This window comes from Opisthocomus hoazin, chromosome 12 (assembly GCF_030867145.1).
Source record: "Opisthocomus hoazin isolate bOpiHoa1 chromosome 12, bOpiHoa1.hap1, whole genome shotgun sequence".
NCBI classification, from domain to species: Eukaryota; Metazoa; Chordata; class Aves; order Opisthocomiformes; family Opisthocomidae; genus Opisthocomus; species Opisthocomus hoazin.
In genome coordinates, this window is record NC_134425.1 from 1,309,479 (window position 1) to 1,442,354 (window position 132,876).

The 132,876-nt window shown below is 49.3% G+C and overlaps 3 protein-coding genes and 1 non-coding gene across 6 annotated transcripts; 1 reads left to right on the plus strand and 3 right to left on the minus strand.

The window, feature by feature from the left end:
* Positions 1 to 4,249: 4,249 nt before the first annotated feature.
* On the minus strand, positions 4,250 to 33,152 carry FBXO31 (F-box protein 31). 3 transcript variants are annotated; one of them, XM_075434062.1, is made up of 10 exons: positions 32,768 to 33,152; positions 25,410 to 25,481; positions 22,611 to 22,697; positions 18,063 to 18,139; positions 16,550 to 16,717; positions 15,753 to 15,827; positions 13,929 to 14,038; positions 13,061 to 13,214; positions 12,059 to 12,417; positions 4,250 to 10,847 (listed from the first exon to the last, which is right to left on the minus strand). In XM_075434062.1, exons 1-10 carry the CDS (start codon positions 33,150 to 33,152, stop codon positions 10,625 to 10,627), a joined length of 1,710 nt encoding a protein of 569 aa, XP_075290177.1. In that variant the 3' UTR covers positions 4,250 to 10,624. The 3 variants fall into 3 exon arrangements, with proteins under 3 accessions (XP_075290177.1, XP_075290179.1, XP_075290178.1); XM_075434064.1 differs by lacking the exon at positions 32,768 to 33,152 and adding an exon at positions 26,641 to 26,960; XM_075434063.1 differs by lacking the exon at positions 22,611 to 22,697.
* Positions 33,153 to 33,573: 421 nt separating this feature from the next.
* On the minus strand, positions 33,574 to 33,646 carry TRNAM-CAU (transfer RNA methionine (anticodon CAU)). The gene has a single exon. It is a non-coding gene; the product is annotated as a tRNA-Met (tRNA).
* Positions 33,647 to 41,870: 8,224 nt separating this feature from the next.
* On the plus strand, positions 41,871 to 51,726 carry MAP1LC3B (microtubule associated protein 1 light chain 3 beta). The gene is made up of 4 exons (XM_075433678.1): positions 41,871 to 42,013; positions 44,429 to 44,484; positions 47,680 to 47,786; positions 49,774 to 51,726. The coding sequence occupies exons 1-4, from the start codon at positions 41,974 to 41,976 to the stop codon at positions 49,946 to 49,948; spliced, it is 378 nt and encodes a 125-aa protein (XP_075289793.1). The 5' UTR covers positions 41,871 to 41,973; the 3' UTR covers positions 49,949 to 51,726.
* A 4,933-nt stretch (positions 51,727 to 56,659) lies between these two features.
* ZCCHC14 (zinc finger CCHC-type containing 14) lies at positions 56,660 to 109,221 on the minus strand. The gene is made up of 13 exons (XM_075433688.1): positions 108,570 to 109,221; positions 95,009 to 95,132; positions 71,178 to 71,251; positions 68,330 to 68,401; positions 68,016 to 68,125; positions 66,113 to 66,207; positions 65,965 to 66,019; positions 64,239 to 64,512; positions 62,778 to 62,869; positions 61,274 to 61,401; positions 60,727 to 60,867; positions 59,175 to 60,647; positions 56,660 to 57,476 (listed from the first exon to the last, which is right to left on the minus strand). Exons 1-13 carry the CDS (start codon positions 109,131 to 109,133, stop codon positions 57,421 to 57,423), a joined length of 3,258 nt encoding a protein of 1,085 aa, XP_075289803.1. The 5' UTR covers positions 109,134 to 109,221; the 3' UTR covers positions 56,660 to 57,420.
* Positions 109,222 to 132,876: the final 23,655 nt, after the last annotated feature.

Here is a 132,876-nt window from a genome sequence, read left to right on the forward strand (position 1 = left end):
GCCCCCGACGCTGCCATCCGCCCCGGGGGGCTCGGGGATGCCCCCGGCCGGGGTAGCTGGGCTGGGGGTGACCCCCCCCGCTCCGCCCCGTGGGCAGCGCTCCCCGGGGAGCAGCACTGACCCCCCCACCCCACCCCGGAGCAAAGCACTCGGGAGGAGGGTTACCATCACGGCCGCGGCTCGCATCGCTCCCCAGGGAAGGCCAAACCGGTTAAATCCCTCTTCCGAGGTCGCGTTCCCCGTTCCCGGGTCAGCACGTCCCAGCCCCGCTCCACGGAGCTTTGTACCGGCGCCGGGTGAGAAACAGGCTGTGCCCGGGAGGCCCCGCTGCGCAATTAGAGAAAACAAAGACGGAGAGGGGAATTGTCCGCACGGCGCGGCCAGGGCCGGGGTGCAGCCTCTGCCGCCCGGCTCCCAGCTGGCCGCTGGCTCCAAGCCGGATTTTGTTCCCCATCGTGGCCGTAGCTGCTTGTTTTGGAGAGGCGAGGGCTGGTGATTGCCTCCAGCTGCCCTCGTGTCAGGCTCCGCGTGGGAGCGGGCCAATTTGGCACCTTCTCGCTAACGAACCGGCACGAGCCAAGATGTGGTCGTGGATGAAACAAACGTGTTATCGGCACGGGAGCCTTCGGGAAGAGTCCCAGCGAGGGCAGGTTTCTCCTTTGCAGCAAGGAAGATGCTCAGAAAGGAGCACAAATAACATCCCAGATCTCTCCCTCCCAGTGGCAGAAAATTCAATTTCCACGTTATTTATCCGAGCAACTCACAGAACTCCCAAATGGAGCGGATCTGCCGCAGCCGCCCAGCGCATCGCTTGCCAGCCCTCCCCTCCTCGTTTGTTTTTAATTAGCGGCAACATGCAGGGGGCTGAGCCAGGCAGCACCGGCGCTGCTGACACACGGGCAGCTAACGGAGCTCGCCGCCTCCAGCCCGGGTGAGGGGACATCGGGCAGCTGGGTGCACACCACCGCCGAGCACGCCGCGAGCACGGGTGGGGTAAACGACCTGGATGAAGAGTTAGAATGTACCCTCAGCAAGTTTGCTGATGACACCAAACTGGGAGGTGTGGTAGACACACCAGAAGGCTGTGCTGCCATTCAGCGTGACCTGGATAGGCTGGAAAGCTGGGCAGAGAGGAACCTGATGAGGTTCAACAAGGGCAGGGGCAGGGTCCTGCACCTGGGGAGGAACAACCTCATGCACCAGTACAGGCTTGGGGTGGACCTGCTGGAGAGCAGCTCTGCGGAGAGGGACCTGGGTGTGCTGGTGGACGACAGGTTAACCATGAGCCAGCAGTGTGCCCTGGCTGCCAAGAAAGCCAATGGGATCCTGGGGTGCATCAAGAAGAGTGTGGCCAGCAGGACGAGGGAGGTTCTCCTTCCCCTCTGCTCTGCCCTGGTGAGGCCTCATCTGGAGTACTGTGTCCAGTTCTGGGCTCCCCAGTTCAAGAGGGATGAAGAGCTACTGGAGAGAGTCCAGCGGAGGGCTACGAGGATGAGGAGGGGACTGGAGCATCTCCCCTATGAGGAGAGGTTGAGGGAACTGGGCTTGTTCAGCCTGGAGAAGAGAAGGCTGCGAGGGGACCTTATAAATGCCTACAAATATCTGAAGGGTGGGTGTCAGGAGGATGGGGCCAAGCTCTTTTCAGTGGTGCCCAGTGACAGGACAAGGGGCAACAGGCACAAACTGGAGCAGAGGAAGTTCCAGCTGAACCCGAGGAAGAACTTCTTCCCTCTGAGGGTGCCGGAGCCCTGGCCCAGGCTGCCCAGGGAGGTTGTGGAGTCTCCTTCTCTGGAGATATTCAAGACCCGCCTGGACGTGGTCCTGTGCAGCCTGCTCTGGGTGACCCTGCTTCAGCAGGGGGGCTGGACTAGATGACCCACAGAGGTCCCTTCCAACCCCTACTATTCTGTGATTCTGTGAAAGGCAGCGGAGCAGGGGGCCAGGTCGCTGCCAGGAGGACGCTCGCTCTGTGTCTCGGGTATTGAGGTAACGAGGACTGAGGGGCAGGGGGTCAAACCTCACTCAGCGGTGACGGGGCGAGCTGCGAGACCGGCCCCAGCCCGGGGCTAATTTGGGTTCCCAGAGGCGAGGTGAGAAAAAGCCGCAGGGAGAAGCCAACACCGGGAAAAGCACTGTGCAGAGAGGCGAGACACGAGGGCTGGAGCGAGCTGACAGCGACATTTAAAGCCGTTGCGTCCTCCCTGGCTCAGGGGAAGCGCAAAACGTTGGCAGTGGCTGAGGTGGGTTGGGTTGTCCCCTGGGCACTGGGGCAACAGCCTGTGCCATCTCCCAGCCCGACCTCGGAGCAGCCCGCGGGCTCCGAGGGAGCCCCAGCAGGGACAAGCGTTGTCCCCCAGCCTGGCCCGGGGAGATGGCGGGGCCACCAGCAGCCTGGACCGACGGACAGCGAGACAGCGGACCCGGTGCCGGAGCAGGGAAGGAAGCGCGGCAGGTCGGCCAACGAGCTGCTGGCTGAATCGTTGGGAGGGGGCTGCGGGCTGGTGGGCACCCATCGCCCCCCACGCCCTCGGCATCAGTGTTCTCTGTCACCTCGCGCTGCGTCCCCGGGGAGCGCAGCCCATCCCGCTCGTTTTCCGTGGGAGAAATCACCCTCCCGGGGCCAGGCATCCTGCAGGCGTGGGTGCTGGCAAACCCACGGGCTGGGGTCCCCCCCAGCCCCCCACGCACCGTGGCACCGTCAGCAGGCCGGTGCGGACACGGGGGGCAGCGGGAGAGCACCCCGTGGGAGCCTGTCTCCCGTGGGGTGCTCAGTGCCGCGGGGTGCCCAGGTCCCGCGGGGTGCCCCGGTCCCGCGGGTGTCCCTGCGTGTCCGTTCCCGCCCCCCCCCGCGGACGCGCGGCCCCACGCGTGCCCGTGCCCAGTCTCTTGGCGCCCCCTGGCGGACGCGCCGCGCCACAGCACCTCCCTACTGCGGCGGGGCCGGGTCCGCGCCTCGCAAGCCACAGGGTGACCACCCCGAGGACCTGTCCTTAATTAGCCGCGTAGGGCCCGGCCGCTAATTAAGCTCCTGTTCGTCCTCCTCGCAGCCGGGGGGGGGGAAGGGGTGCATAGAGGAAGGGCAGACCCCGGTCTGGCCAGCCGAGCTCCCCCCCCCTGTTCGGGGGGGTCTCCAAAGGGCTGGAAACTGGGGCCCTCCCCCTCCCCGGGTCAGCACGGGGACTCCCAGCGTCGGGGAGCAACTGTGGGGATCTGTCTCCCTCCGTCCCATCACACACCCCGGGGGGGGGCAGAGGACGCTCCCCGCTCACCGGAGAGCGAGAGCTCGGCCTGAAACAGGCGGCCGAGCACACGCAGAGAGCAGTGAGAACTTCCAACCCTCCCAAGCAGCACCGAGAGCAGGACTGAGACACACGGCTCAAGGTCAGGGTCACAAAAATGACCCGAGGGCTGGAACCCCTCTGCTGGGAGAGCTGGGGCTGCTCAGCCTGGGGAGGAGAAGGCTGCAGGGAGACCTGAGAGCAGCTGCCAGGGCCTGGAGGGGCTGCCAGAGAGCTGGAGACGGGCTGGGACAAGGGCATGGAGTGACAGGACAAGGGGTGATGGCTTTAAACTAAAAGAGGGGAGATTTAGACTGGATATAAGAAGAAATTTTTTACCATGAGGGTGGCGAGGCACTGGCACAGGTTTCCCAGCGAGGTGGGCAATGCCCCATCCCTGGAAGCATTCCAGGCCAGGTTGGACGGGGCTCTGAGCGACCCAATCCAGGTGCAGATGTCCCTGCTCGCTGCAGGGGGTTGGGCTGGATGGCCTCTGCAGGTCCCTTCCAACCCAAAGCACTCTCTGATTCTCAGGGTGCTGGTGCTCCAGCTGAGCTGACCCCGCGCCTTGCCAGGCCGGCCGGCACAAGGCCGCAGAGCTGCCCAGCAGCACGCGTCTGCCGACAGCCGAAAAGAAAACAAGCGTTCGGCAGGAAGGCAGAAGCATTGCACTGAGAGGGAACAGCAAAACCTGAGGTTGCTTTCGGGTCCCATCCTCAGCCCAGGGTAAGGTCTCCAGCTGCTGCCAAGGGAACTCATTTTCAGGCACGTACTTGCAGCGTCGAGGAGCGAGACCCACCTTCCTTCCCGGCGGGCACCAACAGGCCTCCGGCTCCGCGTTAAGGCACCAAAGCCTTGCTGGTTTCAGAAACAAGCCCAGTGGGAAGAAGCACCACCACAAAGGGCACCGCTGGTGGAACTCGCCCGCAGCTTTCCTTTGGAACACACAAAAAACAAGCAGCAAGCAGAAGTAAGTTCACAAAACTTTCCTTTTTATTATTTGAAACTGGAAAAGGCTCCTTGGGTAACAATGATCAGGTGTAAAAGTAACACACACGTTTTGCTCAGCGTTCTGATACCTGGGCTGAAGTAGGCCAAGCGTTGCAAAGTCCCGTCCGGCTTTAAGGCGGCCCGTTCCTCTCAAAGCCCCAGATCCCTCGGACCGGGGAGCAGCCTGGGCAGCCGAGCTGTTTAAACGACAGTTATCATGTTCCACACGGGTATTTGTGGCATGAAACTGAGGTGTTTGATGTCAAACAGTGTTTTAGAAAGAAAAGCTCACCTCTTCCCTCTGCACGAAGGAGGGATCTGGTGTTTCATCTTCATTTTTACTAAGTACTTTACAAAGAATTATTTACGCTCGAAGCCTACAGGAGACGCCCAGATTAATCACATTAAAGTGGTGAGTGCAAAATACACACGGAAACAGGGTACACCTGCTTAGGGGAAGTAGGGGTATCAATGAAAAAAAAAAGTGCAGATCGCTTTAATTAAGCTAATGAACACAGTCGATCTGAGTGCCCTTTTCCTCAAAAATTAAAAAAGACTGCAATCCAAACAAAACCCAGAATCGTACATTTTAGTTTAGCACACACACGAAAGAGAAGCCCGCGGCACTCACAGCTTGGTAACCGCTCCTCCGCTCCACTGCCTGACCGCGCATCCCGAGCACCTCGCTGTCCAACTGGGGAGCGGCGCGGTCGGCCTGGGCCGCCGCACGAAGCCCGGCACGCGATCCTTCGGCAGCCGAACGCACCAAGATTATCGGCCGCGTGAGCAACCAGCTACAAGACAGAGTTAATACATTATCGTTTCCTAAACTAGCAAGTTGAGATTATACAACTCGTTTCCACACAACACCCAACGCTCCCATGAAATTCCACTAGTTTTAAATTAATAAAAAGCAATAAAAAGCCATTCTTGTTTAAAAGTAAACATCGAGCCGGCTGCACTGTGTTGTTTCCTGGTAGCTGACGCCTCCACGCTCGCTCACACACGAATTCACGTTCTCCCCAGGACAAGTTTCCAGCCGTCCAGCCCCCGCCATCCCATTCCAGAGCAGCAGCCCCGCACTGTGCACTCCAGAGGGAAGCCGACAGCCAAAGTTACAAGTAATTCCCTCCTTCCTCCTCCTCTTCAACAACAAAAGCAGCCCCACAAGTCCGCGTGGCCTGCAGGGAGCCTCCTCCAACCACAACGCCCGATCACAGCACATTCAGAGCCAGGAAATCAGGCCCAGCACAAACAAACAGGCTGGATGCGGATCTCTGACGCCTCTGTTGTCCAGCTGGCCAAGCCCATCTGTTCTGACAACACAGAGAGCGGTCGAGGAACACAACGCAGCCCGAGTTCCAGCTGAACCCGAGGAAGAACTTCTTCCCTCTGAGGGTGACGGAGCCCTGGCCCAGGCTGCCCAGGGAGGCTGTGGAGTCTCCTTCTCTGGAGATATTCCAGCCCTGCCTGCACGCGGTGCTGTGCAGCCTGCTCTGGGTGACCCTGCTTGGGCAGGGGGTTGGGCTGGGGGACCCACAGAGGGCCCTGCCAACCCCCCCCATGCTGGGATTCTGTGAGAGGCTGAGGGAGCTGGGCTTGTTCAGCCTGGAGAAGAGAAGGCCGAGAGGGGACCTTAGAAATGCCTCTAAATATCTGCAGGGTGGGGGTCAGGAGGATGGGGCCAGACTCTTTCCAGTGGTGCCCAGCGACAGGACAAGGGGCAACGGGCACAAACTGGAGCAGAGGAAGCTCCAGCTGAACCCGAGGAAGAACTTCTTCCCTCTGAGGGTGACGGAGCCCTGGCCCAGGCTGCCCAGGGAGGCTGTGGAGTCTCCTTCTCTGGAGATATTCAAGACCCACCCGGACAAGGTGCTGTGCCCCCTGCTCTGGGTGACCCTGCTTGGGCAGGGGGTTGGGCTGGGGGACCCACAGAGGTCCCTGCCCACCCCACCATGCTGGGATTCTGTAAGCCAGGCACTTGCTTACTGCTCCTGAGCTAGAACCAAGCCCTAGGTCTTGCTGGGACTGCTGGGGCAACGCTGCTCTGCAACCTCATTGCAACCACTTTGTTTTTTCCAAAAGGCTCTGCCAAGAGAGTATTCCTCCCCCCGACAAGTTGTTTTCCATCTTCCCCAGCACTTTCCACCCATCTGGGATCAAGAAATAAAGCCAAGTGTCCCCAAGATTTTTTACACAGCGAACAGGACAAGGACACGTCAGCACCAGAAATTTATCACCATCTGCAAGGCCCTGCAACACGTTCTCCCTGTCAACAGCTCCCAGAAACATGCCAAAAAGCTGGAAAACGAGGGTTTGGGAAAGCAGCAGGGTACACACCGAGACACACCGCCCAGGGGGGGGGTGCAGTCCACACCAAACACGAGACGGTAAAATCCTGTGCGGTCAGCACCGCTCCCCACGGGTACCACGAGGGACGATGGGACCGGCCACGAGCGATGCTCGGATCCAAGCTGCTGCCACCACCCATGGCTGCTCCCCACCTCCTCACTCCCCTCTCCCAGAGCCTTCGGAGCCGCAAGCTGTAAGCCCTCAGCGCGGCACCCTGCTTTTCTCCGCAAGCACTGACGCAGCCGCGCGCAAAGGAAGAGCAAAGGCCCAGCAGCACCCACAGCATTCCTGCCAGCCTCTCCGAAGTCGCCGTCTTGACAGCTTTCCTCGCCCGAAGCCAAATCCGAGGGAATTTTCTTCTGAAATGCCACAACAGCCTGCCAGGCTTTGAGGAGCAGAAGGTGAGAAGACGAGACAGAGGAATCTTAATACAAAATTTCCTGTTTTCATTGCCTTTGCTCTAGACAGAATAAAGCCACGGTGTATCAGCAGTTTTGCCTTTCATCGGGACTAGCACATGCTGACATTTTGAGGCCAATCTGGTACGTTATAAACACTACTACGGGGCAAAGCTGAGCTGTGAGAAGTTCCTGCAGGGCATCAAGCCTCTGCAAAGCCCTTCTCTCCAGCCAGCCGAGCAGGTCTCGCCTTCGGAAGGGAGACCCTTAACGCTGCCACTGAAGAGGTTCGGAAGCGACAAGCTACAAGCAGAACCATCGTAGCGTGGAGAACCGCAGATGCACAACCCGTGCCAACAGCCACCCAACAGCTCCTCGCCCCAGCGGCACAGCAGACCGGCACTCAGCACCGAGCAGAACACTCCCACACCATCTGCTATCCGTGGGTCTGCACTCCCAGCAGACTCCTGCTACCAAGGGGAATTTAAGCTGCAGGTAAGTACTAAAAGCATTCTGTAGCACAGCAGTGGAGCACACCTACACCGCCTGCACGCACTCGGCCAACCCAGCACAGCAGGTTACAGGGAGGAGACGAGCTACAGAGTCAGTGTCTGTCCTGATGAGACAGCGACTCCAGCGACACTTTATGGGGCCAAACTCTTTTCAGTGGTGCCCAGCGACAGGACAAGGGGCAACGGGCACAAACTGAAGCAGAGGAAGCTCCAGCTGAACCCGAGGAAGAACTTCTTCCCTCTGAGGGTGACGGAGCCCTGGCCCAGGCTGCCCAGGGAGGCTGTGGAGTCTCCTTCTCTGGAGATATTCCAGCCCTGCCTGCACGCGGTGCTGTGCAGCCTGCTCTGGGTGACCCTGCTTGGGCAGGGGGTTGGGCTGGGGGACCCACAGAGGTCCCTTCCAACCCCGAACATTCTGTGATTCTGTGACTCGGGTCTCAGGCCAAGAGCTTGTAGTGCATTCAATACAGTCTGCATTTTCAACCTCACTTTAAAAACAAAAGGCAATAACTATTAAGTCAGTTATGTAAAACTTCGGGGGGTTTATTTTTTCAGGTGAGTGGGGACATTGGAAGGAAGGAGGAATCCACAATCACAGCTACGGATCCATCTGCAGCCGAAGCAGAGCTGGTTTCAGGGACAAGCGATTGAAACAGCTGCCCAGGGGCACCTCTCCCACCCCTTTGGGCTGTCGGGGGGAACACAAAGCAGCCAACGTACTGGCTGCACCAGCCTAACGGCAAGCTCCAAGATAAAACTGGCCACCCAGATGCCTAACAGACTCCCAGCGTCTTTAGGTAACCCAGAAATCTGCATCATCAAGCTGGAAACCTGCGTCTGCAAGATTAAGCACCTGCTCTTCTGCACAGAGCTCGGCAGCCGCAGCAAGAGGCCGAGATGCCCGATTTTGGCTTCAGCTCACCTCTCCGCCCACACACCCAGGCTCGGAGATCTGCCACCCTCCCTCTCTGCTAGCCCTGCCTGCTGGGGCGAGATCCAAGTCAGCTCTTCCCTCTGCTGATCCGACAGGAACACCTCTAACAGGCTGTTCAGAAACAACCTACTTTCTATAGCTTATTCACTGGAACGGTGACAGCACTTCAGATCCTCACCTCTAACACACAGGCAGGGTTTCCACTGCCGACAAAGCAATAGGAAACAAAGAAAAAAGTGCCCCAAACCACCTTCAAATTCTCAGAGGTTTGCAGAACTACGTCCAAAGAGACTGGAATTAATCCTGTGAGCGACGTGACCTTCTGCTCAAAGTCTCTGCTGGAGACTCGCTTCTCACGCAGCTTGAGAGAGCGCTCAGGAGCCAGAAATGGCAGAACACCCTCGTGAGAGCGAGAATAAAAGCTGCTCGCAGTCAGCGAAACGAGGCAGTGACTGAAAGTTCACCACAGAAGGGGCCCGAATCCTCCCGGCACAACGCATCTACAGACACATTTACAACCCAAAACCTGCAGAAAATGTAAAGGCAGACTTTTGTTAGACACTGATCCGGCTGGTAGTGGGAACAGAAGAAACCTGGAGTTTATCATCACAGCCAGAGAGCAACTGCAACAAAGGACGTGTTCCGCCTGTCACCAAGAGCGTCCGTGCAAATGGCTCTTTTCTCTCCACACAAGGATCCCCATCACCTCTCCCTGCACAGGATTAGTAACACGTGCTGATGCAAATGCTGAGATGGTTTCCAGCACAACTCAGACTCTGCAGATTAATGCTGGCCAGGATTTTCCTGCATAGCAGAGTCTATGGGGAATCTGCTCCCTCGCCTGCAGCCCACACTTCCCAGCACAGCTCAGATCTGCCAGAACGCGCAGGTATCGCGGAAAGAAATGAAGCCCAGGAGCTTTCTGTGGAAGCAGCAATCATCTGGGACGAAACAAGTGTGACTAGAAAGGGAACAGAAGTGTCCTGTGAGCCGAGCAGCAGCACCCACCTGTCAGCACCACCCGAATAAGCCGCAGCAGTATTAGGAGAATCCCTCGCCACTCCCTGGGACTGCACAGGGCAGCCTGATACAAGGAGACACGTAACTGGGGTCACGCCAGTACCAGAGACACGTGGCACCTTCTGCTACCCATCACAGACAGGAGTCAGCAGGCTGCATTTGGGCTTATTTCACAGTCTGTTTTCTTTGTTCTCCTTCCTTTACGTTTTCAGGCCCAGTTTAAAAGATCTGAGGTGAACCCTCCAGGCACAGAACCAGTTCTGAATGCACCAGCTTCTGCAGTTTACACTCCTTTCCAGTTCCGTACCCAGCTCCTGTAAGAAAGAAGAATCATCTCCGCTATGCTCAGGGAGACAGCCAGACCTGGAGCCCCAGGGACAGCAAATCCACCAAGCTCTGGAAGCCAGGGCAACACTACACACACTGTCATTTACAGCGGGGAAGCCTCCCCTTGCTGCCAAGTTGAGGGAATTTCTCAAAAGCAAACCACCCACTCCAATCACTAAGCCAAGGATGCAGGTATTACACCAGCCTCTCTTGATGCTGCACCCACCCACAGATTTCTGGAGAGGAGGACATGCTTTGTCACTGCTGACACAATTTATCACGAAGCAGCCAGCCAGCCTGCAGCGGGGGACCGCACAGGTTTTCAGGAGGGTAGAGCAAGTCCTCCAGGAGGACAGATCGACTTAGAGCACAGCAAAAGCTCAAAATGAGTCCCTTCCAGGAAGAAGGGCTCCTTCTGCGGGAGAGTGCTAATGGCCAGAGCAGAGGGCTTGTGTCCATCCAGTCAATTAGACGTTCTTCTGATCCAGCTCTGACCTTGAGTTATTTTTGTTCCAATACATTCTTTCGGCAAGAAGAAAGCTCTGAGTCCTCCTCTGCAGGATCCCTTCAGCTACACAAAGCTATGCTACAGACTGGATAACGACGACTGCTAAGGAGCACTGTGGGGTGGCAGGGAGGAAAGGGCAGTCATGGATGCTTCAACCGGGATGTGTACATTTGGGGTAAAAAGGCTGTATTAAAAGTGCATGCTTTTATTCAGAGGTACTGAGAGCAAGGAATCCCCACCCCAGCCCTGGCTGGGGAGTGCAGCAGACTTTGCAGCCCCTAGCCCTGTCCGTCACAAACCACCCGTCAAGTAGCCAGCGACTGAATGTTCTTCAGCATTTCATCGAAAGCCTCACGGGAAGGCGCTTCGGCGTTCTGGAAGGAGACCTTGATCCGGCTGTAGAGACTGAAGGACTTCAGCTCCAGCCAGATGAATCCAAAGCGATCGTCATCAAAGAGCACAAAAACACCCGGTGTTCGCTCGGGGCTGGTGAAGCCGTGGCCAGCAATAAGCCCCGTCCCATAAAAACTGCAGGGAGAGAAGAACAGCGAAAAAGAACAGCAAAAATTACCCAAGATTTAAAACCAAACCAATCAACCAAAACAAAACAACCGAACAAAAAACAAGCACAAAACTATGCTCAAGCCATTGTCAAACGCACTGCCAGGTGCTCCAGAACAGGGAGTCTGACATTCAGCCCGTTCTTACCACACAGCACAACACACTGCTGGCACCATTTTAAGAAAAGAAACTCTCCACTGCTATTTGGAGGTTGCTGCTTTTGGCTATTCTAATTAGCACCTCCACAGCAAGGCTGAATTTTTCTGCAGTTCAGCCCCGTAATCCATCTGAGATTTACTTCTGCAACTCCAGGATCAAGCCAGGCCCAGACAATCCTCACAGAAAAGGAAAGGCATGTTGAGAGGGTGACCAGAGAGGCAAACCTTGTGACAAAACTCAGGGGGAGGGAGAGAAAGAAAAATCTAAAAAAAGAAAAATCAAACTGGAGCTGGGGGGGGAGTAAAGGTCAGCCTAACCTCCAAGCAAGCAGCAGGTGGAGCAGGGTTTTATTCAAACACAACTCAGTTGTGACAGCAGGGGCCTTCTGGGATTAACCAGCTATTGGTAGGTTTTTCCATCAGCACAGATGTTTGGCTGAAGGTCACCTGCCTAAGCCTCAGCTTTTGGGCTCTTTTTCCACACTTCATTTAGTATGCTGCTTCACTGATTCCAGGCCCCATTCAGTAAGGCGCTCTGCATACTTGCACCTACTGCTTAGGGTGCCCAGCACCTTCCAGAGCCGGCCCCAAGGCACCAGAGGCCAGGGAGCGGTGGGAGCGAGCACCGTGTTCCCATAGCCAAGGAACGCTCAGGACACACACAGAAACGGGAAGCAGCTCGAACAGATCTCCAAATATACGAGCTGGGCAGCTCTGGGAAACAAAACACATGCAAAAAAAAAAAGGGGGGGGGTGGAATACAGGAGAGGCGCTAGGCTTTAGGAGTAGCAGGATAAAATCTAGCAAGGAAGCGGGATGGCAGATGACAGTGCAGTAAAAACAGAGGGAGCACACAGGAGCACGGGAGTTAGGGCGGAAGCGGCCGAAAACCCGAGCACAAGGGGCTGGGAGATCGGCACGCAGGTAAAGGGCAAGCAGATACAGAACACGCCTCAAAGACTCCCCCGCTTCCAGAAGTAACTGGCACAACTAGGCTACAAAACATCTAGTCCCCGTTACCAAATCCGGCAGGTCCGGGGATAGTCCTCATTCCTCGATATGACTCCCATGGGCAGCACAAAGGGCTGGGAAGCTGGTGCCTGGTCCTGAGTCGTCCCCTCGGCCCCAGCTGCAGTCTCTTCCCCATCAGCACTTTCCCCTCCCAGGGCCTTCGCAGCAGGCTGGCAGGCAGCCTGCTGGGAGCAGGGCTCTTCCTCCTGCTGGTGCTCCTGCTCCTCCCGACGCACCGTCTCCTGCATCTCCAGGACGATGCGAGAGAGCTCACTGAAATCACGAAGGTTCTTTATGTCAGGTAGCTGCAGAGGATGCGCCAGGTCGATCTCCACAGTCTGCTGCCCAGCTGGGATGTTGGGATCTCCCTAGAGACAGGAAGCAAAAGGCATGGCTGCAGAGGCAGGGGGCTACAGAGTTCAGACCTGCATCCTCCCCACGTCCATCATCTGACTACTTCTACACAGTTCACCCTATTCTACAATCACCAAGTTGGCAACAAAAAAAACACCCCACCCTCAGACCTTGTTCATTGTTCCCTGTGCTGTTGAATCACCTCTGCTTCCAACCTCCCAGAAACAGAATTCGAAATCAAAAGCTACAAGCCAGGCAAGGGTGAAAGAAAGTCAAAGCTGCAACTGGCTTTTGTCAGAACCCCTCCCTGCAGAGCGGAAGGAGCTCGCTAGCCTGGCTTCAGTGAAGAGCTGCCAACATTTGGTACCTGCTCCTCAGATACATGCGAGTGACGCCCAGCAGCTACCAGCTGCTCACAGAAAGCAGCTGGAAGGGAGAGAAAAGGAAGGGGGAGCCAGGTGGCATCATGAGAAACTGTGCAGAGCAGGTTCCAGCTACTCTGCACGTGTTAAGATTCACTCGGTGCCACCAATGCCGATGAGAAACAGGGCTTGGGGTGGCAACAGCAGACCGCCTCCCAGATAGAGATCTCTCCTATGAATCCATAGCATCGAGAATGCTTTAACAAGCATCTGAGGGAAAGGAAAATGCACTCACAGTGATTTTAGTCCCCTTCGCTTTCTTTCCATGAAAGCTCAGCATGACAATCTCCAGCCCATGGCTCCCATACGTTCCCTTGAAGAGACCTGGCTTCATAAGGTCGTCAGGGCTGCCAGGAGGGAGGTAGATGCGTCGGTACGTCAAGCAGTTGCTGTGCAAAAAACAAAAGGTTAGAAAGGTTAAGAGAGAAGCCCTTGACACAAAGAACGTGTTGGCAGTCTGCTCCTCCAGGCAGCTCCAGGATGTCATCGAGAGGCAGGATCTGTGTTTTCAGCAATACCAACAAGCTTAACATTTCACTTCAGAGCTATGCAAGCACCCCCTGTCCCCACTTCCCTCCACCAGTCCTTGTCAGCACACCAGGAGGCTCCCGGTGTGCAGCAAGGGCTCAGTCAACCCCCCTGCTCCCTGGGATTTCTGGAGAACCCGAATGAAGCGTATTTAAACATCTGCTACAGCGAGGTGGCTGCTGTTAGAAGATTGGAGTGATGGTTAAAAGACCCCAAATTCTCAGGAACCGATTTCTGCCTAGCATACTACAAAGCATACTGCTCACTAATATGGATAATAAGCGGGTATTTGCTCCGTCTTAAAATTAAACACAGTTAAATGACTCAAAACCATCTTACTGTGCATAGTTATTGTAAAGAACTTGGAACTTTTAAATTCCTGCTGTCATTATATCTCATCTCTGTACAACCAGAAAGCACTGTGCTTCACCTTCTCTTTGCACAGAGCCTGCACAGACAGCACATTCCTCTGGCTGTTAAAGCCCACTGCAAGCACCCCATCTTTGGAACAAACGGCCCGACGTGCTCTTGAAGCTGCAGCAGCCTCAACACCCAGAAAGAGCTGGTGCCCTTACTCATATTGGCTGGTGTAGATGAACTTCATCAAGATGAGCTCTTGCATGTGTTCATGGAAGATGTCCTCCAGAGTTCGACCCCACTCTTCCCTGAGCCACGTGCGGAATTCCTGCAGCAAAAGGAGAAGAGAAAAGGGGGAAGATACAGGCATCTCATTTGTGACAGTGACGTGCCCCAACATGACTTCGCCTCGTCAGCACGATTCGCTGGCAGAGCCACAGAGAGCATCATGGCTGGATCTGGGAACAAGCACGTGTTGCTACAGACCTGGCTTGGAAATACACTTACCAAGTCATGATAATGGTAACTGCCCTATACTTGTAGGGCTGCACAAAATAAACATGCTTCCCTTCGAATAAATCGCATGTCCAGCCACCGTGCCTCCTCAGAACACAAGCACAAGCATCGCCTGTTACTGCAAAGCAGCTGATGTACTGCCACTTTATGTCCTGGCTTCCCTAGCAGCAACTCCTTTGTGTGCCCATAAGCTGACCCCGTGCCCTGCCCTGGCATGTTCAACATAAAGGGGAAGCTTTGGAACGGCACTGCAGATTTCGGAGGTTAAATCCTGCTCATTTAATACCGACGCATCTAAATCCGAATGGTGCTTTGAAAACATCTCCCGAAGCACCTCTGCACCAGCTCTGACAAGTTAATACCCTGCCACGAGTTAGCCTGATAACAGCTTACACTAAGATTGCAGCCTACCAAGTGATATTCCAAACCTGCTTTATCTTCTAAAGCCAGATCCTCCAATTACCATAACGCCACGCACACTTAACGCAGTGCTTTGAAAGCATTACAGCACTTCTCATCTGCTAGAGAACCAGCAAACATTCAGCTAAACCTTTCACCCAGCTGCTTCCCTTTAGCAGACCGACTTTTTCAAGTGTTTGTCAGAAGCCACTGAAGTATCAGATCTGTCACATTTAACTAGCTGGCAGCAAACCCCACTACCTGGAACAGGTATTAGCTGAAGGTTTTCATCCTGACATTTATGCCTGCACCTTAAAACACGGAGTTTGAGCTGGGAATCTGCCTTGCCAGGCACAGCTGACAGAGACATGGGATAAACCACCAGATGAAGCTTTTAATCCCTCAACCAATACGACAAGCAGTAGAAAGGTGCCCCACTGACAAGCAGGTATTCGAATGCAGCCGGTACTCAGCATTGGGCCTGTGTCTGGAATGCCTTAATTATACAGACAGCAATACCACAGAGATCGTGTCTCATGATTGCTGCATGGAGTCCAATGCATGCTGCTGTCTTTCTTTGGACAGGCCTGCTATCAACCAGCAACGGTGTCACAGCACAGGAAGAGAAAGGGTGCCGTGGTCCAGAGAGCACCGTGCTGCACAGAACTGCCTAAACCAGCTCTCTGCTCAGCGGGATGGACAGAACAGCCTGCTCCACCACCCTGCTGCACACTGAGGCAAGGCACAGGGTCTCCACCCAGACATTCTGCAGGTGTAACACTGAACCGATCCCATACGCCAGAGCCTTAAACCACACCTTGGCAAGTACAGAAGAGGTTCCCCAAGATCCTGCCATTATTCACATGTGGCCACTTTAAGTTTGTATTCAAGTCACAGATTAATTCTACTCACTTAAAAAAAAAAAAAAAAAAAAAGATTGTAGTAAATCAGCCAGAAGCTACCAGCCTGGGTTTTCATGGACGTTCAGAAATACAGAAATGAGAAGGCAGAAGACCACCTCCCAGATCCCAACATTAGCCAAGGGCTAGGTAAGACAGCAACGCTTTATCTTCAGAAAGGGGACACACAAGCAGCCTTCATGCAGACTCTTGGCAAAGCACTCTCACCTCTTGCCTTCCACCTGACATCCGATGGTGATCCGTCTGGTTGCATTTCGTGGAGAACTCATCCTTCTTCACAATCTGCAGTTACCATGGAGGAGAATTTAACAGGTTACAGATTGGATTTGAGATGCCTAGGCTGATGTAACTATGACTGCTCAGAGTAAATGCTTTACACAAGTGTCACTGAATTTGCTACAACAGAGAAATCACTACGTGACACGGAGTGCAGCAGCTACAGAATAGAGGAATAAAAGCTATAAACCCACACTGCATTCTAATGAAAGATACTCATTTTAAGTTGCTTCTCTGTTTGAGCTTCCTTCTTCAAAGAAAAGCCAACAACCTCTCAGGAAGCTTTTCAAAGCATCCAATGCACTGAACGGACGCTACATCACCTTCTCAAGGTCTCATCTTAGAGAGAGCTGCAAAACAGAACAGGTCTGTGTGTCTGCTTGGGCACATTCACCAGCTGCACAAGGCCATTTTGTGTATCATTTCCCCCAGCCCGTACACACACCGGTGCTCTCACCCCCCCAACTTGTTCTAGCCCAGCAGAAGACAGTGCAACAGCCTTGCTGTACCACTGCCAGTGAACAAATTCAGAGTGGGGAACAGCCCACACAACTTGTCAGACACATAATGAGCCTAAAGCTGGCATCCACCCATACAACAAGGTGGTGAAAGCCACGTTCCTTAAATAAAATTCTCATACAGCTTTTTGATGAATCCATTTCCAGAGCCAATGTGCACGCACGCACACACCCCCTAGGACAGCTGGTGAAAGTGCTCGAGGGGCTCACCTGGATATGGCCGTTGTGAGGTCCCTTATGACCATACATACACTCCACCGTTGCACACTTCCTCTCCATGAGATGAATCCTGAAGAGAGGTTTGAATCTCATGGGATCATCAACATGAGGGTCATGAGGCGGCAAGTACATCCACCCGATGATGAACAAACCGTCTACCTGCAGAGGTACGGGAGACACAGCGTACAGGATCAGCCTCGCGCGCTTTCCGTCGAGTTTGCAGCAAACAACTCCTGGAACAGGGCAGGAGCTGCAGAACAGCTGGCTGCATTTCCAAGCTGCTTTCCAGCAATTAAACCAGACCATATGCACTCACGGCACACCCCGGGTGAAGAGGGAGAGGGTTTCTTTACAAGGCTTTCTGCGCCGCTGGAAAATGCTCAGGCCTTTATTAGTGCAAACGGCTTTGTGACGGACGCTTGGTGCGCAGGATCCAGAGGGAGAGATGGCACTGAAGAGGCCACACAGCTACTCAAACTCTAATTGGTTTGAGAGCTCACGCTGGCAGATACTCCAACAGATGAATTCTGCTTCTCATGATTGTCCATGCCTTTTGGACATGGAATTATTTGGCTCTATTACAGACAGCACAGGAAGCAACAATCTCCTCTGCTGAGATGCACAAGTGCCAGGTCTCTTCCTTCCCACCTAACAGAATCCTTCCCCTCAAGCCCTGCAATTCCAGAGAAAGGGTATTTTCTAAACAGAGAGATCTGAGACAAAGGCAGAGCAGTGCCACAGAGGCACACTTGTCTTTACAAGGTCACAACATTGTGTAAGTATCGGTGCACTTGGATACACCCTTATACCAGTTCATGGAACAGAATCTTGCAAAACCCAAAGGCCTCACAATTTGTTCCGCTTCAACCTGTCAGCTACTGAACCTTGGTGCAACATGGGCTTCGGGCCAAACTTCTGGCCCAGCTCTCACCAACACAGAGTCAAGTGTTGTTCATTAACTGCTCACCCCAGTGGTGCAAGAGCTGCCTGACTGCGTGGGTCTCGCACCAGGCACGCACCGGTATCCCTACATCTGATGCATTAGTCTTACACACAGCTAGTGCAAAGTACTGCAAGCTACAGGCAGGAGAGGTGCATGAACTCCAGTGCAACACCCTTTGCAAGACGTTCAGCTGCAGGCCAAGGTAATGCAGTAAGCGATGGGCCCGTGCTGAAACCTCTGCGGTACCCAATGCACAAGGAATGGACTCCTGTGCCAGCCACTGGAATATCAGCATTAAACTAAATCAAACCTTTCCCTGAAACACTGCTCGTGTTTTCTGTGTGCTGTTTGGAGCACAGCTGAAAAACAAAAGGACTGTCAGGAGAAAGGCAGCGATGATGAAAAGATCAAAGAAGCAACCTCTGGGTCCCAATCACTTGCTTGAGGGCTGACTGTTCAGATTCCTCAATAGCCCGGAGATGGCACGCAGGTCTACACAGCAGCATGCACGAGAGCCATCAGTCCTCGACGCCACGGCCCCACGCTGAGGCACTCACTCACCACCACGTTCAGCAGTCCCCCATAGGGCCCGATGTCTGGCTGCCACAATCCCAGGATGTGTCGGTATCGGTGCAGCACTAGGGAACAGTGAGACACTGACGTGAGCACACCAAGCCAGGGAATTGGGATTTGGGGAAAAGAAAGAAAAAGGAAGTCTGCTACCAGACTGCACACAACACTGACCAATACCACCCACAGCCGCCTTCACTAAGGAAAAGCAAGCTGGTTAGACCCAACCACAGCCAGGCAGTTCTGGACTGGGGCCTCCCACACACTCACACAGATTTGTTTTGCTCTCTGAAGCCCTGCTCCTGGCTCAGTTCAGGGGCAGGAGTTAGTTTCCAGGACTTTGCACATCCAGACACCTCACCAGGAATTCCCAGAAAACTTTTGCAACATGGTCTCGTTAATGCAAATCGTATGATTTACCCAGAGCTAAAACCAAATAAAAACACCTGCCATCTCCAGTTACCAAAAATGTACTTGACAGCTCAGACTGCAAAGCAACAGAAAACAAGGAAGGGCAGAAAGGCAGTACGGAACAGGGAAATTGAGTATTTTGAAAGAATTTCCCTGCCTTGCAGGGAAAAACTTGTCTCCAGAGTTAAGCGTCCTTAAAAACAGCCGCCAAGAGAGCACGGGCAAAGCGCACAGACCATGCCAGCCCAGGAGATCTGGTAGTGTCACCAGGTCAGTAACGGCCTTAAAAACTTGTAAGTACGCAGCTACGCTTCAGCAGTGCCCAGAAGCTGCTTCAAAGTCCCCCTCAAAGCCTGCTGCAGCAGGTGAGACTTCTCCATTTCTCATCTCAGAGCTAGGTGCGCTCTCAATCCCATCAAAGCAGGAATGTTTTCAGCAAGCAGGAGAAAACACCTATTACAGCATGATCTTAATAAACCTCCTCTCGAGGAAAGCTTAGAGGTGCTACTTGCCTCCCGTCCTTACACAGTCAGCCATTAATTTGTCCATGTAACTTCCTGACATGACCAGTAACCTTCACGTGAAGGCATTACACACAGTCTGGCATTCTGGGCAGGAACAACAGGATGGAGATTATTTCCATGAGATGGCAAGCAGATACTACACTTGCCTTACAGTGATGTTCACGGCCGACTCAGAAGGCCACAGTAACTCTCTAACCCACAGCACTGGCCCGAATAATTGTTTTTGCTCTGCATCAGTTTACAGGAAGAACTGTGTCCCAGGGCAGCTGTTATAACAGCTTTGTTTCATTAACTACTGAAGATAGCAAGAACTAGAGGAGTGATTCTATTATACCAAAGCAGAGAACTTCCACAGAGGTTTAGGACAGCAGGGAGGGTTGTCCAGAGCTGCTGCCAACTGGCCTGGAGAAGCCTTCTTCCTATGCAGTAAACCATCTAAGGCTGACGGCCTGGTTTCACCCAGTGCACCGAGCGCAGCACAAACAGCACTAGGGCAAGCAAGCAAACCACAATCCCAGTCCTCTTGTCTCCGTGCAGTAATTACATATTAATAAATGATATGTGCATAAGCCGCTCCACCCACCACAATCTGTGTAGCCTTCTACCCCGTCTGGCATGGAGCTGATAAAACCCAGCACTTTTTTTTTAATTACTTTTTGGGACAGAAAACTTGCTGCTAAGCTACCTGTGAGCGATGAGGATGTCCCTCCTCCCCCAGCTCCTGTCGGAAGGACTTTCAGAGCTGTAGCTACAATCAACAGACTTTGCACCAAGTGCCTGCTTGTCAAGTCAGGCCCTTCCACCCAAAGACACATGCCCATCGAGGGCAGTCTGTACGCTCTGAGCAAACAGCCGGCTCCAGCTGCAGTGCAGCTCGCCAGGAGCCACGGCAGCTCAGGAAACATGGCTGAGTCCCAGACAGAGCCTGCTTCACCACCTGCCCTGACCACCCCGAAACCTGGGGCTGCAAAGGAGGGAAGAGGCCAAAACACCCCACTCACCTCCGGCAGAATCCCACCCCCTGGCTAGCAGCTTCTGCACCTAGCTTACACCACTACTGTGGGCAGCTCCTCTCCTTCAGTTTGTTAAAACCTCAGCTGTCTGGCACCACCAAAGCCTCCAGATGAGCTGATGGGAAAGAGGCTGCAATGTAAGCAGTCTTCCCCCCAGCCTCACCCTCCCTATACACCAAGGCCCGCGGCAGGGACACCTTCAGACAGCCTAAGTTGTCTCCCTCCCTTGCTCAGCGTGCTGCGGACTCCTCCTCCTCCTGTTCCTTCAGGAAAAGAAGTTACTGGGGAAAATGCTGCTACTTGGTCAAAGGCCCAAACGAGTCTCAAAGCAAAAGCACAGCTCCGTCTTCAAGCCTGGGGTGTCTCCGGGCTCCAGCGAGCCAGCAGCTACACTCACTGCAGGGAAAACCTGATGAGCTCCAGCTCTGGCTCTCCCTGGTGGGAGACAGGATGGATCTGACAGTTGTCTCCCTCTCTGCTCCTCGACAGAAAGCAGCACTTGGGTCTTTCTCCAAGGTTTTCCTCTGCTATGCACGCTGCCTATTTTAATCCATTCTGGAGAAATGCCTATCCGGATTTCTGAGCCCACCTACCGCCACATGGAGCAAGAATGCAACCCCTGGATGCTCCAGCACGACCCCCACCCAGCCTGGGTATTACCCACCTTGCCACAAGCAGCCCTGCACACTCTTCAGATGGAAAGGCAGCTTGAATCCATCTGGGACGTGCTAGGAAAAGCAGTGAATGCCCAAGCTCCCACCAACAGAAGGCTGCCTGGGAAAGGTCTAATGCCTGCGCTCTTCGTCAGAGTTAGACACAGGTCAAGCAAGTGACACTGAGCAAATGCACAGCGGTTCAAGCAAGCATTGCAAGCACTGCAGTGCTGGCACACCCCAGGTATGAACAGACAAGTCACAACCACAGAATGGGTTATTAAAACAGGCAGAGAGTAGATGTTTTCAGATGTTGCTGTTCTAACTAAATCTTACTTCGTTACCTGTGTCCAGCTTGGGCAGCACAGGCAGAGAAATGCAAACACCCGACATGGGAGTTTTCAGTGAAATCTGCATCCTTAAAGCAGAGGTAGCTCACTTCAAGTGGAAAAGACCTGAACCACTGCAACTCTCTCAGATTCTCAGGATGCAGCAAGATGCCTGGAAGCAAAAGGAGTTGGAGCACTGCAAGCACTGCAAGCTGCTGATAACTGACCTGCCAGTGGAAAGAGCTAAGCGTCAGCCAGGCTGGCTTAAAACCCTGGGGAAAGTGATCTGAGCTGACCCGGCTCACACTGCACAAATAAGAACTAAGGAGCACTCACATGGCAAATACTGGCAACACGGCCTTAATACACAGGAGGGGAAAAAGGGGGAAACGGGCAATTGCACCTTAAACCACACCGGCTGCTCTGCAAGAAATACAACATGTCCCTAGAGAAAAGGGGCACAAGACATCAGAAGTTTGGGACTGCAGCTAAAGAATTAACAACTGAGGGAACAGCACAAAATGCCATTTGAGAGCCACCACGAATGGCATGTTTGGAGCAAACTACAAAGGAATCCCTCATCGTGCGGGGCAGCAGCAGGGCCTCTGCCTCCCACCCAGCTCCAGAACAAGGCTGGTGCTGACAGTCAGGGCGGCCAAGCTGAAAACTTTCAAGCGATTCCTGCTGTGGCACTGCTGCTGCTCGTCTGTCGTGACCACATTGAAGATGCCATCTTCTCTGCGTGGCCCATGCTCGCCTGCTTTCTTTAGAGCAGGTAAGTCCGCAGCATCCACTGCACTCGCTAGCGTGTGCAAAAAACTACATTCCCAAGCACCAGTGAGTTAGGAATTTGAGTCTGCAAAACTCTGCAGACCCAAAAGAGCATTAGAGACAGCTCAACCCCCACCAAATACCAAGCAGTACCGGCATCCTTCATTGCTGTAAACTGCTCAGCGCTTCCCTCCAACTCCTGCTGAACAGTGAGCACTAAACTCCAGTGTTTTACATTCTTCCCTCAACACAGCGTTAGGAGGGAAAGAACAGTTTACCCAGAGCAGCTTCTCGACTAAAGCAGGCAAATCACAGTCTCTGAAACACCAGCAGAATGCTTCCCAGAGACAGAGATGGTGGTTAAAAGCATTCACTGTGCAGGGAGGCAATTAGTAGGGGAACCCTTGGCATTTTTCACTGGGAAAGGCTGTGGATCTGAATGCAGCTCATCGGGATCAAGACGAAACTTTCTTTCAGTCCAGGGCTTATTTAAACTTGTTTTTGGGAGCCCTGACCAAAAAAGCAATCCATCAAGAGCAGAGTGAGTGCTCCCCTACTGTGAACAGAGACCCTCCTTTTTACACCCAGTCAGGACAATTTTCTAACTCAAAGCTCTTCAAAAGGAGACCAATGTCACTCCCTGCCTGCCCTACTCACACTGCCACTCTGAAGGGTCAGAATACTCCACTGCTGTGCAACAGAAAGAACTGACTAACCGGCACCCTCCGTACTGTCCCAAGGTCCACCCCAAAATAATCTGCTTAAAGCAACGTCACACTCCATGCAGCGTCTCGTGGGTGCTTAGTGCAGGAAGCATCAACCAGCAGGAGGTACGTACGGCAGGTGTAAACATCTCTGTACTCCATGTGCTCGTAGTCGGGAAGGATTTTCATAAAACGCCCCGACTTCACTCGTGGGTTTATACCTGAACAGACACAGCAGGGTCAGTACCAGCAAACTCTGCTCCACTGTAACCAGCACGTAACAGCACGACGAATCCGCACCAGCCACGCAGGGAAGTTTAACTCTCTTTCGCCTTGACTTCCAGTTGAGGTGCACCATTTGGTTCCGTCAGCCCCAGCCTCAGGTTTTCTCGGTCAGCAGGACTGCTCACACAGAACGTGGCATGTTCAAGGCTCCCACAGACAGTATTTACCAACGGCATCCAGTGAACACAAAGAGGAATCAGGGTCCCCCTCACACTCTAGTGCGACTGCAACGAGCAGCGCTGTCTCAGTAAGACCACTTAGGCCAAGTAACCGCTGGACGGTAGCGCAGGCCTTGGATTAGTCGTGCTTTATAGCACTGAAGCTCAGTTCCCCACACTATTCCTTACAGAAGCACGTTCAGCGGACAGAAAAGTGTACACGAGTCCTGCCAGCAGCCCCAAATTAACTCTTCTGCAATTAAAGAAGTTTATGGGACAGTAGAAAAAAATGGGGTCACACCACCAGGAAACTGTTCCACAAAGCGTCTGCAACAAGGCAAACTGCTGAACCCGAGCCGCAGAGCTAAGATGGTACATCCCCGAAAGCCAGAAATGGCTGCCAAGCATACTGACTTCAGAGTAACCACTGCTAGTTGGGATTGCTGAATGGATATGGACACAGTCCTTACTCCAAAATGAAATCAATCTATCACACGTCGAGTGCGACTCTTTGCCAATGGATGCTATGGATTCAGAAACTACTTTGGTGCAAAGGAAGACTGGAAACATACATGTAAGGCAACTATCGAGGGCTACCAACTCAACAAACCACATTACACCAAGCTCTTTTCAGTGGTGCCCAGTGACAGGACAAGGGGCAACGGGCACAAACTGAGGCACAGGAAGTTCCGTCTGAACATGAGGAAGAACTTCTTCCCTCTGAGGGTGACGGAGCCCTGGCCCAGGCTGCCCAGGGAGGCTGTGGAGTCTCCTTCTCTGGAGATATTCAAGACCCGCCTGGACAAGGTCCTCTACAGCCTGCTGTAGGTGACCCTGCTTCGGCAGGAGGGTTGGACTGGGTGACCCACAGAGGTCCCTTCCAACCCCTACTATTCTGTGATTCTGTGACTCTGGAAATCCCCCAACCTGGAAACGGTCAGAAGCTGGAAGAGCACTCAGGAAGGTATCACACAAGCTTGCTCTCCTCTCAGTCTTCCCTGGGTGACCACGGCTGGGAGATACAGTACTGGGCTAGAGACCACTGCTCTGAGACAGTAAGGCCATTTTTATCTATAACCCGTGTATAAAAAAGCACTAAATATCACTTTAACATATCTGAACCACGGAACTATTGTAGTGAAAAAGACTACAGGTCATGAAGAGATGTTCTGCCATTTGAGACTGGCAATGAAGCATTAAGATCCGATCTGGTGCATGCTGTATCCACATGGCTGTTACCACACCAGTGTCATACAGAAGTAAGGGGGGCCTCAAGTGCTAACGAGACTTCTCTGTGGACATCTCAGTGCTGGCTCAGCATCACTCAGCCCTCCCACCCAGGAAAATTAGGCAGTTCCAGACCCAGTGCACGAATAGGTAAAGAAGAACGCTAGGTGATGAAATAATTTGCCCGTGGATGCTCAGCAAGTCTGTTACAGATGGGATTAAAACGCTTCTACCTGTTCTTTATTCCACCATTAGGATCATCATGACTTGAGGTCATTGCTGCTTCGAGGTTCAGCAAATGCAGTGCACGTAGAAGCTGAGCCAGATTATGGGTCTGCAAAGCCCACCGAGACCTCTCATGACTGACCCCTCTGCTTTCATCTCATAAAGCAGGGCCTTATTTGAACAGCCATAGATCAAGCGCTGCAGGTTAAATCTTGGGTTTTGTCCTAAGGACCACAGGTAACTCCCTTAAAAAAAATCTGTGGTGGGGAACGGAGACAACGCAGCCTGGCAGTGCTGGTACGGGAGCTCCTGGGGCCTTCGCGAGGCTCTCTGCAGTCGGAAGCTGAGCTGGTTGCTCAAAGGGCAATGTTTGGTGACAGGTGAGACCAGCCTCACCGTGGACCCAGGCCTCCAAGCAGTCCTTGGCCTATCTTGGCTTCTCTCATCCAGTGATGACCCCCCCCTCTCCCTGCCGTAAGACAGAGGACGTGCACCTGCCCTGCAGAAGGCACAGGGGGTCCAAGGAGTTGCGGTCCCACTCCCACAGCTGTTCCTAAAACACACTGAGACCTCGGCAGAGGCTCTCCTCCTTCAGAGCAGGACAGAGGAACGCTCATCCCTTCACCTACAGCACATTCCCACTGTCATTGTATAGCAGCCTCCTGTCACTAAGACCAAGACTTAGCTGCATGAGCGCATAGGAAGCCTTCAGCTATGAAAAATATCAGTTAATTCCTTAGCAAGATCTAAAAATGGCAGAACACTTAAGCATGATAAAGCCTCAAGACACTTTATTATTTAAAATGTACGTTCTTTTCCTACCAAAGAATTGGGGGACTTAGACATCCCAATTCTTGGCATCTGCTTAGTATTAAACACAACCCCAAACAGGTCAACTTCACAGATGAAACCGCTGCCATTATAAAGTGAGTCTGAATAACTTACACTGTCAAAGTTTAATAAATATTCAACATGTATATGCTTTCAAAATTGGTACTAAGCACGGAGATATAGATCTATAGCAGCTTTATCACTTACGTTTGGCATAAACATCGCGACAGGACACTCCTGTGATCTCCAGTTTCCGCAGGTTTTCACAGACGCCGTATTCTGCAACGATACAGATACTCACGTCAGCTCTGGCACAAAGGTGTTTGCTACCCAGGATCTGCATACCTACTGTCTGACCAAAAATGAGATCCTATTACGTGCATTCTTGCCAGCTGCCACATTAGCCTGAGAATCTTATTACTGCTTTGAAGAGAAAACAGTAAAGCCAGATGTAATTTCATTACAGTTTGGGAATCTAACACATTCTACAAGCAACGCCGGCAACAAACACGCCATAAGGAATACAAAAACACAGCAGAGCTGCAGATGCTTGCACCTAGACCAGAAAGAGTGTGAAATGTGGAAGACGTACTCATTCCAGCTGGGACTGTATGCCCGTTTAGATCAAACCGTGATTGTGTGTAGTAATTATCTACTCCCACTGAGGTGTCCAACAGGGAAAACCGCTTATTAGGATCCTAAAGAAAAGGTCACAGGCTTCAAAAAGAATGAAATGGAGACATAAAACAGGCATCAGCATGTACAAATATGGTTACACTTGAAAGCAGATCAGATTGAGATGGGTCTGTTGTACGCTCAAACGCCTTTGATTGCTTACAGAACACCCTGAAAACAAAGCAACCCAGAGATCTCAAAGGCAGCTTTGAAGCACAAAATGAGATTCTCTCCTTTCATTGTCAGGAAGTCAATGCCGAACTTCTAATAAACTTAAAAAAACCCAACAACTAAGTACTAAGATCTCAGTGCAAGAAATCCTTAGAAGAGCAGAGGGAGGAAATGAGAGGAAGGAGATCCCAGAAATCATCAGCAACAAAAACCACCCTGCTGCAGTGACCCCATTAGATCTCAGTACAGGAAACTACCCTCCTTGACATCAGACATCTGTACCACAGACCAAGCACCAGCTTTTCTCAGCAATACCAAGTACCTGCCAGATACTTGACGTAAAAATGTATCTGTGAAGACCCTCATCAAATCATTAGATATGAAACTCATCCTCAAGTTGAGCTTCCTTGAATTAAGAATCTACCATGGCTGCCAAATAAGACTACCGAATGCTGGTAACCTGCTGCAAACCGAGAATTCGTGTTTCATATACGAGAAAAGCAGAAGTTTCCCTGAATGAAATCAACCCCCTCCTGCCTATAAATACACTTGTGGTGCACGAACACGATGATAAAGCACGCACAGAGCTTACCGTCCGCCCGCCTGCGGGGAATACACGTTCTGCATAACACTGCTTCGGGTAAGCAGCAAGTTCAACAAAGGTAAGAGCGGGCAGAAGGCAGAACAAACACACTGCCCTTCATTAAAAGAGACAAAGGTCAGTGGCAAAATTCCTGCTGACTTCCACAGCAGAAGCCAGAGGAAGCTCTAAGCGCTATCAAACACAGGGTGAGATGAGGAAGCACAATGAGCCCGCGAGCAGACGGCCGAGCTTGCAGGAAAGCACCTCCAGCCCAGCACAAACAAGCCATTCGGTGCTGGGCCACGGCCAGCTGACCTGACACAGCCGTTCTGCAGATCTGTGAAACCAGAGCTCGGCCAGAGGCTGGAAATCCAGACCCACCCTCCAGGTCACCCCACGCCTGTCCCTCCTGCCAGAGCCACCACGGCTTTCAACCACTGGTCTGCTTATCTGCACAAGCGGGTACGTGTTGGGTAATTACATCAAAGGGTTGGAGGGAACAGTATGTTTCCTCAGCTGATCAGAAAGTCAGAGATCTTTGTAAGATGACAGAAACGGCATGGTCACAGCCTGCTGTTTGGAAACGGCCAACTCTTTCCATGTAAACAAATACTCACCTGGCCACAGAATCAGCAAGCTGCACGCTCTGCGCAGCAGGAATTGCAGCTGGATTAAATTCAGTGTCACTGAAGATGTTCATACTGCATCAGAAAGGGAGGAGACATGCAGAGGATCCTGCCCAAGTGGCATTTCCCCGAATTGCTCTCTAACAGCAGAACTAGCACAGTGACGTTCTCTCTTCCTCCAGAAGGGGCTGATTTTTTCGCAAAGCGTTTCCCCTAGCAGATGTGTAAATCATTTCGAGTGCAGTCTCAGTGCAGCGCAGTGGTGGATCCACTACCAGCAGGTATCTTGAAACAACAGCGTGGGGTGGGAAGAGATTTGATGTTCAAGCTCTATCCCAGATTCAGGCAACTGCCCTTGAAAACCTGCAGTAAGATTTTACGAGAGCAAAACCACTACCAAAGGTGCATTTCCTAACTTCTGTAGTTCAAATCTTTCCTGGAAAGGTTCAAAGTTCTCCCACATAACAGCAAGCTCCTTTAAACAAAAAAGACAAAAATTTAGAATTTCAATATTGCTACACACTACTCGACACTGGACAGCCAAGGCTTGTAAGAAAGCATTATGAAGGAAAAAAAACAGTCATTTCAGTGTGCTTTAACACTCCTCTCATTTTACAATAACTAGTCCTTATCCCGTTTTGTTCCGCAAACAACTACAAAGAGTGAAAATCCCAGAGGGATGGCTTAACTCGGCTAAGTACATCACTTCAGCTCTTCTGACCCACGAGCTGTTAATACCATGAGGGCCGCTTGATGGGAAAAAACAGTCTCTTGGCTCACAGTGCCTACAAATGCTCCAAATACCGTAAGCAAGATGCTGGCCATCTCTTTTTAATCCAGAAGACAAGAGGGATGAAAAATTAACAGTAAGTAGAGCTTCAAGATAGCTGCAGAAAAATAAAACTGGTAAGGTTTTCTTTACAGAGAATAGACAGCTTTTTCCAAGACAGCTTTGAAGGGCTCAAGCTTCCTGGGAAATTCCACTTCAGTGCAATTAACTCTATTTTAAGGAAACATATCTCAGTGCAACAGCTCACTGAGTAAAGTATTTGAAGGCATTAATAGTCACAGAAAGTCACACACAAAATTTATACCGTTAGAAAATGGCTACTTAATCCTGCTTCAAAAGCAAGGATGGAAATGGGGTTTGAAGTTCTTACTGGACCAGCTGGGAAGCCTGTTTTATTGGGTTTCTAAGGAGTGCTTGGAAGATTTACCAAACACACAGCGACACAGTGCTGTTTCCATGGGCACACGCACTGGAATTCACAGGCCTTGGAAAGGCAGTCCACATTCACGAAGGACTTCTGCGAGTGTGACTGACCCCGGCCTGCTCTCGCCATACGCTCTCCTAAGCCTCACGTTCCCTTCTCCTTTCCACAGGGAGCCAAGTCACACACCTCCCTCTGCCCGGCCTAAAGTTTAAAAAGCAAACAAACAAGGCTCTTCCAACCCAGGGAGGGAAGACCCCCTGTACTCGCATCACAGACCAAATCACCGCTTTTTCTCCCCCTCTTTCCCAGCCTGGCAATGCCAGTCAGCAGCTGCCAGCGCTGCACGTGCACGTCCGCAGTTCCGAGGAAGTCAGGAGGTCTGGTAGAGCTCGACACCCTCACCATTGCCGAGTTTCCACTGTGCCCTGACTAACCAAGTCCTCCAGTTACTCCTGGATAAATGCACGTTTACAAGGCCATATATAGAATAGAAAGTATAGAAACTTACTGGATTATTTCAGAAAGCACAAAAATGGGAGATTCTCAGGCTAGCATCTCCAAAATACCAGGTGGACAAGTTTTGTAACCAGCTTCTTGTTTCCAAAGGCTGAAATATCAGATTAAAATCCACCAAATACTTTCCCAAACACTTATCCCAGGGGAAAGCTTCTAGCTACCACTGAGACATGTTGCAGCCGCAAATGAGGAGCTGAGCAAAAGGAGGTATCGTCTGCAACATATAAAAGCGCTGCAGAAACCCTAAAGCAAAAGATGGGAAGCTTCAGATCTCCTGCCTGCAAACAGACCTAAGAAGACCCTCTGGAGGGTGGCTACAGCTAGCGAGCACCTGCCATCAGCAGCGAGAAACAGCAAACCATTGCCCAGCTGCAGTCTAAAACCCAAAGAACATGGTCAGAGATGAAGCCCATGATGGTTCACCAAAAGAAACACACTACACAATTCTTTAATCTCACATAAAGGGAGATAAAAAGAGCCTCGAGATGTGTTAAAACCACCTTCACATTTACTAGAGTGCAGCACTATGAGAAATTGTTCCTCTTGTGGGAGCAGCTGTATAGCAAACCCCTGCGCGGATCCTCCGGAGTCCTGGAAGAGCTGAACTCCACACAACAGTCCCCTCGCTGTCATAAACCAAACATCCCACTCTTCTCCACGGGCACCTCCTTCTGTAAAACTTGCTGGAGGTTAGCGTCTTTAATACCTTGGCTGACATTTTTCAGCAGGTCTGAAAGCTGTTCGAGGTAGTTTTTACAATCAAAAGCCTTTTCATCCAAGTTCTAGAACTGGTTATTCTCTATTACTGGTCCATTTCCAGGCGTTCTGCTGCACTTGCACCGTTTTGTTTTACAACAAAAGTGGTTACCATTCAAAATGGACTATCAGGTGCTAATGAAGGTAGGTCAGGCCACCAGCCAGGGTGAAACGCACTTCAACTCCGCTCCCACTGCAGAGATCAGCAATCTCCTATTTATAGAAAACATGAGAGTGATTGCAATCCTGGTCTTGCCAAAGAAGCAATTCGGAGACACTGTTTACCCCAAACAGTTGCAATGATAAAAGGACAACGGCCCTAACAGCCATGCTAGTGTTACACAACCACTTCTGGTTAATCCCAGCACTCTGCCAGCTCACAATCATCTGCAAAAGCCACCCCACCGTCAGGAAGACCAGCCCTCTGGATGCTTGTGCTAATCACAACATGTTCTGGAGACTAATCTACAACTGAGTCAGCCCGAGAAAGACATACCAACGCTCGAGGGCTTGAGTGCCCCATCTGGCTTGGGCAACGCCTGGGCTTTGCCTTACCTTCAGCGCTGCTCCCACCCAAGGTAGAAAATGGCTACAACAAAGCACTGCAAGAATCAGCTTCTCTCAGAGAAGAACTGCTCTGTTTAACTTTGGGACTTTCTTGTCTCTTTACTGTTGTGCATTTCTGAAAACACCAATAGTTCTGCATATGCAACCGACACAAAGTTGAAGTCTCCCAGTTACTCAGAGCTCAGCTCTGGGACATCATCAGCACGCTCCAGAGTGAATAAGCCCCCAATACAAGGAGTAAGGTAGGAGAGACACACCTGCTCTCGTTCTGTTCCTAGGACGTGCAGCTTCACAGGACGTGTTACTGTGCCATGGTTAAACTCAGGCAGACAGAAGCACACACTTACGAACCGGCCGCAGTTGGGAAGTGGCTTGTTTTTGAGAAAGATTACAAAAAGCAATTTCATTTTCTGTTTGACTATCACACAGTCACCAATGTACGGCTATACAGAAATACAGTGAAAGATATTCTGAATTTTATATGTGTATTTATATACCAATACCTGATGTCCGCATAGGTCCTCAAGTAGTTGCACTCATCACACAGTTGCGTGCTCACATTTGAACACACTCAGTAGGCGAGCACGTCCACCATATTACTGAAATATGCACAGACAAATTAACAGCTCCACAAAATGATGACCAATTTTATACTCGTGTGTACAAATACTCAAAGTTACAGTACTACCACAAGGGTAATTACTCGCACTGCTGTGTAGAGCAATGCAAAAACCTATGAACAGTGCAACAAGTCCAGATTAGGAATTCCCTGGAGAACCATGACCGGTTAAAAGATTGCAGTAACAGTTTCACAGATGTACTGAGTTTTCAGCCAGGAACCCGACCCTTTTCTGTTCAGCACGGCTTGTGCGCCGTGCCTTTGGTACAAGATCTACCTCAACCCCACCAGCAGTCCACCAAAATGTTCTCTGACAGTGTCTGAACAGATATATCGCGGAACCATATGAAACAGTGTGCAAAAGGAAACTAAAAATTTGGTTTTATGCATCTCTCACCTTCTAGATAGCCGAGGGCCTTGAGACAGGACTCTAGTCTTAATATTTGCCCTTCCTGTCCAGTTCAGCTTTAGCCATCCAAAGCTCGCTGTTTCTTTGAATTTCAGCTAAGCTTTTGAACACTGCTTTATCCGCTGGCAAGAAAATCCAAGGAGCAGTCATGAACTGACTAAATAAATTTATTTCCCCATCAGGCCTAATATAGTGCTTCCTCTACAAGACAACCCAGCCTTTATTTAAAAGTTACATACATTTCTATAGAAACATTTTGCCAGGATCATAACCTATCAAAATAACTAACCAGTGAAGTTTTGCAAACCATCCATGAAACACACAAACATCCATCAGGATTCTACGTCAGCTGGGTGGCATAAGGAAGGAACGAAAGCCATTTTATTAGCCCGTCTCCAAAAAAACCAATGGAAAGTTACTGGGACAATGGGATCATCCCATGCTGAACTAAGAAATCAGAGTGCTTTGGTATACATTGTAAAGGCACAGCCTTTGTACTGTCCGAGGGTTCCTGGATAGGGCTGGTAAGACATGAATTCATTCCTGCAAGGTTTAATGCATTTGAACACGTCCCACCGCCTACGGCAGGCAGCCACTCCGACATACCTACATTCTTCATCCTGATGCCCTCACTGGTACTAAAAACAGAAAACAAACAGCAACAACAAAATATACATGACTTCATGTGCTGGCAGCAGAAGCACCTGGCAGGATCGCCCTATGAAGAGACGATGAGCACAGCAAGACAGCCCTTGGAGGGTGGGACAGCTGCTGGATTAACAAACAGGGGACACAGAGCCACACTGATGCGGGGAAAAGGACAAGGAGCAAGGAGTCAGAGTCACAGGCTAACAGAACGGGGCCGCAGCGACACGGAATCGATGCACCACTGAAAAGCAGTGCCCCTGAGCCTTCACAGCAACGCAGCGCAGCATCCTTACCACAGACGCTCCCAAGAAAGGCACATGCAAAACCCGCACCCTGCTCCCCGAGACGGGACGGGAACGCATGGCCTCACCCAGGCCTGCCCTCCCCCACCCACTCCCGAGCACCCAGTGGGGTCCCCGCTCCCCCTTTCCGTGCTGTGGGCCCAAGGACTCCCTCCTCCCCCAGCGCAGCCCCGCTCTGCCGGGACTGATCATTCCCCGTCCTCGCTGCCTGCCACACCCCATCCCCAGGACTCCCCCGAGGACACTCCCAGGGAGCCACCGCCTGCCAGGCCCTGCTCCCATCCCCGGGGAACGACCCCAGCCCGGTGCCCTTCGCTGGAGCCGCCGGCACGGCTCCCCTCGGGCCGCGGCTGCCGCCGAGAAGGGACCGTGGCCCCACTGCCCACCCCGCTCCCGCACCCCCCAGGCCCCCGAGCCCGCACCCCCCGGGGCCATCTCCTCAGGCCCACCCGGGCCCCCCGCTTCCGGGCGGGCGGTACCTTCGCGGCAGCGTCGCCGCCAGATCGTGTCGGTGCGGAGGATGCGGCGGAAGGTGGTGCAGACGCGGGCCAGGCTGGGCAGGTCCGTACCGGGCAGGGAACCGAAGATCTGCACCAGGAGCTCGGGGGGAAGCTCCAGGAGAGACAGCGGGGCCCGCCCGACCGGGCCGGCCTCGGCGGGGTGAGGCGCGGGCCGTCCGCCCTCGATGCGCTCCGCCGCCTCCTCGTCCTCCGCGGCCCCGCCGCCGCCGCCCGCCTCCTCGGGGTCGGTGTCGGTGTCGGGTTCGCTGTCGCCGGCGCCGCCGCCCCGCTGCTCCCGCGCCGCTCCCCGCCGGCGGCACCCGCGGGCCGGGCCCACCCCGCACAGCCGGGCGCACACCGCCATGGCCGCCGCCGCTCTGCCCGGCGGGGCGGGGCGGCTCCGCCGGGCGGTGCCGCAGGGCCCGCCCGCTGCGCGGCGCCGCCAATCAGCGCCGCTTCCGCCGCCTCGCCACGCCCCCCGCGGACAACGGACGTTCCGCGGCCGGTTTCGCCCGCCCCAACCGTATCCCGTCCCCCGGCACAACCGTCAGCGGGAGGTCGCGCCCCCTAGCGTGCGGGGGGACCGAGCGCCTGGCGGGGGACCGGTGGCGGGGTGCCCGGTAACGGCGTGCGCTGCAGCCCGCTTTCCCGGCCTGTGCAGCTCGCCCCCGCCGCCCCCGTCCCGCGCCCTGCTGCGGTTCGATTAACAAAAAAGAAAAAAACACGTCTTCCCCTCTGCGGGAAACTTCCGTCTGCGCGCAGGAAGAAAAGGAGGAAACCACTCCTGCCCCGTGTGAGGCTCGAACTCACGACCTTCAGATTATGAGACTGACGCGCTGCCTACTGCGCTAACGAGGCTCCTCAGCAATGCCCACCCCAAGCAGCGCCCTTCTCCCCGCCCTCCCGGCCGAGTCCCCCCGCCGCCCCGGGGCCCTCCCGGTGTTCCCACCCCGTCACCGCCGCTCCTCGGTTCTCCCCGAGAAACCCCGCTTCCTGCAAGCCAGACCTGACATTTCTTTGCAAACGGCTCCTCTTTCGCACGCTGCTGCGTTCCTGAGAGAGCCCCTCAGGGCTCCTCAACGCCCTCGCCCAGCTCCGCTGGCCAGGAACGGACTGCGAGGGCTGAATGCTCGCAAGGAAATCAAGTTGTTTCCACATAATTGCAAAAAATAAAGCCAACCTTGTTTGCCCCTCGGCTGCGAAGTCGCTGTTCGACTGGGGATTCTGCAGCGAAATGGGCTCTGCGCATTCACTGAAGGGCTCGGCAGAAGCGGGGCCCGGAATCCTGACCAACAGCCCTCACCCTCAGGGAGGGTCTCAAGGCAGCGGTCACCATGACAATCCAGCTACAGATACCTAAACTGGAAGAAGACAGAGAAACAGGCATTTAATTGATGAAGAAAGTCTCCAAACCTCGTCCACGAGAGTCACTGTAGGGCGGCTGTTCGCCTGCGGAGCGAGCAACTGGCAGAAGATAGAGCAGGAGCAGACCTTCGGACATCGGTCCCACCAGACCAGAGGAGATGTTTGGGTTGCGTTGGACAGCCCGAGGGCTTGGCCAAGGGTCTAGTGGGCAGCTCCTGCTGTCAGGGGAACAACACCGTGATTTCCAAGGGTCTGGCTGGCCACGCGTACGGGACAATCGGACGATGAGCCCGGGCTTCGAGGCGTGTGGTATGAAGAGCATTGCTCCAACCTCAGGATGAGTAAAGGCATGCCTTCCGACAGCCCGCCCACGCGCAGAACGAGGGTGCCGTTCTTAACAGTGAGCTAATCCTTCGGCGCTTCAGTCACGGAGAAGTTTAGTGCCCACAGTTCTGATTAAATTAAGGAAAGCTGCGCCAAGCACCTAAAACAAGGCACGTGGATGATGAGTCACCTAACCCAAACATGGACTGTTTGGAAACACGTCTGTAGCTGTTTTCCACCTGTATGGGAGCACGTGGGTTCTCCCCCACCTTACATTACGCTCAGCTGGTACTCAAAGTTTCTGATGCAGCTCTAGAAGGCCTTGTCACGTCTGTTTGTTCAGGAACTGATGGATTCACGGAGAGGACAGGAGAAGTACTGATGGCAAGGATTTTTGTGTGAATGAAACAAAAGATGTCTTTGGTGACATTACCTCGAGCAGAAACTCGGCACTCTACAGCACACACATGTTTTTCCCTCTTTTGCATTTTCTATTTTTATCTGGATTTCCTTCTTTCTCCTTTCCCTCTGAATGCTTCTGCTGTGCCTAACCACCCTACAACCTTCTCTCCCTTTCCCTCACCCACCTGACCCCCATAACCTTATCCCACAGCCCTGGCCCCACGGATGCGGAGCCACAGCATCCTGCTCCATCCCTCAGCGTCCAGACTTTCCCGCTGGCCCACTCACCCCCTTTCCAGCCCAACCCAGCAGAAGGCAGGGCAACCCAGCATAAATCCACCCAGTTCCCACAGAGCTCCGTCCCCCCATGCCCACTTCCTCCACATTAAGAGGAAAAAGGGGAAAAGTCTGTCCGGCAGAAAGGCAGTGCCCACCTCCGCGACGCCCTGGCGTCACCCAGCAGCAAGCAAAGCCCAGTTAAGTCAGAGGCAATGCGACAAGCCCTGTGGGCTCTCGGTGCTTGTGGTGACCACCTTTCCCCCTTCTGTGGAGCAGAGTGGGGGAATCCCAGACTCCCATCAGCTGGGCTTGTTCAGCCTGAAGAAGAGAAGGCTGTGAGGGGACCTAATAAATGTTTGTAAATATCTCAAGGGTGGGTGTCAAGAGGACGGGGCCAGACTCTTTCCAGTGGTGCCCAGCGACAGGACAAGGGGCAACGGGCACAAACTGAAGCAGAGGAAGCTCCAGCTGAACCCGAGGAAGAACTTCTTCCCTCTGAGGGTGCCGGAGCCCTGGCCCAGGCTGCCCAGGGAGGCTGTGGAGTCTCCTTCTCTGGAGATATTCCAGCCCCGCCTGGCCGCGGTGCTGTGCAGCCTGCTCTGGGTGACCCTGCTTGGGCAGGGGGGTTGTACTAGATGACCCACAGAGGGCCCTTCCAGCCCCAAACGTTCTGTGATTCTGTGATCACATTAGAGAGGAGAAACAACCATTGTCTCCCCTCCCAAGTTTCAGGACCCAGACAGCAAAGGCCTCCAGCGCTGTTCCCGCAGAGCATCACACTACAGGTACCAGCAGGGAGTTGGGAGGCTGGGCACAGCGAAGGTCCTTGGGGCCCAGACGGCAGAGAGCTGGTGCAGAACAGGGTGCTTATAGCTGAGTACAACTTAACAACTTCAGGGCTTCCCACCCTGTCATCAAGCTCTAAAATGGGCACTTTCTTCTCTGTGTTACTGAATCCTTTATCTGAATCTACCAGCTTTATTTGTGACGGTAGGGAAAACAGTAAAAGTGCGTTATCACCATCTCCCATCCTCTGTGGTGCTACCGAGAGCCTGAGCACCTTCCTCTGTAAACATCACCGGAGTGATAGCTCGGAGCTTTCCCATCCTGCTGATCCAGGCAGGCAGTTTGTAGCCGTGACCACAGGGCTCTTGAAAATGGGTGTACCAAAGGGGGAAATGTCATTGTTTCATTTCCCTTCAGCAATTAAGGAGCTGATGCAACTCTGGCTGTAGTCAATTAGGCTGCACGCTCACTCTAACAGGCTTTGGACTGGTCCCAAAGTCAGTGTCCTCATTTTCTGTAATCCTGGAAGTGTTTACGCCTTCCCAGCCTCTGAGCAGGGATGAGCCAGCTGACGGCATATCCAGCCAATTATAACCCGAACAGCTAGGAGACAATTATTTATTCTCCATTTGGCAAGAGGGACAGGAAAGTATGGCAAGGCAGGCCGAGACAGATGAACCAACCCTCATTGCAAGCCCTGTTTGCCACACAAAGTATTTGCAGCATGTTTTTTTGGCATAAGCCTGCAGTGTGATTTCTGCTTTGTAATCAGCGTCGTTGGAGGCAGGACGCTTCAAAGAGAGAATATCTCGTTAGAAAGACCAGAGAATTTTGCTTTGGTTTTTGTGATGTACACATTTTCATCTCAGATATTCTTTTCTCGCTATTTTAAGCTGGGAAATAGCTCTTCTCATCCTGATTTTAGTATTTCCCACCTTCTTCCTTTCTGTCTGGACATTGATCTCGCCAGATTTTGCAGGATAGACGGATCAGTGGACAGACTGGGCTCTTCAGGGAAAATCTCCAGCACTGCAGAAAACACCGATGATGACTCAGGAAGCGTTCTGCATCCTTCTGCTCTAGCGCTGAGCTCAGTGCCCTCCCTTTATGAGACGGTGTGGTCTCCCTTCAACACGCTGTCCTTGCAACGAGACCTTCGTCGATCTGACGGTCGGCTGTGGTCGTGCGTGCTTGGGGCCACTGAAGACTTCATAGCACTTTCTGCACGCAGCAGTTGTTGTTCTTCCAGCTTTGGGCACGGGCCAGGCTGCACAGTTTCATTGTGCCCAACACCTCCGGCAGCTCGGCGCGCAGCACCGTTATCCCGGCCAGGACGGATCACGGGACAGGCGGTCAGGTGTTCGAGATGCTATTACTGGGTCGGCTGCTGAGCAATGGTTGTGCAATCGCAGGCAGCTCACTGAACCTCAGCTTCTCACGATGTAAATAAGGAGGGTGTTTACTGAAGCCACAGGCTACGTAGTACTCAGTTAATATTTGAAAATGTGTGGAATTGCTTAAATCCTAGGAGTACTAAAAATCAGCGGCAGACTTTGTTGCACGCTGTATTATTCCACAATTTCCCTGCTACGCCTCCCACACTCACACTGTCGTTACTGCTTGCCAAGGGGTTATGGATCTTTTTGAGTGAAAGGTAGTACATAAACATAAGTTATTGTTGCTTACACCAACGGATTTACTGTGTTTCCTTGTGGAACCAATGGCTCCCATTTAAAACTTGATCGTGAAGCCAATAAATGTTTGCTGGAACAGCAGCAGCAGCAGTAACTGATGTCAGGGTTACGGTACAAGGCAATGATGCCTTAGGCAATACTTCTCGCAGGGGGAGTGCAATGAGTTTTTAGCCAAGCGTTCTGAGAAAATGATGGTTTTGTGACGACAATGCTTACGTTAGTTTGGATTTACCATCCAAAAAAGCGTCTGTCTAATAATCTCGAATGTGTCTTGTGAAATAGGTGGCCAGATAGAGGAGAGCGACAGTGTTCGTGTTCCCACTGAGGGATGGGCTCATCTTTAGACCTCAGAGAAAGCCCACACGGGGACAATGTCCCGCCAGTGGTTTCTTTAGTTTCATGTTACTCAGATTACACTTTTATATCCCCACCAAAGAGACATATTTTGTCATTCTCACTACTTCTTGCTAAAGTTCTCCTAACTCAGAACGTGACCTCTGCAGAGAAATTTGGAGTTTGGGAATTTGTTCACAGGGTAGTCACCATCTTAAGACAAATTTAAGACTAAAACTTCTCAGAAGAGTTATTTTAAGTCATTGCAAACAATTCACTATAATCTGATTCTGTCTGAAAATCTCCAATAGTTGCTAGGTAACGGATGCACACTGTATTTAAAAAATCAAGACTCGCATTGATCTTTAGCTGAGCTAGATCAATAAGAACAATTCATGACAAAATAACCGAGGGAAGGTATTTTGATTCAGGTTTAAATGCAAGTTGCTCTCAGCACAGTATCCTTCCTTTTATTTTATGGGGATTTTCTCTCCATGTTTCTGGTGAATTTAATACTGCTGACAGCTGCTGAGCTAACAGCCCTAGACACCAAAGTGCTGTCTTCCAGCAAGGGCGTAGCACTGCAGAGGAACAGCTTCATCTACTCACTGTAAAAGCCTTTTCAGCACTGTTTTATCAGAGAAATGAGGGGATGGTTTATACACTCACTTTGTTGTGAGCCAGAAAATACGGAAACGCGCTTCTTTCCAGGGTTAGGGGAGTTTTTCCCCAGGGAAATGCTGTAAATATCAGCTGGGGTTCAGAGTCACCATTCATACTGGCTTCTTAACAACAACAAAAAAAACAACCAACCTTCTGGAAGATCTAACAGTGTGAAAAGTCTGGCTTTGTTGTTTTTTTTTAATTTCAGACTTAAGATTTAGTGTATCCTTCTGTATAGGGTGCAGACATGAGGGCCTGAGCTGGAAACCAAACCCACCTTGTGTACTAACCTGCTTTGTAAGTTTGGGCAAATCCCATCTCTTTCGCTTCATGAAAAGCTAAGGCTGACAGGTATTGTAAGAAATTATTTACTCCATCCTTCTCTCTGAGGTAAGAACAATTCTCCCTAAACTGTTCAGAACAGACGTTTTACCAATTTCTTGTTAAATAAAAATATCCGATGGTGACTATTCCACTTCTTTCCTAGGCAATATGTTGCGGTGCTCACCTATTCTTACCCTGAACCCAATGTCTAATTTCTGCCGCCTTTTCCAAGCTGTAAGCTCATTATTTCTCATCCTAGGCTCACTGCATGCAGAGAAGAGCTAATTCCCTCCCGCTCCGCAGCAACCTTTTGCATATTTGAAGACGAAATAATGTCTCCTTTCAGTTAAGTCTTCTCTTCTTCAGACTAAATGCTTTGTAAAGTGTTCTAAGACGAGAATAAAGATGCTCTGCAGGCTAGATTTTTCGAGGGCTCTGTTCCAGCATAGCTTGAAGGAAAAGCATTTTCAAAAGCAGCATTTTCTTACTAGGGATGGAGAGTCGCGCTTAGGCGGAGCCGGTCCCAAAGGCTGTGTCCATGCTGCCGTTCCAACTGCGCCTAACACCTTCCTCAAATCCAGACTGGCCAACTGTCTGTGCTGTCGACACGCAGACACGGGTGAAGGCTGGGATGAGGAGGGAGAGGTCAAGCGAGTCTCGGTGCGGATCGAAGTTTTCCTTCTCGCAGTCTCTGCAGATTATTCATGAGCGGAACATGTGATAGCCCAGCCTGTCAGCAGATACTCTGATTGTGGCTCTTCCCAAGCACCATATGGATGCTTTCAGCTTGAGCTGCAGCCCTGCTAACAGTTGGTAGCGTGGATGCAAACCGCACGGTGTGCAACGCTCCGTCTTGCCGCAGGGACTCACCTGTACGCCCCAAAACCAACGCTATGTGGTTTCACTGGGGCTTCTTCCCCTGCCCGCAGCCACACAGCCGGTGGGCAGTTCTGAGAGCAGGGCGGGATTTCCTCAGCCCAGAAAATGGCTTTTAAAAGGCAGTCATAGAATCACAGAATCGTAGGTTGGAAAAGACCTCTAAGACCATCAAGTCCAAGTGTCAACCCAACCCCACCACACCTGCTAAACCATGTCCTGAAGTGCCATATCCACACGTGTTTTGAACCCCTCCAGGGATGGGGACTCCCCCCACTGCCCTGGGCAGCCTGGTCCAATGCCTGACCGCTCTTTCAGTGAAGAAATTTTCCCTAATATCCAATCTAAACCTCCCCTGACACAACTTGAGGCCATTTCCTCTCGTTCTATCACTGGTTACTCGGGAGAAGAGACCGACACCTCCTTTCAGTCATTTAAATAAGAAAGGATTCTGTTGAAACAGAAATGTGGGGTTGCTAGTCGAAGCTTCGGATGCATCAGCCTTCTGATGATCACCACTGCGCCTCACCTGCTGTCCCTACGCAGTGACGTGACGGACAGAGGACTCACAGACCTTAGGGCTGTTTTTCTTTCCTTGGTTAGTCACACCTTGAATGGTCTCAGTGTGTAATGATACAGCCACCGGAACTGAATGACCCTGAATCACAAAGTGAGGTAACGAATCCTCATTCCAGAGTGCGAGCGCGGCATCGCTCTAACTTCAACGCATCACTCCACCCCAAAAAATGCAAAAAAAAAAAAAGCAAAAACCCTGGTAATCTCTAAGCTGGGTAGAAAATAGTCCTTTTCCATTCAATAAGGACACTGTGGGCTGCAACGCCCCGTCCCTTCAGCCGCAGAAGTTGGATTGTACGGCGAGATTGTGTAGCCTTATTGCTGCAAAATCCTCCTTATATTTCAAAACACGGTGCCGGGAACATATGTGAGGGAAAGAGAAAGAAAGGCAGCTGAAGGCCTGCAGCCGACAGCTTGTGTCCGAGAGCTGCTGAAGCAGGGAACAGTTGGGCACTTCCACTCGCGACGCAGTATCTGCGGGATGAACGCAGGCAGACTCGGCTTATGGCCGAAATTATTTGCGATCTAACCAATTCCTGACAAACCGCACGAGGCCGGGTGTGGGCTTCAAAGGCAATCGGAACACCTGCCCCCAAAACGTTGTTCCCCGAATGTAAACTCTGCCACGGCCTCCTCGTCCTCACGTCTGTCCATGCTGAAGGCAAATGGAAGGCAAATCACTGAGCTTGGACCTCTGCGTGGAGGCAAAGGCGCTTAAGAGCATGTGTTGTGGAGGGGGGACATGGGAGGACATGGTGGGCCACTCTGAGGTGGCCATGGCCCTGTGTCGCTGAGGAAGGACACAGCAGGGCACTCTGAGGCGGCCATGGCCGTGTGTCGCTGAGGAAGGACACGGCAGGGCACTCTGAGGCGGCCATGGCCGTGTGTCGCTGAGGAAGGACAGAGCAGGGCACTCTGAGGCGGCCATGGCCGTGTGTCGCTGAGGAAGGACAGAGCAGGGCACTCTGAGGCGGCCATGGCCGTGTGTCGCTGAGGGGGGACACAGCAGGGCACTGAGGCGGCCATGGCTGTGTGTCACTAAGGGTGGACACTGGCTGGGCACTCTGAGGCGGCCATGGCTGTCTGTCACCGAGGAGGAACATGGCAGGCCACTGAGGTGGCCATGGCTCTGTGTCACTGAGGTCGCACACTAGCAGGGCACTCTGAGGCGGCCATGGCTGTGTGTCGCTGAGGGGTTACACTGGCAGGGCGCTCTGAGGCAGCCATGGCGTGTGTGTCACTGAGGAGGAACAGGCAGGGCACCGAGGCGGCCATGGCGCGTGTTGCTGAGGGAGGACACAGCAGGACACCGAGGCGTCCCCGGCCGTGCCGCCCGCGGGCCCACGCTCCGAGCCGCGGTTGCCGCGCCCGGGTCACGCGGGCCCTCCCGCCCCGCCACACTCAAGATGGCGGCCCCGCGGCTGGGCCCGCCCTGCCGTGACGCGCGGCGTCAGCTGACGGCGGAGGCTCCGGTGGCGGCGGGGGGGCGGGCGTCCGCACTCGGACTCGTCGGCCGCCGCCGCGCAGAGCCTCCGCCGGGCCCGAGGCCGAGCCGCCGCCGCCATGCCTTCGGAGAAGAGCTTCAAGCAGCGCCGCACCTTCGGTGAGCTCCCCGGGAAGGGAGGCGGCGGGGCGGGCCCGCCGGCTGCCCCGGGTCTCGTCGCTCGGCCGGCGGGCTGCGGGGATCGGCGAGGCGGAGAGCGGGTGGAGCTGGGCGGCGGGTGTTGGCGGCGGGGTCCGCCGGGCCCAGCCGGCCGCCTGCGGGGGTCCGCGGCTGCTGCGGCCGAAGGGGGGTCGGCTCCCGCTCGGGGCTGGGATGGAGACGGGGAGAGAGGGGCTCGGGGCGGGGAGCTGGGCCCGCTCACCCCGTCCGGGAGCGGCCGCGGAGCCGGGAGACGCGGCCTGGCGTGGGCCTGCCCTTCGCTCCCGGCGAGGGGACGGGGCTCGGCTCGGCGCGGCCTGGGCCGGGTGCGTGCTGCCCGTCTCCGTTACTGAGACCGAGCAAGGCCTCGCGAAGAGCTGTGTAATGGTGGCTGGGGAGACGAGATTAGTGCCCGTCTGGAAGGAGCAGCCCTGGCAGAGCGGTGCCAGCGCTGCTTTCCGTGCTTGGGATGGGACCAAGGCAGTCGGAGAGCGCGGTGGCTGTTGGTGTGTGTCGGGGGGGTGGGCTGGAACGCTCCGAGGGGAGCAGGAGCTGGCAGCGGGACCGATTTCGGTGTCAACTGTAAAATTCTGTGCGAGAAATGGAGTTGATGGAAGCAATCGATCCAGATTTTCTTTTCCTTCTGCCGTCGGGTTCAAGTCAAGCTGCTTAAGAGAGCTTTCTGGTGTGCCCACCCTTGTCTTGGCTGTTCTGTTAAACGTAAGCTGTTCTCTGCATTGAAGCAGAGAGAATTCCGAGCTGACAAAGTCTATGTTTAAACTGCCCCTTTTCTTGGAGCCTTCCAAAACTGTTGTTGACCCCATTGCCTGTCAGCAGCCTCTGTTGCAGGTATTAAGTTCAGCTAGGATGGCAGCCAAGCAGTTGCCACTGCAACTAATGTCGTCAGAGAACAGTGTTTATCTGTGGCTGACTGAAGCCTGATTTTGAGCACACCATATACAATAATCTCCATGATTTCTCTGGTTTACGTTCCTTCTACTCCAGGGAGTTCTGCTGAATAACCTTGCCGTGAACAAACCTGTTTTCAGTTGAAAAGTTAGTGAAGCCTCTCTATCCTTGCTGGGCTGGTCTCATTCGCTCCCCGTCTTTCTTTTGTTTCTGCTTAATCTTAAAAAGTATTTTAATTAGCTGGTATCTCTGCCCTTGGAGTGTTAATGCTGGTCTGTAAGAGCGTGGCATGGGCCATGAGATGTGAAGCAGGATGGCTTTCAGGTTCTCGGTCTTGCAGTCAGGTGAGGGCTTTGCATACTCCTGGCCTGAGTTCTGCTTGATTCACCTCCAGCTTCAAGCCGTGATTCACGTGAGTTGCATTTCCTTCCTGGCCTCGTAAAAGGGCACACGGATGTATTTCATACACACAAACTTAGTGTGGACTAATGGAGAGCTGGGTGTTGCTGTTGCCGGGTGCTGGGACAGGCAGCGTGTCCTGTGTATTAGCATACCAGCGACGAGCTGGGCTGCCGGCTGCTGACCTAAGCTCTTGCTCTCCCGTGAGCAGCACCTCTCCCTAGGCAGGTGTCTGTTAAAGCTGTGATGCAACACTAAATCTTCTCTCCGAGAGGTCTTTGTAAGACGGAGATGGCCTGGAAAGCCCCAGCCCGCTGAAGAGAACCTGAGAGGTTAAAATTGAGTTCACTGAATCTGAAAGTAGGCAGGGTATAAGCAGATGCAACTGCCTCTAAAAGCAACTGCGTCTGTTTACTTTGGCTCAGACGTGTACTTTAGCCTGGTTTATAATATCTGTGCTATTAATATTTATGTCTGCGGAGGGGTGAACTTTATCTTGAAGACTGGCACAGAGAGCAGTGAAATGTCTAGGTACACGAGACCCTACCAACAGCTTCTGCAACAATGGGTGCGGCATAATCAAAACAGAAAACTGTAATTTGGTAATGCTAGACCGCGCGGCGTAAGCCGATGCTGCCAGGCTTTGGCTAGCCTTAGGTCTCAAGTAATTGGTGATGACTTCCTCCTCTGGGATCTCGCAGAAATGGTACAGGATATTTAGTCATTAACTTGGGTGGTGTCATTTGGTGCCATAATTTTATGAGATTAAACGTCTGCTTTGGTGGGCAGCAAATGAGGATTGCGTGTGGAAGAAGCTGACTCCTTCAGCACTTTCTAGGAGTTGCAGTGCATGCAGTACTGGTCACCTTGGGTTAAAGAGCAAAGTATCATCTGTCAGAGGAGAGGTTTGGCTTGTGACAGTGCTGCCCCATTTGAACACTGCTTAGCCTGAATTTGCTTTTATGGCTGTTACCAACGTGCAGTCCCTCTCTTCGGGGGTGGAGAGGTAAGGTAATAACAGCATTAAGGGTGGATGTCTGAGCAGGCTTTATGTTTTTTTTTTTGCAGAGCAAAGAGTGGAAGATGTACGACTGATTCGAGATCAGCATCCAACTAAAATACCAGTAAGTCTGATTCCTTTCACTTCATTTTCCAGTGTCATGTTCTTTTTAGTAGTTAGAAACCTGTAAAAGAGCTGTCCTGATGAGACCAAATTAACCTTTGGCTGTTCAGGGTCGTTAAGCCCGGATTCCAGAAACCTTCTCAAGCTAGTAACCGGCAGTTAGTGTGCTAGAGCAGGGTGCTAGCGGGGCACGGGAGGAAATGGGGTTTCCTGTGCACCGACGTTGTGTGTTGTTACTTCAACGAAAACCACACCCCGGCTGAGCTCTGAGATTCTCCTGAGCGTTCAGCTCTTCTCAACTCAGTGTTTTTCTTCTCCAAAAGAAGACTCTGCAGAGGCCAACCAAGAAGAACACACAGAAATCTAGAGACCGTTACGGCTTTCATCACCAGTCTGTGCTGGGAAAGACACGAGTGCTTGCCTTCCGGGAAACGGGCCTGTGCTTGAGGTCTCCAGAAATGCTGCTCGGCTGGCGAGCCCCTCCACCTCCCCTCAGAGGGGGATCAGCCTCCACCTCATCACCACGCTTCAGCTGGTCAGCCCCAAATCCCACCTACATTTGCATTTTATTTGTGGCATCCTCACGGTTACAGATGCAGAGCATGGTAGGAAGCAGAAGGCAGGGGTCTGATGAGCTCTTCGCAGCTGGTGCCGCAGTGAGCGATAACCGCAGCCGTCCTGGAACAGGGAGCGTCTCGGGAGATCTTGGGAGGTGGAAGAGAGAACTTAATCGGACGCCTCAGCCTTTGGCTCTCAGGGATGAGAGCTGGTGATCCCTGTGAGCGAAAAGTCTGCTGTGAGCAAACTGCTTGCAGGCTGGGTGCAGTTCCAATGCGAGTTCGTTAACAGAAGTAGTTGTTGCCTTCATGTCAAATAAAAACCAAGAGGTTTTCAGCTTTCCTTTAGCTTTAAACTACCTCATCTGGAAGCTGCTGGTGCTATTTTACTATGCTGTTGGGCATGGGAACAAGTAATACTTTAGATATGTTTTCTGACTTTCTGGGAAGGAGCAGTTTTCCCAAAAGGCCCTTTCCTAAAAAATCTGTTCCCTGGCAGAAGATTGCTTTTTCACCCACCTTTCGCAGATCACTTAGCCGTAGTCCCCAAGCTCTGCAACCACAGATTGAAGGCCATTGATTTATAGCAAAGCTCACATTATAAGTCAGCCGTGGACATATTACCAGCAAAAATTCAGAGGTACCTAAGCACGTTGCTGAAGATGCGGTGATGCAAACTCGCAGCTATGGCTGAGGCCTGCTGGGATCCCTGGAGGCTCGCTGCGGTTGCCTGTCCATGTCCTGGCTTGAGTCACTGCCTCGTTATTATCATTAGCAGTTCTGGATGAGATAAGATGGCAATGTCACGCTAGATGGTAAATCCCTCCTCTGCTGTCAACATCTTTCATTTTGCTGTTGGAAATATCTATTGATTATGGCCTGCCTTTTTAAAAATAGTGCTTTTTTTTTTTCCCCAGAATGAGCCAGCATTTATTTAAACTGGTGTAAGGAAGTCTTGCTCTGATAAAATTAAATTGGCTCATTATCTCTTCACCTGTGCAACTTTTGAATATCAACACAGCCAGACCCTGTGAGCATGGAAATGATCCAAGCGAATGGTGTCACGTAGCTGCTGTTGATTTAAAAACAACAAAACCCACACGGCTGTGGAAGCGGGAGCACACGAATTCTGAGATCATTTCTTAAAAGCAGGAACTAAATACAGTTGCTGGGCAGGGTGCTACTTAAATTGGCAAATCTGCAATTTCCTGGTGAATTAAGTAGTTACTACATACGAATCTTGACAGAATTACTGGTTCCTGAGCATGCTGTCTTGAGATTAAGGGGGAGGAAATTCTCTGCTTTGAGGCTTTATACCCTGCAAAAGTAGCTTTCTCTCATGCGTTCCAGTGACCCTGGAAGGTGAATAGAATAGTGTGCGAATCTGGAGGTGCGGCTCTTAGGAGGAGATGGCCTGAAACTGGAGACCTTCTGGTGAAAACTTGTTGAGTTTGCAGACTTCCGTAGCAGCCCAGGCCCCTAGTCAGCCACTGTCACGTCTTGGAGGGAAGGGCGTTTTATCTTTTCTTGGGTTTCCTTGTTGCTGGGTAATTCAGTGCTAGATTAAATGATTCTGGCAAAGGAACGGTGCTAAAACTGCGCTGAAGCTGTGGACGTGTGCTGTTACAGCCCGGCTTGTTACCTCTGCGTGCGCCGGCTCGTGCAAGCAGACCAGGAGGAGCACATGAAGATAATTATAGAATCATAGAATGGTTTGGGTTGGAAGGGACCTTAAAGCTCATCTGGTTCCAACCCCCCTGCCATGGGCAGGGACATCTCCCACCAGCCCAGGGTGCTCAGAGCTCCGTCCAACCTGGCCTTGAGCACTGCCAGGGAGGAGGCAGCCACAGCTTCTCTGGGCAGCCTGGGCCAGTGTTTCACCACCCTCATGGGGAAGAATTTCTCCCTAATATCTCATCTAAATCTGCCCTCTGTTAGTTTAGAGCCGTTCCCCCTTGTCCTATCACTACACCCCCTTGTGAAAAGCCCCTCTCCATCCTCCTGTCGGCCCCTCCAGGCACTGGCAGCTGCTCTGAGGTCACCCCGGAGCCTTCTCCTCTCCAGGCTGAGCAGCCCCAACACCCTCAGCCTGTCCTCGTAGGAGAGGTGCTCCAGCCCTCGGATCATCTTCGTGGCCTCCTCTGGCCCCGCTCCAACACATCCATGTCCTTCCTGTGTTGGGGGCTCCAGAGCTGGACACAGGATTCCAGGTGGGGTCTCAGCAGAGCCGAATAAATGGGCAGAATCCCCTCCCTCGCCCTGCTGGCCACGCTGCTCTCGATGCAGCCCAGGACATGGTTGGCTTTCTGGGCTGCCAGCGCACATTGCTGGCTCATGTTGAGCTGCTCACCCACCAGCACCCCCAAGTCCTGCTCCTCAGCGCTGCTCTCGAGCCACTCTCCACCCAGCCTGTGCTTGTGTTTGGGATTGCCCCGACCCATGGGCAGGACCTTGCCCTTGGCCTTGCTGAACTTCGTTCCTGTTCAGATCGGAGATGTTGTGTTCACAGATGAAAGGGAATGGAGTTCAGCACAAATGCTCGCACTTTGCTGTGCTTAAAATGGAGGGGGGCAGTGAGGGCACCAGGCACCGTTCCTGCCTCTCTCACCTTCTCCTCCTTTCTTTTTGTTTCTTTTTAGGTGATCATTGAAAGGTACAAGGGAGAGAAGCAGCTTCCAGTTCTGGATAAGACCAAGTTCCTGGTGCCAGATCATGTCAACATGAGCGAGCTAATCAAAATTATCAGGTAGTATGCTGTGATTTCAGTGTAAGCTGCATCGACCTCAGACTAGGAGTCTTTGTTGATTCCCCAGCTGGTGTATGCGTTTGGGGACTCCTTAACCAGAAAATTCAGCTCATGAGCGCTTGGTATCTTCCCTAGGACGAATTCATGAGAAGCTGCTCTTCCTTTGGCTTTGCTGGAAAAACAAACTGCAAAGAGCTGAGCTGTTAGTCTGATTTCAAGGGAAAGAACTGGTTCCCAGAGGTGTAGGAGGGAGCCTGGGTCCGTGAGTCTCTGTTGAACATGGGTGCTCCTGGCCCAGGGCCCCAGCGCTTCCTGCTGGGCTATTTTGGGATGCCTTCTCGGTGCTGTGCCCAGGAGTCCCTCCCTGGAGCACCTGCCTCTCCCCACCGGCTGGAGGGGGAGCTCGGGCTTGTAGCCAGAGCGCTGAGCTGTTGCTTGGGGTCAGTGTTGGCATCCCTTGATCATGAAAATGAGTTTTCCCTCAGTGGCAGCGTTGAGGCCTGAAAAACACGCGGTCAGACCAGTGTCTTTTTGTCCCAGCCGTTTGCGCAGACTGTGGCTGAGTGCTGCTCCGCTCCGGTGCTTGAGCTCAGCTGATGAGAAAAGGCAGAGGGGAAATAGCCATGGAGTGGAAGTTGTGTGGTCTAAAACTGTGGTCAGAAGTTCTGCTAGAAGTGCACTTCCCCTGGCTTCATGTCAAGAAGGAATATTTGATTAGCGAGAGTTCTCAAGCGGTGAGCTTGGAAGTGAACAGCAAACCAGGGTTTGCTTTTGTTGGTCACGGTGTCGCAGGGAGCTGGCTCCTGGAGGCCACAGGCTGTGCAAAGTGAGAGCTGGCCCACGTGTCCAAACAGTTCCCTGCCTTGGAGCCTCCTACAAAAACTGTCGCAAGCAAATCCCAGCTCTTGTGTGAGTCATAAAGTCAGACGGGGTTTTGGAAGCGGGAACCAGGTTGCTGAAGTCTTCCAGAATTTCTCATGAACACGAAAGGCCCTGGGCAGAAAGGCTAACAGCGAGCTGAAGGATTTTCCCCACCTTTTTTAATTTGGCTTCATTGTTAATTGGTGACTGGAGGAGCTGGCGGAGGCCCAGCCGGTAGCTTGCGCGGAGCAGAGCCTGTCCTTCGCAGCCCGCGGGTCGCTGCTGCCCGCGCTCAGCCTGCGGTCTCCCGAGGGACCAGAGCTGGTGGAAGGGTCCTTCCCAGGCCTGTGGCTGCGAGGCTCAGTCAATCCCTGTTTCCAGCTGCTGCTCGGCAGCGAGCGGGAGCGGCAGGAAGCTCTTCCGACCTGTTGTGCTTTGCTTCCTTCTGCGGTTGCACCTCCACATGTCCGAGTTCCTCTTGCCTCCTCGGTTTCTGAGGCAGTAAGCGAGCTCCTCTCTGCAGACCTGCTTTCCAGTCGGCGGTTTGGCAGAAATACCTATTTCCCCCCAGCCGGAGTGAACCATCCAAGGGGAGCCCTGAAGTTAGATGTTTACTGGACCACGCAGTCTGTGAGGTCTGTTGTGCTCTGCCCTTCCCGTGACGCTTCTCCTGGGGGGGAGGAGAAGCGGGGGCAGGACGGCTCCAGAGGTGAAGCGCAGGCTGTCACGGAGCTGGGGACAAAGTGAGTTCAAGAGGTGCGGGGCCTCTGGGTGGGAGCTCTGCCCGTCCTCCCTTGTGGAGCTGCGCAGCAAGCCACGGGTCCCGCAGGGACTGTCCTGGCCAGGAGTCCCTCTGCCTCTTCGCTGCCGCGTGGTGCCTTTCTGGAGCGGAGCGTTCCGGTGACGTACGGGTGGATGTATTTGACTGGGCTTAGTGGCAGAATTTAATACACCTCGAGGTGGGAAGCAGATGCCTTCTCCGGGCTTTGGGTGGGGACCCTGCGCCGCTGTCGGCGGTGGAGGGCTTCCTTTTGCCCCCTGTCCTGAAGGCTTTGTTCCCGTGAGTGGGAATGCACGGTGATCACTGTGACCCTCCTCCCCCTCTGCTCCCCCAATCCCCCCACAGGCGACGCCTGCAGCTGAACTCCAACCAGGCCTTCTTCCTCCTGGTGAACGGCCACAGCATGGTGAGCGTCTCCACGCCCATATCCGAGGTGTACGAGAGCGAGAAGGACGAGGACGGGTTCCTCTACATGGTGTACGCCTCTCAGGAGACTTTCGGAGTGCAATCTTCCGTCTAAGACGCGCCGGCGGCTTCTAGCCTAGGATTTTGGTTAACCCTTGGCCACCACCCCCACTCTGCCCCACACACGCCCCAGGGAAACAAACGGATGTCACCTACGCTCTCAGTACCTTAGCATAGTCTTGCTCTAGCAGGCGTCTCATCTCACCTCGCCTCGTTTGTGACTGTTAAACAGTACAGACGAGCCCCTCCAGCTTGGAAACCGGCTGTAATATTCCACGCAGGCGCGTTCACATCTCTGGACTCTATGAATGGAACCCGATTGTGCATGTGACAACTGCAAATAAAGGGACACTCGATTGACTTTGACAAGCACACAGGCGCCAGGGAGGAGCGAAAGTGTTTCCTGTGACAGCTGTAAAATCTCCCTATGATTCCTCAAAGCTTTTGTGTTGTTTTTTTTCCTCCTAAATGGGAAGGCTTCTCGCGAGAGCAAATGTGTTTCAGTGTTCCAAAGCAGAGCTGTGCCTGCTGCGGCCCGCCGAGACGCGCGCCCGTGCTGCGGCGAGGTCAGGCAGGTGCTGGGGGGGAGCGGGGGGAGGACAACGCTTCTTGTCTCCGTTTTCTTGTGGCACCGCAGACTTGGGGGCGGCGCCGGTTTCTGAAATACTCATACCAAACAGCACAGCTTTCGTGTCGTTTTAGGAAGTGTGTAACTGTAAAATACACACCTGGACAGGTAGCACTGAAATAAACTCCGGTCTGTCGTGAATTTCCAATCCCTGTCTGTTCAGTGAGACACTGTGGTTCATACGAGCTCGCTTCCAGACGATGATCCCCCCCCCGGCCCGGAGCTTTGCCCGGCAGAGAGGCGGCAGCCGAGGGGCCGCGGGCAGCACCGGGGCTGTCGGGACGCGTGCGGGCGGAGAGGGATCGCTCGCCGTCGCCGTCTGCTCGGCGGGGCGGGCGTCGAAGCCCCCGACGCGAGCTGGGCGGTCGGCTGTGTTGTACGCACCCCCGTAGGGAACACTGGAATCGCCGACCCACGCTGCCCGGCCAGCCTGTCGCTTCCTCTGCGTGTCACCGCCGCGGCGGGGTCCGGAGAGCCCCCTTTAGAACCAGGAGCTGCCGTCGGGAGCGGATGAACAAATGATTTTAGTATTTTATTTTTTTTTTTCCATCGCTGAGGTCTCCTGCCACTGGCCTGGGGTTTGAGGCTCTTCACTGCTGTCCTGAGCGGGGAGGCGGCCTGTGCGGAGGAAAGGTGTTGCTTAGGGCCTGGGTTTTTCCTCTAGGACCTGGGTTTTTCCTCTAGGACCTGGGTTTTTCCTCTAGGGCCTGGATGTTTCCTCTAGGACCTGGGTTTTTCCTCTAGAACCTGGGTTTTTCCTCTAGGACCTGGGTGTTTCCTCTAGATTCGATGTCAAGTGAAGCGTAGCGGGATGAGATTACTGTGTATACGCCGTGTCTGTGAACTAACTGCTCTGTCACTGGAAGCTAACTTACTATAACGGGGGAGAAAGAAGCAATACTACTGCGTCTTGGCACTCTAGCTCAGTACGGTGTACAGTTTGTACCCACCTGCACCTCTTTGCATGCATCTCGGTCACAGTGCTTACTTCAGGGTTTTTTTTATTGTTCTTTGTGTTTTTACTCCAATGTAAACTTTGAAATGCCGCTTGTTCTCTGTTTAGTTTTGTTCATGTAAGAAAGTGTTTAACTCATAACTGACAACCATACTTGTAATTACAACGTGATTGACTGATATTCCTGTACAAATGTTGCTTTTTTAAAATTAATACAGTGCTGATAGGGATGGATTACATCCCAACTTAACGCTGGCTCGCGTGGTCATTTCTGGACAGCTTTCTTAAACCGAATCTCCGCAGGGAAGGGGCAGAGAGGGCTGTCCCACCTGCTTCGGGGTGCACAGGGCGGTGGAGTGGGTCCTGCTGACGACGACTGGCCCCTGGCACCGAGACCGGTGGTACTGAGCATCGTTACCACCTCGGAGAGGGAGCTGCCACCCTCCAGGAGTGACCTGGGCAGGCTGGAAGGTTGGGCAGAGGAACCTGATGAAGTTCAACAAGGGCAAGGGCAGGGTCCTGCGCCTGGGGACGAACAACCCCAGGCACCAGGACAGGCTGGGGCTGAGCTGCTGGAGAGCAGCTCTGCGGAGAGGGACTGGGAGTGCTGGGGACGACAGGGTGACCATGAGCCAGCAGCGTGCCCTGGGTGCCAAGAAGGCCGATGGGATCCTGGGGTGCATCAAGAGGAGTGTGGGCAGCAGGGCGAGGGAGGGTCTCCTCCCCCTCTGCTCTGCCCTGGTCAGGCCCCATCTGCAGTGCTGTGTCCAGTGCTGGGCTCCCCAGTTCCATAAAGATGAGGAGCTACTGGAGAGAGTCCAGCAGAGGGCTATGAGGATGAGGAGGGGACTGGAGCATCTCTGCTACGAGGAGAGGCTGAGGGAGCTGGGCTTGTTCAGCCTGGAGAAGAGAAGGCTGAGAGGGGACCTTAGAAATGCCTCTAAATATCTGCAGGGTGGGGGTCAGGAGGACGGGGCCAGACTCTTTCCAGTGGTGCCCAGTGACAGGACAAGGGGCAACGGGCACAAACTGGAGCAGAGGAAGCTCCAGCTGAACCCGAGGAAGAACTTCTTCCCTCTGAGGGTGACGGAGCCCTGGCCCAGGCTGCCCAGGGAGGCTGTGGAGTCTCCTTCTCTGGAGATATTCCAGCCCCGCCTGGCCGCGGTGCTGTGCCCCCTGCTCTGGGTGACCCTGCTTGGGCAGGGGGTTGGGCTGGGGGACCCACAGAGGGCCCTGCCAACCCTGACCACTCTGTGGTTCTGTGAATTCCCGGTGTCACTGCCCTGCACCACAGTTCTGCTCCGCACTGGTGGGTTTCCATATCCCTCTCCTTTCTGCCCCTGCTCCAGCGGCCTCCCCCTCACGGCTTCGGGATCCCCATGCCCTCGCCAGCGGGACTCAGCCTGGCAGGAGCGACCCCAGGCACCGGGCGCAGAAGGTGTAAGGACGCGGCGAGCTGGGGATTCGCTTCGCCTCCCCTGACCTGTGCCCTCCTGCGCGGGGCGAGCCCAGGCGGTGGAGCGAAGCTCGGGGGCTCGGCTGCTGCCTTCCTGCGGACGGGGCACAAAGCTTCCCTGCTCGGCCCTGGGACACGGGGGACGGGCTGGGGTGGGCAGCGGGAGGGAGCCCCTGCGGAGCAGCTCGGCTGGGAGCTGAGGAGAGGAGAGCAACTGCAAGCACTGGAGCAGAGCGGTGATTCGTGAGCAGATGTCTGTGGGTGGAGAGGCAGCAAAAGTAATAAAGGGAAATAAATTTTAAAAAGTCCTGGTAACTGCCAAGCTGGAGAAGCCCCCACACAGATGAAGTCCCTTTAAATAAATTACAAAAAAAAACAAAAAACAAAGGGATTCTGTTTAACTCTTTATTTTCCATACATTAAATTTACTCAGATAAAAACATTCTAAAAATGTACAATTTTACTTTTAACAAAGTATAATAAAACATAAAAATCCCAATACCAGAATACTTGACATTTACAATTCAAAATCAAATTAGCTGAATATTAAATATTTACAAAACTATTTAAAATATTTATAAAGTTACATGCACAATTTGTAATACTAGAATTGACCGAAGTAAAAGAAATGGCTCAAATGGGAGCAGGAGTTTCCTTCATTCCTAGTGGAAAGTTATGTCCAAGAGAAGCTGTTAATCTGCACTTGGGGACACGCAGACTTTGCTTTCTGCCTCGGTACCGACGCGTTCCTTGCTTCCGTGGGAAGAGCTGAGGAGAGCAAGCGGGCGGCCCCAAGGGCCGATTCCAGGAGGTGGCCGTGGGCAGCGCTACCGGGACCTCAGCCCGCAGACGCCGTCTCTGGACTCTCGCTCCGTGGCCTGGATTTGCCCCCCCCATCTCATTTAACAGGCGTCCCAGGCGACCTCCAGCCAGCCACCGGGCAGCTGAGCCGCCGCAGGGGGGTCGCAGGACGGCGTTTCGCTTCGCGGAGGGGTGCTGCTCGCAGACGACGTTTCATTTTTGAGTACCTTCGCCCTGAAGCTCGCCGGCGGGAAACGGCACAAAGCAGAATTCGGGGTGACGGCAAAGGTCTAGTGTCAGCCCGGCACTTCTGGAAGTCTGGCGCTTCGTTTGCCGAGACTGAATGACCGTGGTATGAAAAGGTTTCGCAGAAAGCGGAGTGTGACGAGTTACTGGAAGAAGCACCCTGGGAGTCTCTGATGGATCCCTCGCTCGCTCAGACGAGGCTTCCCTCCTCGCTCTCCTGCTGCTTCGCAGCGAGCCCGGCGTATTTATTAATGCTTCGTTTGCAGACTGCCAGCGCGAGGAGGAGCTTGCTGGAGATTCCATCCTATTTCGAGCGTTTCCGTCACCAAAACTCCCGAATGGAAACCACCTCCCAAACGGCACCGCACGTCGCTCGCTCCCCCGAGGGCAGACTCACCGCGAACCCCTCCGTGCCCCTGCGACGTGGGATTCCATGCCATCTCACACTTAAAAAGCATTTCTCTTCCACAGTGAAATCCATGTTGAGAACTAATTCTTTTTATACTTTTAGGACAAAGACAGGAATAAGTAGCGTTCTTTGAAATCTCCATCTTCCCATGTATAAAAATAGGTTTTAAGAACTGGTTCTTTCGGCCAGTGAAGCTGGAACTACGATTCTAAAACAAGCTGCCTTACATTTCAGGGTGGTGGGGCGGGGGGAAAGATGGATTTGTGCCTTTTAGAAACAGATTCAGGATTGTTTTACGGAACTAAAGTGCTCTGCTCGGACTTACCGGCCGTGGCTGTTCTTGGTGCAAAGCGGACGGCGCTCACCAGCGGGCCCGAAGCCGCAGCTCGCTCTGGTTTGGGGACGGCTCTGCCACCGCCGCCGGCCCAGCAAGCGCCGCTCTGCTGCGCTCGCGTTGCTTTAAGGTACTCAAGACTTCCGAGTCTGAACTTACTCTAAAACCAGACTTCACCATTTAAAAATGTTACCTAAAAGTACACATAAGCCACTGTAAGAAACATCAGCCTTAACTTTATACAATGGAAACGATCCCAAAGAAAGGAATGGAACGGTTTGCTGGGCAGCAGCTCGGTTTTGCAGTCCTTTCGGTACGGTTTCGACTCTGATGAACATCAGATGAGACGTGCACCCAGCCTTGGGCATTAAACCCAAACGCAACTGCTACAGAAACGATTTTTTTTTTTTTGCTGTTGATTTTTGCTATTTTGAGCGGGTTTGTAACACTTCCATGTGTGTTGAAATAGTTTATTTAAATACAATTCAGTTTTAAAAGAGTTTAAAAAAAGTGGAAAAAAAAAAAGGTAAGGTTTGGCTTTCAGCACATGTTCCAGGCCACTGGAGAGACCCTCCAAGCTGTAAACGTCGTCACTGGGAACGGCGCGCTTCCTTCAGCGTGACACAGCGCGGCAGATTGTTCCTACCATTGTCTCAAGCTCATTAAGGCAAAGTAAATTGCATTGTCAGTTTTCATCGCTGTCGCGCCGCGGGTCCGCGGGCTGCTCGTGGGAGCAGGGTGACCGCCTCCCGCGCAGGCAGAGCCAGCAGGAGCACTGCGGCAGCGCGTGCAGGGCTGCAGGTAGTGTGAGCTGGGCCGAGAATACACAAAGCTGATTTCTTTTTCATTGCATAGGAGTAAAAAAATACCTTTTTCTTTTTTTTTTTTTTTGAAAACCAAATGTTACGCAAATTTAGGTTTTTGGTTTCCACGAAGCCAAATCCGCTACGAGCTGCAGATCGCTCCCCGGACCGAGCCCGGTTTCTGGGCGCCTCGCCGGTGCTGCTCACGCATCCCGCCGGCTGCGGAAGCAGGGCTGGAGGCCGGCCCGGAACACTGCTTTCCTACGAACACGGTCCGGGAAGGTCTCGAGTGCCAAGCTGCCGCGTCACCCCCTCGGACCGACGCCGCATCGCTACGGCCCCGTCTCCTCGGGGCGGCTCTGCACCCTTCGAAACCCTCCTGGGAGACGGCTCCCCTCACCTCCAGGCGAAAGTCACCGCGCCACTGCCACTCCTGCTCATCCTGGTGTGGTCTGAACCGGTGTACGAAAGACCTCCACGTGTAAACAAGGCTTCAGACTCCAAAGGTGTCTTCCAAACTACAGTATGCAAATACCTCCGTGTCAGACGTGTTGGAAGAGAAGGCCTCGCCCGTGCCACGCCGTCAGATTCCGGGGGCAGCCCTCGGGATTAGTGTCTGCTTCCAACCAGGCAGGACCAAACCGTTCCAAGTTAGCAGTTCGCGATTTGTTTGGCTTCCTCTCGAGTCCTCATTTAGATTTGTCACCCACGAATGATGCACGCTAAGTAGTTAACACCAAAGCTAGTCATCTACAATCTATTGCGACGAAGGAGGCTGACAAGAAATCCTTCAAAGTCTTGATAATAATGAAGTTTACTACCTTTTACATGTTTGACTTCTACCACTTCTGAATCCTGTAGCAAAAGCCTTGGGTAGGAGTCACAGGGTTTCTTTATATAAAGTAAAGCAAAAGCTTACAAACTCTGCTGCCAGAGTTGGGGTTTTTTTTTTTTAGGATGGTTTAAAATTCATTTACAAAAGCAGAATAATAAGGTTTCTGTGAAAGAGACCTATGTACAGTAACAGGACGTAAAGGTCGGTTTGTGTATTACAGGAAAAAATCCTTGAAGCCTTTATGACTCTGGAGTCTCTGGGACTTGGACCCTTGGAAACGAAGTTTACTCCACTGCTGGGAACCCAGCACTATCTAGCAGTAAGTGAGACAACGAAGCACGAGTTTGTTTCCAGAAGGAACCGAACCTGCCGTGCGTGTTCTTTTGGGAGGGCAAGGAGAGCCTGACTTGGGGTTTTTATGGTGTGGTTAAGTCACGTAGCCTGCTGGTGCCAGTCGGTAAAAGTTGGAACTTCTTTGCCTCTTGCACTGGTCTCAGAGTGACACTGTCTGCTAAAAGTGCAGAAAGCTCGAAGAGTTTTACATTCTTCTGTAGTGCAATCCTTAAAAATCCCAGAGATTAGTGCCTGATCACTTTTGAAAAAAAGCAGACGTTTTACCTAGCCCAGGGGTGCCAAAGTCCTTCCGGCGAACGGCCCCTCCTGCCTTCAGCCTCCAGCTTCCACCTCGCCACGCAGCTGTCTTGGAGTCAGACCCTTCACCTCAGAAAGTCCACCCATGGCAACATTCTCCAGCGAGAAAAGCCCATCAGAGGCTGTACCTGCAACAGCAAGCGCAGCTGGCCCGCTCCGCCGTCCAGCCCGCACGCACCGCTCCCGTGACGCATAGTCAGGAGTTCCAGCAACAAGATCCAAGCTCGAATTTGGCAATCAAAAATGGGTTTGATGCACCCCTAAGCTAGATTTTCTACCTAGTCTAATAAAGTAAAGCACCTTTGGATTAAAAAATACATTAAGCTTAACAGCAACTGGACGTCTCAGTTTTGTGTTTCAATCTCCTTATGTCTCCATGGCTTACAGTGTTTTCTCGCCAGATAAAACGTCAGTCCGCGGAGTCGAGACTTTCAGAGGGAGGAGCGTATTTCAGCCTAAACGTACCTGGGGGAGAGGAGACAGGAGAATTAACCACCACCAACCTCTTCAGGCCCGTTACGTCCCAGCGCTTTCTACGACGCCGCGGTTCTTGCTCGGCGGGGAGGGCACCACGGCGGCGACGCTGCAGAAGCGGCCGACGAGCGCGTGTCTGCCGCGGGGCGGAGCAGAAACCACAGCAGGGTTTCACACGGTAAAAACCCCCGGCTTAGGTGTAGTTTTAGGGCTGGCAAAAATTCGCGTGGGATAGTTTAAACGGAAATTTAATTAATGAAATGGAATTCAGCTTAAAAAGACAGCAGACTCTTTCTGAAGTTCTCTGAATTAGGGCTGACGAGGCCGCGTCACTTCTTCCCCACTGGCCACTATCAAAAAATTAGCCACAGAAATCAGTTACATTTCAGCACTGCCGTAACTTGCTGCCTCCAAACCTCGTGAATCGAGGGGTCAAAGACTCGAGACCTTCTCTGCACCGCATAAAACCGAGCGCGGGCGCGCGCCACGGACAGACACAAGGCAGCGCAGAGCCCTCCCTGCTGCTCCCTCCCGCCAACAGTTCCTATGTCATTTTTTAAGCCTAGGCCACACGCAGATTTTCTCAACACATCAATCAAAATAAAAAAGAAAAATGGTATGAGAAAACGCTCTCGGTGAAGTCTTCGTTGTTTCCCACCTGGCCTTAAGGATTTCGGCTCCCTCCTGGAGAAGCCCGTGCTGCGGCCACGTAAGCAACGCGCCCCACAAACAGTGATCGCAGGAACACGGGGCCTGCAGGGGCATCTGCACGGTAACTCCCCTCGGGGTCACCGCTTGGGGGAGGAAGGGAAAGGGGGAACAGAGACGTTCGGTTTGTAAACTCCAGGGGAACGTGCAGTTAAACCCAAAATGACCTGGATGACAAGGTGTGAGCAGCAGCAGCAATCCCTCTGCAGCCTGTCCAAGGACGCTCCCTCCCTGCCTCCCTCTCCCCTTCCCCGAGCCCAGCACAAGCCCCGCAGAGCACCCCAGCCTGACTTGAGCCCTGTCCTCGACTTGGGTCTGCACAAAAGAGAGAGCTGAAACTCTCTGGAGAGAGTCCAGCGCAGGGCTGTGAGGATGAGGAGGGGACTGGAGCATCTCTCCTACGAGGAGAGGCTGAGGGAGCTGGGCTTGTTCAGCCTGGAGAAGAGAAGAAGGCTGAGAGGGGACCTTCGAAATGCCTCTAAATATCTGCAGGGTGGGGGTCAGGAGGATGGGGCCAGACTCTTTCCAGTGGTGCCCAGCGACAGGACAAGGGGCAACGGGCACAAACTGAAGCAGAGGAAGCTCCAGCTGAACCCGAGGAAGAACTTCTTCCCTCTGAGGGTGACGGAGCCCTGGCCCAGGCTGCCCAGGGAGGCTGTGGAGTCTCCCTCTCTGGAGATATTCCAGCCCCGCCTGGCCGTGGTGCTGTGCCCCCTGCTCTGGGTGACCCTGCTTGGGCAGGGGGTTGGGCTGGGTGACCCCAGAGGTCCCTGCCAACCCCGACCATGCTGGGATTCTGTGAAAAGTTCCAACTTCTGTGAATTAGCTCAAAACCACCAGCTATCAAGAACCAGATTTTTTTTTTTTAACACAAGTCAGCGATGGGAAGACGCAGCACCGCCGCCAGCCTCCCCTGCCCTCGCGTACGCGGCGCTCGGCGTGCCAGCCGCGTCCCGCACCCGTCCCTCCGCCCGCTGTTACCTTGTCGATTGAAATCCATCGGAGGCTGTTTGCAGTCCTGAGCTCTGTGACCACTGGCCCCGCAGTTGTAACAGGAGAGATTCCCGTTTTTTTTGTGACTCGAGCCGTTGCTGTTGGCCATCATCCCCTGTGCCTGATACACCCCCGCCGCCCCTGCCATAAAGTTCTGCATCGGCGGCACCGCAAACGTCGACTGCCCCGTCATGACGGAGTCCGGCGCTATACCGCTGTTGTAGGCGGTGTGGACCACGGGGAAGGTCGTGCTGCTGTTGTACTGCTGCGTGTTGATGTAGCCGTTACTACACAAAGGGTTGAAGGGCAGAAACGGAAAAGTAAACATTGAAGGTCCTGAAAAGGGGTGCTGAAAGTAGTTGGCGTAGCTGACGGTCATACCGCTCGAGCCGCAGTTCCCGCTACAGCCGCAGGAGCTGCACACCATGCACCCGGGCGGCTGCGGCGGCTGCTGCTGGTGGTGATGGTGGTGGTGGTTCTGGTTCGGTACCGGGATGCTCCCTGCGGATCCGCTGCTGCTGCTGCTGCTGCTACTGCTGCTGCTGCTGCTGCTGCTGTAGAAGTTGTTCTCGGCAACAGAGGCGAGCGTGGGGCTGGAGCTGGGCGCGGGGCAGCTGGGCAAGTTCGCCATGGTTGCGAACGAGGTGGAGGGGTGGCTGCCGGAGGAGGCTGCGTTGCTGTTTGCGCAGAAGCTGCCTTGCATTGGGGCCACTGGCACGCTGCTCATTGCAGAAAAGGCAACTTTGGTGTTGGCTGTGTACAGAGCAGTCCGGGGATTGATTATTGCAGGGGACACCGTTATTTGCATATTACTGGAGCAGGAAGTCTGTCCGGCAATGGCAGAATCGGTAGGAAGAGACGAAGACACCAGGAGTTTGATGGGTGGACGAGCCACGTGGAAGACTGTGCTGGATGTTACAGTGGCAGCAGTGCTCGTTTCTACTATTAATCCTGGCTGCTGAGCTGTTTTTATCACTCTGTCCAGAGTCGAAGCGTGTACGACTTTGGTTCGCGGACCAAAGTTAATAGCAGACGCGGGCGAGCCGCTCTCAGCAGCCCCTGACAGCACTTGCAAGGGCTGGTGGGGAGAAGACGCAGACATCACATCCACCACTGTGTTTCCAAAGCTCTTTTCCATTTTTATGCTGCCCCTAGGTCCAGGGGACACTTTATTTCTTTCTTCTAAAGATAAAAGTGAATGCATAGACGATGAAAGCAGCTTCATGTCTGCATTGCCACGGTCTGATTTGTGCACTGAATTGAGCATCCGAATGGGGGTGATATGAGTGGAGGCCGCTGACATCATTTGCATTGGCAGAGCGTGGTGGCCGGACGGACTGGAGCCTGCGTCGTTTTGCACGGGTAAGACCTGAGCCGTGGGTCTGGCAGAGCTCGAAGTGAAATGGTTCAGTAACATCACCGGCTTCTCCTTTTCTGAAGCGTCCAAGTGAATCTCTAAACCTGGGGACAGAAACATCTATGAATACGACTGCTCCGCTAGACAAAGCCGGGCAGCGCGGGCACGGTTGTTCCTGCTTACGTCTCTCGTTCTCCTCGGCGCTGTCCGAGCTCTCCTCCCTCGTCTGGATCCCCATGGGGCTGGAAGAAGAGCTGGAGTACTCCGAAGAGCTGCCCTCGCGGGGCAGGGGGTGGGCTGGCTGATCCACATCCACTCGCAGCTCTGCAGAGAAGGGGGGAGCGAGCAATCAGGGAACGCAGAGAGGAGGGGGAACACCTACCCGACGGGACCCAATTGCAACCGTCTCACCACACCATCTGACACGCAGGGATGCTCACGATTTACAGAGAGAAGCAGCGGCTGAGCAGCGCGACTCCGGAGGCGTAACGGTCGCTGACTAGTGCAGCCAGCCGTTCACACTGAAGCCGTGAAGAGGGAACTACTTTTTACTGCACTCCATATACACAGGAATCGGACTTTTTGACTGCTCCCTATTAAGCCGACAGCATTTTGGAAGATAAAGCTTACAACAGGCTGGTGAAAAAGCAGTATAGGAATGAGCTTGCTCTTGTGCAAGGACATACTCGGGCCCGAGAGCACAGCAGTGTCCTCTGCTCCTCTTTCTTACCTGCAGCATGGCTGCCACGAATGCTCTGGATAGGCCCCACGTGCGTAGTAGGGGGAACCCTTGCCACACCGCTGCTGGTAACTGAAGAAGGTGTTGCGGGGTTTAGGCACCGTTTCTCTGATTTTTCTCTATAGGGGGATGGAGAAACAAAAACTGGTTAAAGCATGACAACAGACAAATCAATTTCTGAATGAAACTGAAGCAGACAAAGCCCACTAAATAGTCCGCTAAAACGTTACGCTAATTTAAAATGGAAACATTTGGAAATGACATCAATCTTGACTCTAGCTTCTTGCCAGCAGTCACATTTGGACTGTTTGCCATCTGATTACAATACTCATGCTTTTATTTGTACAAGGGAAAACATCACCAAATGGTGACTGAATTCTATCACCCATTACGTCAGCGCGCCCCAGACCCAGCCACCCACACCAAAACCAAAGGGAAGCCAAACGGTCTCGTTTTGCAAACACCCTCAGGGAAAACTCAGACTGACGACAAAACCTGTCAATGGCTTCGATAAATGGGCATGGATTTGGATTTTTTAATTGCTTTTTAAGGAACTGCAGTAGCTTCAGAATAAACATTCTCCTCTAAGTGGAGATATAAAAACCAGGACAATCTGCTGCCTCAGTTTCCCCAAGGGCTGTTAATCCCGCACAGAGCGCTGGCCTCCTTTGTATCACCTCCACCACACAAAGCTGCGATCGTCCAGAGACCAGGGTTACCTGCACCAGCCCTGACCTTCAGAGGTTCGTCCCCACACAACCTGGAAGCCGAGATCCCGTACGGGTGTTCTCTCACCACCCGCACCCACCACCCGCACCCCAGCGCCGGCAGAGGCCTGCGCGGCTGCAGCTGCCACAGCCGGCTTGGGATGCCAAGGACGCTCTCGCTCCACCCGCGCTCACCGCAAGCCAAAAACTGTTTAGGTCTTAGGTCAAAAAAGTCCTGCTGGGCATCCTGACTCCGTGCGCATCACCTGAGCTTGCAGACCCTACAGCCCAGCCGCTTGCTGGCCAGGTTCCCTCCTGCCCCAGGAGCCTCAGGCGGGTGTTCAGCTCAAAGTCCGGACGGGCTTTGCACGGGCTTTGCACACCTGCTTTACAATACCCACTGCAGAAGTTAAAAAGAAGCCCCAAACCCTAAGCAACAGGATGGATCGTTTGTAAATGATTTAAACAATGGCCCCCCCGCCTCCGGAGAGGGACAGGTGAAAACAGGCTTTTGTGCTACAGCTTTTAAAACACAAATTCTTTTGGTTATCTTTGTCACACCCCTAACAGGCAACAGGAAAGCCGTAAGTACTAAATATTATCTCATAAGCCCCGGTTTCCAGAGCTTTTCAAAGCAACCAACATGACTGGAGAGGAAGGGAGATAAGCATTATCTGTATTTACGGGTGGGAATCCTGGTAGTTTACGGTCTGGAAAGCAAAGACCAGTGTAAAACTTGCACTAAATATCTTACGACCTTAAAAAGACAGTTTCTTCCTGCCACTTACTTCTCCAGCTCTAGCTGGGTCTTCAGCTTCTTCTTTGCTCCCATGGTGAGGGATTCAAACTTATTCAGATCTTCCTCAGTAAGACTCAGAAACTTGTAAAGAAAAAAATGTGTGCTTAGTTTTGCAGCCTGAAATGTTCTTATTTATGTCTTCAGTAACGATCATTTCCGAAAGGCAACTTTAAAGCCCTTTTTTAAACATAAGTTAATTCAAAGAAACTCTCTACTCTGGTTTTAAATTATAGAATTGGTGTAGAATAAAAGCGTGGGGGACTGGGATGGAAGAAAGAACATCTGCAGATTAAATTTAATTAGGTGTGTGCTTATATTCACTATTCAAAATAAAGATGAAGCAATCCGTGTACAAACTAAAATAGAACTTTGCGCTATAAATGAGTTTAAGGATCTGGTTCTCTGACAAAATCACTCTAGTTTTCCTAGTTGTGTCATTTAACACAGGCACCAATGTGCAGTCACCTCATCAGTTTAACTGGAAAATATAGTCCAAATTTAAATGTCATCATAAAATAGACATAGAGTATGAAAATAAAATATATAAATTTATAATAGAATGTGATGAAAATTAAAGCCAGCAAAGTATGCCTAATAATAATGCTTATTTAAAACACATTTGAATATGGACAGTTTTGCTACTTTGTTAAAGAAAAAAACCCACTATATATGTCCCCTCACAGAAGCAAGAAAATCACAGCAGAAGACTCCGGTAGCAGATGATAATTACGTACATACACCATGCTACAACCAGCACCAAGCCACCCCAGCTCAGGCCCGGCTCCACCTCAGCCCTCACTCCACTGGAGGGCGCTCCAGCCTAAGGGACAGGAGGAGGACACGAATTTCACAGACGGAGCTGGGTAAATCTGGGGAACTGTTCTGTTTAGGTAAAATCCAGCACACATCGGTATCATTCATGACTCTTACTATGCAAACACATACGCGGTTGTTTTTCCACAATAATTTCTGCAGAAAACAAAACCCCTCACATTCACTTGCAGACGCCAACGCTCACGTCGGAAGTCTCTGTGAAACTACTTTTTAAAATAAGGACAACCAAGTATTTTGGGAGAAAAATCGATCAAGAAGCAGAAATTAAAAACAAAAAAACCCACAAATTTTAGTTATCTCCTGCATATCAAAGGGATGAGCAGGGAGCCAAAGCACAGCCCTAAGACAGCGTGCAAGTTGGATCTTCAAGCATCCGGTGAAGAACCCCGGAATAGGTGGCAGCTGTTGAACAGCCCAGGCCTGGACACAACACAGATCGAAAATAGGAAGAAGGTGTTCATCAGAATATTACTGCTTCAACAGAGTGCAAACCTTCACAGCATTTGCCAACCACTTCTACAACTCTCAGTGCAGACGTTTGGAGCCTCACTCCCCGCACTAGAGAATATAAAGGTAATTTGACAGCCGGCTCCCCTTTCGTCTTCTGCTGCCCTACCTTCTCCATAGTGAGCTGTTTGAAGACAGGGTAGTATTTGTGCAACCGCAGTTTCCTGAGCCAGTCTAAGATCCCGTTTTGCTCCTGTGTCTGAGGGGTCTGTGGACTGGAAGACATCAACATGGGCGAAGCAGAGGTGTCCACCTGGGTGCGATAGGCCAGCGCCGAGCCGGTGCCTCCCGCGTGGGAACAGTGGGGTAGTGCAACGGGAGCAGCCGCCGAGTGCTGAACGTGGTTCTGAGAAGACTGAATGCCAGCCACTCCACATATAGGTCTGCAAAATAGTAACGGGATTTGGTTTAGCACATTGAATCGGCGTCACCCAGAGTTCAGCTGCTACGGCCACGCAAAACTACCACTTCCAGGACCTCTGGCAAAACCTGCACTGCTCGAGCCAAGTCACAGATTTGTACCCACACTCTTCAACAGCACAATAAAACCAGTGCAGCCTATGGCAAATAGAAAGCCTTACCTGCAGCTTAAGCAGAGGTTTCTTCTATAATCACAGATAATATACCTTCCACTACCTCTCTGTGATTTAAAAAAAGGTTTCGAGAGAATGGCCATGGCTCGGCTCTGCATTATTAAAAAGAAGCCCAAATATAATCCCGTGGAAATATTTTTACACGCAGAAGTGGCAGAAAAACCCACAATACCCACTCCTTGGAGGGTTCTGGTTTTTGCTGGAGAAAATGAAAATAGCCTCTTAAGAGAATGAGTTCTGAGCTTGTTAAAACCTAACAAAAGTGAAGAGAATTTCTTCCCTTCTTTTCCCCAGGCTGACTTGTACCTCCCTTGGAAGAGATTCCCTTCTTCCTCTGAAAGGAAACCCCCTGCTGTACAAGGAAACATTCCAATATGCGGCAGAGAGAAAAAAACCCTTTCAGAGATGCTCTAGTCTCCCTGGGCTCACAAAGACTTCTACTGGGGATAACCAGACCTGTGCTTCCACTTCAGATCGTCATCATTCCTTTCAAGTATGTGATGGAGACCATCACGACCGAAGCAATAAGCAGCGGCTCACAAAGAAATCATCCGTCTCCACAGCTCAACACTGCAGTGTTGATGCCAAGGAGCAGTTACAGCTTTAAAGATTTCGAGAAGCGCTGCTTAGCAGGGGTGTTCCTAGGTATTACTGAAACCATCTGAGCTCACCTCCCGTATAACGCTGGTCAAAAGGTTTCCTGAAATCCTTCCCTGAAAGCACATATTTCTTAGGCCAAGAGAGCCACTGCTGCTTTCATGACCACCAACGCCGAGAGATTGTGTCACAACGCTTTTGGTCCGATGGTAATTTCATTTTATACACTTTATTTTTGAAGCTGACATTGAATTCTACCTTCCAGTTCCAGTACTTATGTTATATTTTGACTTGCAAACTGTTACCTACATTTCGTTGTCTTTGCGATCCACTCACTGTAAAGCTTCTCTTCAAGCAGTCACCCCTACTGAGCTCTGGCAGTTATTGTTGTAAGATGTGTTTTCTTAAGGCATCCAAAGAATGAACAAACGACAACACGAGGAATGCTCGTACCTTACGCTAACATTCTCACCATCTGTTTGGTTTGGGCAGACCACACACTAAGGCCAGAACTCCTTGAAATCTTCTACAGATGAATATGAAAGCACAGACTCAAATAAATCCCCAAGGGGAGACAGATAAATGACCTGTGTAACGGGGTTCTACAACTAACCAGAACAAACGTAAACAAAATAAATAATTCACCTTCCAGACGTTCCCAGCGTAGCTCCTACTTTATAAAGGGAGGGGTTGCCAGGATCTGAAAAACAGGGAACAGAAGTTACAAAGGGCATCAGTTTATGAAACGTACATCAGTATAACGAATTCATTTGTGAACCTTACTTAAACTTACTTGAATTCTGAAGCTGCTGTGAAGGAGATGAAGTGCTGAAGAACTTTCTAACGTGGTCGTTTTTCACCACATGGGAAGGTAACGGTGCCAAATACCTGCATGTTCACCAAAAGCAAAGAAACCCCCCCATTCTGTTATCTGTGATTTGCAGCTGTCTATGCAATCATGATTGTAGACTGTACATGAAATTTTGAAATTGAATTTGAAATTTTGAAACTACAACATAGAAGACCTTTTAAATTAGTAACGCCATGCAATGCTGAATAAAAGTAGACTTGAAACGCATGGATATTCTTGCCCTTCCTACTACTTCAACACCCGTTACCACTGTGTGGCTTCCACTCTGTCCAGTGTTTCAGTAAAGGAGCTTAATTTAGGAACACTGAACACTTGTCAGGCAGAAACTGTTCCCATATAAACTTGAAAACTTCCTTTCAAATTCATGAACCTGAAGACCACAAAATACAGATGTATCTGTTATTTAATATTCTCCTCTTCGAGATCAACAGCAGAGTCTGGCAGCATAGGGAAAAAGACTGTAAAACTTGTGTCACATTTTCCCTGGGATTGCTGTGCCTCTTTTTGGGGAAAAAATTGCAATCTCCTAAAGCTTTGTAACGTCACGTTCTACCAACATGACTAAACTTCTCGTTGTCATGCAAATTCAACTGCCTTTTGCCAAATCTTCAATGGATCTGAAAACGTGTAGAAAATTGTTTAAAAAAGAGAGCGTTTTGACCGTATCTTTGGCATTTTAAATAAGTCTTTGAGTAAAAAATTATTCAACTATACACACAGACGTGCTTTCCACTTTGAAAAACCAGTTTATTTCTGAATTTTTCAAGTATGTAGCCCTTAACAGAGCTGCATATTTCTCTGCTTCAAAGATACAACTGCTGCTGTGTACATGCAGATTGCTGTTCCATTAACCTAGATTTGTAGAGACTGTTGCTAGCTGAACAGCAGCAGCAGCACCGCACGCTCCCTCCCACCCTCCCCGAGCCTCGGCAATAGGCTGTGATCCTCAGAGCACAGAAAGGACTGTGGGAAACGTTAACGCTGTCTGCCACGAAAAATAACCTAGGCAAGCACCTGCTGGCTCACCCTGTGGAAAAACAATATCCGCCGTGGCTCTGCCAGCGGGGGACAAAACTCTGCCTTGACTTAGGGAAAACAGGTGGTTAGCAGCAGCTCTGACTAAAGTTAATTACTGTTTTTAGAGACAACTGATGTGACCTGCCACAGACGATGGTTTTTCAAACGGTGTTTTAGATTAGGTAACGGCCAGGTGATTTCTGATCATGTCAGGAGGTGCTACCTAAGGCTTCAAAATTTTCTTAGCTGTTAATGGCTTCCAAAAATTTAACGGCTGTAATATATACAGAACTACCTACCTACCTTCTTTAAATTAAAGTAAAATAAACACCATGACAACCTAAAACAACCGATTCAATAAAAAGCTGCGAAAGGGCGGGGGGGTGAGGGAATTCCCCACAACCCATCCCTCAGCACAGAAGGACAACCACTTGGGCAACTATTTTTTCCTGAGCTTTAGGGGTTTTTTAAAAGCAGTTTTGGCTCTTTCTGAGCCCAAACCAAGCTTCTGCAAAGCCAACGATCCTCTATTTGTTCTTCACAAGGAACGAGGAAATGTCAGTTCTCCAGGAAGCTTAACACGGAGTATTACTACCATCTGGGTGTCTGAAGAAAGAATTCCCGAGAAGTTCCTATGCACTGGAATTAGCAGAACATCAAGAAATAATGCTTAGGACCAGGCTCTAATTTCTCAAATGCAATTTAGAGTATGAACATAACATTTCTATTTCCCATTTCTTTCTTCCACTCAGTGAAAAAAAACAAGTGTCAAGATAAAAAAACCACCACCACAAAAATCTCAGCATACCTAAGGTCCGATTCCAGGTCCATGTGGTTCCGTTCTAGGTAAAATGAATCTGGACCAGCTAGGCAAGGAATGAATTTCTCCAAGTTTTCTTCTGGATACAGCTGAGATAGCTAAAGGTGGAGGATATTACAAATAATAAATGAAAAGAAGACTTGTTACTCATATGAGATTGAAGGCACAGCAATTTATAAGTCAAACTTTTAATGAAATTCAATCCATTATCTCAGCACATTTTGAAAAATGTCATTGAACAAAATTACATACATGGACAAAACATCTCCCTGTTTTCAACGTATTTTTCATATCGCCTTTACCTTCGAAATAAATTCAGTCACTTCAGTGGAAGATTTGGTTACCAATGTCACTGAAGAATCAGACCACAGGACCTTAGGAAGCAAAAAGCATTCAGTTTAGTAACTAATAGTCCGGGATTTAGGTTTGGTTCCAAAACATCAGTAATGGGTATCAAATGACTGCAAGGAAGTTTGTAACGCGTGTCATCAAGAAGGAAAAACTTCTTTTGTGCACAAGTAACTATTACTCAGTTCTCCCTTGCTGCCTGATTGTCGCTGTTGTTATACTTAACAACTATTCTGAACGCTTAAAAAAGCACTTCATAGTTTACACAGCCATTGCACGCTGCAGACATCCAGTATTAAGCAACAGACTACTAAGTAATGGAAATTTTTTCTTCTTCTTACTGTTAAAGAAAACAGCTGGTTTGTAGAATGTGATGTACACTATGAACAACTCCCCACAGCACACCAGTGCCTATTTATAATTAATCAACTCCATCTGCCGCACAAAGTTGAAGATGGCAGCAGATCGCCCCGCCGCAGAAAAAGGCAAAACCTTAGGAACGAAACCTGCGGTTCCTGCTCCAGCTGCGCTCTCTGGACACCATCTTGTACGTGCCCTAGCAAAAGGCAATAGTTCAGTCTCTCTTCCCATGCGCCTGCTGCATGAAGTCATCACATTCTTAGATACAGAGGCATTTATTGGTTGGTAAGTGATTGGTTTAACCGAGCCAGAAGTCAGGATTTCTTGGCAGGAAGAATATCGGCATGAGACTGGCCAAATATCAGTCCCTTTGGATCCACACGAAGCGTAAGCACCTGGAGCTTCCGCACGTCTGGAGGGAAGCAGCTGGGTTTCTGTGCTGCAGAACCAGGAGGCCACCTTCCCCCGTGACACCAGTTTCAATGACAACTGGAAACATACACAAAGTTTTTCCAGCCATCAGCAGGCTGCCAAAAAGACTGGTGAGAGGAGAGGATTTCAAAATACATTACATAATGGAGGAATTTCCTCTCTGCAGAGCTGTTACACAAAAAGTAAGGGGAAGGGAAAAAAAAAAAAGAAGAAAGAAAATTTAAGCAGTTTCTGGTTTTACAAAGCCTGTGGGGGTTTTTGTTTGTTTTTTTTAAAGCTCGTGATGAATTAATACTTTTTTCGATTCATGAGAGATTTCAGAAAATATAGGAGAAATTTCTCTCTCTTTCCAGTTTTGTAATAACCCAACATTTGTTATGACTTACGTTTTGCTAACTTGTTAGAATTTTCAATAATTATAAAACAATAATGTGAGCCATAAATGCAGGGAACAACAGCATTGCCAAGCGATGCTGAAAACACTGAACTGCTCGCTCTATTGACCTGCTACTCCCAAGCTACTAAACTAAACATTTAATAGTTGGGTTTTAACCCAGCAAACAGCAATTTCTTAGCTCAGCTAAACTATGTGTTGCTCTTTCAGTTATAAGCCATCAAGTGTGATACTGGTAAGAGTAATTCTGGCATTTACAGAAAAAATTCTAATAGGAAAAGATGTTTCACAAGACACTAATACATAACTGGAGTCCAGACAACTGATGCTTCATAAAGATTTTTAAAACCCGTTGAAAAAATCCTTTCTTCTATCAGCGACATTTGGAACAACTGCAGGATTCAGAAAATTCAGAACAATATCCATGAACCAAGTCACGCAGAGGTTAACGCTGTCCACAGCGCGAGACGATGCTGAACTGACACTCTATCCTAGGTGGCAGTTCTAAAGAAAAACTGGGTTTTTTTGGTAAAAGTTGTAGAATTGAAATTCTACTGTCCGTTTTCTTTCGGGTTCTCCTTTTCTCACCGACTGTTTGGCTCTGTTGCCTCATTAAGCAAACCAAAGACGTTTTCTGGGCTCTGCAGTCTGAGTTTTGGACACGTCGCTCCAGCTCGATGGGAGAACAGCAGTTTGTCATTCTTTCTCGCCAGCACCCAGAATCCAGTCTCCGCTGTTAACCCAAGGCTTCACCGCGTGAAGTCCGCCCTCCGCAGAAATTGTGAGCAACGACCGAACCTCCACACGCTGCGTAAAACCGGGCGGAAGCCACTTCTCCTAGCAGCTTGTGGCTAACCACTCTCATTCCAAAGAAACTATTCTCACTTCCAGTTTGAATTAGTCTGGCTTCAATTTTCAGGCAACAGTTCCTGTTATGCCTTTTTCTGCTACATTAACGCCCCCTTTGCCATAAACTACTTTCTTCCCTTTGAAAACACTTTTACAGGATACGGAACGTCATCTTGCAGTCACATTCTGTAAGTCTCTTACTACATGGCATTTTCCTCAAGACTTGACTTATTTCCATAGTTATTTTCTGTACTCTCCAACGCCCCTTTTAAACCAGCCACGCCTGAAGCACCCGCCAGTCTCACACCCCCCCCGGCGCTGAATGCAAAGACAAGCGACCATCCGACCGCTTTTCCCAGATGTGCAGCAGCGCCCTGAGAGCTGAAATTCTCATTTGTCCAGCTGCAGACTTCAAATCTTTCTAGCTTCTGCATTCCAGCATACACATAACCCCTCTGGAAGTGGGGCACGATATTTTCCCCTACATACATACCTTGCCACAACTTGCTGCATTAGAGTGAGCATTTATTTTTGTTTGTGTCCCACTTACCAGACGATCTCTGCATCATCCATAAAAGTTCATCGACAGCCATGTATGACTACTTCCAAATCCTTGATTAAAAATGTGACTACCAGCTGTCCTAAAGGAGCTCCACTAGACCAGTTTCTGGGATTCAACAGTAAAGTTTCAGAATTTCTTTCACTCCTCCTTCAGTAATATCCTCCCTTCTTTCTTAGTAAAAAAACCCCCGATCACCAAAACTTACCTCAAAGGAATATTCAATATTTCTTTCATTCTTCTTGTGTGCCAGTCCCTTTAATTCCACTTTTTCAACACTCACTGTGAAAAAGCAGAGAGATAAGAAGAATGAGGAGGACATCCCGAAACGCGTGCAGAAGCGCGGACTCTCTGGCAGTGCCAGGACTTGCTCCGAGCGCACCCGACGCCTTGCGGCAGCGCTTCGGGCGCCCAGCTCGGGCTGGCCTCGCGCAGCAGATGGCAGGGCTGACACCTCTGCTCCGTCACGCTTTCAATTCCAGCCTCAGCGAGGTTTCGTTTCCCAAACAGCGCCCTAAAGGCAAAGTTCTTCATTTCCTCACGGCCTTATCGTACCACGCCTCGGTGTAATAACAGAACGCTACACAAACACGCAGGGATTTATCTCAGTCACATCAAGTAGCAAATGCCATCCCTCCGAGGGAGAACTGGCACGCAGAGAAACATGTTTTCTGGGGCTGATTTTGCAAGGAGTTTAGGGTGGGTTTATTGCTGCGTTGACATCAGGACTCCTCCTTGACCGCAGTTGCATGGAAAACTTCAGCCTCAGTTACTTTGAGTAAGTTGTAAGTAAAACCAGGATCTTACTGTGGAAAGGGTTGAGTAACGGTACAGGTCACTACTTCCATCTCTACGTATGATATGCAGCCTCTAAAGACACAATCTTACACATCAGATATTTGAGATGCTAAATTCTTGGGGACTCTCATTTCCCAATACACACAGATCAGAAATTCCTCCATGCTAAACTTTATGAAGATTATTTTACTGACTTTCTACTTCTCTTACAAATTTCTCCTGCCGTTTGACTGCATGGGGACATATACACAGAATTCTTCTTACAGAAAGCCAATTTACATTGGCTTAAAAATTCAGAAGCAATTATACTAAAAGGAAGCCACTAGAATTATACCTCAAAACAACCCGAGCTTGAAGAGCTGCCTGCTGTGTACACTGCGCTTTCACCTAGCAGTTCTAACAAGCAAAACCCAGAGCCCTACTATTTTATGTCTGGGGAATTGGAATTTACAAGATGTTTACCTGTTTTCAAGAGTATTTCTACACTGTATTACCCATAAGACTCCAACCTACGTTTACCAGGTGTAAGTTCCTCATAAGGGAACCGCCTGACGAAACAGCTGCAGTGCAGAAGTCACAGCGACATTCCACCAGGCAAACTGTTTCATCAGCCTCACACCTCCCTGTCCGCCCCAGGGGGACTCCAGCCACAGCCACCCTATCGCCTCTCTCCAGCTTGACTTTCCTCTACCTTGAAACAAGCATGACCTGAAGTCTTCATCCCAGTCATTTAAAAAGGTCTTGTTGGGTCCTGTTCATTCCAAACTCGACGACCTAGCTCTCGGCTGGTTGAAAGCTCCTCTTGGAGTCTTCTTCATTTGCAGTTGGAATTTTTAGAACTGGCAAGGTTCAAATCGATCTACAGATGTTCCTGCCTGTCTCAAATACAGAATCAACACTGCTTTTATGATCATCTCAACCATTCCTTCTCCATGCAATTCCCAATTACAATAAAGTAAATCCCTGAGCTTATAAATAATGTCAATTCATTACTTACTACTTTCTCCTGCGTATCATGCTTTTTGTAGATACTTGCTCCTCTTATTTTTCAGTGGATTCCTCTTATGCTTCTGAAATTACTTTACAGTACTACTGTGCTGTTACACCGCATGCTGAGCACCACAGGAAGAAATCTTCTGCATGCCAGATATCGATGAGCTCTCTGCACAGTACGCAGCGGCACGAAGATTTAAACATGCACATGGTTCAGAGGGTTTCTTGCCATTTTAAGAAAAATCTACCTCAGTACACTTATTTAAGAGAATTCAGGGCACCCTTAATTGCGATCACAGTTAAAATATACTGAATATTGGCTGGAATTGTCCTTCAGAACCATAATTAGCAAGAACTTGTAAAGTGGATATTGAGAGGGGGTATCGCCATACTCTTGGTGGAACAGCTGAAGGATGAGCCAACGGCTTGTAGAAGGCCTGGTGTCAACTGCTGCACATCTGCTTTCAGAGCAGGACAAAGCAAGCCAGAAAGGCACCGCAAGTGTTACTGCACATCTGTCATTTAGCGCAGATCCAGTGTCACCTTTCTGAAACTGTTCTTATAATTTCTACAGTAATGCCACCTCTTCTACCTATTCATTCTTCCTCTACAGTAATTCAAGCAAAATAGGATTACTTATTAATACAAAATAAAGCTATTTCTGTTTTACTGTGTGGGTTAATAACAAACTTCAAATCGCCTCGTGGATTGGGTTGTAGTGACAGTTGCGTGACCTTTTCATGGTAAAGTTCTGGACTTGTCCAGTTAATAGAATCTGCTGCAGCGAATTTATCCTCTGGAAAATGATTGCATTTAACAAAGTGAACCATTAAGTAGATGTTTCTGCACTGACTGCAGTGATCCTAAACTGAATCTTGTAACGTTAGGTCTGTTCTGGAGATGAAATACAATTCACTGAGCAGCAGCAATACGCTTCTAGGGACAACTGACTGGGTCATTTTTTAATGCTATACAAAGTGCTGCGGTAATTTTCTCCCAACTAATGCTGTGAAAAATAACGTCTGTCTAAAAAATCCTGGAGTTCTTGTTTAATTTGTCGAGGTTTATGTTTCTGTTATGTGGCCTCTCACATACTCTTTGTATTATTTAACTTGTGGTTGGTTTTATTACAATAACCTGCCATGAAGCTGAACTTTGTTCAGAGCAATCAATCATACCAAACTCAGGAAGAAAAAAGTGCCATCTACCAAGAAGGTGTGAGTGGATATTAAATTTGCCATCTAACAAATTATAAAGGAAAAAAAATTTTTTTAAACTATATTTACTCTCAAAAGCACAGGAAATTGCTCAGAGCTGACTCTATCTACTATCATTATAAATGATTCCACAACCAGAAAAACCTTTGTACGGAATTAAGGACACATGATACTGTTTTCTTTTCAGGATGCTGAATTCCACAAAATCACAGAATGGCGTGTGGTGAATGGTGAAACCCAAGCTTCCCAAACCAGGGCACAAATAAATAAAAAAAAAAGTTCACGTTTCTAATTCAGGAGATAGCCAGAGCAAGTATATCTACGCTACCTTAAATCCGAGCTTTAGGTCTGGAACTAATCGATGGGAGCTCATCCCCAGGCAGTCCAGCTACGCTCTCCACGGTCGGCTCTGCTGGTACGTGCGGGACAGGAACCGAGCAGAGCAGCCTGGCAGGGCATCGGTCCCGACAGCAGAGCTCCGAGAGATGTCTGTCCGCCTGCTCCTCTCCCAGCCCTTCCCCACGGAATGAGCCAAGGAAAGCTAAGTGCCGCCCTCCCTGCTTAGAAAGCTGCACTGGCAGAGGGGCACAGGAGACTTTTCGTCATGGAGATTTATCCATGATCATCTGGGAACCGGAGGCAGGTAAGGGAAACGGTGGGATGAGACCACATATGACATGTGAAAGGGGTAGAGAAACACAACGGAGGTTTGTGGAACCTCAGTGCTGTAGGAGAGACTCTGGCACCCTGTGTCAGAAGTGTCCTGCAGCACCACTGAGAAAAGGGCAGAGTCCTGGGACATATCCAGACAGCTCCAAGCATGCATTTGTAACTACCAGGAACCGTATTTTTCAATAGCTGAACCTTTGTCTTTCGCTGAACTCTGACAGCCCAACAGACAGTACAAAACCATCTTCGTGCAATCACAGATTTTCTGTAATCAAATTTCCTAAGGTGTTTTTTTTTTTTTATTACTTTATTTGCTGCTTTCCTTTAAACACAAGAGAATCATTCTTCATGTAGTTTGCAATTGCACATAGAATGGTATGAAGTATGGAAGCTTGCTTTTGAAATACTACAGCACAGAGGCAGAGCCAGAAATCACATCCGTTACAGGAACTAAGTCATCTTTTCTCCTTTTTCTTTTTTCTCCCCACACTGTTCCAAAAGGTCCAGGTAAAACTGATCCAGTGAGTCTGAAGACATTTTATTCAGTTCTGTTTTCCTATTCTAACCTAGGATTCTTACCCATTTGGCTCATATTAGTGCATTTGTCAGCTGAGTGGTTCTGTGAAGGCGCAGACAACTCCTTCCCTCTCCTCCTGACCAAGTACAAAACCCTCTGCCTTTCTCCATGCCAGCCACTGACCAGCTTCTCCCTCGGAAAGAGCAGGATCTCGGACCTCCTCCTCCTCCTCCTCCTCAAGCGTCAGCAGCGACGTGAAGTGAGAGACCAGTCCAAACACTCTAGGATCAGCCAGTCCTGGCAGCTCAAGGCCAGGGCAAAACATGCAGTGACGCAAGAGCAGAAAAGACAAAGTTTTTAGAAACCACCTTAACATCCCATTGTAGGTTGTGGTTTTTATAACTTTTTTTCAACTCTGGATCAAGCCACTGTTCACCAGTAAAAGGACTAGGTAGATCAATGTCTCAACCCACAGAGAATTTTTGTGTTCCTTCTGAAAAAGTTAACAATTCCAGATAATCACAAGTGTTGATTGAAGGCTAGCCCCTTTTAATAACATCCAATATTTCAGCACTAACACCAGCACTCTAGAATTAAATCAAACAGCCATTCCACCAGTTGTACTGTGCAAATCAATATAATTTGTACCAGGATGTTTTTCCTTTGATTTCATGAACAGCTTTATACAGTGCTTTTTTCTTTAGCAGTTTTCTTTACCAACAGAAAACATACATAAGCATCTAGAGCTTTTTCTGTACAACACTAGATGAAAACTAAGACTGCAAGCCAGGAGCCCATCACGAGAGCTGAGTAACTGTGGTAACATGACCTGGAAACTACCAGGAATAATTTACCACCCAGTCTGAAACAGTGATTTCTACTCCATACCTAGCTACTTACTTTTCACTAAATCACTGCAGGTAGGTTCAGTTTGTGTAGCACGGAGATACTGTTCTCCAGCATTCAGGTGGTAAAATTGGAGTGTTATGAGACTGGGTTGAACCCATGCAGCTCTTGAGACTTGACAAAAAGTACAGAAATGCTACAATTTATTTTAAACAGGAAAAAAAATCGTAAGAAAAATTCTTTGTGTTATACAGAAGGTCAATACCTAATCATAATTGATGCTTCTGGATTTAAAGATTTATTAGTTTTCATTCATGAAGTTGTGTCTTCATGGAAATAAGCACTCAAACACCAATACAGCAATTAGACTTTTGGCTGAAAAGTTCTACCTAACAAAAAGGAACTAATAAAATTCTTTACACATCCTTGTTTACACAGAAGCGGTAACCAAAAATGCAACATCAAGACTGTCATGTGCCATCTGCTCTTGTTTTTCTAAAAGTCATACTTCAAAAGCAGCGTTACCCCATCCCTGCTGTCCATCAGCCCTCAGAAGGTGATCCCCAGCGAAGGCACAGAAACTGGAACCAAAACCCCACAGCGTCTCCCCACTCAGCCCTCAAACCCACCAGTATTTACATTCCCACACCTACAAGCAGAAGTGAGGGAAAACAGAAGAAAGTTTATTTGCTAGGTTCAAAGCACATTTATGGCAACAAAGCAGGTGAAATGACCAAGTTTGGTGGTTGTGTTTCTTTAACAGAAAGATCAACTGATCAACTGAATTGAAGCTGAGAAACTGCTTGCAAGTATCAAGGCTTCTGCCTCTTTTTTAGAGAGCTTCCTGCTTTCACATTTCTGATCTTTTTGAAACTTTATCTAGGTTATGATGGAGAATTAAAAAAAACACCCCTAAGATACACTCTTCTTATCAGCAAACAGAATCACAGAATGGCTGGGGCCGGCAGGGCCCTCTGTGGGTCCCCCAGCCCAACCCCCTGCCCAAGCAGGGTCACCCAGAGCAGCCTGCACAGCACCGCGGCCAGGCGGGGCTGGAATATCTCCAGAGAAGGAGACTCCACAGCCTCCCTGGGCAGCCTGGGCCAGGGCTCCGGCACCCTCAGAGGGAAGAAGTTCTTCCTCGGGTTCAGCTGGAGCTTCCTCTGCTTCAGTTTGTGCCCGTTGCCCCTTGTCCTGTCGCTGGGCACCACTGGGAAGAGCCTGGCCCTGTCCTCCTGACCCCCACCCTGCAGATATTTAGAGGCATTTCTAAGGTCCCCTCTCAGCCTTCTCTTCTCCAGGCTGAACATGCCCAGCTCCCTCAGCCTCTCCTCGTAGCAGAGATGCTCCAGTCCCCTCATCATCACATTGATCTTCTTCCGCCACAAACATACAAGACTACGTTTTCTGATCAACTACAATTATTTTATTTCCCTAGCCTCCTACTTCCTAAAATTTTAATTATTCATCAACTGGCATACCGAAGGCCTGAAGAAAATTTGCAGAACCAAATATTAGTTTTTCAAAGCGCCTACAGAAATGGTTGGCCAGAGTCTACAAGATGAGCAGAGGAGTGAGAACTGAGGTCTGAATAACTCAGGCACTGATCAGCCTCTTTCAGGTTGCTGAGAGCTCATTGTGAACCATAAGTCCCAGGACCTCAAACCAGGTCAGTCACATGCTTATTTACTACAATTCCTTTCCACAAGGCAGAGAACTCCAACATTAGCCTGTGATAGCTTTGTCATTAAAGCCAAACAAGAGCTGGCACTGTTGGTCTGTCCCTGAGATTTCGTCAGAGGAAGACTTCGCTGGAGGAGCATCCCCAACGCCTCCTTTTCATCAACAGCTCAGACCAGCTTTCAAACTTGGACCCAACAGGCTCTGAATCACTGAGAGGATGACACAGAAACCATTCAGCTTGAACTCTGCTCTATTCAACGGGCATCAACAGCATGCAGCACGCCTTGGGTTGTTTCATGACACATCAACTCACACCCCAACTACTCCTTTCAAGAGATACCCAACCTGCATCAACATACTGATGGGCCAGTCCAAATAATGTAACAGGAGATGTTCACTGGTATGTAATGTTTGTACTGAAACTGTGCTTCTGGGGAGGGAAAGGACATGAAAAGGCAGGACGTATAATATATTCTTAAAATGTAACTGTATCAAGCAATCAAAAAGTATCAGAGGTAAGTTTAACCTAAGTGACAAGTGCATATCACTCAGCTATGAGCTTGTCTGTCTACAGCTATCCTGGAGGGGAAAAACGCTTCCCCTCGAGAGCATCAAGAACTGTATTTAGAATATTTCCTTACAAATGGAAAATGGGTAAGGAAATAAGTGTTTGTTTTCGAAAATGATCTTATTTTACTACTTCTTAAAAAAGTCCAATATAGGAAAGGATGAAGCAATTCTCTCTGCAGTTCACTACACTGAGTTGTCATGTAAGAAAGACCTTTCATTATTATAGCAGTAGTGAAGAGAAATGACATCTCATTTTCAGAACTCTCCAGACACAGCAGGGTAATTTATTAAGATATTAACCTGTTTTCACATAATACAGTGGTTATGGATTGAGAAAACACCGTGTGAAGAGGCGTAATTGGGACACCAAAGTGATCCCAAAACCTTTATGCAAATATAAAGCTGTTGCTTGCTAGAAAAATACTTAAATTGAACCCTAAGTTACACAGCATTTACCTCCCCCTTCCAAAAGAGGGCAGAAAAATGGTGGTTGATCTGAAAGCACAGTAAGATCTTTGCTTATTCTTCCCACATCAGGTATCTTCAAAGTACTCCATGAAGCCTGACCCATCCGGGAAATCAAAGACTGCGTTCCAGGGAGAAGACAATGACATTCACAGTATCTTTGAAACTTCCCAACGACCACAGCAATACAAAAAGCATTGAAACACTCTTGAAAAGAAGTCACACACTCACTTGAGACTCTAAATGGAGCAGTCGTTTTCCGATTCCTGAACTCTTTGAACCAAGTATCCTGCAGGAATTAGTTCTGCCTGGCTAACATCAATTCAGGAGCCTGGACTAATTACCATCACAGCTTTCATTTAGAAAAACAAGGGAGGCAAAATTTAGCAGAGGACAAAAAGGGGTCTCTGCTTCTCACCCACTGCTGTGACTGAAGCTGATGAAGCAGGGTCTGGCATCGTACATGACTCCAGAACTGCTGGCTACCAGCTACTGAGCACCGCTCAGCGCTTGCTGCTCCCCACATTCCCACTTTCCGCCTTTACTTCTCTGAACAGTTTGCGGTTCCTCAGAAGTCAATGCCAAGCTGATCATCATCTCTCCATAACACGGACGGTTTTGTGAAGAAAAAAGGAGAAAACGGAATTCAAGTTTTGGATGTGTTGGACTTGTTAGGACCCAGTTCAGCCTCGTAACAGGCTCCACCGTCCGGTTTTCTGCTGGTATCTCTTAAGACCAAAAGTAGAAGAGCAGACAGCAGCTTTTCCATGGTGTCTGGTTAAAAAGCTACAGCTAGGAAAAAAACCTATAACCAAACAGAACAGTTTTACCAGTTGGCTGGCTGCTGCCTCTACAAAAACACACAGCAAGATGCTGGAAATTAAAGCTTGATGGACATAATGAGAAATTTGTTAGCAACAACATCAGTGGAAGAAACACTCTTAGAACTGTCATTTTTCTTTTGTCAAAAATAAGAGCTCTTCCAATTCAGAGAATATCTAAGATCAAAAACAACACATACTTAGAACATGAGTTTAAGTCACAAGTTAATCCTACTGTAATTTAAAAGCAAGACTGAAACCTATGAACTGCAATATTCCACAGGAAATAGCTGCACAGCTTTTTTAAAAATCAAGGACATTCGCTTACTTTTGGCGGCATATTGGAAGCAATAATATGCTGGGATTGTATCACTTGCCCCCAATCAAGGTGGCTCAGTTTGGCTTATTTAACTTGCCAACTAAGTGACCTTCCGTTTCTCTAAAAAAGAGAGGATATTAAAAAATGTCTGTACATCTTAGCTTTTAAGCTTTTAATTGAATTCACACATTGTTTTGAGTAATACTGAATGACACTGTCAGCACGTTAGCCAACCACAAAAGCCAATCGACCTAAAGAATGGTTTCGTAACTTCGTCGGATTCAAAAGCTTAACTAAAACCAAAAGCTGTCGGTACTGAAGGCTGGAGAGATTCCCATCTGGACAGGAAAATGTAAAACCCCGAAGAATCAGTCAGCTGTTTGCAAAATCAAGCTACAGCTTCAAACACTAATTTCAAGGTTGCTCTTACCAAAGAGCACTAACTTTTGCATTACTGCTGCTGCCGCTGAATAGACAACTGCCTTACAAGTTGCCTTTTCTCTTTTCTAATGCCACAGAAAAGCTTTTGCAGAATACATTCTCCAGAAAGGGCTACTGTATTGGACATATTTGTATACCAGCTCCACCGCCTTACTAAATCTGAGCACCAACACATGTCACTGAACAGGTGCTGGGCCTGGAAACCTATACTTACCACGGCTATGCTGCTGAAATATATATAATAATGCTCTGAGCAGAAAGGGGGCTGTGCTACAGAGCCAAGACAGGCTGCAAGAGTTTGACGTTAGTTATGGACAACTGAGCAACAGGTAAAGCATCTTCCTCAATCCAGTTTTGAACAAGTAGCTCTAATCACGTGAAGATGTATCTCGTCATAATGTCAGGCAGAACATATCCAAAAAGGAATCCTTAACAATGTTTTTTAATACCATAGAAACACTTTGGCATTTTCCAGCAGGATTTTAGGTAAACACTTGCAACACTAAAGGCTTAAAGGTATCCTACAATGAATTTGGAGACACTGCTCACAGTACTTGAGATTAAGCATGTGCTCAGATTTTGTTGCTTGGGGGCTGGGGGACTGCTTGTTTTCTAAAGGACTTCAGAATTTGATTTGTAAAATACATTTACTGCCTAATTCCCCAAGCTGGCTAATTCTACATGTAACTGCATCTAATTAACTATTTTCATACAACTGAGAAAAGCATGCGTAAGTTATGAATGCAGCTGTGTACTTCATTTCCTTAGAAATCCACCCCAGTGACTCATCTTCCTCCTCCCATTTAACAAGAGCAGACTTCTCCGAGCAACGCGCAGCTCATTTTGCAAAGTATTCCTGCAAAAGCGACCGTAAGCCCAAATGCCCAGTTTGAAGGCAGCTTCAGTAACCACTAACATACATTCTTGTACAGGCAATTAAAATAAGCAGGCTGCCCATATCTAATTACACAGCCGATGGCAGTAAAAATATCTCCAGAATCAAGAGAGATGTTCAGCTTTGTATATAAATATTTTTACTTTCTGGGTAAGTAACATGCAGTTGTATATTTAGTCTGGTTTTATCCGATCAAGTGATTATTTTATTTGCTGTTCTTAGATCACACTTAAGCAAAATCTTGGCTTTGTTTCTTATTTTTAAGAGAAGATTAGCTCATCCTAGAGAAGTCTCATGCTTCCCTAGAAAGGATTTTCTCTGGCAGATAATTCACTGAACCCCCGCAAACTCAAGGCAAGCCAGATGATCAGTTCTAATCCAAATGCTATATTCACCTACAAAACTAAAAATGCAAAGTCAGTTTTCCATGGAGAACGCTCTCGGTAGCATAGGCCCCTTCCCTAATCACACGTTTTGTGCAGAAGCACACCAAACCTCAGAAAACCCAGGCTTCGCTACATCCCAAAGACCACCAGAGGAAACAAACCCAGTTCAGCCGAAGCCTTTGAAGCTCGTAGGTCTGCATGGAACAGACACTTCTCCTGAGCTTAGGAAGAGAACACAAACCTCACCGATGCACCCTGAAAGGAAATCAGATGGGGAGAACATGAGACATCCCGGCAGTCACCACAGCTGGGAATCTGAGCTGGCATTTGCTTTGAAGTTTTGAGCAACGTCCTGAACACAGATGGACAAGCTGGGTCTCCCACCAACAGGCCAGACCCACCAGGGAAACAACGCAAGATGCCACCTTCTCGCGCAGTGTGAACTAACGACCGACGACCTTTTTGGGGCGGGCGAGGAAAATGGGAACTGAGTTAAGGTTGCCTACTACCTGTTAGTTTTTCCTCATCACACAAGATTTTATTCAAGTCTTCTGGGTCCCACTTTGATACTCATCATTCATTGTTACTCTATTAAAAAGACCCAGTCCCTGCTGCATAGAAACAATGACAGTTGTAACCAACCGCAATTGCATCCGATGAGGATTTGCCCAGCAACACTTTAAGCTTAAAAGTCACCAAGTCAGGACCTGAACATTACAGGTATATATATTTATTACACATAGTATATAAATATGTGTTTATTTTTTTCCCCCCCTACAGCACAGCCAAACCCAGGCTGTGGGCTGCAGCATGTAACCATATATCGGCAGGGATGGACCCCTGTCAGTGAGATCAGGCAGCAGCTGCTCAGCCAGCATGCCCTGGCTTGAAGGGCAAGCTGGTGATAAAACACCAGAGCGCTGAGATCAGATGGCCGGCTGCTCCAACCTTGGCCAAAGGATCTCTTCAGCTACCTAAAGGAGTTCAGAGTTTCCAACTCCGAAGCAAAAATACAGCAGAAATGTGCATTTCAGACTCCAAGGCACAGCAACGCAGTGGCTAGGCTCATTCAGAGACAGCTACTCCAGACCAGCATAGCTGAATGCTCATGTAAATAAGCACGTGCTGTTTTCTGCATTTTTTGAGAGCAGTATCAGCATCTTGAAACTCATGACTAAGGCTGCAATAACAAGCAAGCACGAGCAGTAAGGACAAAGTAATTCTATACAAGCTTCAATTTTTTTTTTTTCCTGAAGAATTATAGCATGAAAACCTTGTTAACAGTGGAAAAACTCTTCTGTTAGCACACTGCATAACACCACCAGACGAAGGGACAGGTCTAGAATAGGCAAAACCTTGAGTACATACAGTCTTGCCAAGAGCCACAAATGCATTCAAGGGCTTAGTTCAGTGAGAAACAACTACCCCTCTGCACAGCCACTTCTGTGAGGCTCTCCTTTTGTTGGCAGTTATGGCCGTGTACATTTTCAGGTCTCTGGTCTCAGGCTTTAATGTTCTTGTTCCCTTTTATACTTTTGTACAAGCCATTGCTCCTTCACTCTGGATCCCAGACAAGATTTGACCAGTAATTCAAAAAGACGGAAAAAAGTTCTAATTCAGCATTTAAGCTTATTTTGAGATACTGTACAACTATTAGACAACTGTTTCTGTTACACGTCTGTGAAGCAAACACAAAAGCAAAGAGAAGACCAAAGTAGATTTTATTAGTATTTGCCAAGGCAGTGAGAATGCCCAGGAACTGAAGCAGAAAGAACAGAAACAGCAAAACCCCTGCCACTAAAAACCTCAGCCTCGAGGCTTTGAATCTCCACACTCACCACTAGATTCTTCAGCACGCGGTACAGAACGAAACCAAACCCGCTTCTAGCAAAGCTGGAGTTGAAATCTCTAGTTCCCCACCGACTTTTGCACCAGCAGGACATCCAGCAAATCCTTGAACTCTTTACTAACAGGGACAGGAAGGAACACAAACTTTGAGCTCCCCAAGCCACTGATGCCTATGTCATACCTACTGGTTTCGCAGACAAAGTTCACTTACGACACTCTTCCACGGGACTGTTTACAGGAAAACAAAGTCTGAATGCTTTGTGAATATGGGGGTCCAGCTGTATCTCTGCTTGAATGACACACATTGAATCATTCACCCACAGAAGTAGAAAACACAATAATCTTCTAAGACACTGTTGTGTTTTATGCCATTTCCTTTCAGCTGTGTATGTTCATGATGTAATTTTAGCAGGGCTACCCCTTTGAGTTACCGTTAAAAATAGCGCCCGCACCACACACTGCTGAAACGCATCCACTCCCGGCACTGAAGGTAGCAGCAAGTCCACTGCTTTTTTCCAGGAAGATAAAAGAACAAGTGAGAAGGGAAATGAAACAACCTTTTAGCTTCGCATTTTTGTGCGCCTGAGAAATAAAATTTACTTTAATCAAAACCATTGTTTTGCATAATTACAGCCTATGACTTTCCAGCATAAAAGAGCAAGAGAAAATGAAATTAGAAACGAAATCTGACAAAGCACCTCAACAAGGCCAAAGCTATTTGCCTCCTCCTCTACGTGCACGGCTCACGCCGACAGACAGACCATACGGACCACAGCCACGATGCCTCTATTGTGGGAACACGCCTGGCAGCACCAGCACCAAATGCTGAAGTACAAGACACCCTGGTACAGAGGTTTGGGACAGTATGACCCCCTAAACTTCTCCCAGTTTCCACTATCTGGAATTCCCACACGAGATTTTACTCTCAGTTTACTCCGCATCAACCCATGAAGAATTCGAGATGCTTTCATGGCCCATACAGCTGTCACATCTCTCAGTCCAGGTCTCGGTATCTGGCTCTGCTCGGGCATTTTTCAACAGATGCAGTTTATGAAAACTACATTAAGCCTGCATTAAACAGAAGAATCCACCTTTCTTTAAACAACAAAACTGAATACACAGAATTTCACTGCTTTGACTGTTCTCAGCTTCCTTCTTTCTTCATTTTGATTCCATTTATAATGAACACAGTGTTAATAGCACCGTTTTCTTATTTGGTTATTAGCAAAAGAAGATCAAGTTAGTGAAGGCACATGTAATTTAAGAAATAATATCTAACGATTTAAGCAAAACAAAGGGGAGGAACTTGCTTCTGTCTACAAAGAGTGTCCAAAGAGCCTTTCTCACCACCAATTCGAAAAATCCCAAGCATTGTGACATAAACCTGAGTTTCTTCTCAGAGAGCTATACAAGCATTAAGCCTGCCCTGATATGAAGCAAGAACTACCCTAGCTTGACAGATACGTAAACAAGACTCTACAGTAAATCACAAGCAAAGCCGTATTTAGAACACAAGAATTGGTAGCTCTTGCACAGTGATCCTTAAAGGACACAAGGCACCAATTCCTTCTGAGTTTGAATCTGCAGTCTGAAAAAAAAAAAAAAAAAAAAAATCACTCACTGTCCTCTGAGCTGTGAAGGAAGGCTGGCATCAGCTGGCTGGCAAAGTGCAGAAGAACACCGTTTAAAAAACACAACCAATTTCCTCCCCTCTAACTGCACACGTCCTGCAGCTAGACTCATGAGTTACCATTTGCAAAAGGTCTCTCTCTAGCATAAGTATTCTTACACTCATCGCTTCTTCTTTGCAGTCCATCTGTTCCCTTGTTCCAGATACTGGATGTGAGAAATCATGATCACTTCCACGGAAATAAAGTGTTGTCATTGACTAAATAAGGTCACTTCCAGATTAGAAAGAAGGGAGGCAAAGAAGTATTTGCTGTAGTAGTAGGGGAAGCAAAGAAAATTGCTGGCAAAGTAAACAACTTTTTTTGGTGACATGTCCTCACCCTTCCTCTCCACCCACCTCCTCACTTTCCAAACCAGACCAGTATGTCATGTCAATGCTCGGTCCCAAGGATAACGCATCTCCTCCTGTGACTTACTGCCCTACCTGAAACCAGAAGTTATTGTTTCCAGTTCCCAGTATCACCAGTTTCTCTAATGTTATCTCAAGTCCTACGATGTCTGGTATCTTTACACCACTGTAGTGTGATTGTTTTGAAAACTGCCAGCCTCCCACATCTGCAAAAAAAAAAAGCTCCAATGTGACAATCCTAATGCTGACACCAAGTCAAGCAAGAAATCTAAGCTTTCCTTTAAGTTCTCATGAATTTTCAGACCTGGACCCAAAAATCCATGAGTGATGACCACATTTTTAACTTGTATATGCAACTACCTGTAAAAACTCCAACTACCTGTTGATAAAATTGTTTACCCTCAGGGAGACAACTTTTGGAGAAAAGAATTAATCCAAATGTAAAGGCATATGAAAATCAAAAACGTGCTTTGAAAAATGGGGGATTTAACAAGAAACTGATAAGGGAAGGGAAAGAACGTCTGCTAGCTAAGAACTACCCAGCTATAAAAGCTTCTTAAGCATGCCGTACACAGGAAATTTGCCATTTAGTCATTAGTACACTTGTGACAGTATGCAAAAAAAACAGGCAAGGACATGATGGCTTTCTAGCAATATATGTGAATCACTCCTGTTTTCTTCAAATTGGTAATTTTTTGTCCAATTTAGTTTAGGGGAAATATAAGCCTAGACAGGATAAGCAAGCTATTTTAAATTCTTATATCCCTCTGGTTAACATGGCAGGGAAGCGGGTAAGTTTGAAACAGACATTTCCAGATGTCAAAGGGTGTGAAGTTCTAAAGAGATGCAATGAACAGCTGGGCACTCTGAACATTTCACACATCCCTTAATCTTCAAGCAGCAGACCCAGAAATGTCCAGTCCTAGTGAGCTAGTTGCCATCAGGGTGCAGCAGGAATTGCCAGGAGACAAGAATCACCTTCATTTCTTCCTTGAAGTCCTGCATGACATGTTTTCTATCCTTCAATAAGCTCTTAAATGTCAAATTTCCTCTTGCCATCCCCTGCCTTTATAAAAGCTTTTCAGTATAAATGCAGGTTGAGGCATGAGTTCCTTCAAGATGTACACCAGGTAAAGTTTTCACAACTCTTTCTATTCTGACTCGGCCACATTTCCTCAGGAGATGCTCTGCATTAAGCCATTACCTAAATATTTGAGAAAGACTGGTTTGGCTCATTTAACGCCATTTTAATGAGAAGCTCAAGCTGCTGATGTTGTTTCTGTTACTGGCAGAAGGTCATGTTATTGCCTCCATAGCTGTGGAGGTAATGGCTATTAATTTCATCCGCATTAACAACTCACGTGCCATAGCAGGCACTTCCAGGACTTCACAGACATGAGCTGGCAACACAAGAGAGTCCTTCTAGGAATGCACATGCCCAAGTGTTGCTTCTTGTGCTTCTGAAGAGCCATGGAAAAAGGCAAACAGTATTAAACATGAGTTTATCGTCTCACATCAGACATTGGTAACTACATTGCCATTATCTAAGATCAGGAATCTGCCTGAGGAATGCATTTCAGCAACGTCAATTCCTTGGCATGGCTGAATTTACCAGCATACTATTCTTCAAATTTTTATTTTTCAGAGTAGTTTGATTCTAATTCATTATAAACAGAAGCATTATTCATCTCCCGATCAAACTGAACAGGCTTCAGAGTACTCAAAATCAGGCGCTTCACTGTGAAACCTTCTTTTACCAGAAAGCTGGTCATTTTCTAATATTTAACAAGAGAATTATATTGCCCAGTACACAAATTCAGAAGTCTTCATATAATGTAAGAATAAATAAAAGCAAGATTAATTAGTAACGAGCAAAATGAAGCCCTTTTTTCCCCATGGACCTCTGCTGTACGCCTCCTCTCTTCTGCAGAGACCCCAGCCCTACATCCTCTGTGACAGACCTACAACAACACTACTTTCCATCTACCACACCTGCCTTAAGTTCTTCCACATTTTCCACATACTCCCTAGACACACACACATAACTAGCTGCCTGCCTTCCCCAGGCACGCTTAGCATTGCAAGACACCTGCCTCTCCTGCACACCCATTTAATTCTGCAGGATGCCAGGTCAGTCTCGCGTCCCTACAGCGACGCCGCACAGGACTCGCCTGAACTGCCACGTGGGCAACCATCAGGACATGTTGCCTCCAGTCCAGAAAAACCCAGCACAACGAGTGGCTGGGCAGACAAAACACGGTAAGGGCTGAACTGTTCTTACCTCTCCTCTTGACGGAAGCATGAATGAGTCTCTTCTATCCAGACACTACTGTAAGCAAAAACTCCAAATACTTCTGTCAAATTTGAATGAATTTAATCAACAGGCTCAACAGTTAATCAGGTGGAGACTGATGGAGCTGCCAAAGCAGAGCATTTCCATCACCTTTACTTGAAGACAAGCAAGAAGCCCAAACAAGACTCACTCGACAGATTCAAGATAATGCCCTTAGGTATATGCTTAATATAAGTGTTATTTTAGGGGAGTATGTGAACAAGGCATATGGTACACACACAATTAAAACTTTTATAGGAAATGGGCAGCAGAGTCTTCTGTCACACGAACTCAAACAAGACCATGGGTAAATATATACAGCATGACTTTCCGCTGAAGCCAGCCCACTGCAGCTCGTGGCCAAGGGGGAGACCTTTCAGTCCCCATGTGAAGTGCCTGGGAACCACAAAGGGCTGCCCTCGTGAAGGAATCTGGGCCATGAATTACAGACTGCAGTAAGAAGCACCTTTCAGTATTTGCACAAAAAAGGTTATGACATGAGTAGGCATGAGTATGTTGCATGAGTAGGCAGACCAGAAGCCTCCTTCTCATTCAGTGCGAAGAGTCCGCAGGCTGCTCTCCCCTCCTCTCCCTTTGCACCTTCTCGTAGCAGTCCCAAGATCTCTCCTGCCCAGTCTTGCTGTGAGGAGAGGGAGGTAACAAGGATGACAAATACTGACTCCAACCTCAACAAAAGTTAACTTATTAACCGTTAACAGCATAAATTTGCCAGAGTCCAAGTGCAGTCCCAGGAGCGTGGAACTCTACTCCCAGCTCTGACACAGCCCAAGGGTGAGCTGCGGAACCTGGCCTCTGGCTTTGGGGACATCAAGTGGGCTTCTATGCCTGCCTGCAGGAGCACAGAGTACAACTGCACAATCAGTAAAAACTCGAGATGAAATGCAATGTTTTTGACTTACTTTTTTTTTAAACTAAATTGAAAGACTCATGAGTATTATCTTTATTGCAAAATTAAACCTCCAACCTTAACTGAACTCGAACTCTAGAAGACCAAGCTGCGTGACTTATGCAACATACAGGCTTCAAGAACTTTCTTGATATACAATAATCTTCCAGCACAGATGAAAACATGCAACATCAAAACATCTTTTTTTATTTTTGAGGTACACTAATCCTTGGATTTGAATGCTAGAATTAACTCTAAATACTTGATACTCCTAAACCAACGAGTATATTAGAGACAGTAAGTCGGGAATGTAGTGCCATGTGTGTGATCTAACAGCCTCCACTGCTGAAGTTTAGAAGCAGGGTTCTGCTTCAGAGAGAACATAAACAAAGACATATACAAACAGCTGACAAATTATATACAGTTGGTAGAGCGCAATTTTTCCTGAAGGATTATCATAGCCTAAATACTTCTTTAAGCCCTACCCTAACAGTAGTTGACCCAATATTGTTGGAGATGATGCAGTTACTTAAAAATAGAATAATCCAGCTACACGACTGATGCAGAACAAGCCACTATAAAGTCTGGACTCTGAACCAAAAGCATGTCAGAGCTTTTTCCTCCCCCTGTATTTTCTCCCTGCCTTCAACAGGCCGAACAACTGGTGTCAGACATTTCAGGAGGCAAAGACTGGTGACTGCATTAACTAACAGAGCTCCTGCAGTCTAGTTTCTTGTGGAAAAAGGAGGAGTTGAGGAAGTGGGAGACAAAAATGGTGCAAGACCATACAAATACATTTTGCCAAAGAGAATAAACTGGGTAGCAAAAATAGTGGTTAGAAGTTCTGGAGAGCTTACATGTCACATTTCTGCTGACTACTGTGATGAAACAATTCAGATACGAAAGCTTGCTGCATGTAACAACCAGCTTAACCTACCTGCAACTCGCATCCTACCTGAGGTCAACAAGGTTACTGCAAACAAGGACATATTTTACATTCTAATATTAATCCAAAATTAAAATCAACACATTACTGAGATGCATTTTCTCTCAAGTTTGCTTTTCCTCGTGTCTGCAGACTGCAGCTCCTTTTGTCCAGTAAGTCATGTGCTATTCTGTGTATTTATTCTAGCCTGGGACGCTGTTGAGGCTTTGCAGGACCCTGTACGTAGACTAATAGCACACCTTCAATTAAGCAACAAGTTTCACTGTGCTCAGCAGGGGTACTAAGTGGAGTACAGATTGTAGAATAAAGCCTGCTGCGCCCATTTTACATCTAAAAGCTTTACTCCCCTCTGTCCACAGAAAGCAGTTTATGCCTATCATTAGATGCATGTGTTACAAGAATTGTGATTCAGCTTTCGCTATATAAGGATCACATTTCAACAGTTGCTTCATCTGAAATCAGACTGGCTTGGAGACAATTTTGAGGCTTTGTGTGGCAACAGCAGAAAGGCAAGATAAATATAAAGGAAACCCAAGGATAGGGGAATTTTTGTCACTTTGCAGAAAATGAGGAAACCATCTTCCAGACTGCTTTATGGAGAAAAACAGTCTAAGTGCCACCTGCAAAGCCTCACAGCAGTAATGAGCATCTTATAAATGCCAACACAGAACTTCCACTGCAGCAAATCTAAAACAGAGGCTGTGACAAATCAGAATTTTTCTCAGTGTTATGAGAAATTACAGTATGAAGACTGCACAGTCTTCACACTGTAATGTTTTGCAACTTATGTTGCCGTTATTATAAAGATTCTTTTGTTCTGCACTTCAACATCTGGTCTGATGTACTTTACTCCACTGTGCTTTTGGAAAATATGCTGTGGTCACTGACCATATTTAATACATTGCTAAAATATGTCACATGCACAGAGCCATACTTGCTTACAGTGCTATCCACCTAACGGCCAAGTCCTTCTGCTTGGAACCTTACAGGAAGGGCAATTAATAACATCTCTGGCGTACGGGAAATTCCTATTGCTTTTTAACAACAAATACAAACTAAGCTGAATTTTTCATTCAGCTTTGATAACCATAACTAGTCTCTTTTGGGAATTGCCACACAAAGTCAGAACAACTCTGCATCCATAGGCTTGTTACAAATACGCTCTGGGAATGGGACTTCCCGTAGGTCAAGTAGCTCCTTCTGGACTTTGGCATAATAACTGCATTTTCCTTAGCCAACAGCAAAGGTATTGTCTGCAAAACAAAAGTTGCTAGCGAATATGCTATTTTTAACCAGTGACCTTGTTTAACCACTTGGCTCACTTGGTACTGGGAAAAGGTTCTGAGGTGGCTCCCCAGAAAATGGAGGGTAAAATCCTAAGTTTAAGACAACCAGCCTCAGAGACTTTATCAGAATCCCTCCAAGTAAGTTCGCTGACTTTGTTGGCATCGTGCTGGGAAACGCAAACCTGCCTAAGGAAGGGACCATCACTGCACAGCTGCACCGTTGCTAAAGTGTGTGCCTAGCAGGTGGGCATTTGCAAGCATCAGATCTCATCTTTGAAAGCAGAATCAACACTTCTGACACTGGCACCTTCTGCAGGTGTATTTGCACTGATCCAGTTCTTGCAGTACTGTGGAAAAAAAGACTAGGGCAACAGAAGGAAGACAGCGTGGCACTCAAATGATGCAGTATGCAAAACATGCCCAATCCTCATTTGAATTTGATTGTTTTGGTTGCATCAGTGTTAAAACCATAGTTAAAACCTGACTACTTTCTAGAAACACTGCAAAAAGAGACAGCAAGATCTAGCAACACATCCCTCTTGGAATTTCCGTTACATGTAACCCAAGAATCTACCTGTATTTACCTCTGTTCTCCTTGACGAGTGAGATCTGGCAATACCTTAAAACCTGTAAACAAGCCTGTCTGCAGCTTACAAGCACAACAGCCAGTCCCTGAGAACAGGGAAAGTCGCCACTTCCTGAAGTTACCTCCAGTTAAAAAACTTCCACATCTGTGAAAACAGGTTTGAACAATCCTAAGTCACCAATCAAAACATATGAGTAAAAAGCACAATTTATACTGCACGTTACAGCTATAACACTTCAAACAGGTCCACGTCCTTCTGTGTCAATACCCATCTGTATTTTTTCTGAACTTGCCTAGGCAGATTTTTGAACTTTATTTTACAAAAGTCCAGATAAAGCATGGATACCTGAAATGCTTATGTCAACAGGTACAGGATCTTCCTACTGTCACGGTTTTTCCTTTGCAGAAATGTCCATCTGCTTTACCCTGCTTTAGCACTGATACTTGCAGGCTTTAGCTAAGACTGAAGGACCAGCATAGAAAAATCAGTGAACTTTGCTAAATAACCATGTGATTGCCCTCAGCTGGTCCCCACTGCCAACAACTTGGGCATTACAGCATTGATCCAGTACCCCAATGCCTGGCAGTATTCCCATGGTTAGCTGGGCCTCTGAGATAAAAGGAAAGGTTTATGGACTTCTTTGACTGACACTCATTTTATAAATTTGTTTCCCAAGGCAGCAACATTCTGTGCTGATAGGGTGGTGAAATTATTCAGAAGTTATATATGTGACAAGTCTCTACACGCAGCATGTATTAATGTTTCCAGCTAACCACTTAATGCAAACAGGAGTGCATACAGACTTCCACCACAGCTTGTTGAAAAGTATTCAGCAATATACTCTGCTCTTCTCATCTCTCCCATGTAGAAACTTGAAATATTTTATGCTAAAAGCTAGTTTCAATATGTGGATTAGGGAATATACAGCCACTGCTAGCTTTCAGGTCCAAGCCTACTACAGAATCACAGAATGGTTGGGGTTGGCAGGGACCTCTGTGGGCCATCTAGTCCAACCCCCTGCCGAAGCAGGGTCGCCTACAGCAGGCTGGCACAGGACCTTGTCCAGGCAGGGCTTGAATATCTCCAGAGAAGGAGACTCCACAGCCTCCCTGGGCAGCCTGGGCCAGGGCTCCGTCACCCTCAGAGGGAAGAAGTTCTTCCTCATCTTCAGACGGAACTTCCTCTGCTCCAGTTTGTGCCCGTTGCCCCTTGTCCTGTCGCTGGGCACCACTGCAAAGAGTCTGGCCCCGTCCTCCGGACCCCCACCCTGCAGATATTTAGAGGCATTTCTAAGGTCCCCTCGCAGCCTTCTCTTCTCCAGGCTGAACAAGCCCAGCTCCCTCAGCCTCTCCTCGTAGCAGAGATGCTCCAGTCCCTGTCAAAACCCAGTCACTGTTCGACTATATACAGCATATGTTATATGTCTGACATTTCTACAAATCACAGTTAAAACCATTCACTGGATTAATACAAACTGTCTCTAACCCAGCTAAGCACAATCGATACTGCACCTTTCGTGAGCTTTCTCATTTTCTTCCGTTTCAGCTACAGCCTTTCTAACTGAGGCACTTCCAGCTCCAGTACTTTGCCAACAGAGACATGACGAACTTCGGCAGCTCACTATTTCTGACCACAAGTGAGAAGAAATCCTGTCCTCTCAAGCTGTCTGAAACAAGACTCACTAAAAAATATCAACACAAGAATTACACAACTGGTCAAGCAACCTGTCCATCCCCTACTCTAATGACTGAATTGCATGTGCTCTAGGTTAAAAAGTTGGCAGGTCCTGCTAAATGAGAGACGTGTCTGCTACGAGCACTGGCAACCTGTGAGAGAGCAATGGTGGCTCCAGGCTGGCAAATACTCTTCAGCTGTACTCCAGCCTCAAAAGGCAGAACTCCGTATCAGACAGATCATCAAATATGAAGGAGAACTCCACACAATCTTTGTTGCTGGTGAACCAGAAAGCAGAATGTCAGTTAGTAAGAAAACTGTATTTGTTCCACAGCTCCTTTTACCAACTATCACTAAGGCAATCTATAAATTAAAAAGCTACATTCTCTGAAAACTAAGCAGGTATTCTGTAAGAGAAAAACCGATCAGAGGAAAACCTAATTAATTTTCACAGTGTACCATGACTAATCTTGGTATATATGGTACTGGAATAGTAATCACCGAGTACAAATGAAAACAGTGTTGAACCTTGTCCTATTTTTAATCAGATGAAAGCCACAAACCTAGCCATGCTTCTGCTTAGTGTTGCATTTTCTTCCACCCTGATATCTTTTACAGCTGGAGAAATAGCTACTTAGAGCATTATTCTGCTGTAAAAAGTTATTGCTACTTACAGCTACTGGGATTACAGTGGAGTATGTCACAGAAAAGGAGGTCCGGTGGAGGCAAGCTAAGAACACTTCCTTGGGACATTTAACCCTTTCCAGTCTGTATCGGTTCCTCCGAGTGAAGACATGCTTTGAAATTCCTGATCGTAATTTACATGGTATTAACATCTATTTGCAAGGTTATGCAGCAAGCCAGTGGCAGAGAAGGTAACAAACTCTGAAGGCCAATTCCAAACAAGCAAACAAACAAATTATATGGTCCACGACAATATTTTTAATGACATCTGACAGCAATATGCCAGTGCTGCTAATGTGATGGCACGCTTCCCCTGCATTAGTTCTGCCATACAGAGCTATTTTTACTAATACCACAACGAGTTCACAAAAGCTGTTCTACACAAATAGCAGCTCACAGTTCAAAGACTTTCCTCATTTAACAGTGCTTTTTGTACACATTAAACAAAAATACCGTTAGTCACATTTTAACCTAGACATTGTAATATCTGTAATCATAGCCTGGAGTGTGGAAATGGAACGCATACTTTACTCAAATTTGCCAAGCCCAGCTTTTAGCCAGGTCAACATGCAATACAACATTCAAAAATAAGACTGATTCTGTAACAACATTCACGGTGCACATGTGCTGAGAAAGGTGCAAGCTCTCTCTCCTATCCTCCACTCCTCTTCCCTCAGCTTCTCGCTCACGCTTTCTTGGGATCCAAGAGAAAGGTGGAAACCTAACTGCTGTTTTAAATGCCTTCTCTCCAGTAAAGCACCACTCACCACCATATGCTTCATCCAAGAAATAACCTGCTACCATGAGAGGTGGTGTCAGAGATGTTCACTCTGAGCATGTAATAGTCCATGAGAGCTCAGCCGGTATTTCACCTCACGAGGAGCTTGCCTGCTTACTTCCCAACAGAAGAATAAGCATACTTGTCTCCCACTGACCATTTTTCACTGCTAAACTAACACTTCCTACAAAAACCCTTCTATGACTTCCTCTGCTCAACCCAACCCAGAAGTAAAGAAGCAAAATTCCAGTCTCTAATCACAATTAAAGTAACACTAATTGCCATTAAGAGACACGAGATCACTCCCCCCTGGAAGTACGCGTGCGGTAAAGGACACACCTTTGGAGTGTTTCCCCGAAGGCCTCTTGGGTAATGACTCCTCAATGGAATGTGTTGACGTATGTAGTACATTTTCCAAACTGTTACTGACACTGTTGATGGGGGTCTCGGACCTTGGAGTGACCTGGAAAGAAAAAACACAAAAATCCAATAAAATAAACTGAGGGAACGTGCAAACATCACACCTTCCTCCGGCGTGAGCAGAACCACTTTGAAGGCAGTTAGGAGACGTTGGCTTCTTTGAAAACCAAGGGGTGTTATTACTGATATTCCACAAGTAACAGTTCAGGGAAGTTGTTTTAGTCAGCAGCTGTTCACAAATCTAGATTATCTTGGCTAATCTATAAAGCTACTTAAAGTGTAATTCTTTTTTAAACGATAGTCACACACCAGTCAATTGTAGAGATATTGCAAGACCCTTAACCTCTCCACACTGCACTTCTTAACTCTTCAACAAGAAAACCAAGGGAAAAGGGCTGTCGGGAAACATCATTTTTATGTCACCTATCTGCACAGATGCAGAGTCAAGGCATTTCAAAGTACTGCCACACAGATTACAAGGAATGAATTCTAATTTTGCAAAAAAACCCTTATTTTCTTGTCTTTGCCATTTAAAAGCCTGCTATCATGATCATGTTTAGATGAAAAATTGCACACTAAAAACACCCAAGCAGGAGGCTGCATCATCAAAACAGACTTCATGGCCTAATACGCACCTTCTAAATGCATTTAGCATAAGAAAACATGTTTTCACCATTACTTAAAACTACAGAAACAAACGTAAGTCATTAGGAAAAGCAGAACTGAACACTGCCCACTTCAGCTGCTGTCCACAACAGCATTCACAATTATGCAGCACCACATAAAAACATCTATTGCTTGCAGTAGAACATCCAACGCCTACCTCATAAGCAAGGCAATTACTCTCTCGTTTTCTAGGTAATGAGAAGCAGAAGTGGATGAACAGTTACATTAGCCACAAGGGTTTTAGTATCTTAAAGAGGAAAGTGTGCTTTAAAGAGGTAGTGAGGACTAACAAACGCACTCGTACTCACTAATGCATTACTTGAATTTCAACTGCCCCATTTTGAACCGACAGCAAATCCTGGTATGGAGAGATGTAATTAGAATTTAGCGTGGATTTTACCCTTCACAAGTCACAGGCAAAAATATGCACCTCAACATAACAAAAGAAGCTATCGTTTATTGATGGCAACTAACGCCAGCGACTACAGGCCCCTGGAAGGAAACTGGCTCCCTCAGACCCTGATTACTCGAGACAGTGCCATGAGTTAGCACAACTTATGCTTCAAGCAGTATTTTGCTCACCCTGCCATTAGCCTCACACGTTGGCATCCATCGGAACACACAACGCCGGTCAAAAATAGCACATCTCTACCTCCACACAATTACCGACTGAGAGCTCCATTTTAACACGGGCATTTATAGCTTTGTATGCAGTTCAAGGCAGCAGCACGAGTGAAAGACTCTGTGTACTTCACACCCATAAAAAACCTTACATGGGCAAAGAAATCAATGCAGAAAGACAGAAGAATGTCAGAAGAAAGTAAGCTTACAAGTACCCACTTTCCTTTTCAGTGCTGTGCGTCTACTTTTTGATCAAAAAATAGTTTACTTGCATGCTTCTTCAGCACAGTTTTCCACCAACAACAAAAACCTAATATCAAGCTTTCACATCAGAAAGATTAGCCATTAAATTAAGCTTGGGGGAGGGGGAGGAATAGTGTAAGTCTCCTTGCCAAAGTCAGTCTTCACCGAAGCTTATCTCACCCGGCCTCTCTCCTGGAGCTCATTAAACTCTCACTCCAGTGGATCGCTGCCGAGATGGAGCTCCAGCAGCATCGCCGTCCTCCTGGCAAGGGGAGATTTCAGAGGAGCAACCGAATAACAGAGCAAGCTAGAAAATTAAATTCAGGCAAGACTATGTTATCCTAAACAGCCAGGTTCCAAATATTCAGACCCATCAAATATAAACACAGTATTTGAAACTGGGTAAGAACATCGCCACGTGGTTTCAGAAAAATCTCTAAATAAGCAGTTTACTACAATATACTGCCTCCTATCTTGTATTCCCTGCTCTCCACTATCCTTACAACAAGCATCGCGTGCAGTTTAAAATTTGCATTTTGTTTATACATAACATCCAATTCTTTCCATAAAGATTTAATTTTTATATACTTGGTAAAGATTAATTTAGCCCATATGTCTTGACTGACTGAGCTCATATACTATCTGATTCAGTCACACATCAAAGCAAAGCAGTTTCAAATTGGCCTAGAAAAATCACAAAGCTCTGATTAGTTCCAAATGGAGCACTTTGTTAGTGAGCTGAATGGTGTTAGAACCAGTGAATCTGACTGCTTAAAGCTTTCACTCCAAATTTTAAATAATTTTTTCCACTGACTTAAACATACCAATACTGCAAAGGCTTAGGAAAAGTAAAAAAATTAAAAATGTTTTGCAAATCAAAAGTTTTATTTCCAAAACAGTAACAGCCTTTTCTTTTTTCATTCGAGGCCAAGCAAAACAGAGGAACCATAACCCATCAGCTGTGACCTGCAGACGATGCTGTCCTGGGAGGGCTGGGAGAAACACTTGCAAAAGCCTAACAGCAGATGCCCAGGAAGGACTTGTCCACATTCAGCTGTAGAAACTCAGTGTCAGGTAAATTCTGGCAGGAAGGTTCACCATATCGGAACACTACCCTAACCCCTGGTTTGGGCTCAGCACAAACAACTACTAACAAGTAGTCACTAGGTTCTGAATAAAGAACAAGGCATTCCAGTGAGATAAAGATTCTGAGAAGTGGTAAGCAAATTGCTTTGGACCTTTTAGGATCTGTAGCATCTCTGAAGAAAGCCAAGATGCCATTAAAGAACAAGCATCTGCTGTTCAAGACCTGTGAAAGGCTTGTTTTCTAAAGCACTAACAGCCCACAGTAAAGGTGGATAAGCGGGCATCACAGGAACCAGAAACATTCAGGCTATATATCATAAACCACAGGAGTGACATTTTATAAATGCAGAAAAATTCATGAATCATTCAAGGTCTAAGAGGGTACAGCATCAGACATTTGAACAGAAGACACTGGATTATTCAACTGAAACTCTCTGAGAACAGCAGCAGAAGCACTCTGAAGACCAGCAAACACAACAGCAACCGCAGAGAGTTAAAGCAATAGAAATATTCTGCACTGGGCCTAACCTTACCTTAGCACAGCAATTTGTAGACGGCCAGGGCGAAGGAAAGCCTTCTGCTGCATCTATCCATAGTTTCATCAGATTATTCATAAATTGCTGTAACATCAGAGTGGCCTGTAGGCTTATTCTACGACTCCAGAAGATGCAACACGCAAACGGGTGCAGGAGAGATTCTTCAACTCTTCTTACTCAACTCTAACAACTCTAACATTGCATCTGCTCCCTCCATACCAAAACATCTGCCTCACAGGTGAAATTCTGACTTTCCAGATTAAAACCTAGCTTGTCTCTTGAATTTCAAATTGAAGTAGCAGCCATAACTGAAAATAACAAAGAAAATTAATCGCTACCTAATGCCTAACTCCAGCTCAGCCTGAGTTCTTCTGCTCCTCACTCTCCACAGTAATAAAGACTGTACCAAAACTGGTACCAGCTACTGAAGAAGCACATCCTTGCCACCAAGGGCTAGACAGAGCCATCACAGAACGGCACCCTGCAGCCCTCCAGGCCCAGGAGCTAACCAGGAAGAAGAACAATTGCTTTCACTCATGGGTCAAGGACAAACATGTCAAGGAATCAGAAGTGACTGCGAGAATTTCTGCCATTCTCACACTTTTCCCTCTTTCACCTGCCAGCAAACACTAACACTTTTTTCAGTACAGACCAGTGATTTTCTTCTCAGCATCAGAGATGTACTAACACGCACAGATCTTCTGGGGACAGTGAAAAAAGTTCTAGAAACCTCTCCAAACCCCATGATCCATCAAAAAACACATAGAAAAACACAAATAATTAAAACAACCCTCACCACAGAATCAGTGGGAGCAGTTACTTCAACGGGGGGTGTTTCTCTTCCAGCCACTGCCACCTGAAGTGGCTCTGCCACTACCCAAGACAGTGGAAGTCAAGACGGAAAATGGTGAATCTGTGAAGTCAGATCCAGCAATTGTTAGCTTGGCTCCCTAGAGACAATGCTGAACATTTCAAGTTTGTCATAAAAATAACAGGACTGATAGAAGTCAAACTTACTGTGGTAAGAATTTTACCAAAACAGCAATTATATGTTCCTTTTAAAAATAACCAAACAGAACACAGAAAATACATGTTTTAATAGCGAAGTATTTGCTGACTTAGTTTGAAGTGGAGCCAATACTAAAAATCAACGTAGCTTACCACCTAAAGTGTAGCATGACTTATAATTTAAGGAAACAATGATAGAGGATCCAAGGGAATAAAATACTGCCTTCTATACCTAATTAGGTATGAAATTCAGGTCATGCATTACACAGGAAAAGTGAACAAAATATAAAAACAATGAGTCAGTTCAGTGAGATACTAGGGCCCCAGCTAAAAGCCACACGAACACATTCTCCCATTAATCACACAGGAAAACTTTTTCATATGACATTCAGTTTTCAAAAGTGGCCAAAGATATGCTGGGAAAGTCCTACAGACAAACGCTACTGCCAATACTTGGTTTAGAAGTCTCCTTTTAAATAGGTTTTTCATTATCATAAACCGACCTTCGTGCTTGAGGCTGATGCAGGTAACACGTAAGAGTGCAGTCAGGAATATGAGCACTGAAGTCCGGGGGGTGGAACCAGTCAGCTCCATTCACTCCTGGCAGTTTCACATTAGTGAGTATTAACAGCAGCTTATTTTGAGGTTAGCAGCAAGGTCTTTAACACAGTCCAATCCTGTTTGCAGAAGTGCTCCAGCAGAAGCCTGATGGCAAGCATACAGCCCTCGCGTGCTTAGGCTGATAAGCTGCTATTTCCCAATGCAGAGACATAACTCAGGTTCCCAAATAATTTGGAAAACAAAAAAAAAAGCATTGCTAACACTCAGGTGTCAGTCTACCAACGCACGAGACTGTTCAGCAGGCTAAGTCTGAGCCAGAAACAAGAGCAACCAATGCAAGGACCTGAAACTCAAAACCGACTGAGACTACAAAGCCAGTGTAGAGAGGAGTAAGGCTGAGCAAACATCCTCCTCTTAGTAGCAACAAGCTATTAGCCTGCCCAGCTGCTTGTGAAACCATAGCCTCAGGCACCAGTTCCGCATTCACTTACACACACGGATACCTGACTGTTCTCCCACTAGCACAACAAGATGTAAAAACTACTCCTTTTGAAGACTGGGCTCGTCCACAAGGATGTTTAAGGAACACTCAAACACCCCCAACTTTTCACTTACCCAGTAAAGTCCTCAACACTGCTCCACACTTAAATTTACACACATTTAGTTGCTTTGTTGGACTGGGACACGAACACAGCTGAAAGTGTTTGGTTCGTGCTGGAAATTCAAGCAGTTCCAACAGCCAGGGTCTACCAGAGTAAGATGTAAGCACCAGGTGCAACCAAGTCAGGCATGTCCAGGGTTCCCAGCAGCTACAGAAGGTCCCACACCTGTTCTCCTAGGAAGCTGGTTAAAAGGTTTCCATCTCCGAACACAAAGGGTGAAGAGGCACTTTGCAGTGAAATGGGGAATAGATCAGATGCTTTGGTCCTGTGAGACTATTACTGGAAAGAAATGAGGCGTGCAGTACTTCAGTGGTACGGGACGATCACACACCTGCTGCAAGGCTCCACCGTAAATTCAGTAGACCAGATGGGCCAAAAAGGTCTGGGCTGTATTTTATCGGCTAAGTCATCTCCACTAAAAATCCTGTGCTTAAAGAATTGTGAATACTTTGTTAATACTCGGAACATAAATCCACCACAGAGTAACTGGACTTCCATTTCACTGCGCTGCGCGCTTGCCATTCCAGACAGACACTCAGAAGACACATCTGAAAACTCCTGGCAACCCCAGTTTGTGCAAAGATGTGCACTCACCCCGTAAGCCAGACGAGCAAAGCTGCACTCTGCAAAGTGGTTTCAGCATTCCTCAGTGTTAGCTAATGCAATGTTTTCTGCCACCACTACACAGCCCCCAACAGTTAACTCTACGAGCTCGCCAAACAGGCAGAATATGTGGGATTTCCCGCTGAAGAGATACACCGAGCTGAAGTTCGAACTCTAAAGGGAAAAATTCTCTGTAAAAGGCAACAGAAGAAAAACCCAAGTACTAATACAATAAGCTACAAACCAACAACCCGCTTCATCTACCTGATCTTCCATGATTTACTGTGGCTCTCTGGACAGGCTGCCAGTGCAACCAGTTCACTCACACTCTGCTAATTCCAGGCACTAATGCCTAGACTAGGCATCTTCCAGAAACGACAGATGACAAGCAAGGTATTTTATTTTTCCTTCAAAACAAAAAGAAATCACACCTGAATTTTACAAGCCAATCATTTAAAACACCTCAAAATCAAAACAGGTAACTGCTTATAACCAGACCTTGAACAAGATACTACTGCTTTATATCCCAGCCCTGATGTACAAATATGTCCCCATTTCTTCACCTGAAAGCTACCAAAAGCTAAAAGCGGAGCCAGCAGAAGGGAAGATTACCTTGAACTTCCCAAGAGAATTCAAAGTGTAGCACGGTCCTATCTGCTATACAAGCCTTCAGCCCCTAAGTAACATTTTAAAGGCAGATGTCATATTAGGTTGATTTTAGAGCTACCACACTTACATTGCCAGCACAGGGGGGGAAATTACCCCCACGAGGCCAGTACATGCTTTGGGAGGTAAACAGACAGTCAAAGAAGCAACTCTCAAATCTGCTGAAGTACAACCCAAGCAATGGTGCCTTTCCCCAGCAGAACGGCTCACTGCCACTCCGGTCTCTTCTGTGAGAATTCACACAGTAACAAGGTTGGCAGAAGTTATCTGACAAGCCAGAAATTCACTGGATTGTATTTCTCACTCCTTGTCCTCCTCAACATCCACTTAAGTAATGGCTTGAGTGTAATAAAACTATTCATGGTGGAAAAATGACAACACTGAAAAAGAATTGATAATATGCACGAAAAATGTTCACTATCACTATTTATCATCATGACTTGGCAGGTCTTTAACTAAAATTAAGACCTTACTCTTAAGTAATTGATCTTCTTATTTCTGGATCACTTCAGCTATTTACAAAAATCCTGAAACCCTACACGGGCCAGAACACCTGTTAAAAAGTTTCTCCCTTCCAATGCTTATCATTGGATAATCAGACCAATGGGACCAAAGGGAAAATTCCAATTTAGCATGAGGCAAGAGCAAGATGTTTAGATGTTTGCTCATTACAAAACCCACGCAAAGAAAGACAGATCCAGACCATACCAACACCTCTTTGCTAGCTCTAATACCCATTTCAAATCTAAATAGGGAACAACTTCAATTCAACTTGCTCCAATTCTTTTGCGAAATGGTAAAGTCAAATTCTAGTTTAAGCATGACAATGGTTCTCATTTCAGACGAATTAGATGTAGCATTTCTAAGAAGATTCTGAGGATTCACAGAAACTCTTCTCTACATTCTCAGGAATAACACACCTATTTATATATATATTTTTAGGAGAAAAAGTGCTGAAGAGCAAGCAGTAAAGCAGACACTGCGATATTTGAATACAGAAGATGACTATACGTGTCCTTTTACCAGAGCCCACTTAGGAGAAGTATCCCAGGCACTGCAGCCCTGCAGCCCGCAGAAGCCCCAGCGCTCTGCCCTGCTAGAAAGAGGCAGCGCTGTGCCTAACATCCCGCTAAAACACGGCTGCATCAGCTTTAGCAATTCTAACATTTTTAAAAAACGATGCTAAACCAAGTGGTTAAATACTTCCAAACAAGGATGCTGTTTAGCACCTTTGAAGTTGGACACTGGAATGCTTGTTAGGTGTGGTTAGCTGCTGCTGGCTCTGCCTTGCCAGGCAGGATCTGCATACAGCTTCTACACCGATTCAATTACAACAGTTTCAAGCCTGGTTCAGTTCAAAATAGCCAACATCTTAAAGCAGGCATTTTGATTCCAGAAGAGACGAGGCCTACTTCAATGCTGCTTAACTGACAACTAACAGTTACAAGGTAATTAGCAGGAAAAAACCGAGTAAATTAAAGAAGTGGAATGCACTCTTAAAACGGAAACTTCATTCAGCCTGTGCAGAAAACGGGAAGACAGTTCACAGGGAAAAAACCATCATCATTATTAGCTCAACACAAATTTTTTGGCTGTTCTGTCCCTGATGTTTGGATGCACAGTCCATTTCCCAAGCAAACTAATTTAGGTTCTTAAATTCAAGTTCATCATGTAACATATGATTAGGCAAAGTGAATATGGTGCTAATTAACACTTATTATGCGAGACCGTTGTTAAGCTCATTTCTGAAAACATTGCAGGTTTGCAACTGAAACATTTTATCAGAGTCACAAAAACTTTCAAGCAAGAAAATCAGCAAGAAATGAGCCAAAACTGGAAGCCTCACACTTCTCACCCGGCACATCAAGAGGCGCGTGTAACCCACGTCGCCCCAAGCACCCAGGACACCGCGAGCACATGCAGAGACGGGCACACGTCTCCAGCTGGAAGCTACAAGACCTGCCCCTGCAGCTCCCGAGGTTAGTCCCACCTGCTTTTGAAAATGAGATCGTTCCTGAGATAGCAACAACCAATATCAATGAGTAAACACCACTAATCCTAGCTAACAACTGCTATTAACATGGTAATCTGCTACAGCTATGAAATACCTTCAGTGGGTTAGGAGGCTAAAAATTAGGTTTTTCGTGGTTTATTCTATTCCTACAAAGCTAGCGTAAAAGCTGTAAAGGCAGCTGACAGATCACTTAATAGTTGGAATCCTTGCTCTGTGAGGACTTAAGGACTCAGTGGCAACCCAACAAGTAACAGTTTTTTTCCAATTCATCATTCCATAGATGAAATAAAAGTCTCCCAACATTTCTGAAATACTAACTTCAATCACCTGTAGCAAACAGTGCAGGAAGGTGAAGGTATTTGAAATGGACCCCTCAGAACATCAGCTCTACGCAGCTCCCCATACACAGTCTTTAGTTATTTCTGAGTTTTAGATGAGCCTATGGAATTAGCACGGGTGAAAAATAGCATCTTATGCTATAAACTTGAAATAGCCATTGGTGCAGTATTTGGAAGCTGACTAGGCAAGAGCCCTTTTTCCCCATTCACAAGGTACCAACCTGAAACAGCCACATAACTACAGTGTCACTGACTCTTCTTTCCCTTCAGCTGCAAACAAACTCTAGTCAGACCTACTATTTCTGACCCTGGTCCTGCAGCTGAAGCCCCCACCAGATGACCACACTACCTGCACTGCAGAGCTCTTGTCACAGCCAGCGAGCAGAGCAGGCGCTGAGCAGCCACAGCACTGTCTTCTCTCTCTGCTTTCACAGAATGATCTCAATGAGCAGATGAAACTAAGAAATACAAGGTGATGGATTCACAAACAACTTGTCCTCCAGTTCTGGAAGTTCTCTCCTCAGTGTTACTAACGCATAGCAGCCTTCTTGAGAGAAAAAGTTGGAAAGTGAGCCCGTGCAGAGATTCGTATCATTACACCTAGATGAGTGCCAGTACCCAAGCCAGTCCCGGTATGTTATTATCTGCAAGACACAAGCCTAAGGGGTTCTGTAGAAACAGCATCACTACCGCCTCAAAGCAACCAAGAATGAATAAAAACATGAAGTTTTCACCTACAGCGAAAACAGATGTTCCTTGTCCCAAGCTGTTCGCAGCAGAAGTCTGAAGGGGTGGTTCAGGATGTCGGGAGACAGTTTTGAGCCATCTCCCCCTCCTTTGTGGGTCACAGTCAGCAGTGGCAATTTCCCTATCAAAGCACTGGGAAGCATGCACACGCAGCAGACCTTTGGCTGTGGGTTTTCTTCTGCCCTGATGCTTCCAGCTCCCCCTGCTCTGCGAAGAGAGCGGTGGTTTGCAGCTCTAGGCACCATACATCAGCGCAGAAATGAGCCATCAGATGCCAGGCTCCACACGCTGGCCAGAAAACCATTCTATCTCCTTTGTGGCAAAGGTATAAAAGACAGCTGAATAGGCATCCTAAGGTCCAAAACCAGCCTGAAAACTCAGCGGCATCATTTCCAGTTAAAAATAAGCCCATTACTGTTAACCCAAGGAACAAAAGTTTTTAAAAACCTGACTCTTAGACATACACCTGGGCTTCATTTGAAGACAATTTGCAGTGTTTTAATTTTTAAAAACCACACAACCACCTTAGATTTTATGCCTACAAGCAAAAAGTTTGAAGAACTCACAGCTCAAGTCCTGCAAGTGTTGGCACCACTCAAAACCAGAAGAGAATACAGGGCAAGACAAGGGGCAGAAACGATCACCTTTACAGAGCCGAAAGCAATAGCCTGCTGTAGAAAGGGCAGTGTTCTCCCTACTTGGGGCAAGGAAACTTTATGTTCATTTTGTACTACCAAGTAGAAACCACGAATCTAATAATTACTGACCTACTTAAAGCCAGCCAACCTTTTCCTGTAATGTTAAGATTTATATAATCCAAGAATAATCTCGAAAAGCGTACATTAAAGCAGAAAGACATGGGTGGCTGTTTTGAGCCTCCCTGTCGCCAGCAACTGCAGCAGACAGTAAAATACAACAGCAAAAAGCAGCGGTTTGTGTCACCAACCACCTTTAAATGCGCTCACCTACCCCAAAGCAACTTCAACAATCATGGAATATTTCCCAGTAATTTTGTATCAACTGTTCCATCTCTTCACTATCACACACGATTTGTCTGTGAGAGATTTTGCTGTAAGATGTGAAATAGATAGGAGATGGAAAGAGGATGGCAAGCTCCAATCCTCTAGAAAAAAGCTGTAGCTAATATCAAGTTGGGTCATATTTTCATAGACCTGACTAAGCAGAAGCAGCACATTTCCATTTGTTTCTGCAAAGAGAACAGAAAGCACTGTTCAGCTGCTTCGCTGCATCTCCCTGAATAAACCAGTTACATGTAATTCATCAGGAGTTGTGACGGACCTCTAGTTACACAGAAAAGCAGGCAGTCACACCAGCGTTAGTCCCTGTGCCCACACTCAGCCCAAGGGAGAGGCTGAAGGCTGACTAGTCCTGCTCACAAAGAGCTCCCTATTTGCATGCCATTACACATCCACTCCATTCCAGCCTCCAAAAGTTTCTCAGGACCTCAAACGGTGACCATTCTCCAGCCCATTTTCTGAGGACGCGCTCAAAGAGCTCTGCGCTTGAGAGTTTCGGAGCAGCATTCACACAACTGAACACAGAGCACTGACTCCAAGCACCAGCTCAGCGCAGCTCAAGTCGTAGTAAAGCAGCAAGAGTGATGAGAAAGCGCTGGCTCCGGGGAAGAAATTCTCCTCCAACTCCGAAGAGGACAAAGAGCGCAGGACTCTTGGCAGGCAGCAGCGCAGCACAGCTCACTTTCTCTTGACATCTGCGTTATTTTGTTCTTTTTCTTGGTGATGTTACAAGTATTGTCACAACATAACTTGGTAACATCACAAGATCTAAGTCCACGGTGTCGGAATTTATTTGTGCATATTTAAACAGGCCTGAATGGAGAAAGACATTGTTTTTTTCCATTTGCTTCATCCAATTCCTGTTTTAAGCCAACTGCTTACTCTAAAAGTAGCAAAATTACCCAGCTGTGAACATTGAAAAAATTAACAAATAAGGCAATCTGCATCTGTTCAAACAAAATGCATATTCGAGAGACTGAGAGCAAAGTCACCTTTTTTGCTCCCTCCCAACTATTCTGCACTTAGCAAGCAGCATTCTTCAACACCAATTTCTTTTTTTTTTTTTTGAAAAAAAGGGTACTTTTAAGGAGACAACCCTTTCATGATTTCTGAAGAAAAAAACACCAAAAATCCACGCCTGTCCTGCACGCCTTACTGCTGGCACGAAAAATGGTAGGATGGATTCTCCGTCCATCTTAGACTGACATAAATAGTGCCAGAGTTTTCCAGCTACATTAATCGCACGCTGTTTGTGAAGCTTTGAAAGCATACTCTAAAAAATGTTCCTGCCTGCGTAATTTTATTTTTCTTTTGCTCATTTTGTTTTGGGAAATCTTGTACCTGAGTTACAGACTTTCCTTTCAAACCTAGGGTCCATGCATCTTTTGAATAAGGGAAGCTGCAAGTAGTTACGCATCTGAAAGGAAGATTTTTCTGGTTTTAATTATACCCTTCTACTTTCTCTGTGAAATATTCTTTCAATCTATATTTTACCCATATAGAGGTTTAAACTGAATGCAGAGGCATTCCCATACCTTGTTCTTTCCCCTTAAAACCAAATGTCAGGAACAAGCACTCTTTAAAGACATAGGAAGGGAAGATTAAGAGAAATACAAAGTTTAATAACGCTCCGCTAAATTCTACAATTAAAGCAGCAGTCTTCAAAGAAACGTGAAACTGGAAGGAAATCTGTATTCAGCGGAACACCAAGCACAGATTTCTGTTTCGGTCTGAAATTCAGTGCTCAACCTCATGGAACCCGTACTGAGCCCTCAGAAAACAGCTTTATTTAGGATACTGCTCCAATACAGGGATTTCCATAGCCTGTAGGTACGCACTAATTTTCCCAACAGCAGAGTAACACAGTTATTTGCTGACTGAGTCCCTACATCCTCAATAGCTACAGCCTGTTAACTGATCACACGCACCCACTTAGCTGGAACTTCATCTGAACTTTCAAGCAGGTTAAATTCAGTCAAGAAGACAGAGTCACTCCCTAATTTGTAGCAGGCTAAGAGCACTTCAGCAGTCAGTAACATCTCTAATTACCAACAGCACCTCTTCAAATGTTACTGTCTAGCTTAATTGCTGGAACTGAATGAACGAACAGCAAGTTAATGATGTTGGCCCACCGACACCAGGACCAATACCCGAGACATTCCGGGTGACAGGTAACCACAACGTTTCTTCCAGTTTAGTATCAGCAGCTCAAAATCCTCGCCATCGCATTCGTCTAAGCAAAACCCAGACTCACCAAGATGCCTTTGCTACTGGACAGCTACTCCCAAAGCCAGTCCTCCCTTCCAGCTTCCTCCAGGGAAACTTTTAAACGGATGCTTGTTCCCAACTCCAGAGATACTCCACGTCTGTTTCCCCCACTAAATCACTGGTCTCCCATGCAACTGGCAGGACTGTCCCCTCACCGGATGCACTGCCAGAAGCAGTCAGTCAAGGCTCACAGTGCTGCCTGTTGATCAGCTTGTGACCCCCTTCTCATTTCAACGTCACTCCATGCATCCCCTCTTTTTGCCCTCAGTTGACCACCCCCATCATCAACCAAGCAACCGGTCTCTCAGGCTGCCATTTACCACTAGAATGCCTGTGCTAAGAGAAAGGTTTAAAAGCAGAGCTGGAGACACGACCCCGTGCCCCGCAACAGGGCCACTCTGGTGTGCAAATGCAGGATACCCACCTTATGGCAGCCAGGATAGGTTGCCATGGTGTTGAGGGCAGAGGTGCTGGGATTCTTGCTGGTGCTGGCCATGATATTCTGGATCTGGGTGAGCTCTTGCCTCAGCACCTGTTTCTGGTGGAAGCTGAAAGCAGGGTGGTTTGATGCCATGGTGAAGAGCAACAGGAACTCATCCCCCGTGCGGCCCTCGTTGAGTTGCAGCCCGTAGTTGTTGATGACCGAATCGATGTGGGTGAGGGTACGGAAGAGCACCCCGGCCGCCTCTCGGTGGGCAGACCCGAGCAGGGCGAGAGAGACCAGCAGTTTGCTGCGCACCACCTCGTCGGTCAGGTTGGTGAGGCTGCCCAGGTCGGCGGGGTTGTTGGCCTTGATCTCGGAGTCGCGCAGGGAGTGGTAGTCCTTGCGGGCCAGGTCCTCCAGGCAGGCGCCCAGGAAGCGCAGCTCCAGCGGGATGCAGAGGTCCAGGAGGCCGCAGAGGAACTCCACGCGCTGCGGGGAGGGCAGCTCGGAGAACCAGCGGTACACCCCGTCCCGCTGCAGCCGCGGGCACCGCTTCTCCACCATGGTGCTTCGCCTGCCGCCGGCCCGCAGGGAGCACACCCTGCTGGGGGGGGCGGCGGCGGCGGCGAGGCCGGGCGGCAGGGCCCCGAGGGGAGCCCGCAAGGCCGGCGCCCCGACGCCCCCCGAGCGGCCCCCTCCGCGCTCCCGCCCCCCCGGCAAACCCGGCCCCCGGGGGGCGAGGGGGCCCGGCGGCGAGGAGCGCGGGGGGCAGCCCCCGGCGGCGGGCAGGGCCGGGCCGGGCCCCCCCGAGGGTGGCCGGCGGCGGCGGCGGGGGAGCAGGCCCGAGCGCTGAGGCGCGGCCTGGCCGCGGGGTCCCCGCCCGGCAGGGCCCGGCGGCCCCGAGCAGGCCTCTGCGCTCCCGCGTCCTCCTTCACGGGGCGGCTCCTTCTCTCAGCCGGCCGCCCGCTGCCTCCATCCTCCGCGCAAGCCCGTCCCGCCGCGCTGGGCCCCGCCGCCGCCGGAGCCGCACAACCGCGGGAAATAATCCCTCGCTGGAAGGCAGCGAGCAGGCGGAGGGGAACGGGGCCGCGGCGGAGGGATCCCGCGGTGAGAAGTCCCAGCCGGGAGCGGAGCGCGCGGAGAGAGAGAGAGGGGAAGGAGCGATGTAGCGCCTTCACTCCCGGCCTGACCCCGCGGCGGGCCCCGCCCACCGCCCTGCCGATTGGCCGAGCCGTCTACTCACACCTGGGGATTGGCTGCCAGCACGCTCCCTCCACCCGCCCCCTTCCTCGCGTATACTAGCGGGGTCCAGGGGGGGCTTGTCAATCGCCAGCTTTTAGCCCCCTCTAATCCCTCCCCTGGCGCTGATTGGTTGAGAGGACGCTTAAATAGGAGAGGGGCGTGAACACCCGTCTTTTGTCTGCGGCCGCCCGGGGCGGCGGAGGGGGGAGGGCTGTGGTTGTGGGCCTTGGTGCCGCTGCGGGTTCGGGCCTGAGGCAGTGATCCCCGCCCTCGGGGCAGGGCCGGGCCTTGCCCTGCTCCAGGCCGACCCCGCAGAGGGGCTGTGGGGCCTGGTGGGGCCCGGGGCTCCCGTCCCCCCCTCAGTGCCGGGACGGTCCCCGCGGCCTGGCCAGCCCCGGCCCTCGGAGCTGCCTGCGGGCCGTGTCCCGGCCGGCATTAAGCCGTGTTTGGCCGCCTTCGTTCTCCCCATGGTAGGCGCGTTCGCAGTCTGTCCGCTGGCTCGAGCGCTGCCTGTGCTGTTTGCTGTCTCCGGTGTGGTACGGGCCTTTTCCCCGGCTTTTCCACTGAAAGCGTCCTCGTTCCAGCCCCAAGGAGCCTCACGGCGCAGGCGAGGGAAGGGCTGCGATGCCCTCTCTCCTTAGCCCCTGTTATAGGTGGACGACAGGTTAACCATGAGCCAGCAGTGTGCCCTGGCTGCCAAGAAAGCCAAAGGAATCCTGGGGTGCATCAAGAAGAGTGTGGCCAGCAGGACGAGGGAGGTTCTCCTTCCCCTCTACACTGCCCTGGTGAGGCCCCATCTGGAGTACTGTGTCCAGTTCTGGGCTCCCCAGTTCAAGAAAGATGAAGAGCTACTGGAGAGAGTCCAGCGCAGGACTACGAGGATGATGAGGGGACTGGAGCATCTCTCCTACGAGGAGAGGCTGAGGGAGCTGGGCTTGTTCAGCCTGGAGAAGAGAAGGCTGCGAGGGGACCTAATAAATGCTTATAAATATCTGCAGGGTGGGTGTCAGGAGGATGGGGCCAGACTCTTTCCAGTGGTGCCCAGTGACAGGACAAGGGGCAAGGGGCACAAACTGAGGCACAGGAAGCTCCAGCTGAACCCGAGGAAGAACTTCTTCCCTGTGAGGGTGACGGAGCCCTGGCCCAGGCTGCCCAGGGAGGCTGTGGAGTCTCCTTCTCTGGAGATATTCAAGACCCACCTGGACAAGGTCCTGTGCGGCTTGCTGTAGGTGACCCTGCTTGGGCAGGAGGGTTGGACTAGATGACCCACAGAGGTCCCTTCCAACCCCTACTATTCTGTGATTCTGTGATAGGAGGGGCAAGGACCCCGAAGGACGGAGCAGAGGGGTGCAGGATGGCACGGACTGCCAGCTGCGCGATGCCGAAAGCCCAGTGAAGCTTTGGGCACCAGTGTTGCCAGAGCAGCCTCACCAAACCAGCAAAAGGCCAGCTTGGCAGTTGACTTCAGATCGTCTCTAAATACAGCGTGGAAACAAAAGAGACACTGAAGGCCTCTTAAAATGGTATTTTTTTCCCCCCCCGTGTTCCCACTCTCCATTCTAAACCGGGATGCTGGCTGACAGCAGCGCAGCAATGCGTGCTTTGCAGCAGCTTTATCACCTTCAGATTTGCCTATGGATAGCACGGACAGCATCCAGCAACCAAGAGCCGGACACATCATTTCTTTTTCTGATAATGTTTTTCCATAGGACTGGGCCGTATGTCTGTTGTAGCCCAGCAGCCAGGCTGCGCATCAGCTAGGTAAATGGTAAGGGTGGAGATCTTGAAGTGGAGGAGGCCAGGAATAATATTTTTAAATGCGGCCCCAGGCAGGCAAAGGATGATTCCAGGCTGGATTGTTATATGATAGTAATCTTAGAAGATGGATCGTGTCTTTTATTTTTGCAAGTGCAACATTGCTGCAACGCAGATAAACAAAAGAGCTAATGGTGATGTTTTTATATGCACAATCGCATTTTGTCTTGGGTTGGTCTTCATGGGACGCACACAATGCCCAGATGCAGGCTGCTTGCTGTCGTGTGAGTTGTGTGAACACTTGTGTTGGTATCGTATGAGAGAAAAAGGCTTATTCCTTTGGGTGATGGTTTATTGGAAATCTCATTATACACCTTGCTAAGACAAACTGCTGCACCACAAAAATTCCAAATGCTGGTAGTTTATCCTTTTTTATTTCCCAGTGGAATATCGTAGACTATCAACTGCATTTATTGAAGTCCTACTGAAATGCAAGAGTAAGCAGTCAAAGGACGCTTACTGGGCTTGCATAATGTCATACGTTGTAAAGCTACACAACTCCCCTTCTGTGCTGCAGACTCCTGCTGCGAGAGGGTCCTTGAAAATCCCGCAGCCTCTCCGTGTCCTTTCCTTGCAGTGATCTGTCACTGAGTGCAAACCATATGTGCTTCCTCTTCCTGCCTGCCCAGTATTGTCCATCAGAGGAAGGGATACGCTGAAAATGGAGGAAGCGCTCTCAGTCCCTTAGGAAAGGTTTGCATTGAGTCGCAGCGTGGGCCAGGCAGTGGGCTTGAGGACGCCGAGTTCTTTGGTGGCCTTTCTGCTTACATTGGTGTTTTTAGCCCAGCATCAATCTGTCCTGAAAGAGCATCAATCTGTCCTGAAAGCACTATGCTGTGCTCAGTCAGGTGTCTCGTGATTGCCTGGTCTGCAGCAAGCTGAAGGTTTAAACTTCTCTACCTGGGATCCAGGTCTAAGCCTGAGCCTAGATGAAAGTCTGAATGTGAATTTTGTTGCTGAAGAGTGAGTCTGTGGTTTACAGCCAGAGCAGAAATTGTTTGTCTTTGATGCCAGACAGTAAGAGAAACTCTAATCAGAAGCGTAGTATATGAACTGGGAACCTTTTCTCTGATTAGAAGTGGCTTTGGGCGAAGCCCAAGGAAACCAAAAAGCGCACGACATGCAATTCTGTCACAAGCCACCAAGAATTCCTGGCTAGCCAGCGGGCAAAGCAAGGAACCGCCCTCAGCAAGATAAATCAACTTCGTCAGAGCTCGTGTTACCACTTGCTGAAGACAGCGGGCTGTGCGTGAAGGTCGTTCTGGGGTGCCTGCTCAGCCGCCTTCCCCGCAGGGGCACAGCCCTCAGGACACCAAAGCCAGCTCCATGGTTCATCCCCAGATCATCCCATTCACTGCATCTTCTCTCTTGCTGGAATTCTCCTAGTGCATGTTTGAGACAAACAGCTGGGGAAGATTCCTTGTCGGAGTAATCGGCAAACAGTAACTGAGAGTGTACTTATTTCCCTCTTTTTGTATTTTCGGAACGTGCAGGGGCTGTCACTGAATGTCTCAGGCGAGGGGAGAGGGCCCATTTCTTCAACATTGGATGCATTTACTTCAGTTCTCACCTGCAATCTTGAGGGTCTGAGTTCTTGTACTCAGATTTCCTCAATCCTTTTTTAGCCAGGGAGCCTGGCTGAAGTGTTTCTTTTCCTTTAAACAACATGTCAGAGCACACATAGCCAAATCCACCAGGGTAATTTCATGTGAGTTTGACTCAATGCAACATGGAATGTCCCAAAGCGCATAAAAATTGACTGAAATAATTCAGTGTGGGGTGAGTAACTGAGTCCAGTGTGAAAGGAGCTACTTCACTTTTTTATCCGCCCCCAGAACCAACAGGAGATGAGAATCTCTACCTGTTGAAATGCGAGGGGGAGCTTTCCTTGGGCAGCTGATGGTTAAAAGGCCAGCTGCATTATCCAGATCTACCTCATGCCCAATGCTCCCAGCCCTCAGGACACCTTCACAGGGACCTTTTCAGAGCTTCGGTCTATCACATTTGAAAGGTTCTCCTCTTCCTTTAGGAGTCTGTTCAACACTTGTCATTAAATGGGCAGAAGTTTTTACGTCTTTGGCATTTTTAGACCTCCTAAATGTTGCTTAAATCATAGCACTTCTGCCAGAAATTCAGCCTGGAAATTTTAAGTCTTTTACCAAAATGACTTGCAAAGCCATAGCTGAACCTGCTGCCGTCTTGGTCTCCCTGGGTGGGAGTTAGCTGTGATGGGCATCCTTCCCTCACGGAGGTTCCACCCCAAACCAGCTTTCCTCCCTTTTGAGGACTGAATGCTGTCCTGGGGTGATACGCTGAGAGAAAGCACGCTGCTGGATATCAACGTACGTAAAACCTGACGGGCCAACTCTGTGTTGTTTCAGTAGGACCTCTGTGGACTTTCACCCTGGAGCTGCTGGCTGCTTTTGTGGAGCTCAGTGCTACCTCCCTGCATTTCGTCTGCTCGATCCCACCTCTCACAAAATTTCTGCTGCCGACCATCTCCTGCCAGATGCCCTTCCTGGCTGCCCTGTTCCAAAACCTTGCTCCCCATTGCCAAATAATCTGCCTGTTCTGACCTGCCCGACGTCCACCTCTCCCATTCCTCTTCCCCGCGCAGCCTCAGTGCATTCTTCTGATGCTGCAGCTCCACTCCGATCTCCCCCGTCTCTCTTTTTCTGCTGGGATGCAGAGAGTGACAGGAGCAGTAGTGCTGCGTGCCGCCTGCGCCGTTAGACGGAAGGGAAAGATAAATATTGCTATTGCATGTTCACTCCGCTCCTTCTGTGCGCACGGGTTATTTCCTGTGAGGTTTCGCGCAGATGTTGGAATCGGAGCTCTTGCTTTTGAAAAAAACAAACAAACCCCAGCTTTGAAGCGCAGAGAAAGATATCACGTGGGCTTCGGGAAAAGGCTAAAAAAGAGGAAAAAAAAAAAAAAAAGGGCAGCCAGATGTGGGGCCTGCTGCATCCCTTAACCATGCCCTTCAAATAACCAACCCAGCGCGTTTTGTTTGGACTGGGGTGCGGGGAGGTGTCCTTGCTGTGACAGCAGCGAACGCAGGAGGGATTACGGGCTGGCAGTGACTCGGGGATGTGTGTGTGTCTCTCTGTGTGTCTGTCTGTGTGTGTCTGTGTGTGTCTGTGTGTGTCTGTGTGTCCCTCTGTGTGTCTGTGTGTGTGTGAGAATGTCACTGCCCTCTGCTGATAGACGCCGGCAGGCACAGACGTGTCTTTAGGGATTTTTCAGGGTTTTTTTCCAGCTGAAGGCATAAGGGATAGACACTGTCCCTGAGTGAAGGTGTCCCCTCAACACCACCCGGTCTCATCTGTCACCTTTCAAAATCCGAAGCGCGAGTCAGCCCTGAGCTTCCCTCGCCCCGTGTCCCCTGTGTCCCATCCCCGGCGGGATCGCCCTGGCACGTCCCTTCTTGGCCCCAGAAGCCAGCCAGACCTTCTGGCTGTGCGCGGTTCCCCGTGGGGCTTGTCTCAGCATGATGATCCACAGTCCCTGGCTGCCAGAAACGCCTCCCCCGGCTCCCTTTCCCTTACTCCTTGCATCCCTCTTGGAAACCACCGCACATGAAACATTCTTGGGTTTCCTGTCTTTCACTGCTCGGGCTTTGGCCTGTCCTTCCCTCTCCTGCTCTGCGTGGCTGGAAGGACAGGGATGTCTCAGCCCCTGCTGAAGCTACAGCCTTCCCGTCCCCACCACCCCCGTCACAGGGCAGCTTCTTCCTTCTGACTCCTGCTCTGAATTCTTCCTCTACATCCATCTCACCCAGGAAAGTCCCGTTTTGGGTGACTCTTTCCAAAACAAGGTTGTGTTGCAATCGTTTTCAGTTTCTTTTTACTTGAGCTAGCACAGCTGCTTGCCATGTCGGGGACCAGGTTGCCAGAGCCGACGATCGCCCCATGAGCAAGGTGCAACTCTGGCAACCCAGGAGGGATGTGCGGCGTCCCGGGATGGAGTCGTCCGCTCCTATCCACAGCCGGATGCCAACTCTCACCCATTACACAATGTTAATTTACTCTTTGCTACAGCCGAATCACTTTACAGCTGGAAAGGAAGGTCTGGAAGTATTTACTTGACTATTCCAGTGCCGTTCCTTGGGGTGTTTTCACATCAAATCCCTCCTCTCTCTGCCTTTGGTCGGTATTCCCCTAACCAGATCGTTTAAAATGCTCAAGGAGAATGCACGAGGGAAAAAAGGAATGTGCACAAGTATTTACTGAATATGAATGTAAAGTTCAGTGTTTCTTTGCAACATTTGAAATGCATGGTACACTTGGTTACAGAAATATCAGCTTGGGCAAGAGAGATAATGTCATCTGCCCTACCTGCCAGCCCCCCAGTTCAAACCCTTCTGTGCAAACATCTAATATTTACATGTTGTGATGCACGCTGGGGGACGAGTTCCTGAAGAAACCCACAAATAACTTCTGAATGACGACCAAAATGAGAAAATTGGGATTGGTTCACAGGCAATTCATGAATAGAAAAAGAGATGAAATTAGCTGAATGAACTGTTCATTACGCATTATTCAGCCAGCTGTACTAATTAGTGCCTTAAGGACTGTTCCTGTTCCCACTGCAGCCAACTCCAGAACTCCCTTTTGATTTCAGTGGGAGCAGGACAGAGCCCTCAGAGAATGGGCCTGGTGCCTGCTTCCTCTGCAATGCCTTTTTTTTTTTTTTCTTTTACTAGTGCTTATTGATTCCAACTTTTTGTGTCTTCTCTTAAAAGGGCTACTTCTAAAATGTCCTGTGTGATGATCAGTTAATCGCAGGAAAAGAAACATACCGTCAGTCCTAGAGGGTGTGTCTTCTGTCCGGTGTGTTCTCTGAAGGGGAAGGTTTTTCATATGTCTTCTTTTGCTTTGCTTTTGTCCAGGCTAGGTGGTACTGAGGAGCACAGAAGCTCGAAAGCCCTTTGGAAAATGTGAGTCGATCCAGAAATGTCATTAGGGCAGAAGGTGCAGGACTTCAGTGTTTTTACTCTTAGCCCAGAACTTGCAGCTGGGCATTTAATTTTTTTTTTTTTCTGTGTAAGGATAATGTTTATGATGTTTCTTTCCCACCAAAAAGTTCCTACAGCACAGTTTTGCTCTGAATGTGGCAATGTTAGAAAAAGACATCAGTCCAAACTGGTACATGTGCCTTTGTCAGAGCTGCCTCAGGTAAGACTCGCCTCAACAGCAGACGACTTTGTCCTGCTTTCAGATTTGTAACACGCGATACTGTCTGCATCAGCCTCTCCCATTGACCGCTCGTGTCACTGACCAGAATAACACGCTTTATGCCGTGCTTTTCTTACCATGGGCAAGCCAACACCTTCAGGGATGCAAAACCCGATTCTGGTGTTGCTCATGGGAGACTGCAACGTCGTTCTGCTTCCTTTTTGACTCTGGGTTGCAAAGCCAATTCATTTGGAGCGGCCCAGCTGCGGACCGTCACCCACATAACCTGTCCGGCTGGTGGCGAGGCCAGGGAGAACCTGGACTGACGTCCAGATGCCAGGCTGGACTTGAAGGGATCACATTTAAACAAACTACCCCAGTCTTGCTGCAGAGCCCTGCTGTCCCCCCAGCCCAAAGCAGGGGTGTCTCCGCTGGGGACTGTGTAGAGAGTTGCTGGCCAGATAACAGCTTCCCATTTACATGCCACCACATGCAAGTTTTGCCTGGGTTTTGCCCAAGTCTACCCACGTCGTTCCAGACATCTTTTTTCTCCCAGTTCTTTTGATCCCTTGGCGAGGAGGTGCATTGCTGCAGCTCCGTGGTGCTGCTGGTGGGTCTCTGCCCCAGCCTGACCCAGCCAAGGTGGAGCTGCTGGGGGGTTCCCCTCCCAGCAATTCAGTGAGATTGCCTGCTGGGGAGAGAGGAGAGGATGTCCCACCAGCTCAGCCTGGAGGAATCTCCACAGCCCCACTCTTTGGGCTGCTCTCCACAGACTGCCTAAAATGGATATAAAGGAGCCTTGGAGTGGAATTTATTTTCTTCCTAAGACCGTCCTTAAAATAACAAACACCAGAAAACTGGTGACATGCGGTACATCTGTTTGAATAATGTGGACCTTCTGTCTCTAATAGAGGAAACTCCAAATAACTCTTTGATTTGTGTTTCCTTTCTTCTCCTTCCTCATCTCCTCCTCCTCACTACTGTATACAAATCTGTTCTGCAAGCTCAAAACCACCAGTTCTCTCTCCCCTGACTGGCTTGTTTTTATGCCATGTGACAGTTATTTAATTTCCTCTTTGCTTCTAACACAGCTAATATTTATCTTTCCTTATGGGATTGCGTCTTTGTTTATACGCTGATGCCAAGGGGTAAGGACAGCGCTGCTTTGGATCCAGCAGCCCAATTTCCTGCCCTCTGACTGCGTCTCATGGAATAGCATCTTCCCTCGCGGGCGGTCCCGCAGCAGCCAACGGTCCCAGTTCAGAAAAGCAATTAGGATTAAAATATGTGTTTAAAGTTAGCACACGTAGAAGTCCTTCTCTAAATAGGGACGCTCTCTACAGCGGAGTCAGTGGAGTCACTGGTATGGCGGGCAAGGTTCAATGTGCGTAAGGCTGTTAAAATCTGGCCCAGCGCTAGCTGCTTAATTGCTTCCCCAGAAAGAGCAAGGCTGTGAGAACAATGGCTAATGGCCATTTCTCCTTCTTTTTTTAAGACGACCATTTAAACACAGAGTTTAAACATATGTAAGACGGAGATTGCAAGGCACCGTTTCCAACAATTCAACTGCGATCAATACAGCCCTTCGAAAATGCAGGATCTTCCCAGGCGGCCGGGTTTGTCGGTTCTCCTTTGTTCAAAGCTCTAAACCGACCTGGGAACCATCTTTTCCTCATTATATTTGTTTCCTTTCAGCACTGGTCCCTTCGTTTCATTACCACATGCAATTTTTTAAAGCCCTCACAGCTAATATCACAACTATAGATCTAGGGTTTATTTATAGCCCTAAAATCCGCCGAGAGCTGTGTGTCTTGTTGCTGTGGAAACTGGGATTCTAAAAGTAAAAGGATTTTCAAGGGATTTTAGAAGCGACCTGCTGAATTTGAGTACTCGCTTTCACCTCCAGAGGTCTGTGTTCAACTGTGCTTTAAACTTCTGGGTAAAATCCACCCCACGGTCTCCGCCAGCCCTCGGGGGATACTGGTCCTCTGGGCTTTCTTAGGATCTGGCACTTGGCAGTCTGTTTTTTTCTCCCTGTTGTGAGACAAAAGATGTGCAGGTAGCTGTGGGGGTGTGAAACTCTTGGTGTCGGCAATGGCATATCTGCCAGGCTCGGGGCAGTTTGCTTTTTTCTTTCACTTTCGTTGGTTTTGGGAGCCTTTTGCCAAGGGAAATACCACCTTACGCGCTGCTAAGTTTGCAAACCTGCGTGCTGCAATAAATTCCAAAGCTTTGACACTAGCATGGATTGGTGTTTCCTGGAAATTAGATTTTACTCTATTAAACAGTTATTTAAGTGATTTTATTTATCTCTGGGTAGAGCGTGCAAAGGACTAGGGCGTGATTGATGGGCTGGATCCTGCTTATACTCTGCATCCTCTCTTGGCAGGTCAGCAGCGGGCAGACTCACGCTTGTCAGAAATGCCGTGCTTTACCTGGGGCAGAGATCTCGCCAAGCCACCCAAGGAGAAGCCAGTCCTTCCCCATGGTCCATCGAGGGATCCTCAGACCGAAGCCAAGCTCCTGCATGAGATACCGAAAGCGGGCAGCCTGACCCCCATCCGCCCGGCCGTGGGCTGTGCGAGGCTGCCGGCTCATCGCAGCAACGCTGGGCTTGCCACCACCCAGGCTTCTTCTGTACCTCTCAATGCCAGGTGTCCCCCACCACCCGGGGACAGATCTTTCGAGAGCTCTGCCAAAGGGCTGCGTGCAGGACTTCTCTGGCTATGGGTGTCACTTTCTAGCAAGAGCTAAGCTTTCAAAAAATCCTTATAATTCAACCATTCTGTTTATGAACCAGCTCCAGAGCCCAGTCTAACCTGAGCAGGTATTTGAGATGCTTCCAGGCTGCCGAACCTGGAAAAATAAGCTGGAAAATGCCGCCCTATCGATGCGGCCGAGGGAGAGGAGGGGGAAAGGGAAGGACAGGCCATGTAACACAGCTAGCCCACTAGCATGTGTCTTAAATTCACAAACAAGGCACAAATGTCAGAGCTGATTAGCTATTGCCTTGCATTTCCATAAGTAAAGCAGCAATCCCGGTGTGCGCTGGCTTCCAGGGCTCGGGGCGCCAGCACCAGGCAGCCTCTCCATCCCCAGGGCAGCCTTGGCATTTGTTCAGCACGTTCTCCGGGTCCGTGCTGGCACGGGGTGTATCGTGCCTGGCTAGAAGTTATTACTGTGATATTAGATTAAAAATAGAAATGCAAGAGCCAAGCCTCACCGACTGAGGGAATGGTAATTCATGACTTCTCTTTCCCATTAGAGGGTGCCAGGGACCTACTGTTGCTGCAGACCCCAGAAATCATGGAAAACGTGACTTGGTCCTGTACATTTTGGGACGAGGCAAATCTGTGCCCATTTTGAGCACCCAATCCTCGTACTGCCCAGCCAGGCCAGCTAAAGTAACTTGACTGCCATGCTGAAATGTGGACGGGGAAGGGTTGGTGTGGCAGCTGTAACTCAAAAGGACATGGGCAGGTGACAGCCTGCAGCAACGTGAAGGAGATGAAGCCCTCCTCGCGCTGCTGTGTGCGGACAGGAGCATCAGCTGGGGATGGGAGAGCTCTCTGCTGGGCTTCATGCGATGCTGATGAGACGTGGGTGAAGTCCAGCGTTCCCCGCTTTAGATTGCCCCTGCATAGGATGGGCTTGCAAAGAGCTGGCTTTGCTCAGCCTGGAAACACGGGTTGTTAGGCTCAAAACACAGACCTGCAGGGTTGCGGCATCCTTTCGGATGCTTGTAAGAAAAAGGGGTGACTGATACTCGTCAGGGTGGCCCCTGCGTCATCAGTCCCTCCTCAGAGAGGAGAAATCTTCCTGCAGCGCTTCCCAGCCCTCCAACCGTGAAGTGTCTTGGTTCTCTCCGGGATCTCACCTGCGGGGTGGGTGTTCTGTGGGGCAGAGATATGTTCTGAAGAAGTGAATGTGGAGAGCATGGGATCTCCCCACTGCTGAGGGATTCTGGGCACTGCTTGAATGTAAATAGGAAATCATCATTAAAAAAAAACAAGTATTTACCACAATAAGTGAAAGAACAAGTGGTAGCTCTAGTGGGTGTTGCTTTGGGAAAAATAGTTTGTATGTGTGTTGCTTGTTGTGCTCTGGGTCTAGCGATGAGACAGACAGTAAAGGATGGGGCCCCCTTCTAATCTGAATCTGCCAAAAGTCACCCGAACTCAGCTACAACACCAGCCACCTAATTATCAAATAGATCAGCCTGAGGTCTCTGCTGTATGCAGACACCCAGCTGAATTTGAACCCTTCCTTGGTTGGAGGGCTGTGCACAGGTCTCCAGCTCTCGAAATGCAAGCGCGTTTGACCACTGAAAGGACCGACGGGACTTGGTCTCCACTGCTCAGCGCAGGTGTTGCTAAATTATTGGCAACAATCATCTACAGCGTTAAAAAATGGCAATCCAAAGAAATTAGGAGATCAGTCTTAGCAGCACGAGATTAAAAAAATAAGTCGAATTTTTAAAAAGGGAAAGTAACCCAGTCCTCCCAATGTAGGCTTTTGGAAAGAAATGCAGACTTTGGGAGAGTGCATGGCAGAGCTGGCTGAAAGGCTCTTTTTTGGGTTTGAACCTTTGGAAAAGCAATTCCAAGACCTATAGCCTTGTGGAAGAAGTACTAGTGAAAATATTCAGGTCAGTCGGTCACTCCCAGCAGCGTGGAGATCCCAGCCACTGACAGAAAGAGCTCCAATGGCCACCCATGGGGCATCGGTTCCTCTTATGGTGCAGCTGCAGGGGGGCACACTGCTGCTAACACATGGAAAGAGCAAGGTGAAGCCTTGGACTAGGAGATATCTTCATCCTTGACCTGCTTCTGCAGTGATTCATGGTGCGATGCTGGGCAGATCTGCCCCCATGACTCGCCTTCCCCATCTGCCTCCCCAGCACAGTGGTCTTCTGGAGCATGTGGCTTTCTGGTGGACAAGTCAGCTCGCGGGTGTGAAGCTTTCTGGGGTCGGTGGCTGGAAAGCGATAGGTAATAGCGGTGAGGGGAAGGGAAAGGTAATGTGTCTAGATCCCAAAGCCCAGCGCTTCTTGGCTCTGCGTCACACGCTGACAGCTTTTCCTGTGGACTCCAGCCAACGTGGCTCAGGGTTTGGAGCCGTCTGCTCCTGTCCCGGCCACAGTGGGTGATTCAGAGCAGATGGGATGAAGGGCCGACCCCGAGCCCCACCAGCAAGACTGATCTGTGCTTTCCTGCCTGGGATTTCAGTCTAAAGCAGGAGCAGCAGTGTCTTGACCAGGTGGGTGAGGGCTATGTCAGCAGCCAGCACACAGCCTGTTTTTTTCCCTGTCTCTGGGAGGAAGCTGGTCCTTCTGGACCCAAAAGTTACCATCATGTGCGGCAATTATTTCTAGCTGACAGATGAAAAAACAGGGCTGGTAAAAGAGCAAGTGGCTTGTCCGAGACAGCAGTTTTGCAATAAAAACATGCTTGGCTGAGTGCTGGTGTTTGCTGAGGCCATGCTTTTGGTCACGGTGGTTTCCCTGGTGTCGCAAGGATGGAAACTGGTGTTCACACACAGTCCATGTGGAGCTCGGGCGCGTCTCCATAGGCAGCCCATCTCCGGCTGCTCCCTTGCTGCCGTGGCCAAGGGGCAAGAAGAAACCCCGCACCCAAGTCTCCAGTCCCTCTCATACCTCTGCAGCACTCTGATATCATGGGACGGGAATAGCAGATTGCCGGGCTGCAGTCACAGCCTCATGGAAAGAGCCACTGAAAGATGGTGTCATCTTACATTGCTGGAGCAATGTCCTTCTTCCCAAAACGATCCCGAAGCATTTCGTGGAGTAACTATAAACCAGGGCATGGGGTGGGACTCACGGCCCAGAGCGGCACAGCTCAGCAGTTTAGGATAGGAAGAGAAAATACTCAGGACATCGGACGGCATCGGCGGGAGCGCAGACCGGCAGAGTGTACAGTACGGCAACTGGCAAACCTGGGGCTTGGCCAAGAAAATAAACATAGGAAATACTTGAGACTGATGAAAACCATGGGCAGGCTGCTCTTGTTTAAAGAGGTCTTTTTGGGACACCGGAACAGCTGCCTGTTGCAGACGGAACGAGATCCCAGCCCTCTTCAAACTTGTGGTGAAACCTTCATTGACTTCAGCTGGGACAGGATTTCATTTCAGGTGGTTCTGGTTTTTCCCTGCATATGATTTTCCTTACTTAGGACACATCCCTCTGCCACCCTCTGCCCAGCAGGGACAGGAGGCTGTTGCAGTTTTGGAAGTTTGTATGCAGGTTTAGGGACGGATCCTGTAGAGGGCTGAGTGCTGCCAGCATGCCCGGAGGAGCAAAGGATGCTCTGCAGCACTCCAGAGCTACGTGCAAAGAACGTAGGATCAATCCATCCAGAGCTGAAGATCAAAACTGAGTGCTCTGCAGCTCTGGTAATCAGTTGGGTGCCTGCATGTGGCTTGAAAGCCAGTTTCTTCCAAATTTTCACTTTCACCAAATAACCTGGAGGCTTTTCACTCCAGAGTTTGGCTTGGGCCCCGTATGTTAAAAATTCAGACCCCTGTATGTTCTTCAGTTGCCTAATGAAGATGGCAGGCCCTGGGGGATTCAAGATAAGTGAGAAATTGAAGCAGGTATTCATTTGGCACTGACCTTCAGTCTGGGACCTTCTGCAGAATTAACCATCCCAGATTCACAGGCTCTCAAAAACCCTGGTGACTAATGATGAAGGAAGTTTGGGGGGAAGGGTCAAGTAATACTGGTAAATACAAGCAGAGGGTAAAGCAGGAGCGTGGGGTGGTTGTGAGAAGAAGAAGGTTTCTAGTAGGTGGCAGCCCAAGGAAGATTGTATTCCCAGCTGAAAATGAAACTGGGTAAGAAGTGAACGAGACGGAGGACAGGGAAGGCAGCCTCCAGCTCCGCTCGGGGAGCACCTTTCATCCCACTGTGTCTGGGATGAGCAGTGGAGTTTCAGTCCCAATGCAAATATTCCCTCACTTCAGAAGAGTTCCCAGCTGGGATTTATCAGCACCGTGTGCTCCTGGGATCCTCCGTGTCGGCAGGACCAAGGTGTGCCTTTCATCGCAGCGAAAATTCAAACACCCTTCTCTTCTGCCTCCCGTGCGTTGTGCCTGGGGTCTCTCCTGGCAGTGACAGCTGAGCTAATCTGCTCGTTTAGAATCCTCATGGCTTGGTTTCTAAACGTCTCGCTGTTCTAGGGCGATGTTCCCTTATCCCTCACCCTTTCTTTTCCTGCTGGATTATCCCCTGTTAATAGGTACCATGTAATGCAGTCTGTTGTTAACTACTCCTGAATCCTCCTTGCTGATTCCTTAAGCAGATCTTGAAACCCCATGAATAGGGCTTTGAGTTTTGGGGAGGTTTGTTTCGGGTTTTGCTTTATTTTTTTATAAACACAATGCATGAAATGTGGAGGATAGCTTTCTACTCCGGCTTTTGGGAAGCAACGGAGTTTGCTGTGTTTAGACGGTCTAGGTACGCTGGTCCAGACTGCAGAGTGCATCTGCTTAAATCCCCTGGAAAGAAAGAAAGAAAGAAAGAAAGAAACCTTGTTTGAAAAACTACATCAACTACAGAATAAATCCTTCCATAGCTGTTTATCTGCTCTGAAAAAGAGACCCTTGAACACTCATGCATGACAGTATTTCATAAGAAAATAATATGAGTAACGTCAACTTTTTTACATCGCCGTGTCGTCTTGCTTCAATGAAAGACATTTCTTCTTTGTTATGAATTATAAATCTCTATTGCTGCAGTCCAAACAATTCTGGGAACTACTGCCACTGGCTTTCTGAACACAGGAAAATACGCTGTCCTTACCATTCGCAGTGCTCAAAGCATTTCCAAACAGTCATTATTCACACAGAAATTCATACCTCAGCATCTCCATTAAACTGAAAACGCAGTCCCCTCTTTCTAATCAGGTGCCAAACTACTTCATTCCTTGGTTGATTCCTGAGTGTCCATGGTTTTAAGCTTAATGTTTGGCTTTGCAGAGGCTGGCAAGCGGCAGGCGATCCTGCGGAGAGGACAACCCTGCCTAAAAACCCGACGGTCCGAGCTCACAGCGGGAGGGGCTGCGCCAATGCAAGAGGTGCTGCAGAGCACCGATCATCTTCTGTTCTCTGGAAAACAGGGAAGGAGCCTCATTTCCTCCATCGAAAGCAAATTGTGATCCCGGGGGTTCAGAGGCGGCACCCCTTCCGAAGGGGCAGACCCGAGGAGCGAGTGCTGCTTCGTGACCGTGACGGTGTGGCAGCAGCGGCGCTGCCTTTCCGCGGGACCTTTGCCAAGACGTGGCGTTGGTCCCTGCCTCCAGTTCCCCATGGCAAAAGCAGATGTGGGTACTCAGCCCACTGGGAACTTGAGGAAAAGAAGAGAGAGAAAGCCATTTTGGCCAATACTTGCAACCCTCAGCTCCAGAATCCTGGAGTTCTTACGACAGCTGTCTGAATTAAAAAAAGATGACTTTCTGTGGCTGTTAAGAAAAGCTGGAAAAAAACAAGCTCTTTTCAGAAAACACCGCAAATGCCCCTGAAAACAAAAAAAAACCCTCTCTGAATTGTTTATTTTTTTAAATCTCACACAGGTTGAAGCCTGTCTCAAGACTGAGGTGGGACAGAGCGGGCAGACGTGGCTTTTGCTGCTAGGTTTGGCAAAGCTTCGGGAGGTCACCTGTGCCGGGTGGGCACGCTGACGACCCCGCGAGAGCTCCTCTGGCCCTCCCCACCGTCAGCGGGCAGGAGCAGCCTTTGCACGTGGCAGTGATGAAGATGGCAACCAGCATGCCAAGCCGTTTTCTGAAGCAGGTTTCTTCTCTTCACATTATGTCAGCCGCATTTCCTGACAAAACCAGCAGGAACACGCGGGTGACAGATGTCCCTTAATTATCGGCAGCTTTCCTGCTCCTTGGTCTCACACATAAAATTCAGAGGCTCGAAATGAAGGCCGTGTTTTGTTTGGTTAAGACTGGCTACCTCGGTTTTATTTACAAGCATCTTTCAGCTACGGAAAATTAGTTGCCTTGGGTTTTCTGCCATGCCAGGGGGTATCCCAGACCTCCACGAGAGCGGCGGGCAGACAACACGGGGAGATGTGGGTGGCCGGGGAAGCCAAGTTCCTTCAAATAAATGCTGTGATCGCATTGCCAGTTGCAGAGGTTTGCCACCTGGGATGGGAAGGGCCACTCTGCATGGCAGGCTGTGTCTTGCAGAGCGGTGACCGTGAGAAGGATCTGGGATTTGTCGTGAACAAACAGCTCGACACACATTTATTGTAGGGTGATCCAGTAAAACAGAAGAGCGAATGAGACATCGTGGGGGGAAATCACATTGTTTTCCCTTGGCTTTATTTTTTGGCTTCCAAGATCACAGGGGCAAAAAGCTACCTCCGTCCTTCAGCAAACATCACAGAGGGCTGGAGGGAGGGAAGGAGGATGAGATGCCACCACCTGCGGAGCCACGTACTGCTCCTTTTCTCCTCGTATGATATTTGCTTCGCGGGCCTTTACGCAGGACAGCACGTTGATTTTACCGAAAAAACTTGCTGGGTACGTTCCACAGCACATAGGAACTCAAATCTGGTCGTCAGCCGTCTACCGATTTATCCAAACCCGCAGCAACGTGGCTTTTCCCCCCGCCCGAATGCCCAACGACCTGTAGTCCCTGCTCGTCCCTCTTTGCCCTCACCGCACAGAATATCACAGAATATCACAGAATAGTAGGGGTTGGAAGGGACCTCTGTGGGTCATCTAGTCCAACCCCCCTGCTGAAGCAGGGTCACCTACAGCAGACTGCACAGGACCTTGTCCAGGCAGGTCTTGAATATCTCCAGAGAAGGAGACTCCACAACCTCCCTGGGCAGCCTGGGCCAGGGCTCCGTCACCCTCAGAGGGAAGAAGTTCTTCCTCATGTTCAGACGGAACTTCCTGTGCCTCAGTTTGTGCCCGTTGCCCCTTGTCCTGAAAGGTGCACAACACCTCGCCCACACCTCTGCATCAGTCTCGACTCGTTTGTCCCTCCCAGCTGATTGCAGCCCTGTTCCTTCGCTCCTGGAAGCGCCCGGAACACCGGTGCTCGGAGGAGGTCTCTGCCTGCCCGCCCGCGGCTCCCGCGCCCCCCAGTCCCTTCCTTCGGGGGGGACACAGCCTGGGAGCCATCGGGCCGCAGGGAGGAAAGCGTCGGAACACCTTGCGTGCTCCCAGCCTTGCGAGTCTTCCCTCCCATGTGCTCAGCTGATCAGGATCAGCTTCTTTGCTGCTGTTTTTGTGCCTCTTGATTTCCACACGGAAACTGGCTCTATTTTTACCCAGCTAAAGCTGATTAGATTTGCAGTAATTGGCAGGATAAACAGACACATACTGTATGCAGCAGGTTAATGCGATACATTCGGTGACCAGTAAATGCACTTAGCCCATGCCCAGCACAAAGAAGGCAATCAAGCTAATTTATTGTACACATGCCTGTAACATGCCCATTAGCCATCCCTGTCCTTCCTCCCCCTGCAGACCCGTTTCCCCTCTGAGACAATGAGGGTTATTACAGAATGCAAAACATTTCATCGTTTTCTCCTAGGCTCTTTGCAAACCGGTATTAAACCCAAGGACACACAGGAGTTTCTCTTTCTGGTTAACCCAGGTCTTGACTTTTGTTGACCTGTGAGAGATTATTAGCATTGAAGCAGCCACGTATTAAAAAAGAAAAATGCTACGTACAACTAGAAGGCTGACCTCCTTCAAGTAATGTAATTTCCAACCTTTTCAATCACTTTCATAAGCTACAATCTACTGGAAGATTAGCAGCAGTCCTGCTTGCTGCAATATCATTCTGTTCTTTAATTGGTTTTGGGGGTAATTTAGCTAGAGACCGAGTAGATAAGAGAAAACTTGGGGACAACATCAGGTGATTGTGTACTCCTGGAATTCAATTAACTGGGGGAGGAAACGAGCAGGAAGCGAAAATGGAAGTCATTCCGGTTTCCGAAGCTGCATGTTCCAACCCAGCGCCGCTGCGCGCTCGGCAGTACGCTGGCGGCTGCGCGTGCTCTGTGCGAGGCGGTGGCCGTAGCACCCACTTGAGCCCAGGAGCGACGCGCAAGGCAAGCAACCCTCGAAAAAGCTACGAGGGTGGGAGATCCCCTGTTTATTTGAAAACACCCGCATCAAGTCTGATCCCATCCCAGAGGGCTTCCCCATCCCTCCGGCTGCTGGGACCCCGCGGAGCCTGGGGGGTTTGAGCCGCTGACTCCTGCCCCTGCTGCCAGAGATGTGTTTTCTGGAGAGTCCCGCTCTGCAGGGCTCTGAGCTGGGTACAGAGAATAAAACTCTCCTCTTGCTTCTCCCCAGGTTGCTCCAGTCCCCAGCATTTAGCTCCTCTGCGTATGCTGGTGCCGCAGGCGGGGTGTTCAGCCCACCTCGGTCCTTCCTGTATCCAGGCTCGCTGCAGCCCAAGCTGCTCACCTGCGATGCCTCCGAACCCACGCGACGCTCGCTCGCTCTTTACAACTCGACTCTGAGCCCTCTCAGTTATGCAGTTTTAATCTATTTAATGCAAGCCCCGTTGATGCTGTATTGTTTCCTGATCAATCTGCCACTCGGGCCCAAGCCAAGAGCTGCGTGGACAGCTGAGGATATTGCATCGGTGTGATTACCTCTGCCTAACACCCCTGTAACCTCATCGGTGGAAGACGATGAGCTCACCGCTGCGTATCTCCCTCAAACTCCTGCTTGCCATTCGTTACATCACCCTCTTTTAATTCTCCATCTATCAAGTTCGCTGTTAGTGGTTCCATTAATTGTCCAGGATCCCTCCCGGGCTTAGAGGCGTAAAATCGGCGGTGCCCTGTTCATCCCTCGCAGCGTGGGCACGGCGCTGGCTTTTTCCCAGTCCTCTAGTACTGTCAATGACTGTTCCAAGACCTACCAAAAATCACCATTAACTATCCAGACAGCTCCTTGGCCACCTCCTTTACAACACTTGCAAGTTACTCACATCTGCTGGTTTAAAAATATCAAGCTCCATCAGCTTGCTGCTCAGCGTACCTCTCATGTACTCTTGGAAAGTATTTCATTAGCACGTTGTCTTTTTTCCACCAGATACCAGGGAGAAACCTGCCCTGAGCGTTTCTGCCTTTTCTGTGTCATCGGGAAATCTCCCATTTCTGTGTAGGAGCGGCCCACTGCTAAGGCAAGGCTTCTTTTCGTGAAAATCTTGGAAAATATCCTTCTGTCTTTAATTTCCCCAGCTTCTGAGGTCTATTAATTACTACCAGTTTCCCTTTTCTTCTTTTTGTGTGTTGATATTTTATGTGTTAGTCTTGGCGGCTCTTCCACTTCCTTTCCAAGCAATGTTGGTTTTTATTAACAAAGATTTCTGTCTGCGTTGCTGCTTTCTGGACAAAATATTCTTAAAGGCTTCTTCCTGTTCAACACATTTTTTGTTTAAAGTTTTTCTCCAAATTGCTCTGACTTGTAATTCTTTTCTGCTTTGTGAAACAGGACTTTTAAAGTGGCAAGCGTGTATATATATATAAAACTGCTTTGAGATTTACTTTGTTTCCACATAAGAAATGTAATCAAGCCACGATTGCTTGTGCCCAGTACAGTGAGAAATTCATCTTCACCTGATAGGGCGAGGTTGAATGTGGAATTCCCTCGTGTTGGAGGCGACATTTTTTGCCTTAGGAAATTATCTTTTTTTTTTTTTCCCCCAGAAATTGTAAGGCTATTTTAATACTGGCAGCTCGAGACCTCCAGCATCCATCGCTCAGTCTGAAGCCCCCAGTGACCACAAGATTTTTATGAGATGTTATGGATGTGGCTGCTTAAAGAAGCCGATTGTGCTGAGTCCCTGCTGCAGCGCGGCGGTCTGCTGCAGACCCTTCTTGCTTCATGCTTGATTTCCCAGGATATTGATCCAGAAACACTCTGGGTCATTTATTTCCACGTTGCTGCTGACTTGGAACCAGCCTGGGACTGCTGGTGCTAGGGAGAAGGAGACACCTGCTCCCAAACCTGTCCTGGTGGGATGTGGATCAGGACCGGCACATCAAGACCTCCACGCACAGGTGGAAATCAAACGGAGAAGGTGTTTACAACGCAGGGCTGCGATCCTCTGTCCAGAGAAGCTCCGCACCACCCTGCGGCATTAGGAGCGGGGTTGTGGTGTGTCTTCAGCAATTCCACCTTGCGCCGGTGGCTTTTGCCGCTGCAGTTAGTGCTTTGTGCGTCCTGTGATTTCCCAATTATTTTTTTTTTCGGAGCGAATGTGGACCGTGTTCATCCCCTGTCACGTTAGCAGGATATGTGCCACTGGCTTGGCTGCCCAGAGTGCCCCCAGGAGCTCTCCCCTTTGAGATGGAGGAGAGCTGAACTCCGCCGCGGAGAGACTCACCCTGGGACAACACAAACCTCCCTACACCGCCTAACAACCTGGTATTTCATTTAGCTGCCTTTTTCCTCTTTCCCTGAGAAACAGGGGTGATTTTTTTTTTGAGATCTCTTTGATGTTCTTCCCCCTCAGCATCACTGGGGCACCCCCGGGAGCTGCCTGCAAGTTGTGAGGTCCTGCCAGGAAAACACCCTCCCCCGTGGGTGGCCGCCCACTGAGCGGAGAAGCCTTCCGAGTGCACCTCGTGCCGGAGCTCGGCGAGGCCAGCACGCCGTCCCTCCTCCTCCTCTCCCCATCCTCTGTTGCGCTTCGCAGGATGAAGCTCCCAAAGCTGCCCGCCTTCCTGCGACGCTGGAGATGCTTTGCTGGGCAGCTGGACGTTGAGAGACACCTCCGGCCGTGCTCAGCTGAGGGTGCAGCAGCAGCATGGATTCCTCCAGCAAATCCTCCCTTTCCCTTCGCTCCGTGGCAGGTTTTTTTCTTTCTTAAGCACAGCCAAACTTCCCAGCAGGTCTGCTGTGAAGGCTGGGTCTCCCCGATGCCCTGCACTTGTCCTTCTGAACCACGGCGTACATCAAAACCCGCTGCCTGCCTCCATCCCCACCCCTCCCTGAGCTGCTCCGTGGGGCTGTGCCTGCACACCAGGGCAGGATGGGATCCACCGGAGCCTTTCCACCGCTGTTTTTGTCGGCAGGGCACACCAGGAACGGGCAGGTGCTAACTTTATTCTCTATATTTCGCATCGCTCCCGCTGCCCAGTGCTTTTTTGTCTTCCCTCATCCGTGCTCAGTTACTTACGATAAGCTGCTTTGCTTTTCACTGGTATTTTTTCAGCTTTCTTTTATCCCAAATGTCGTCTCACTCCACTCATCCACGCCTGCACTGGATTATTAAAAAAAAAACCTTGGCAGCCCTATCTAACGCCGTCTGTACCCGTGGGGAAATGTCTCCAGAGTTGCTCCACTCTGGAGAAACCCCGCTGTGGTTTAAGGGCAGCCCGGCTCCGGCCCCGGCACGGCAGCGTCTGCGGAGGTCAACCTGGCGCTCGCCGGCCACGAAAGCATCTTCCAGAGGGAAAATCCCACTGGTATTTGGGGCTGGTGTTGAAATTTAATCTGGAATTTCCTCTCCCTCAGCCTCCCGGCATCAGCGGCACCGGAACTGGTCTGGAAGGCGCTCCCCACGGCAGTAAGGACCGCAGATGACTGGGGCATGAGTTTTTATTTTAAACTAAATCTTGAACTTTGGGTAAAGTCTGGGAAGGCCAGGTTTATTTGGAGATAAGGTTAGGGACAGCAGCATGGCTGTGTCATGGTCAACCACTGTGCCATGATCTGGTGTCCGTGATTGTCCGTCGGCCCTTTCATCTGGTGTTCCCACAATCTTTATTTGGCTGCCAACGTGGCTTTTTGGCAAGTTTTGGAGCCTCCTGAAGCCCATCTTAAACCCTTCAATAACCAAGGTGGCCCTTTCTGACCCAACCCTCCACTCCAGCCACAGGGCAGCAAGACAGGCTGCGGGCACACCACAAAGCCTAACTCTGGTCATGAACAGAAGATGTTCACACCTGGCTGCATTTTTAGTGTAGAAACTGCCCCCTCGTCAGACACAAGGGTGCTGTTCCTAAAACGATTCTCGTTTCCAACCCTCACGCCCTCCCGATAGCCCTGCTCCAGCGCCTGTCGCTGGTTAAGTCCCACCCTTCCCTCTGCTCCCTCAGCAGATCGTTACGAGCGATTTCTTTTCCACCAGGCACCGTGAAAGATGCTGTTGTTTCAAGCACCCGTTTCATGAGGAGCGGCGTCGCGTGTTGGTCGGAGCTGCCCCGCACCTTGGCGCGTGCACGGGCATCAGCCTCTGGTCTCTACACCCCGTTGCACTCCACAGAATGAATAGCTGGCCATTAATTAACGTGCCAATTTACATGTAAAACTACTTTAACCGCGTAAAACCACTGAGAAAACAACAGGAGGGGGCTGGAATTTCTTTTCTTCTCTGCCAAAATTTTTATAGGTGTTTAAGCAACTTCAGTTGGGAGTGTTTTTCTTGGGAAGTTTGGGGGTTTCCACCCAGAGTCTCTCTCCATGAAAAAAATGGGAGTTTGCAGTTGCCAAAAAATGCAGCACCTGAAGCGTGGGATTTTTAGGGAAAAAAAACCCCACACCCCAATGTATAATGCTCTTGCATTCATGAAGGACACGATGCAGTTTGAAAAGACATTTGAACCGAAAAAAATACTTCAGTGGGAAAATTTCCACCCACTGGATCTCTTCCCTCCAGCTCTGCGAGAGAGGACGGTTTTCTTCCAGATGAGGGTGGTTCTGGTTTGCAAGGGATGGACGAGAAAATGCATCAATGTAGAAAAAAATTCCCTGAGTGGGAAGACGCAGTCTGAAACTTCCTACTAGGTGGGCAACCGAGGCAGGGACTGAGCAGAACCGCTCCTCCCCTGGGCTGCACGTGCCTGAATCCCCCGGGTTTCCGTCACCAGAGTTTACACGGCTCGATTTTTCCCTTGGAGTCCTGGCCGAGCCGGGTCTGGAACGCGAGTCAACCGTCCTGGCTCCAAACTGGCGCTCCGGTAACGCCGGCGGCGATGGCAGGAGGCAAACACGACCCGGTGCGCCTGGCAGTCCTGCCGCAGATTTTCTGGAAGAACTCCGTTTTCACACATCGCCCAAATTTTG

Excerpts from the sequence above, each read along its gene's own strand:
- FBXO31 (XM_075434062.1), bottom strand. The coding sequence starts at position 33,152 with ATGGCGGTGTGCGCCCGGCTGTGCGGGGTGGGCCCGGCCCGCGGGTGC. Across the intron at positions 15,828-16,549 it reads CTCACAACGGCCATATCCAG|ATTGTGAAGAAGGATGAGTT; the intron begins GTGAGCCCCTCG and ends TGGTAACTGCAG. Across the intron at positions 12,418-13,060 it reads CGAAGGGGACTAAAATCACT|GGAGATCCCAACATCCCAGC; the intron begins GTGAGTGCATTT and ends TCCTGTCTCTAG.
- MAP1LC3B (XM_075433678.1), top strand. The coding sequence starts at position 41,974 with ATGCCTTCGGAGAAGAGCTTCAAGCAGCGCCGCACCTTCG. Across the intron at positions 44,485-47,679 it reads AGCATCCAACTAAAATACCA|GTGATCATTGAAAGGTACAA; the intron begins GTAAGTCTGATT and ends GTTTCTTTTTAG. Across the intron at positions 47,787-49,773 it reads GAGCTAATCAAAATTATCAG|GCGACGCCTGCAGCTGAACT; the intron begins GTAGTATGCTGT and ends ATCCCCCCACAG.
- ZCCHC14 (XM_075433688.1), bottom strand. The coding sequence starts at position 109,133 with ATGGTGGAGAAGCGGTGCCCGCGGCTGCAGCGGGACGGGGTGTACCGC. Across the intron at positions 64,513-65,964 it reads ACGCTGGGAACGTCTGGAAG|ACCTATATGTGGAGTGGCTG; the intron begins GTGAATTATTTA and ends ACTATTTTGCAG. Across the intron at positions 60,648-60,726 it reads CGCCGAGGAGAACGAGAGAC|GTTTAGAGATTCACTTGGAC; the intron begins GTAAGCAGGAAC and ends TTCTGTCCCCAG.